Consider the following 144,179-nt stretch of genomic DNA (forward strand, 5'->3'; position numbering starts at 1 on the left):
AAATATATTTGCATAAAAAATTAATAAGCAAGACATTTTGGGGATGCAAGTCATTGAACCATATGATCTTTCTATTACATTAATTTCATTCTTCATTACCAAATGTTGTTCTTGTTCAAAAATTCCATAGTACCTAATCATTTCTTTGTGAAAGGAAATATTTCATCACTACAATGAGGTGTCAAAGCATTAACAAATGTGACTCGTTTATTTTACTCTAACTTGAGAGAAACATAAAGTACAATGCACTATAATCCACAAGGAGCATCACAATAGGAACTTAAGGCCAAACATGGACACCAATCAACAACTTCAACTAAGGATCACACATGCAACCAAACTACACTAAGGCATATCGATTCCAACTATACTTCAAGGGTTTTCATACACATTAGATAACATTCTAAACCAAGGGACTACATACCTAAAGTTTCCAAGTTATCCAAATACATGGACCACACAAAGGTTACTAAACAGTCAAAATTCAAGAGAAACACACAAACCACATGGTCTAAGATGCTCAGATGAGGTTCTTAACTAGGGGTATCCTCCATCCCTAAGAGGTGCAAAAAACTAGAAGATTCACTTCCTTCACCTCAGATTACTTGAGTCACATCTACTAGATAACAAAGTTCATCACATGTAGTTACCCATGCAATAATATGTCATGAGCTCACAAATCTAAACACACATGATTACTCATCCATAACATATACTAAATGGGAAACATACACATAGAGATCTTAATGTTTTAAACTAGGCTCTAATACCATATGTAATTCCCTTCTTGAAGATCCTTGGAAAGAAGAATAAACATATAATATATTTTTTCTATTAAATTAAAGCATAAATGCACATAGAAGATATAAATCAACCAACCAAAGATCCTTGACCATTCACTACTTATGAACACATACATTTCCATTTAAGTGAATTAACCATTTATAATGTGCATTCCATTATTCATACTAACATTTGATATAATATTCATTTTAAAGCCTAAACACAAGATCATAAGTGATTAAGCCATAACAGTTCATTTTATGGTTTTAAATGTAAATGAATATGAAAGTATCCAAAAATAACCCTGAAGCACCCCAAGTGATCTTTGTTTAATTGAGAAGAAATATCTAGCAAAAGGGTACTTAGAACACTAGGCCAGCTTCTCCAAACAAGTTGAGAAATGCTCATTATTTAAGGAATGTTCAAATTTTCTATTAGTGTAGTACAATAGAACTCTAGAAACTATGCAATAAATTAGAAGGTATCCATGTGATACTCTTACTTTAAAACTCTAGACTGAGTATACTAACCTCATGTATCATAGGATAAAGCTACATGAGTCATGTGATACAACTCTCTATTACATGTGACAAAAAAATGGGCTCATTATTTCATCACACAATTTTCTAACTTCCATAGGTACAACTAAGTACCCAAAATGAGTTCACAAGAAGATAATCTAAATCACAGCATAAAGAAAACCTCCACACTGGTGAGTACTAGATACATGCATCTCGAGGAATATGCACTTAGTAGCATTTAAACATTCAAAAATACAATGAGTACATCTAATACACTAATCTCATGGATACTTCTTTAAACCATCATAACAAAAATTTAAGTTTCAAGTATAGTATGTACATCAAGTAACTTCATAATCCATACATAACATACATCAATAATAATTAAAAGATAACAAGAGGATAAGAGGAGAGAGAAGGTCAATGCAAGGTCTTATAATTGAAAGAAGACCATCCATATTCCCTAATCCTTAGCAATACCTCGCATCCATCTGGAAACCTTAGGACCACCCCATCATGCTCATGGAGATAGAAACCCAACAAAAATCACATTAAAAAAAGCATACAAGGCTAACACACAAGCCAAGTAGTGCATGACAACAACTCAAATATCATGAAGACAATATAGTACAATAGGTCACCAGCCAAACATCCTATATGATAACTATGTAGGGAGTCTAGTGGAGTTTAACTTGATTAACATTAACAAGACCAAGATATAAATAGCACAATAGCATGCTCCATTGAGACACCTAACATCTGGTATGTGTTGGGTAAAACTATGTTTCAAATTAACTTAAGACTTGGTCTTACTTTGGCTATTTAGTTTACTCCTATTGAATGTCAATCTAGGGTCGTAGACCATTGAAAGATATTGGGGCAATTCACCAAAGGGATAAAGATAATGAGTTAGGTGGGAATAAGATGCAAATTAAGGAAAATATCTAAATTGGAACTACACAAACCTAAACTACACAAATATCTAAAACCACAAATCACATGTAAGCATAACCTGTATAAAATGAAGATTTTGTTCTAAGCTAACATTATCAATCTCATATATGATTAAATCATTAATAAAGTAATCACACATCTATCTTAATCATTACACTTAAATTCCTTAAGAGATATAACCAAATACTAACACTAAAAAAGGAATCTAGACTTCAGTAATGTAGTTTTGAAGAATAAAAAGTGATAGAAAATGGTTTGCACTAGAAAATTTGTAAAATAGAGTGATTTGCAAAGGAGGTGAGAAGAATTGCAGCAGAACCTTGGTAGTTATGTGAGGTAGAGAAAGAATTTGTGATAGGAAGTTATTTAGTCTGTAATGAGGCTAATGGATTTATGAGAGATTATGGAATTGTGGCAATTGAGAATGGTGTAATGATGGATAATGACATAAAAATGAATGAATGATTGTAGTATATTTTGAGCAGAGAAAGGAAAGAATAAACAATGAAGTCCCATGTTTAAATATTAATGACAAAGGAATAATTCAATTTCTTGCACACAATAGTATTCACCCTAATTAATAATCACACATTTATAATTCAACAAAAGAAATTATATAGCAAATAAAAAAAATCTATAACTAAAATGATCTCACCAAGTTTTCTGAGAGGAGACCCTTCCTCTATTTCACATGGTGAGAACTGAATTAACATATGCTACTACAGAGATTCCATGTTTCTAATACCAAGAACTCAAAGAGATTATTTTAACGGAGCTTCATATATATCATCATCCATGTTGTCTTGTGATTAAACACCTATTTATATAGGTTCAAAGTATTTAATTAACTAATCACTAAATTGTTATAGTCAATGGCTTCCATCCCAAACATAGATAGATCTAGATTTTAGTCTAGTCACAGGCCACAAGTATTTAATTACAAAACATACATGACCAAAATAACGTAAGGTCTTAATCAATTTATTTAACTATATACAAAGCCATTTTCTCAAAATGGAGTAACAAGACAACAACCTTATGCTAGTTATTTTCCTATGTAGCTAGTTCCATGTTCACTCATGCACCTATAGTTCCTATAGAAAATTAATCAAAATATATCATTTTCCACATAATTGCCCTCTTTTAGGAATTATTCCTCCATCTTCAAAGAAGTGCTAATTATCCTAATTCCCTATCAATTAATTTGGAAAAAAAGGAATAAAGACTATATGAATAAGGAAAATTAGAAGAGAAATAATACTAAGAAATAGGGCACTTTTGACAGCCAACATTCCCCCCAACTTAAGGATTATGCATGTCCTTATGTAGACATATATACAAACTAGGTCAAAGAGTAATGCTATCATCATCCTACTTCTTTGGAGTCTCTAAATGGATCACTACCTTTTCTATGCTTGCATCATTGTCCTATTTTTGAATTTGGAGTCGTGTGTGAAGTTGTTGGTTCTCTTGTAGCAACCAAGTAATAGCCTAAAGGAAATCATTAGTGAAAACAATAGGAGTCTTGTCAGGAGCCATTATTGACAATGGAATGGTAGGGTGAACACTGGATAGATTAATGATCACTTCAGGGGTCAACACAAAAGGAATGTTACTATGTAGTAAGGCTTCATTTATAGTAGCAGAACTTTGCCCTACTTCTTGGTGATAGGAACTCACTACTTCCTTACTGAATTCTTCCCTTTCTACAAGATTTCTAGGAAGAGTAGAAGAGATATACTCACCATAAGAGGGATTTGCAATGTGTTGTGGTCCTTCTTCATTAGATGTCTATTCTCCTTTTTCATTACTCGTTCAATCTTCCTTTTCATTACTTCCCCCAATATTACTCTATAATATTGGTTCCTCGCCTACAACTTCAATATTCATGTTCTACTCACCTTCAAAATTTCTTTCTAGATTAGGTGATTGGGGGATAGGGTTCCTTTCATCTAGAAATTTCATTAGATACTCGATAGGATCTTCAAATTCCTTGTGGGAAAAGTCTTGTGGGTCATGCTCCACTTTTCGCTACTTCTTTTTGTTTCTATTTTGCCTTCGAATTTCTTTATCCATTTTTTATCCACACAACTAGTTAAGACCTATAAATATTCCTCTATAGTGTTTTGGGTGATATAAGTAGGATTTTATAGCAATCAAGAGGACCATTTAGGGTTTCTTCTAACAAGAGGTGTATTGCATTCTTGTAGTGGCTGAAGAGATTGTTTATCAGGGCTAATTCCTTGGCCTTGTTTTGAAGAGGATTTTTCTGTAAGGGTTTCCATTTCATCAGGATTAGGTTCATTGAGTATCTGCTTCGCAAAGGAATCCCAATTAAGTTGAGTTTTAGTAGTTTGGAGACCACGTATGACAAGAAGTTTGATCACACCATGATGGGCCAAGGATTAAACTTGACCAGTGCGATATTGTTGGCATGCACATTTTAAAGAATAATGTAGGTAATATGAGAGATTAACATACTGACCTAATTTGAAATGTAGCATAAGCCTATGGTGATGAGCATGAACATAGTTAAAATGAAATTTGCAAGTAACATAACAGATTAGAAATATAGCTACTTCATCCAAAGGGGTCGAAGGGTTTTTCACCAAGCTCCTTATGCCTAAATTATTTCAATTGACTTATTACACTGAAGAAAATTTATCCAATTGCTTTTTAAATTAGTGACCTTGCTATGAGGAGTAGGAAAGAATAACTCTCCAATTTGGGGCAAGTCTATCACCATGGCAATTTTTTGTATAGTCACTAAAAATGTTAAACCCTATATAGTAATAGTATCTTTCACAAACATCTAAGAAAATTCCATGGAAACTACATCATCAAGTCTACTTAATCGCTTGAAAATTTTGATCCATTCTACATGACAAAATATCTTGTATGCTTCTCTACTAGAAATGAGCTCTTTCATGGACAAAGGCTCATACTACCTATGATTTCCACCCATTGTGAGTTGCAAGGGTACGCACGGTAGATGGTTTTACAAAATATAGAGCCCATGGTAATAATAGAGAAACAAATGGGAGTGATATATTGTGATGTGTTGAAACATTTATGAATAGTAATGGCTAGTGGATGAAATCATAAAGGAAAAAAACCCATACTTCCCCCCCAACATTAGCAGAAAAATGACCCCATTTTGCAAAATTAACTGAGAAAAGAAAAGATAAAAACATTGCTAAGTGTAATACCCCAAAATTGGCTCATTGCCATGATACCAATTCTGGTCTATTTTTATCATTGCTAAAGTCCTATTTCATTAGACACATTCTTGATCTAACTCGCTACTTGACTTAATTGTCAGATGCAGAAGACCCTAATCTGCATTCATCACATTTTTTATTTAATTCCTATAGAACGTACTCATATTAGTTGCATTAAACCTAATTGATTTAATTATAATTTAGTTTAAAAGTATTTATAGTTTATTAAATTAAATTATCTCCTAAGGCTAATGTACTATGGGATTAAATTTATTTAATTTAATAAATACGCCTATCTTGATTAATTAAATGTAATTATTTAATTAAATGGGAAAGTTATTTCTAAGTAATTAAAGAAAATTATTTAATTAAATGGAAGGCTATTCTTTAATTAATTAAAAAAAGTTATTTAATTAAATAGGAGTAATTCCTAATTAATTAAATATAGTTATTTAATTAAATAAGAAAGTGTCTCTAATTAATTAAATGAAATTATTTAATTAAATAGGAAATATATTTGTGAGAGCATATCTCATTTTATTAAATTAAATATCTCTCCAAAATCCTTCTTCAATTCAAAAAGGGAAATTCCCAGTTCACTATTGATCAAAAAGGAATTAAATCAGTTAACTCCTTATTCTACTCAAATTAAATCAGTTGACTCCTTTTTCTACTCAAATTAAATTAGTTAACTCCCTTTAATTTGGGAATCTTCCTTTATGACTGAACTTCACCTTTAATCTTGACCATTGATTGAAATCGATCTCAACCATTGATGGATTCTAGGAAAGTCTATTTAAGAGACCCTCATCTCTTCATTTTGAGAGAGGTTGAATGAGAATTTGCATCAAATTGCTGTTGGATTTTTCATTCATTTGAGCTCCTTACTTTCATAAGATATTCATTTTCTAGTTTAATCTCATTTAGCATAATATGCATACATTTTAGCATAGCTTTCTTTTACATGTTCTTAGATTAAACGTGCATACTCCATTCTAGATTAATCTGCAGTCTCACATAGATTAGTCACATTTTCTTTTAAATCCTTCGTTCGTAGAGGGTTTGGTTGCTTAACACCTCAAATCTAAGGATATCTAACAAGAAATTCCCTTTAGATAGAAGGCAACAGGTCATCTTGCTGGCTAATTTTTGGATGAACAATCCAATGTTCATTCTGAGATGAATCTACATACAATGACCATGTTGAAGTGTGTGTGTTAGCAGAGGCTGCATTTTCATGCATACATTTCTGGCACCCACCATGGGGCTGAGAAATCAATTTTTTGGCCTCATTCTTTTTGTTTTGCATTTTAGTTTTTTGTTTATATCTTGTTTTACAAATTTGACTTGTTGCAAGTTTGAAGACATTTCAAGAAGGCATCCAACAATGATGAGAAAATGAGCATTTGAGAAACCTCTTCCTCTCCTCCTCTTAATCTTCTTCTATTTCTCTTCTTCTTCTTCTTTTTCTTCCTTCTCATGCTCTAAAATTTTAAATAAAATAAATTGATCAAAATTCTTTTTTAATCCTTTTTATGATTTTTCATAAAAATCATAAAAAGTAGACAAACTTGATGAATTTTGGTCTGAAATTTTTACTAAAGGTTCTAGACAATAGGGAAAAATCACATGCAAAATTTTAGATATTTTTGATTAAAGCTTTATTTTATATATATTTTTAATTATTTTTTCATATGCGAATTATTTGAGCTAGTAAAATAACACATTTTGATATGATTTTTTTCTGTAGATTTGCGACAATGTCTAGAGTGTACAGTAAAAATTGCATAATTTTTGGATCAAAATTGGATTTTTAGTAATTCATTAATCATTTTTTTTTTTGGAAAACAGCAAGGAAGAAAGAAAGGCCATCCAAATATGACAAAAGAAAGCAAAAATAAAAATAAAAATGCATCTCGCTTTTGCTAGCTTTGAAAACAGCACAAGAATTGTTAAAAATTAGGTAAAATCTACTAAGCACATTGCAAGGATCACCAGGTAACCTTCCTCAACTGATAACAATTCATTTGGAGCTAAAATGAACATCTCTTGTGTCAAGGTTGTGTGTATTTCCTTCCATGTTTTCATTTTACAACACATGCATAATTTGATACTAGGTTGTGATCTCTATTAGTTTCATCTAGCAGGCTTAGTTACTAGTGATAGATCTAATTAGCTATCTTGGGTTATTGGACTCGCTAATTTTCCAGCCCTTTTGTGCTTTCTAGAACTCACTAATTTTTGAGTTGCGGACTCGTTTTGGCTTGTGTGAGGGGTTAAATGTTCCGCATCTTTGGACTCACCTCATAATAGTTAAAGCATTAAGTGTACCACCTTGTGCTTTTTTATTTCTTTTGGATAGATTTGCTTTCGGGAATTAACATCTGTACAGACATAGTAATTAGGCCCCCATGAACACTATTTGTGGATCTTGAGGGAGTGGGTTCCTAGTGAAACTCCTCTCTAAGACGGATTCCTTGTAGGTGGGGAGAATACTTTGAGCATCTCACAGATAGATGAATCTTTAACTTGTTGATTGAGGCATCCTTTCTTCAGAGAGGTTGATAGATCACTGGGAGTGGATATCATAGATCTTTAAGAGATACTCTTAGTTTAGCATGTCAGATTAATCTGTCTGCTTTGATTGGGCTAAAAGTGAAAAGGTTTCAAGACCTTGAATCTAGAAGCTAATTCCCCTTGTGGTACACTATTGTGAGTCGTTCACCTTTAGAGACGGTTAACCATAGCAGACAATCTCTCTACAGGACAAACTGCGTTGATGGAACCTCGAGCGGTAATAGCCATTTTTGACGTGGTAGTGACAACCGCTATATAAATGTCCTTGTGGAAGAAATCTCCATGGGTGTGGTTCATTGTGGGTTGTCAGATCTCCCTAGCATCTCTTGAAGATTAAGTTCTCAGACTGTGTTGAAACCTCGGTGCGCCGGGATTGGAGGTCACCCCTGTGAGTCATAAAAGTTGCAGAGTCAAAACATTACAAAAACCTTAGAGAGGCCAAACTTTTCACTTTTTAGGAATGTGTGCAATGATTGCAAAACTCTTTGAAAACATAAACAAATAGCTCTTCTAGGGATTAGCACAAACTAAGTCACTTGATTGTTCATGCACAAGGTTTCTTTTTCCCTTGCTCATTGTTTTCAAATGTGCTTGAAATCACCTGCTTGCTATTCTATGTGCCTTTTTATCTGCCTGGTTACTAAAATGAATTGACAATCTATCCAAAACTATTTGAAACCTTCAAAATCTTTTCAAAATCTAGTTCAGTTGTCAGTCTGGTTTCCATTTTCGCACATAGTCTGCAAACTTTTGTGTGAATACTTGTTGTCCTACTACTTCTTCACGCAGCTTTGTCCAAGTTCTCATGTAAATAGTTGCACATCTCCATGTGAGATTTTTATGCTATCCAAGTTAACCTTGCACTACTTTTGCATAGCCTACAACACATTCTCATGTGAAATCTTCATGCTATCCTGAGTCTTTGCATGGCCCTGTGTACTTTCTCATGCACCTTTTAGAGGATCTTCACATGAGATCTTGAGTTTGAACTGTCAAGTTAGTTTGTTAGAGCTATCGGTGCTCTATACCAAGTTTGTTTCCTACATTGGTTTACTATTTCTCTATCTGAAAACAGTCCCAAATAGTGGCATCCTACTTAGCTAATGACTTGTGATCCATACTTTAACTAGTCTTGTCTCTCAATTATCTTGCTCTTGTCCTTTAGTGCTTGTTGTACTATGTGTCATGATAGTCATAATATTTTTCTGTTCTAGCCTTCAAATCAAACTATTCATACCTTAGTATACTACACTCTTATCTTGCTTTTCTGAGACTACGTTCTAGTGTGGTCCTTGTCTAAGCTTTTACTTTTTGTCATTTTCTATGACTGTGGCAACTTGACTTATGTTCTAAAACTTGGCTGTCACTACTTGAAACATAGTACATCAAAATGGCTAACAACAATGTGCTACATCCAATATTCCTAGTGAGGAAAAAAATCTACTTATTGCAAACATGAAGCAACAAATCCAATCAATGAGTGCTCAACTTCAAAAACTAAAGGAGGAAGATGAAACATCATTGAACAAGTTCTCCTTGAGAGAAAATTTCCCTTCCTCCTATGACAACCAAAAATCACATTCTTGTGATCTTGAATCCAAGACATCTGAGAACATTTCACAAACACCCAAGAAATCTAGGAATATCTTTGAAGAAAAACCTTGGGAACCTAAACCAAAGCGTGATTTCACACCTTTGGGAAAATCTTATGAATTAACCTTGGAAGAACTTCTTGAAGAGAAACTCATTGTATTACCTAAGGTCACTTTGGTGGGAGTTTCCTTTATGAGTAACTATTGTGCCTATCATAGACATAATTTACATAAAACTTCCCATTGTAAGGAGCTTAAAAATAAGATCCAAGATCCTTTGACAATGGTATAATTCAAAAATCTAAGCTCTCAACTACTAAAGATTCTACTCTCAAGAAGGATCAACCTCATGAAACCATGTCTAGTAATGGTTCAAAAACAACTTCTACTTCTTCCAATGTACATTCACCTTCTAAATTGTCCAATCCTTCCAACACATATTCACCAAAAGAACTCACTACTCCCTCAGTTGACTATGTGTACCCTCAAAGGCTGCCTCTGAAGGAAACTCAAGCTAATCTTGACTTAGCTGCAAACCTCTCCCATACTACTTAAACCAAAGATCCAAAACCTCCATGTGTTGCTCCTCCTATTATCCCCACTCTAGCTATTCCTCCATTGTCCCTTCAAGAGCCTATTATGCAGACTCCAGAAATAGATTCGAATACAAATTCAAATACTTCCTTATCCTTGGAATTGGTTTCATGTCCAAGAGGACCACTTAAATGATGAAGAAACAAGTGTTGATCAAGACCAAGATTCCTTCATCCCCCTTCAAGTCTTCCAAGATCTTGTGTCTCCATCTCAAGAGCCACATAGTCCTCCATCTCCCATGTCATGCACCTCTACTAAGCAAGATCAAGATATTCCTTCCACCATCCTTAAGGAGATTACAAAAGATCAAGAGAAGGATACTTTTCCTATGTTACCCAAAATTCCTTTTAAAGAGAAAAGTGTTCCCTCGCTCTCTTATTCTACCTCGCTACATTCACTTCCAAACTATTCTCAAGCTTTAAATACTCCTGTCAAAGGTATTGCTCCTATAACAGTTACTCATAAATCTATTGATGACTCTGGTCATATTGCTCACTCTAAAGATGTTGATATCCCTACTCATGGTTCATTCACATCTTCTAAATCTATCCTTGGTCCCTACCCATCTAAGCTAAAGCCTTCAAACCTTTCGTCTATTTTAGGGCCTTATGTTCCTCCATCTCCTACTTCCACTCTTAGCTCATTATACATTCCTCCTACCCTACCTCAAGATCAACAAAGATACACATACTTGAGCTCTTCACATCCACCTTTCCATCTAAACTAGTCATATTGGCCTCATTCATCCATAAATCCCAAGTCCTTTGGAAGCAATTTGGATGATCAACTCAAACACAAGTGCATGAATCCATCCTCAAAAGTTCACTATATCTCCTCTAATAGACATGTGAATGTCAAGAAGAAAAAAAAAAAAAAGAGACCACAAAGATCCACTATTCAAAGAGCTCAACTAAAGAAAGTATGGGTTCTTAAATCTGTTATTGAAGAAATGCATTCCAAAGAATCTAATGAAAAATCAAAAGCTATATGGATTCCCAAGTCTCTTTTGAAGGACTTGAATATTGAAAACAAATCAAAGTTGACATTTAAGCTTTCGAACACTTCCACTCCATCTTCTTCCCAACATCTTCCTAAAAAGGTTTCAAAACCTTCTACTCCACCATCCTCCAAAATGGCTTTGCTACCTCATATATCTATTTCATTCATATTTCCTCCATCATTCCACTACCCTTCAAGGTGTGTGTCAATGTTGATCTTTCCTAATATCTCATTCACCCTCATGAGATCCTCTAAATCTTATGTCTACTTGCCATCCTTGCTTGTTTCGGTCTTCCAAAACCAATAACCTTATCCTCCATCTACCTCTCATTTTCCTATCTCCCTTCCATTACCCTATCAGCATCTTTGAGCATACCTTTCTATGGTCTTGGTTTATCATAATTTATCCTTCCAATAGGAGCACTATTCAAATTGAAGAAGGCTTGAATTCTTTCCAAAAACTCTAAAAATCCAGAAAAAGAAGAAAAAAGAAAAAAGAAAAAATGTTCCTTGGTGAAAACCTGGAACTAAGTGCCTTGGTAGCAAAAGTAAAGAAAAATAAATCCATTTTATGGTGAAAACCACTTCTTGCGGCACCTTTGATAAGTACCATGATGAAAACTTGGTAAATAGGCATCATGCGTAATTCTTCCATACATGACATCCTATCATGATCTTGCTTATCCTTCAGATGTCCTCATCTCAAGTCATTCACTCATAACCTCCATAACAAACTTTTCTATCCTATTCAGTTAACCCTTTGGTCTTGATCAACAAAAGAAAGAAGAAAACTTAGTTCTTAGCAATCTCTTGACATGGTCACTTTCTTGGATTACTTATGTGACACCCTTCATTACACCATGAACTTATATTGTTATATCCTTTTTCCCTAGCTTGGGTAATCTTGTGAAGGCTTTCCTTGAGGGTAACATTCACCGCATCATACTCCTTACCTATCCATCTCCACTTATCCACCAGCTTGCTACTACATCTCATCCTACACCTTACTAGAAACTGGAACAAAATCAAGGTAATCCTTCTTGAGAGCTAGTAATCTCTAAAAAAATCATAAAAATTAGAAAAAGTTCTAAAAAAAATTGTTACCCTAGTGAAAACCTAGCAATAGGCACCTTCGTAACACCAAAAAAAGTGAAAAATCTCAAAAATTCAAAAAAAAAAATTCAAAAAGAGAAAAATACAAAAATAAAATAAAATTGAAAAACAAAAAAAAAAGTGCCATTGGTGAAAACCTGGAAATAGGCATCATGGCAGCAAAAAAAGGAAATCTTGCCAAGAAGGTGAAAACTTGGTAAACAGGTGCCTCTTGTTCCCAATGCTCGATCTTACAACGCATCTTCTAACTATTATGTACAATCTCTTTAATGCTTTTTCTTTCCTACTTTTCTCGCTCATGTATCCATGGATTGAGTCTTGTCACAGCTTGGGGACATCCCCCCTTAGTGTCACTCTTTTTGAGATTCTCCTCATAGAATCTCCTTCGCGATAGTCACCAGTGGTCCTCACTGCTTCTACCTACTATTGCTAGTGTCACTCTTTTTGAGATTCTCCTCATAGAATCTCCTTTGTGACAGTCACCAGTGGCCCTCACTATGTTTGCCTACTATTGCCAGTGACACTCTCTTCAAGATTCTCCTCATAAAATCTCTTTTGCAACAGTCACAGCCAGTTCTTTCAACTGTGTTTGCCTACTATTGCTCGGGTTATGTCTCCAGATCCCTTTATAGAAGATCTCTCTTGTGATAGTCACCAGTGGTTCTCACTGCATCTACCTGTTGTCACTAGTGTCACTCTTTTTGAGATTTTTCTCATAGAATCTCCTTCGTGATAGTCACCAATGGTTTTCACTACGTCTACCTACTATTGCTAGTGTCACTCTTTTTGAGATTCTCCTCATAGAATCTCCTTTGCGATAGTCACCAGTGGTCCTCACTGCATCTGCCTATTGTTTCTAGTGTCACTCTCTTTTCAAGATTCTCCTCATAGAATCTCCTTCATGACAGTCACTAGTGGTCCTCACTGCATCTACCTACTATCGCTAGTGTCAGTCTCTTTTTGAGATTCTCCTCATACAACCTCCTTCGCGATAGTCACCAGTGGTCCTCACTACATCTACCTATTGTCACAAGTGTCACTTTTTTGAGATTCTCCTCATATAATCTCTTTCACAATGGTCACAAGTTGTTTCAGTTATGTCTTCCTACTGTTGCTCGAGTTATGTCTCCAGATTCCTTTATGGAAGATCTCTCTTGTGTCAGTCACCAGTCATCCTGGCTATGTCTACCTACTATTGCTCAGTCCTTCTTAAGTTCTTCATCGTGAAGATTCCTCTTTGACCTCAGTCACTAGTCGTTCTGACTGCGTCTACCTACTATTGTCACCCTACTGAAGATATTTATTTCAAATGTATTCTAGACATTGACACTTGACATCAATCCCAAAAAATGAACTCAAAAATGATATATTTGTTTGGATAGGCTGAGCTTTTTCTTTGTTTGATTTGTTTTTGCTTTATCATATCTCCTTGAGCAACTTGATGATGTCATCTTTGACTAGAGAAGTAATGACTGGGGGCATGATCTTTTCTTGGCTTTCTGTCTATGGTTTAGTTCCAATAAGTTGATATATTCCTATAGGAGGGGTGTCCACTATAAGAGCCTCCATCTCGTATTGGATGGCCATGTGTACCTCGACTCCTTTTAGACAAATATGCCAATAACGTTGGTTCTTCTCCTTGTTTGTTGGAGTAAACTCTTCATGCTACAATAAATACTAATACTTGTCCTGCTAAGTGAAAATATGGGTCACTACGAGTATATCTAGCACACTTCTATCTCAAGTTATGAATGCAAGGGTCATTGCGGACAGAACAAATATTGAATACTTAGCATAAGAAAGATCTCCCATGTGTTTGGTGTTCCTATCATGCAAGCAACATTCAGGTCATCCTAGCGTTTATGCTCTGATGCTTATGTTAACTTGCTACATTAAAAGGGACAAATGTTTTGGTCATTCTGGCTTCTTGTGCCTTGAATACTTACATTTAATCTCAACAAACCAATAACGTATGTTATTTTCATATTTCCATGATTTCAATGTTAGTGGGAATTGTATAACATATGAGCTTTATTTTATATCTGGTGATGATTAAATATCGAGGCTTAGTAACCAAACCTAGGGTTGCATTTAACATAGTCTTGCATTGCATACTTCACTTGCATAAGCATGCGATTCAATTGCAAATCTACTTTCACCTTCTCTTATGAGGGATTTCTAATCTCTTCAAAGTATCATGTTCTTTCATGAACTACAAAAATGATTGATTAATCACCCTCTTGGCTACTTTGGTTGCTCTTAACCCATTTTTCGGGATCAAATTCAAAATCTGACACACTTAAGTGGCTCAAAATGCATTTTAAAATGTTTTTTGCAATCCAAATCTTTCTAATACTTTGCAATTCTTGGAATCTTTTCAACTCTTTTGGATCAACCTCCAAATTTCTTTTGATCATTCTGATCTCTTCATATTTCTTTAGATCATTCTGATCTCTTTATATTTCTTCAGATCATTCTAATCTCCTCATATTTCTTCAGATCATTCTGATCTCTCCAAATTTCTTCAGACCATTCTGATCTCTTCATATTTCTTCAAGATCATTATGATCTCTTTATATTTATTCTAATTGTTCTAATCTCTTTATATTTCTTCTGATCATTCTAATCTCTTCTATATGCTACTAAACCTTGGATTTCTTCTATATCTTTCATCACTCTCCTTACATCATACTTCTGGTGTGTCATCTTTGGATTTTTCTCTTGAGGGGGCAAGATGATTACATCACTGAACTAAATTTCAACTCATTTTGAGTCTCATTGCTTGGGGCATCTGGTTCCCATTTTATGTCTTTCTCACTTGGGGCATCTCATTACTCAGGGGATCTTGTCCTCCTCTTTCTGGCATCCTTGTCATCTGCTTCATCTTTTCATCATTTGATCACATCTTATAACATTTTTGATCTAAGTCTGATGCACAAGTATCGGGACAGTCTAAACCCTGACTCTTGAGGATCAAGCCTCGTTCTGGGGATGATTCTGTGACTCATAATTAGATCTTATCAACTTAGGTATCTAGGTGTTCTACCTATATTCCTTAGGATTAAGCTTTGTGCTAGAGATAATCCTTAAAAGCTTATCTGTTTCAATTCAGATATCTAGGTATTCTGCTTGAATTCCTTGGGATTAAGCTTTGTTCTAGAGATAGTCCTTAAAAGCTCATCAATTGGTCTCCATAGAATCAATTTCAGAACCAATCTCTTTTTTTTTTATCTATGCATCATACTTTCTGATTTTCTTTGAATTGAACGTGCTACTTGCACATTCATTCAAAGAGGGGCAAAATGTAATAACCCAAAATTGGCTCATTGCCATGATACCAATTCTAGTCTATTTTGATCATTGCTAAAGTCCTATTTCATTAGGCACATTCTTGATCTAACTCGCTACTTGACTTAATTGTCAGATGTAGAAGACCCTAATCTACATTCATCACATTTTTTTATTTAATTCCTATAGTATGTACTCATATTAGTCGCATTAAACCTACTTGATTTAATTATAATTTAGTTTAAAAGTATTTATACTTTATTAAATTAAATTATCTGCTAAGGCTAATGTACTATGGGATTAAATTTATTTAATTTAATAAATACGCCTATCTTGATTAATTAAATGTAATTATTTAATTAAATGGAAGGCTATTCTTTAATTAATTAAACAAAGTTATTTAATTAAATAGGAGTAATTCCTAATTAATTAAATATAGTTATTTAATTAAATAAGAAAGTGTCTCTAATTAATTAAATAAAATTATTTAATTAAATAGGAAATATATTTGTAAGAGCATATCTCATTTTATTAAATTAAATATCTCTCCAAAATCCTTCTTCAGTTCAAAAAGGGAAATTCCTTGTTCACTGCTGATCAAAAAGGAATTAAATCAGTTAACTCCTTATTCCACTCAAATTGAATCAGTTAACTCCTTTTTCTACTTATATTAAATTAGTTAACTCCCTTTAATTTGGGAATCTTCCTTTATGACTGAACTTCACCTTTAATCCTGATCGTTGATTGAAATCGATCTCAACCGTTGATGTATTCTAGGAAATTCTATTTAAGAGACCCTCATCTCTTCATTTTGAGAGAGGTTGAATGAGAATTTGCATCGAATTGTTGCTGGATTGTGCATTCATTTGAGCTCCTTACTTTCATAAGATATTCATTTTCTAGTTTAATCTCATTTAGCATAATATGCATACATTTTAGCATAGCTTTCTTTTACATGTTCTTAGATTAAACATGCATACTCCATTCTAGATTAATCTACATTCTCACATAGATTAGGCACATTTTCTTTCAAATCCTTCATTCATAGAGGGTCTGGTTGCTTAACACCTCAAATTTTAGGATATCTAACAAGAAATTCCCTTTAGATAAAAGGCAACAGGTTGTCTTGCCAGCTAATTTTTGGATGAACAATCCAATGTTCATTCCGAGATGAATCCGCATACAATGATCATGTTGAAGTGTGTGTGTTAACAGAGGCCACATTTTCATGCATACACTACGAATAAGGAGAGAGATACTTCCTAAAATCAAAAAAGAACATGCAACAATCATGTGAGAAGGACATCATGTTGTCAAAAAGGTCCATATAAAAATCATGAAATTGAATGCCACAAAATAGTAGCCATGTAAATGGCGAAGGTGACGTGCCACACATGTGAAACACACACTAAGACTTAGCTAAGAAAAGGGAATAGTAGTGATAGGAACCTCAAAAAGAAGGTCATGGAAGGGGCAATAGGAACAAGGAGACCCTAATATTGCCATGGTGGTACTACCATCAACTGGGGAGAAAATATGGGGAAGGTTGAGGAAGTTGTCAAAAGTAGTAGATAGAAAGAGAATAAGTAGATAGAGAGAGAGAGAGGGTGGATTGTGTTTTTTTTTTTTTTTGTAACTATTTTAAATTTGGAAAAAAAAAAAAACATATATTTAATGATCGTCATGTTTAGAGGAGCCAACAAGAGCCACTATGATCTCTAAGGTCATAGGGAGAAAGAAGACTTCCTTCAATAGAGGCTTCTAGTAAAATTTAAGATGATGATCATTAACAAGTATCTTACAATGTTGAGAGTCCGCAGTGTAGAGCTAAACAACACCATTATCAAATACATGGGAAATTTCATAGGGACCTAGCTAGTGAGTATGAAATTTCCCTTTGAAATCCTAAAATTGGGAATCATATAAAAGTGCCCAATCCCCAAGCTACAAAGAATGCTAGCGAATGTGTTTGTCATGTTATAGTGTGCACTAATTCTAAACAAGTTTAGTGTAAAGAAGTAGTTCTTGACATAGCTCATCAAGGGAGTGGAGTTGTGCTATAGCAATTCCTTTTGAGCATCAAAGAGACTCAATCTGAGTTGAAGAGTAGTTTGAAGAGTCTTAATCTCGAACTCAATAGGAAGGATAACCTTCTTACCATAAACCATTTCATAAGGGGTCATACCAGTGGTGGTCTTCTACATGGTGTGATATGCCCACATGACTTCAAGAAGCCATGTGGCCCAATCAAACTTATGAACTACAACAATTTTAGTAAGAATAATCTCCAATTCTTGATTAGTGACTTCAACTTGTCCATTGGCTTGAGGATGATAAGGTGACAATTTTCTATGGTGAATTTCATATTCTTTGATTAAAGCAACAATGAGGTCTAAAGTGAACTGGGGTCCTTGATTAGTAGTAATCTCACAAGGAACACCAAAGTGAGTGAAGATCTCATAATACAATAATTCAACAACTTTTGTATCTCAATCATGCTTAAGTGCAATCACCTCAACCCATTTTGTAACGTAATCTGTACAAACAAGAATCTATTCCTTATTGTTAGAAGGTGGGTTGATAGGTCCAATGAAATCAAAACCTCATTTTTCAAAAGGTTCAATAGAGAGCTGAGGGTGGAGTGGAATTTTATTTGATCATGTAGGATAACCCACGTGCTAGCACTGGTCGTAATGCCAAACATAATGCTTACAATCCTTATGCAGCATAGGGCAATAATAACCTATAGTAAGAATCATTTGAGCAGTCTGATGAGCATCAAAGTGTCCACCACAAGGTTTAGGATGACAAGCATGGAGAATATCAAAGACATCCTCCTTAGGAATACATTGATGCATGATGTTATCAATGCTGCTATGAAATAGAAGACCATTAATCCAACTATATTGTCCACTAAGGCCTACCAACTTATGGCACTCTCAAGGAGAGAAGTGTGGTGGAAACTTGCATGTAACTAGATAGTTAGTGATGTCAGCATACCACAAACTTTTGGTAGAAATGAAAAAGAGGCATTCATTAGGGAACGATTCATCAATACGAATAGGTTCATTATCGGGCTATTATAACCAAGACAAGAAATTTGTGATCACATTTTCTCAACCAGGCTTATCAAGTATACTGACATCAAATTCTTGTAATAAAAGAAACCATCTAATAACCCTATGAGTTACTATGGGTTTATTCATTAGAAATCAAATCATTGAGTAATCAGAATGAATAAACACTTTGTAACCAGTAATGTATTGCCAAAATTTATTAATAGCATAAAAAATTGATAAAAATTATTTTCTAGTTACCATATAGTTTACCTTGGCAATGATAAAATTCTTGCTAATGTAGTAAATTTAATTAAAGAGGTTGTCTTCCTTTTTTCCAAGTACTACTCCAATTGAAAAATCAAAAGCATCAGTGTGAATATGGAATGGTAACTCCCAATTAGGGCCTCTAAGAATAGGAGTAGTAACAAGCTTGGTGTTAATAGTTTCAAAGGCTTCTTGACACTCAAGGGTCCAAGTGAAGACAACATCTTAACTAATAGAGAAAAAAAGGGAGAAGCAATCTTACTAAAGTTTTGAATAAATCTCCTATAATACCCAACATGACCAAGGAAACTCCAAACATCCTTTTGCGTCGAAGTTGTGGGAAGGTCCTAGATTATTTGGATCTTATTGGGATCAACTTGTATACCTTTTGAGGAGATTAAATCGCCTAATACAATTCCCTCAATTATTAACACGTGACACTTCGCATGACTTAGAGATAGGTTAGTGTTGATATATCTCTTTAATACTTTCTCCATGTTATCTTTAGCTTCATCAAAGGTATTTGAATGAACAATAGAATCATCCATATAAACTACTACAAAATCATTGACTAGATTAGCAAAGATGCTTAATACTATGCACTAGAATGTAGTAGGGGCATTATGTAGCCCAAAAGGGAGAATGTTGTATGCAGAGGTTGCCCATGGACAAGTAAAGGTAGTCTTGTCCTAATCTTTTGGCATAATATAGACTTGATTTTACCTATTAAATCCATCCAAGAAAGAGAAGAATCATTTTCATACAAGAGTATCCAAAACCTGATCAATAAAAGATAATGGAAAGTCATCTTTCTTAGTAGCCTTATTTAAAGCTCAATAATCAACCGAAATACACCACTTACCATTTTTCTTTGGAACAAAAACTAAAGGAGATACCTACCTTCTATCTAAAATTGGATAAATAAAACCAACATTCAAGAGTTTTTGGAGTTCTTCCTTGATGATATCATGCAAGGTGGGATTGAGTCTTTGTTGTAGTTTTCAAACTAGGTGAATTCCTTCTTCTATGTAAATGTGATGGGTACACATTTCTAGATGAATACCTCACATATCTTGATACTCCCATGCAAATCCATCTTCATATTCTTTAAGCATACCTATGAGATCTTTAACCTAAGCTAGTGTTAATTGTGGATTAATATTGAGGGTATGCCTAGGTAGGATCTCTATAGGTTCTGATGATGTAGGAGCACTAAGGAGGGGTCTTGAGGATGTTTCCAATTTTTCTAAAGATAATAATGGAATATACAAACACTAATGTGGAAAAAGCTGATGTAACATGAGAAAGTGTTCAATAGATTAAGGACTGCCAATTAAAAAAAAATTGCCAAAAGGACAATCAATAGTCTCATGAAAAGGGAAAACCATAGTTTTTAGGATATCAGTAGACTCATACACATTCTAAAGAAAGTTTACCAAAATGTTGTCATCATTAGGTTCCTCAAGGTGTTGTGCTTGTTCGATGATAAGGATTGGTGCAAAATCTTCTAGATCACTATCAACGCATACATGATTTTCCATATCTTACAAGGGTTGAGTAAGGGGGTAAAGTTTCCATTTTTTTTTTCTCCATTAGAAATAACCATGTCACTATTGTCACAAAAATCTGCACCCTTGCTTGAGGTTTGACCCTCAAGTGACCTTGTGCAACATGGAAATAACCTCCAAGTGTGGGACTTGCACTCTAAGGCTGAAGCTCTAGAGAAGGTTGGCTTCCTTAGCTATCAGGGTGCACCTAAATTACTACTTGAGAGGAAAAGGAAAAAAGAGAAATAAAATTAAAATGTAGAAAGGGAAAGGGAGGCGATGCAACGAGATAGAATGGTGGTTATGAATCTGCCCATGTATGCACAACACATCAATGAAAAGTTTAGAATACACTAATCTTGACTCTATTCCATCTCCAAGAATCCACATGTAGGTTTGGAATTGGTTGAAGTGCTAAAAGGAAAGACATCTTCACTTATATAGAAACCATCAATAGTTTGGACATGACATACAAACCTTGAAAACTAGAAAGAAACACCCACCAAAAGGCAAGATATATGCATGTTTGACAAATGGAAAGAAGAGGTAAGGAAGAAAAAATATTTCATTAATGGAAGGCAAGGAATAAAGTTGTAGAGAACAAGGCTGCTACAAGTAAACATAACAGAAAAAAGAAGAGCCCAAAAAGAGTATTTATAACTTACCTTTATAGATCAATCCTAGTGACGTGCCATGGCTGCAAAAAATCCATGCACACCACTATCAAAAAAAATGTAGGATGGGATAACACACACATTAACTTGCAATGAAAATACAAAGTTAACCCACGTGAAATAAATTTGAACTACATAGAAAATGATGTGAACCATTGATGTAGATCTCCTTGTTGATAAGGATGGCTCAGATGCTGCAACACATATCTGCAATGCTTGATTAAAACATAGCCCTCAATCAAGATTCTTTACCTAACCACATAGATGACACATGAAGAAATTGTGCTAGCTCAACATATGAAGAACCTGAGTTAACATGAGATGTTAACCTAACCAAGAAATGTGTTAACCCACCTAAAATAATCCAATCCATTAAAGATCTCTCTAATCAGTTAATAGTGATGGGCTTAATGGGGACAAAAATAGCCAACATTCTTGGTGACTCAAAGTGTATGCTTTCCTACTAAGCATAGACGAGTAGCCTTGAGTAATCCATTAGGTATAGAGTCACTACTAAGAAATGCTATATTATCCCACCTATGACCAGCAAAAAATCTACAACGAATAAGTAATAAAAACTCTAGGGAGCTCCAAAAAGCTTAGAACAACTCTAGAAAAGGAGTAAATGTGCTCATGCACTTCTTGGAAAATAGGAAAGAACTAAAAACAAAATCTACTCTACTATGTACAAGTATTCATAATGCAAAATATTAAAAAAATCCATTGATTGGCTTGTTAAAATAGCTACCCTTCCTCACAAGTTGATTCTTCCTTCCATGGATGTGGGTAGCCGAAGATAGTAGCAAGCATAATAGGCATTCTACTACATAGAACACCTCCTTCCCAATGTTAAAAAAGAAGAAGCGATCCTCTAGCATTCGGATGCCTTGATTCTAAGCAAGAGAAACTTGCTCCTCCTTGTGAAAATATTCCTCATACTCAAGAATTAGCATGACTAGGGGAAACTTATATTTTTGTAGAGCTAGATGCCTTATGGGGCATCCTCTTGATGGCTTTAGGTCTAAGAAATCAGCCTTGACCTTACTATGCTCTACAACCTCCAAATCCTTATGGCCAACAAGAGTTGGCTCTAATGGTATGGCTAGTGTTGTGTATGTTTCCTCATGTTGCAATTGCAACATGCATTCCTTCTTGAGCTTATCTAAATCCTTGCAAACAAGGGGCTACACCTCTTGCACTTGTACAAGCTCTTGTTGTTGGAAATATAGGAGTAACTGAGAAGGGGGGGGGGGGGGGTTGAATTAGTTACCACTAAAATAAATCCTAGATCCCTTAGATGTCAATAATAAAATTTAGACTAAGAAAAATAATTACTATTGTTACTCAGTAAACACATAGAAAATGTTGTCACTCAGTAAATGTAGATTGTGAATTACTTTTATCAGATCTTAAAAAATATTAATAATTAACTTGCAATCATAAGAGAAATAACATGAACACATGAGACACTGGGATTTAACATGGACACCCAATTTGCAAAAAACCACCAATGTAACTAGTTACTATTTTTCACTCTTCTGAAGTGAGCCTTGTTAGGAGCCAATCCTATTAAAGGTTACAAAATACACTATTAGGTGAGACCCTATTAGAGGATTTAATCACTCTGCTAGGAGTGGCCTTGCAAGAGGTCTTAAAATAATTCAATGGAATTTCCACCTTGTTAGAGGATTTACAACTAGTCGTTGAACCAACTCTATTAAGAGATTTTAGATCACCACTATAATGGTTAGAGAGTAACAATGAAATGACCTAATTGTGATGCAACTAAATTTCTGAATCTAGATCTCTTTTTGGCTTAAACTTGATCCTTCCTAATTGAATATTACTTTTCTACTCCACAAGGATACCTTCCTATCATTTCAAGTTTTCTTCCTCTCTTTTCTTTTCAATTCAATCGACACACTTACACACACACTAGAAATCTCAACTTGACCTTTTATTTATACCTTCCATATTGTCAAGTCAGCCCAAATTTAAATTACAATCACCAATATTCATCATCATAGTAAGATAGAATCAATACATAAAGTAATTAAGCTTCTTATGCCAAAATAAGAAAAATCCTTTGTAAGACGACCCTACTTGGTAGAAACATTGGAACAATTCTCTGTGTTAACCAACAAAGGCTCGATTAACACTTCAAACTTGCAAAATCATTTGGCAGCCAAGTGAACTTGATGAATGCTAACTCTATCCAACTTTCCCTTTTTTAACTAAGTGAGCTTGGTTAACACTCTTTTCTACCAAAATTCCTTCAATGCCCAAGTGAGCTCGGTAGACACTATCATTTGTTCAGAGTAAACTTGTGAATGCTCGGTAGACAAAGAAAACTATCTTCACTAATCAAGTGAGCTTGGTAAGCACTATCTATCAATTGATATGACATTCATGTAACATCAAAGACAACACACAATTAATCAATTGTATCCAATAATCTCCCTCTTTGGCATTGATGGCGACACAAAATATCATAGCATAATGAAATTTTGAGAACAAGATTCTTTTTGATAAAAAGTTTCTCCCTCTTTGATTTTACACAAGAACTTCTTCTTTATGTTGTATTCTCACTTTGCATACCTTCTTTTCAAATTTCTCCTTTTACAAAATTTCATAAAGATAAAGATATGAAAGTAAGCTTCTCCCTCTTTGATAACACATGCCAAATTTTTATCAATGTACCTTGAGTACTGATTCATATGCAATTTTCTCTTGATTATGCCGCATCAACTAATTGATCTTTAGCTTGGTTCTTATTGATGCATCACTAAACTTTATTTAGTGAGCTTCAGATAGGGGTATGACCCCTAGCTAACCTCTTGGATACAAGAATGCATCCTTAGGTATTTTCTTGGTGAATATGTCTACAATTTGTTCTTTTGTATGGACATATTCCAATCTAATTTCTTTGTCCTACACTAGTTCTCTAATAGAGTGATATTTTATAGCAATGTGCTTTTTTTAAGAATGCATCACTGGGTTCTTTGATATGTTAATTTTGCTAGTGTTATCACAATACATGACTATTGGCTCTTTGATTTCTACCTTCATTCCTTCTAGCAATTGTTTGAACCAAACAATGTTAGAACAATTTACTATTGCTGCTACATATTCTACTTGTACTATGGATTGGGATGTGTAGTTTTGCTTCTTTCTTGTCCAAGATATCAGCCTTTTACCAAGAAATAAAGCCCCACCACTAGTACTTTTTCTGTCATCAAGATTTCCTACCCAATCAGCATCAGTAAATACCTTTAGGTCTAGGTTTCCTCCATGTTTGTACCATAAACCATACTCTTTGGTACCTTTTAGATATCTCAAGATTCTTCTGATTGCCATCATGTGATTTTCTCTAGATTTAGCTAAGAATCTAGCCACTATCCCAGCTACTAAGGCAATATTAGGCCTTATGTTAACTACTTACTATAATTTTCCAATCATTGATCTATATAAAGTCTGATCTACTTCTTTGGAGTCATCATCTTTGGTAAGCTTGAGTTCAGAACACATAGGGGTACCAACTAGTTTAGAATCTTCCATACCAAACTTCTTGAGTATCTCTTTTACATACTTGGATTAGGTGATATAGATAGCATTTTTGATCTATTGTATTCACAATCCAACAAAGAATTTTATTTCACCAAACATGGACATCTCAAAATATTTGTTCATTTGTTCTGAAAATGATTTGTATAGGTCATCATTTCCTATAAATAGAGTATCATCCACAAATATCTTTGCCAACACAATTTTGTTATCTGGTCCTTCCTTGATGTACAAACTATTGTTATCATTTGTTCTTTGAAAACCAATCTGTATCAAGTAGTTATGATTCTTTCATACTAGGCACTAGGAGCTTGTTTGAGACCATATAGTGCTTTGTGTAATTTATAGACCATGTCCCTTTTGTTAGGATCAACAAAACCTTCAAACTATTCAATGTAGACTTCTTCATCAAGAATTCCATTTAGGAATATAGATTTAACATCCATTTGATATACTTTGAATCCACTGAGCTACATATACAAGTAGGGTCCTAACACCTTCTAATATTGCAATAGGAGCAAAAGTCTCACAATAATCAATTCCTTCTTCTTATGAATAGCCTTTACATACTAATCTAGCTCTGTTTCTTGATACTTGTCCATCTTCATTTAGCTTATTTTTGAATACCCATTTTGGTCCAATCACGTTTTTATCTTTAGGCCTAGGAACAAGAGTCAAGGTTTTATTATTTTCTATCTATTCTATTTCTTCATTCATTGCCTCAATCCAACTTTCATTTTATAGAGCATCCTTAGTACTTCTAGGTTCAAAAGAAACAATTAAACATGTACCTTTATATTTTCTTTTTGTCAAAGTACCTTCTAATTTATCTCCAATAATCTGATCAAGTGCATGATTCCTTCTAACATACTTGGCCAATATAGGGTCTTTTCCTTTTGAATGAATTACACTATCTTCATTTTGAATTTCACCTTTAGCCTTGGGTCATTAAAATTTTGTAGGCATTGGCTTGGTAACTTCAAAATGTGACTCAAGTCCCTATGACTCGACTTGTACTTCTTGCAACTTGATAACTATGGAAGACTCAAGAGGTGAAGTCTCCTTATTGTTAGATGTGCTTGGCAATATGTTAGGTTCAAAGTAAACAAATCTTTTGTAATCTTCTAGTTCCCTTTTGCTTTCTTCTTTAGTCTTTTCTACCAACTCATTAATTCTCACATGTGCTCTTTCTATGATTTTATGAGCAGATAAATTCAAACATTTATATGCCTTACTTCTGCAAGAATATTCTAAGAATATACCTTCATCACCTTTTACATCAAATTTTCCTTTTCTAGAGTCTTTCAAGATATAACATTTACTACCAAATTCTTTTAGGTAACTTATATTGGGTTTGTAGCCATAGCATAATTCTTAGGGATTTTTATGTGAGTCCTTCAATTGTACCTAGTTCAAAGTATGAACTGCAATGCTGATGGCTTCCTTCTAGTATCTGATAGCAACATTCTTTTCAATCATTAGAGTCCTTACACAATTCATGATCAATCTATTTCTTCTTTCAGCTATTCCATTCTGCTTGGGATTGCTAGGGGTTGATACTTGCCTTTTGATTCCTCTTTCAATGCAAAATTTATTAAATTCATTGGAGATGAATTCCACACCTATATTTGATCTTAATAATTTCAATCTTTTTCCTATTTCTTTTTCTAGTCTTGCTAGATATCATTTGAATTTCTCAAATGCTTATGACTTTTCTCTAAGATACATAATAGTCATCATTCTAGAGTAGTCATAAACACAAAGAATAAAGAATTTTTTTCCACTATAACTTTCTATTCCAATAGGTCCACATAAGTTAGTATGCATAATTTCCAAGACATCTTCAGATTGATAGTTTTTGCACTTAAAACTAGTCTTTCCCATTTTGCCAATTTGACAATTTTTGCATAAACCAACATCTGGTTTCTTCAAACTAGGGATACCTCTTAATTTTTTTAATTTTATTATCCTGACCATATTATTGAAGTTTAAATGACATAGTCTTCTGTGCCATAACCAACTTTCTTCCATTTGGGCAACAAAACATGAGCAATCAACAAGATCAAGATAAAATAGGTTATCTCTTGTTTGTTTGCCTGATCCAATTAGATTCCCTTTGTCATCTAGTAGCCTTGCCTTTCCATGCATGAATTCTACCTTGAATCCAATGTTGATTAGCTATGCCACACTTAGTATGTTATGTTTTAGTTTTTCCACCCAACAGGCATTTTCACATACAAGTTCATTGGTTAATGAGATTCAGCCTTTGTCTTTTATGCAACAAGGTTCATTGTTTCCAAACCTTACACTACCTCCATCATATTGTTCAAAGTGTTCAAATTTTGTTTTATCTCTAGCCATATGATGTGGACATCCACTATGTATGATCCATGTGTCATTTTTACTAACATGAGAGATAAGTGCCATCTTATCTTCTTCTTCATTAGATTCATCTTTTATAGCAATGTACACTATTTCTACTTCACTATTATCAAAATCTTTAGGCATAAAACAAGTCTTCTTACCTTTGTCTTTGAAGGATTTGTGACTTTTCAATTCCTTGTTGCCTTTGTACTTGTAACTCTTCTTCTCATCCTTTCTTTCTCTATTTGGACACCTGGTAGCAATATGACCAATTTCTTCACATGAAAAATAGATTAAAAGAACTTTACCTTTGAACTTCCCTCTACCTCTAGAATATTTCTTTGCAAGTAAAACTTCAACAACTTCCAGATCACTATCAGAACTTTCCTCTATTTTCTCTTCACTTTTTGACTAATTTTCCTTTATTTTCTTTCGTTTTTCTTTGAGTTAAAGTTTAGCTTCAAATGTAGGCTCAAATTTTTTTGAAGTTGGAACATAATTGTCAAAGTTTTCTAGCTCAAAAGTTGTCAATCTCCTACCGAGGCATCCAAACTTAACTTGTGATTTGGGTCACATCTCTTTTCTTGAATAGTAGATACTTTAATTACATAGATAGGAATCAATGTTCTAAGAACTTTAATTTCAATAGTTTCTTCCTTGATTTCTCCTCTAAAAGTTCTGATTGCACTGACACTAGCTTTGATTCTTTCCACATATTTGGCAACATTTTCATCTTCTATCATTCTCATCTGATCAAACTATCCTCTAAGGATTTCTACTTTTGCTCTCCTTACATTTTCATCACCACCATAGATGTCCTTTATCTTGTTCCACATATCAAAAGTAGTTTTATAATATTTGATCTCATCAAATTCATCATAGCTAAGAGCAGATGCAATATCAATCATCATTATGTTATGGTTTTTTTTCTTAGCAAGATCTCCAAAAAATAACATACTAGTAGGAGTTTTGCATTCTTCATCAAGGTATTTGTAGATTGAATCACTAATGGTGGCTAGATGAAGTCTCATGGGTCCCTACCATGCTGAAAAGTTGTCTTTATTTAGCTTTTTAATTTCTCTCTTGTAAGACATCCTGATCTTTATCTTAGGTCCTTGAAAACTTTCCTACAAGCACCAAGAGCTTTGATACCAATTTTTGGAAGTATAGGAGTAACTAAGAAGGGGGGTGAATTAGTTACCATGAAAATAAATCCCAAATCCCTTAGATGTCAATAATAAAATTTAAACTAAGAATACTGATTATTGTTGTTACTCGATAAACACATAGAAAATGTTGTCACTAGGTAAATGTAGAGTGTGAATTACTTTTAGTAGATCTTAAAAAATTATTAGTAATTAACTTTTAATCATAAGGGAAATAACATGAACATATGAGACACTGAGATTTAACGTGGAAACCCAATTTGGGAAAAATGACCAATGTAACTAGTTACTATTTTTCACTCTTATGAAGTGAGCCCTATTAGGATCCAACCCTGTTAAACATTACAAAAAAAACTATTAGGTGTGACCCTTTTAGAGGATTTAATCACCTTGCTAGAAGTGGCCTTGCAAGAGGTCTTAAAAAAATTCAATGGAATTTCCACCTTGTAAGAGGATTTACAACTAGCTATTAAACCAACTCTGTTAAGAGATTTTAGGTCACTGCTACAATGATTAGAGGGTAATAATGAAATGACCTAATTGTGATGCAACTAAATTGGTTAATATAGATCTCTTTTCTACTTAAACTTGATCCTTCCTAATTGAATATTACTTTTCTGCTTCATAAGGATACCTTCTTATCCTTCCAAGTTTACTCCCTCTATTTTCTTTTTAATTCAATCAACACAATTGCACACACACTAGAAATCTCAACTTGACCTTTTATTTATGCCTTCTAGATTATCAAGTTGGCCCAAATTCAAATTACAGTCTCTAATATTTTCCGTCATGGTTGGCTAGAACCAATACATAAAGTAATTAAGCTTCTTATGCCAAAATAAGAAAAATCCTTTGTAAGCTAACCCTTCTTGGTAGAAACTAACTTTGGAATGTTCTTTGTGTTAACCAATAGAAGCATGATTAACACTACAAACTATTAGAAATCCTTTGGCAACCAAGTGAACTTGGTTAATATGAACTCTGTCCAACTTTCCCTTCATTAACCGAGTGAGCTTGGTTAACACTCTTTTTTTCCTAAATTCCTTTGACACCCAAGTGAGCTTGGTAGACACTATCATCTATTCACATTAAACCTATGAATTCTTGGTAGACAAACAAAAATATCTTCACTGACCAAGTGAGCTCAGTAAGCATTATTTGTTAATTGATATGACATTTGTATAACATCAAAGATTACACACAATTAATCAATTTTATCCAACATTTGTGATTTGGGAGGGAAGGGTGGTTGTATTTCTTCTACCTCTGATATGTCATTCATCATTCTCATTAGCATCTCTTGTAGCTCCTTCTCATATTGTTCCTTTTGTGCAGCCAACTCCCTTACAAGAATTGCTTCATGCTCTTGTTTTTGGGCTACTAGCCTCTTTGTAAATTCTACTTCAAGCCTCCTTAAAAGATCTACCTCAAGCTATACTCATTGTGCTTCTAGATACTACAACAAGATTTCTCTCTAGAGTGTGTGGTGGTCCATAAGTAGTAACTGGTAGCTCTTGCTCTTGGGGCAATAAAGGCAAGACTTCCTCCATATCTTGGGAGACCTACTACTACAACACATGGTCTAGATTTTCTTCTTTTTGTAGCAAGGCCTTAGGTTCCATCTTAGGCTCAAAAGCCAAATTTTGCTCCTTAAGAATTGGAACAACCTCATTTTTCTCTTCTTCCTCAATAAAGGAGGGAAGTTCATCGAATAAGAGGATTCGATCTTCTTCCTTCTTCTCAATAGAAACCTCCTTTTCCTCCTTAGTAGGCTACAACTTCTCCCTTTATGGTTCTACTTGCTTCATTTCATTCTCCCAAAATTCCATGTTTGGGCCATCAGGAGTCCACATAATTAGTCCACCCTTAAAGAGTGAAATGGTGATAGGTGTGGAAGGCTCATGATCCAAACATCTTTCTTGCATAGGGAGTGGAGGAGTTACAACAACAAGCTCCTATAATGAAGGGGGCTTCTTAAAGCTTGGGATGACATATTTTGGAGAAGGGGCTACCTCTACTTCTTTGGTCTAATAATGAGCCAAATGTAGCCTCATTTCCTCTTCTCTTGCTACAACAACTTGCCTGGAAAGATTCTCCTAAAAATCTCTCTATCTCTCCCTCTCTTCTTCTTTCTACCACATTCTAAGGGGAACATGATGAGCTAACTCAAAAATATCATAAACCTTAGGCACCCTACTACAAACAAGAGGGTCATCCTTCCATGTCTCCCTGTCATTTTGAAACTCTTCATTCTAGATAGTCATAATGAGTTTAATGTGAGAAAAATCCCCATAATCTGTATCTGGGTATGGATTATTAACATAGCTAAAAAATCTTCCAAGTTCAACAAACTTAAAAACCAAGCTATGTAATTAATCATAGAGTAATCTTTCCTTGGATATGTGCTCACTACGATGTTCCAAGGGACACTGGGTAGGTTAATGTATGGAATGAGAAGGATGAGGAATAGACTCTTCATGATATGGGGGAAAGTGGGAAGGATATGTATGAAAAGAATCCATGATAAAGCATTCAATTGACTAATATCATAGAAAATCATGAAAACATAAAAGATCATAGATGATCTTTACATATACTAGCACTTGGTCTAAATGAAACCAAAAAATGCATAGAGTCACCATGGTGTTGAATGAATGCCTCCAAAGTTTGATGACATTGAGAATAAAACCCAAATTCTCAATAGATAAATATTGCAACTAGCTAACTATTGGACTTATGAAGCTAAATTTGTGTCCCACCAGGCATGCCAAAAACTATTGTCACAAAAGTCTACACCCTTGCTTGATGTTTGACCCTCAAGTGACCTTGTGCAACATGGAAACAACCTCTATGTGTGGGACTTGTACTCTGAGGCTAAACCTTTAGAGAAGATTGGATTCCTTTGCTATTAGGGTGCACCTAAACTACTACTTGAGAGGAAAAGGGAGAAAGAGAACTAAAGTTAAAATGTAGAAAGAAAAAGGGAGGTGATGCACTGAGATAGAATGGTGGATATGACTCTGCCCATGTATGCACAACACAACAATGAAAAGTTTAGAAAACACTAGTCTTGATTCTACTCCTTCTCCAAGAATCCACATGCAGGTTTGGAATTGGTTGAAGTGGTAAAAGGAATGACATCTTCACTTATACAAAAACCATTAACAGTTTGGACATGATATACAAACCTTGAAAACTAGAAAGAAACACCCACCAAAAGGCAAGATACATGCACATTTGACAAATGGAAACAAGAGATAAGGAATGAAAACTATTTCATTAATGGAAGGCAAAGAATAAAGTTGCAAAGCACAAGGCTGCTACAAGTAAACATAATAGAACAAAGAAGAGCCTAGAAAGAGTATTTACAACTTGCCTTTATAGATCAGGCATAACTCAAATGTTAACTTGAAGTTCAAACCCCAACCAAAGGTGGAGTCAAGTTATAGAGAAGCCATCAATAAATATCAAAGTAAAATTTGATCTTAAAATACAATCTACTATAGAAGTGATAGGAAGAAACCAAAATCAATGCATCCAATTGTAAGAGATCAAATCCAAAAAAATTGATCATTACATGTAATAAAAGAGCATGAAGATGCATAGATGGCATGGAACAAGGCCCAAAGAGTTTTTTTCAGGATTAAAGATCAATCCTAGTGACATGTCATGGCCGCAAAAAATCCATGTGCACCACTGTCAAAGAAAATGTGAGATGAGATAACATGTACATTAACCTACCATGAAAATTTAGAGTTGACCCGTGTGGAATAAATTTGAACTACCTAGAAAATGATGTGAACCATTGATGTAGATCTCCTTGTTGATAGGGATGGCTTAGATGCTGCAACAAATATCTCCAATGCTTGATGAAAACATAGCCCTCTATCAAGATTCTTTACCTAACCATATAGACAACTGAGATGAATAAAGGAATCTCCAAAGATTGCATCTAAATCTGATGGCCATCACATTTTCATAAGAGGGCCAAGGGAGGATGTGAAAAAACAAGAATCATTAGATCAAAAGTGTCCCAACAAGATAAAGATCCTATACACACCTACCACATGGTAAATGCTCTCTATGTCACATGAAATAACCACCTCACAACTTTGCATAACAACATAGTGACAAATGTAGATCAAGATCTTCCTTCATAACCAAAGATGGTTGAGGTACACACATAATATAACAAAGAAACTTCTAGATCCAACTTCCATCATATCTTTGCAAGAGAAAAGAGAAGCAATGGGAAAATATGACCACTATTCGATGTGAAAATGCATGTTAACCTGCAACTCAGCATAAGAAGAAAAAGTGAGCCACTTAGCACATCAAGGAATTGTGTTAATACGAGATGTTAATGCACAAAGCAAAGCATGAAGAAATTATGCTATCTCGACATATGAGGAACTTGAGTTAACATGAGATGTTAACTTGATCGAGAAGTGTGTTAACCCACCTCAAAGAATCTAGCCCATTGATGATCTCTCTGATTAGTTATCAATGATTGGCTAAATGGGGGAAAAAATGGCCAATAGTTGATATAGGCATTAGGAAGAACCAACCAAGGTCTCCCTATAATTAAAGGATACCCCACCAACTTAGCTTTTGGTTGCAAAAACAAAAAATTGGTTTGATAATCCCAACTATCAATGGAAAGAACAACATCTTCTATAACCCTCTCTAGTTTGACTAAGGATTTGTCAGCCATTTGAAGCACCATAGGAGTAGGTCTAAGTCCATCAAAGGACAATTTTATTTTTGTTTCATTTTTCATCATGTTTATAGAAGCACCTAAATCTACAAGTGTATTGGAAATAACAATTGTACCGATACTTATATGGATGACAAGACTGCCAAGATTGCTATATTTTGGAATGGTGACATTCCCTAACATTAATTTTGCTAATTGTCCAATAACTTGAGCAATCTTTGGATACTCCTACTTTTTTTTCCATCAAGTACATAACTCATGTACCATTTTATTTTATACTAGAATATCCTTAAGATCCTACAAAAGAGGAATTTTGATATTAACATTGCATAATTCATTTAAAATATCAAATTATGAATATGTTGGTTATTTAGCCTCTAGTTTATGAATGAATTGGTTGGGAAAGGGAGTTTCTTTTCTAACTCTTCTTTAGGTTCATTAGGGACCTTTGCAATAGTAGTTCCTTTAAGAGCCTTCCCAAATCTAAGTTGTACTCTATCCAACTCAACTATGTTAATAGGATGGGTAGGAAAATTAGCTATCTCATTATGATAAAGTGGTTGAGGAGGCTTGTTATTTGGATTTGGATTTAGTTCAGTTAATATGGATGTGGGTTTAGGTAGTTGTCATGTATTTGAAGGTGGATTTGAAGAAGATGGAGGTATGGGAGGAAGAAATTGTTGAGGTTGTTGATAGGGACTTACCAGTGATGGTGGAGGAAATAATTGTTGTGGAAGATAAGGTTTTGGAGGTGGATATGAAGGTTGTGGCAATGGATATGAAGATTGTGGCCTCATGCTTGATACCATGGCCTAGGCTGAAGATTTTGGAGCCATTGCTGATAAGGTTGAGGTTATTGTCAACCTCCATACCATGGACCTTAGTTAGAGAATTTATGAGATGGTCTAGAAAATTATTCAATGGAGAACCCTCTAGGTAAAAACTAGCAACATGGAACCATATAGTAAACTAATTCTTTGGTATACTCCATAGGAATCATCCCTTTAGGAAGAGGTCATAGTATTGAAGTCTTGCTAGCTTCCTCTAGTGATACTAAATGAATTCAATTATAATGGAAGTCTTCTATTCCATTCTTCATACAAAAAGTTGGGCAATATACTACCAAGGCCTTTTTAGCTTGCTCATGTTTTCTACAAGAATACAAAGTGTCAATTTTTTTACCCATATAATTTAGTAAATTAGTTTTAAAGTCTTCAAGTAGGTTACCAATTTATCTCTTAGAGACTAGATGCATTACCCATGGTGGAAAACTTACTTGAATGTTCATGAACCAATCTATGAGACCATGAATAGTTCTTGTATATATCACAAATATATTCAAAGGACATTTTAGAAATATCAACTTTACCAATCAAATTTAAGGCATCCTTGGTTTCATCATGAATCCCTCTTAAGAAAAGCATTTTGATAGTGTCATTAGTTAAATCAAGGTACCGTAAGCATCATAAGCTAAAGGCAAAACATTCTAAGAAATCTTCAACCAACTCATTTTCTCATTGAGTCATACAAAATATTTCATCCCATACTTCCTCGGTCTTATAGTACTCTTGATATTTTGATGGAAAAGAATCTTTCATTTGATCCCATTTTCTAATGTCCCTAAGACTAATAAACTAGCATAATGCAACATCTTTCAAGGTAGCTGGAAATAGCTTAAATTTTTTTGCATCACTTTGATAATCATAGCTATTACAAAGGACATCAAATTCAAATAGGAACATATTAGGATCCTCAGAGGTTGACCATCTAAATATATGAAGTGTTGAGTGAGGGGCATTATCCTTAGGAGGCTAAATACAGAACTTAAAGTTTGTATTGTGTTGAACAATTGTATTACCATTGTTTCTAGCATAGTTTCATCCTACATTGTTATTCTGGTATTATCAACAATGACTTCTTCCAAAACTTTGGTTGCCAAAGGTGTATAGTATGTCTTAAAGGGTTGTTCTAGAGAATTTGGAGACTTACTACACTTAGCTTTGTATAAATTTGTGAATTTTTGAGAAATTTCAAAAGGTATAGTAGGAGAGGTGGATTGAGAAGATGGTTCAATTCTAACTTTGTTCTTTGGTTTGGTTTCAATGGTTGATGGATTTTTCTCTTTTTGTGGTTTTTGAATTTTTAAACTACCTACTAATTCTTTCTTAAGAAACCTGCCTTGACTATATCTAAGCCTATTCATGCACCTAAATCATTTATTTTAGTGCAAGTTGTAGGTATCAGGCTAAGAAAGGTCAAATCTTGATTAGTCACTCCCATAGATGCATTATTCCTATCTTAACTTGCTACAACTTCATGCCTTTAATATCTTTCCCCAACAATGACATCAAAAAATGTTGGGTAAAACTATGTTTTAAATTAACTTAAGATTTGGTCTTGCTTTAGATGTTTAGTTTACTCTTATTGAATGTCAATCAATGGTTGTAGACTATTCAAAGATATTGGGTAAATTTACCGAAGGGATGAAGATAATGAGTTTTATGGGGATGAGATGCAAATCAAAGAAAATATCTAAGTTAGAACTACACAAACCTATATATAATATCTAAACTAGAACTACACAAATATCTAAAACTATACATCACATGAAAACATAACTTGTATATAATGAAGATTAAATTCTAAGCAAACATTATCAATCTCATTTATGATTATATCATTAATAAAGTAATCACACATCTATCTTAATCACTACACTTAAATACCTTAAGAGATATAACAAAATAGTAACACTAACATAGGAATCAAGACTTTAGTAATGTAGTTTTGAAGAATAAAAAGTCATAGGAAATAGTTTGTGGTAGGAAATCTATAAAATAGAGTGATTTGAAAAAGGAGGTAATCAGAATTGTAGTAGGATACTCATAGTTATGTGAGGTGGAGTGAGAATTTGCAATAGGAAGTTATTTGGTCTGTAATGCTCTTAATGGATTTATGACAAATTATGGAATTGTGGCAATCGAGAATGGTGTGAAGATGGATAATTGCATAAAAATGAATGAATTATTGTAGTATGTTTGGAATAGAGTAAGGAAAGAATAAATAATGAAGTCTAATGTTTTAATCTTAATGACAAAGGAATAATTCAATTTCTTGCACACAACAATATTCACACTAATTAATAATCACACATTCATAATTCAATGAAAGAAATTGTATAGCAAATATAAAACATCTATAACTAACAATCTCACCAAGTTTCTCGAGAGGGAGCCCTTCCTTTGGTTCACATGGCAAGAACTGAATTAACACATGTTACTATAGAGATTCCACATTTCTAATACCAAGAACTTAAAGAGGTAGTTTTAATAGAGCTTTCTATGTATCATCATCCATTTTATCTTGTGATTAAACACCTATTTATATAGGTTCAAAGTAATTAACTGACTAATCACTAAATTGCTATAGCTGATGGCTTCCATCCCAAACATAGATAGATCTAGATTTTAGTTTGGCCATAGGTGACAAGTATTTAATTACAAAACATACATGACAAAAATAATGTAAGGTCTTAATCAATTTGTTTAACTATTTACAAAATCATTTTCTCAAAATGGAATAACAACACAACAACCCTATGCTACTTATCTACCTTTGTAACTAGTTTCATGTCCACTTGTGCACCTATACTTCCTATAGAAAATTAATCAAAATATATCATTTTGCACATAATTGACCTCGTTTAGAAATTATTCCTCCATCTTAAAAGAAGTGCTAGTTATCCTAATTCCCTATCAATTAATTTGGAAAAATAGGACTAAAGACTATAGGAATAAGGAAAAACAAAGGAGAAAGAATACGAAAAAATAGGACATTTTTGACACCCAATAGTATGGTACACAACTCAAATAGGAGGCCATCACATCATTCCCTCATACCTACTTCCATGCTAGTAGTTGTATAGGTACCACACCCTTGTATTAGATCCTTTGGGATGCTTGGAAAACCATATAGGTGTTCTCTAATATTCTCATTAAGTTTTGTTACTTAATTTGTTTAATTTTGGTTATCACTTATTAGAACCTCTTCATATTACCTTTTCAACCACTTCCAAGCCAAGGTACACAAAAAAAGTCACTCAACATGTCTATCCTACATACCCATGCTCACCATGCGATGAGTTCCTATAGGCAATGTGAATTCCCAACCCAACCCCCAAATGAATAATCTCTCAACCACCATAAATCTGGGAGTTTAGTATCAGAAGATCCCACTATATGCACATACACACATGCTAATGGGTGGGCACAACCAAATCAATAAAATAATTATTTAAATCCAATGCAAGGTTTGGATGTGAGAAATCCAACAAATGATACAAGTACAAATAACTCACTCAATTGGGCATCTTATTGGGAGTACCGATTCACCATGAATCAAAATTTTCATAAAGTAAATACAAAGAATGAATGGAAACATTGAATATAATCCATTTCAACAATCAAAACATATGCTACCAAAATCCCAACAAAAAATAGATGGTACTCAAAATGAGGCAAACATAAAAATGCCTGAAATTATAACATCTAAGATTTCAACGAACATGAAAATCCACATCCAAAATAGTGTCAAACTAAAATGGGTCCAATAAAATTATCAAACCAAGTTCATAATGATAAGAAACTGACAAATCATACGAGGACCAAAATTCCACATTCCCAATTTGAAAATACACTTTCATATCAGGATACAAAATAACTTGGAGTGTCCTCTAATCATTCTAACTCCGTGATCCTACTCTTTGCAGTAGAGGCTACCAACCAAAAATTCAAGTCAAGCCAAATGAGGTGATAAATAAAAATATGATATATAAACTAAGGTGATGTCAAAAACACCCAAAACTTATTCATCTTAGAATAAAGTAAAATCAAAAACCCATTTTACAAACATGTCAAAACTCCCAAAAATTAAATAAAAGTCAACTTTTGGGCATACATGCAAAATTTGAGAGCATAACTCTACCAAAACATTTATTTTGAAAAACCTACAATTATAAAATGTTCATCTCAATCCGATGGGGTGATGGAATTGCATAAAAGTGGAGGGAAATACTCTTTGTTCACCCCCCAACATTAAGCACCCAAAAAAATCAACTCAAATGGATCAAAACCAAATAAATAAAAAATCCTTACCTGTCACATTTAGAAAAAACCAAGATTGGAAAGAAACAAATAAAACCTCCATTAAATCAAATGATTTATTAAGGAAGTGGAGCTATTCCAACATTAAATCATTGAGGCAATCCACACAAAAACATGGAAACTATATGAAACACAAGATGAAAATGAAGGACATTTTCCAAGAAGGTTTGGAGGAAAAAATATTTACTTCTTAAAACCTAAAAATAAGAAGTGAGTATTAAACTCACATTTATGCATAATATAGGCATTTTACCAAGCAACTTATAAAATGAATTATTAAGCCACCTAATAATCTTTTTTTAGTTGATCTCAGATTGGTCTTGACAGATGAGTGTCTATACACTTAAGTCATCTACTTAGTTCATATTAAACATTTATCATAAGTCAAGCATAACATATAAGATAGTGCATGCCAAGTAAATAGTGAGTGTCAAGTCACTTAGATGCTAAGCAGATAGTATGTGCTGAGTGATTCAAGTGTCGAGTAAGTAGTGCATGCCAAGTCATTTAGATGTCGAGTGATAGCATTGATGTTATAGTTAGTGTTGAGCACTAAAGACTTCAATTGTTGAGTAATATAGTTTTGACATTGTTGTTTGTATTGGCACAAACTACTATGTAAACCATTTTTGAGCCGACTTAAGTATTGTTTTATGATGTTTATTAATAAGGATGAATCTTAATTGTGAATACCTATGCATTACATGAATCCAATTAGAAAAATGGAAGGTTTAAGAAGAAATATAGGTGAATCACTACCGTTGATTCATACCTAACATTAAATCACCTAGGTCTTCTTAAGGAAGATAAACCCTAAACTTTAAACAAATGAAAAGGAATGCTAAAGAGAATTGAAGATAGTTTTTGCATGCACAAATAGAGCATTCATGGTCATTAAGGTGTTATGAATTGAGTTACATTTCATAATCAATTAGAAAGAGAATAAAGGAAAGAAAATAGAGAAAAATAGAGCTACATTTGATCAGAAAGGATCACATACACATGAATATAAAGGTGATCTAACATCAAGAAATAGAGTGCTAACTGAAGGATCATTGCTAAGACATTTTAAAAGGCGAATCAATTAAATCTCTTAACAGAGCACTCCTAATGGGATATTGTAGATCCTTCAGCAGGGTGCTTACTTCATTATAAGTTAAAGTAAGATCTAACAATCTTGTAAGCCTTTAATAGGGTAGACCTTTTGCAAGGTAGATCATGTTTCATGGTCAAACATTGCAACCTTAATTGGATACACTTTATTACTGTAGTAGTGAAGATTTGTGGGTGTCATCCCCACTCTAGTTTTACCTTCTCCTTGGAGGGTGTTTGGGTAACAAAATATCATGTGTCATACATGTGTTGAATATTTACTTTCATGCTATGAATGTATATGCTTAATTTGATATTTTAGTTTATATGCATAAACTGTGAGATGAATGTGTGGTGAATAGTTTTAGAGGTTTTAAAGTTTTATGTATTGATTCACTCCCCCCCCCCCCTTAGAGTTTACTTTCTTATTGTATTTGCAACAATTGGTATCATAGCATAGTTCTCTAAAAGAAAATTTTTATAGCTTTGAAGAAAGATCTTGGAGATAGAAGTCTACAAATTAGGAAAGACTATTGAGAACTAGATAATTGAAATACAACTTGCCCTACATTAGATGAATGAAGTAAGAGATGAGTTAAAGAGATCATTGAAGAGAAAGAAGGAAATTTCTATTCAAGAGAATGACACAAAATACCAAGAGATTGACACTATTGAATTATTTGCAAATGGAAACTCCAATGAATTTGATGAAATAGTTGTAGATTTGATGGAAAAGATGTAGACACTTAAAATTGTCCCTAAAGACTATATTAGTTTATTAATATTGCCGGTGACATTGTAATTAATTATTGATTAATTAATTAGATTTCTCACATTCTTCTACTTATTTAATTATATTAATTAATTAAATAAGTTCATTCTCCTAAGTATTTAAATTTAATTTAAATACTCCTAGCTCTAGTGTGTTAAATTAATTTAACACATGATCCTCCATGTCTCCCCCCTTTTAAATAAATTTTATTTATTTAAATCCTCACACCCTATTAATTCCTCTAAACTAATGTTTAAATTAAATTTCATTTAATTTAATCTTAAGCCTAACCTAGAGCCTAGCCTATAGCCATCATTTTCATCCTCTTAAGCCTACTTCTTCTCTAATCCCAATTAATCATTCCTAATCATCTCCCTAATTCCCCTCATTAGCCTAAGAGTGTGCTCACAAATGTGTGAGATGGCATGCCTACACACTCTTGTCTCCCATTCTTCTTCTTGAGTTTTCTCACACATGTGTGAGAAAACTTTGAATTCTTGACCATTTGCATGGCTTGCATGTCAACTTATGTGGCATCTACATGGATGCCACCTCACCAATCCCTCTCTTGAGCCTATAGACAGAGGGCTTGTCCCAAGCATTTGACATCTTTCATTTTATTGCATTGTTATCATGTTGGTTTGAGATTTGAGTTTGAATTCATAGTTTGAGCTTGCATTAGTAGAGTTCTCATAGTGATTTTGTAGGTCCATACTAATCATTTGGTAGCTGATTTAGTTTGCATCTTACATTGCTCATTTAATTTTCTTCATGCATTTGCATTTCCATTCCATAGCTTACACTCTTAGTTATTTTTCTTTATTGCATATCATCTTCATTATTGAATGCTTTCAAGAATGGCTTTCTCCATAACCATTTCTTGAAGTGTTCTTAATCCCACATAGCTTAGGATCTTAGTGCATTTTTATTCACATTTGCATTCACACTTGCACTCACATACTCAAGAGATTCATTTATTTTTGTGTTTGGAAGAGCACACAAAACATACCCCCATCTTAATGCACCAACAAGGCCTCTTATGGGTGTCTTTGTTGAGCTATAGAGGTGGCTGGAAGATTGGGTTTGTTAGCTGCTTAGGGTTACAAAACTCAAGCAAGCATTAGTTAGTGTTTGTTCCTTTCATTTTGAAGAATCTTTGATATACTTTCAAGGTTTTTAACTAATGTTTTCTTATTACCTCATGCTACTAGTAGGGCACATTTGCTAGCACACATTTTGGCATGCTCGGTGGGACCCATGTCCCTAGTTTCATTTTAAAAATTGGCAAACAACCTTGGTTCAGTCGTAAAACCTCACTTCGTCATCTATGTTGAATGCAGATCAAAGTCTGCATAGATCGACGTCTACATAGATCGATGTTTGTGTAGATCCACATCTGGGCATATTTGCGTCTTCGTATGTTATTTTTTTATCAAAAAATCTATTGTCATCTCTGAACTTTTTTGTCATCTCCACACACTGTCATCTTTGACATACTATCATCTACATTGTGGGCAGCCTAAAAATTATTATAAATTATCATCTGTGCTATTCTATCATCTGTGTGTAGTATACTATCATCTTTGCATCCAAAACTATCATCTGTGATTTTCCAACAACCTTCTAGTTTTTCGTCTGCACTTTTTTGGTTACTTATTCTATTGTCTTTGTTGTTTTATCATCTATGCATTCTATTGTCTTTGCCTAAATTCTATCATCTGTGATTTTTGATTTCTTTTTTCTTGTTTTTTTTTCTACAAACTCATTAATTCTCACATGTGCTCTTTCTATGATTTTATGAGCAGATAAATTCAAACATTTATATGCGTTACTTCTGCAGGAATATCCTAAGAATATACCTTCATCATCTTTTACATCAAATTTTCCTTTTCTAGAGTCTTTCAAGATATAACATTTACTACCAAATGCTTTTAGGTAACTTATATTGGGTTTGTAGCCATATCATAATTCATAGGGAGTTTTATGTGAGTCCTTCAATTGTACTCAGTTCAAAGGATGAACTGCAATACTGATGGCTTCCTTCCAGTATTTGATAGCAACATTCTTTTCAATCATTAGAGTCCTTGCACAATCCATGATTGATCTATTTCTTCTTTCAGCTATTCCATTCTGCTTAGGATTGTTAAGGGTTGATACTTGCCTTTTGATTCCTCTTTCAATACAAAATTTATTAAATTCATTGGAGATGAATTCCACACCTATATTTGATCTTAAACATTTCAATCCTTTTTCTATTTCTTTTTCTACTCTTGCTAGATATCATTTGAATTTCTTAAATGCAAATGACTTTTCTCTAAGATACATAATAGTCATCATTCTAGAGTAGTCATAAACACAAAGAATAAAGAATTTTTTTCCACTATAACTTTCTATTCCAATAGGTCCACATAAGTTAGTATGCATAATTTCCAAGACATCTTTAGATTGATAGTTTTTGCTCTTAAAACTAGTCTTCTCCATTTTGCCAATTTGACAATTTTTGCATAAACCAACATCTAGTTTCTTTAAACTAGGGATAACTCTTAATTTTTTGAATTTTCTTATCTTGACCATATTATCAAAGTTTAAATGACATAGTCTTCTGTGCCATAACCAACTTTCTTCCATTTGGGAAATAAAACATGAGCAATCAACAATATCAAGATAAAATAGGTTATCTCTTGTTTGTTTGCCTGATCCAATCAGATTCCCTTTGTCATCTAGTAGTCTTGCCTTTCCATGCATGAATTCTACCTTGAATCCAACATTGATTAGCTATGCTACACTTAGTATGTTATGTTTTAGTTTTTCAACCCAATAGGTATTTTCACATACAAGTTCATTGGTTAATGAGATTCAGCCTTTGCCTTTTATGCAACAAAGTTCATTATTTCCAAACCTTACACTACCTCCATCATAGTGTTCAAAGTGTTCAAATTTTGTTTTGTCTAGCCATATGATGTGAACATCCACTATCTATGATCCATGTGTCATTTTTACTAACATGAGAGATAATTGCCATCTTATCTTCTTCTTCATTAGATTCATCTTTTATAGCAATGTACACTATTTCTTCTTAACTATTATCAAAATCTTTAGCCATAAAACAAGTCTTCTTACCTTTGTCTTTGAAGGATTTGTTACTTTTGGATTCCTTGTTGCCTTTGTACTTGTGACTCTTCTTCTCATCCTTTCTTTCTCTATTTGGACACCTGGTAGCAATATGACCAATTTCTTCACATGAAAAATAGATTAAAGGAACTTTACCTTTGTACTTTCCTCTACCTCTAGAATATTTCTTTGCAAGTAAAACTTCGACAACTTCAAGATCACTATCAGAACTTTCCTCTATCTTCTCTTTATTTTTTGACTAATTGTCCTTTATTTTCTTTCATTTTTCTTTGAGTTAAAGTTTAGCTTCAAATGTAGGCTCAACATTTTTTGAAGTTGGAACATAATTGTCAAAGTTTTCTAGCTCAAAAATTGTCAATCTCCTACAAGGCATCCAAACTTAACTTGTGATTTGGGTCACATCTTTTTTCTTGAATAGTAGATACTCTAATTACATAGATAGGAAGCAATGTTCTAAGAACTTTACTTTCAATAATTTCTTCCTTGATTTCTCCTCTGAAAGCTCTGATTGCACTAACACTAGCTTTGATTCTTTCCACATATTTGGCAACATTTTCATCTTCTCTCATTCTCATCTGATCAAACTGTCCTCTAAGGATTTCTACTTTGGCTCTCCTTACATTTTCATCACCACCATAGATGTCCTTTATCTTGTTCCACATATCAAAAGTAGTTTTATAGTATTTGATCTCATCAAATTCATCATAGCTAAGAGCAGATGCAATATCAATCATCATTATGTTATGGTTCTTTCTCTTAGCAAGATCTCCAACAAATAACATACCAGTAGGAGTTTTGCATTCTTCATTTAGTTTTCTTCATGCATTTGCATTTCCATTATATAGCTTACATTCTTAGTTAGTTTTCTTTATTTCATGTCATCTTCATTATTGAATGCTTTCAAGAATGGCTTTCTCCATAGCCATTTCTTGAAGTGTTCTTCATCTCACATAGCTTAGGATCTTAGTGCATTTTCATTCACATTTGCATTCACACTTGCACTCACATACTCAAGAGATTCATTTATTGTTATGTTTGGGAGAGCACACCAAACATACCCCCATCTTAACACACCAACAAGGCCTCTTATGGGTGCCTTTGTTGAGCTGTAGAGGTGGCTGGAAGATTGGGTTTGTTAGCTGCTTAGGGTTGCAAAACCCAAGCAAGTATTAGTTAGTGTTTGTTCCTTTTATTTTGATGAATCTTTGATATACTTTCAAGGTTTTTAACTAATGTTTGCTTGTTAGCTCATGCAATGAATAGGGCACATTTTCTAGCACACAAAAGAATGGAACCCTAACTAAAGAGGCTAGAAATATAAAGAAAGAACAAGATATCCAATCAGTGTTGCTATGTGAAGTAACCAAGTAGAAAAAGAAAGTTGAAGAGGACAAAGTCATGATCGAAGATGCCAAAAGAATTTTGACCAACAAACTAGAAGAGAAAACATCAAAGGTAACTAGGATTGATAACATGAAATTGGAAACCTTGAGTCAAATGATGACTACAAATCATGAACTAAATGCAAAGGATATTGGGATCACAACACTGAAATTGCAAGAATGAAAAATTGAGAAATTACTTGAAAAGAGAAAAGGAGTTTACTGATAGTTTTAATAAATGTAGTTAAGCCATAAAATACTTTGAACAATTGATGGGATTGCCTAGATCCAATAGTGATACTTCTAGATTAAGATACACTAGTACTAAAGAAGGAGAATCATCCAAAAGTGGCAAAGAGAGAAGTAACAAAGGTAAGAACTCCAAACCTATTTATCATAATTGTGGTAAGATAGGTCATACTGCTAATGTTTTTAGGAGCAAGACTACAAATCATAATCCTAAGAATAAATTCATGGGTCATTGCAATAAATATAACAAACAAGGACATCAAGCACATGAATGCAGAACCAAGACCATAAGCTCACAAAGATTTGAAGGATACTGCTATAACTATTAGAAGTGTGGACATAGAGCATATGAGTACAGATCCAAGCCTAAATGGTCATCAAACTAGTAGAAAAAGGTAAGTCATAATGACAACTCTTATAACTGGGATTATAATAAAAGGTATAGTTTTCATTACTATCAAGAATATGGACATGTTGCTGAAAATTGCATAAGAACACATTTCAAAAGTGACTATAGTAGATGGTTGAGTCAAACCACATTTTTTAGCTATTTGAAGATTGGTAACATAAGCATAAATTGTCTAACAAGGTCAAAAGCACCAAACAATGAGTTCAACAAAAGTAAAGAAAAGACATATGTTGAAAATATCAGAGATGAAATGAATAAGAGATGGAAGAGAAAAGGAAGATTGCAATACATCAAGTGTAGAAGGGATTGCTTCACCCAATGTGTTAGGTGATCACACCTCCTCCAATTAAGAAATCAAGAGGTAAGTGGGACTTGTAATACTCCAGAATTGTCTTATTGCCACGATCACCAATTATGGTCTATTTCTGATCAATCCTAAGACCTATTCTAATAGGCAATTCTCATTCTACTACTCACTACTTGACTTAATTATCAAATGCAGAAAACCTAAATCTCCATTCATCATACTCTTTATTTAATTCCTATAGTATTGATTCATATTAGTCACATTAAACTTGTATATGAGCAATGTTAGTATGCTAATAGAAACCAAATTTAAATAAAGCTTCTACAAACTAAAAAAAATTCATAAACTACAAGATAGACTAAGATGAGCTCTCAATTGAAAATATGAGCCATTAATGGGCTCTCTCAATGAGAAGCTCTCTTGTTGAGTGGTTTTATCTAAATGGATAGGATGTATGCTCAATATGCTTCCAAAGGATTCAATGGATGATTGTGGATTTTTGGTGTGGATAGATAGCTTTAGTATGGATTTGGCTCTCAAAATAGCATTATAACTTTACTTCATGGATTGTGTTATTTTGCAAAGGGGAAGGATCCAATTTATAGGCAAGAGGCTTGAGGGATTGAGGGCTAAGATGCAAGGATGGGAAAAAGCTCATGGAGGGCTCAGATTGCATGAGAGGAGAGCACATGGATTGTGCTTCCTTATAGCCAATCAAGGAGTGACACATGTCACATGGTGCGAGGATGGAGGAAAGGGGAAGGATGAGTCAACAAAGGAGGATCAAGGGATAAAATCTTCATAATGACTTGTAAGAGCAATAAAAGGGCTTGTAAGAGTCATTTATGACCTAGTGGACTTCATAAAGTTTTATGGTTGAGATATTTTGAGGGTGATGAGAGCAATTTTGACTTGGACTTGATTAGGAAGGTTTTAAGCTTGTTTAGGCTTGTGCAAATGATTAGAGGATGGATTAGGATGGTTTAGGATTAGCTTAGGGATAGGCAAGTGGATGGCATTTAATGAGGGTGGGTGAAGGAGGAGATATTTGTTAACTTTGGCTTGGGTTAGTAAGTTTTAACCCATGTTTAGGGAATGTGACAAGGTTAGGAGGGGATTAGGATTAGGTTTAAAGACATCTTCTAGAAGAGTCTAGACTTTGGATGAGGATAAAGACTTTCTAGAATAGTCTAGAATTTCTTAGGATGAGGATGAAGACTTTCTAGAAGAGTCTAGAACTTCTTAGGATGAGGATAAATTAGATTTTTAGGAAATAAATAAAGTTTTATTTATATCAAGGGTTTGGGTTGAGGAGGTATTTATTAAAACTTTTTTAATAAACATGAGGATTAATATTTAATCTTAATTAAATATTTTGAGTTGGGATTAGGGGTAGGAAATGATGGGATTAGCCTTTAATCGAAATTAAAGAAGGATTAGAAGATTTTGGAAGAGGTTATTGGTCATAAGGAAATTGGCCAAGTTTTGGGCAAAAAAATAAATTTTTAAATTTATTTTAAGATTTTTGGTCAATTTATTAATTAAATAATTAATAAATAAGGAAATAATGTTTAAATAAGATTTAAACATTTTTGGGAGGGATTCCTTAATTAAATATTTTTAATTAAGATAAAGGGATTTAATGGCATAAAAATTAATTAATTAATTAATTAATAAATGATGATGTCATCAAGGATTTTTTCAAAAAATAAAAATACTTTATTTTTTAAAGGATTTTTAGGTGTCTACATTTTGCCCCTCTTTGATGTGATGCCGCAAGTGGCATGGCATCAAAGATAAGAAAATAAGATGCCCAAGGCTAGAGTAGAAGAGGAGAGAATGGACTATGAGATGCCCCCTCAAGAAGGCAGCGGGGAGAGAAAGCGAGGCTCAGTGGCTTCTTGAAAAATACAAGAATCTGGGATGAGCAAGGAGACTCAGATTGGCTTAAGAGAAGAGGTTTAGTTAGCACAAACTCTCACTACGGGAGAATGATAAAGGAGAATTAGATGCACAAGAGGAAGCAAGCTTAAGACCTCAGGGATTGCAGAGGATGGAGCAGAGTACTATAAAAAAGAATCCAGGATAGGGAGATGGGTGAGGGGATTATAAAGCTGATGCAACAGGATTTCAAAGAGTTAGATTGGTCGAAGATGGGTTTCGGAGATCTCTAGGACTAGGATTGTGGATCTCGAAAGATGAGGCTTGGTGGATTGATTTGGATTGGTGGATCCCTAAGACTAGGATTGTGGATCCCTAAAGCTAAGAGTGATGAGTGATTCAAAGAGATACTGATGCATCAGTGGGGGTAGGAGAGACGGATGCTGGATATGGATGGGGGATAATGGAGATGAAGGAAAACCATTGAAGCTTTTTGAGCAGGGGGATACTTCAAAGAGAAGTACCACCATGTAGTTGAGCACTAGATTTTCTATAGGACTATTGGTTAATTTCTAAGGTTACCAAGAACATCAAGGCCTTTTCACCAACCATCCAAAGGACTGACAAACTAACTCAAAACAAACACGCAAGGATTGCCCCAGCATCACACATGAATCCTAGAGGAAGCAGTGTGGAAACGACACTAGAGAACCCACAAGCAGAAAAGAAAAACAAGCGAAAGACTTGATCAAGACCTTACGCTCTAATTGCCCCATTCGTAGCATACCATGATATGGAAGATCGTGGCAACCTTGAGGAGGGAACAAGGAGATTGCTTGGAAAAGATACTTCAAGACCCAAAAGGGGAGATTCCAAATCAAAAGAAAGTGAAAATCCAACAGAGAGCCATTTGCCAATGAGATGGGTAGGATGAGGTACTAACGGACCAAGATCAGACATGAGGAAAGCTATATCCTGCAAGGACCTATCAGAGAGCACCTAAGTTGGTGGATCAGGATGAGTGGTGCATCTGGCAAGCTGAACTAAGAAGGATAACACTTTGGTGATAGGAGATCTAGCTAAAGGATGCATTGGAATAGCTAACCAAGCTATGCGGTGTGTACAAGATGCTGATCAAGGACGAACTGACATGAAAGCTGGATAGATACAATGGTACTAAGTTAAAGAGGATGTACAGGCTGACCGACCAAGTTATGTTACAAATGTACAAGTTTGTTCATGTTTTGGTTTTTGTGACATGGAAATGTTTGTGAAGGATGGGATGTCTATAATAGTTGATAGGTGGATAGGTAGATGGTTTGCGAAAAGCTTAAGGAAAATGGGATTCTTTGTGTGCATGTGATAGGATACAAGCTAGGATACAAGATTATCTACAAGCTGGAGTATGGTACAAGATTTGGACAAGATTCGGATATACAAGGTATGGTATAAGATTTACAAGGTATAATACAAGCTTTGGTACAAGATTTTACAAGTTGTACAGGAGGTATTTACAAGCTCCGTTAGATTCTAGATATTTGGTTGGAACACCAAGGGAACAAGCGGATGTTTTATGGGATGGTGGGTGAATGGATGAGGGATAGGATAGTGATAGATAATGGATTAGTCTTAGTACACAAGGCGCCTGAATTACTAGGTTTTCACCAAGGTACCTATCCAAGGCGCTTGAATTGCCAAGTTTTCACCATTGGACGCTTATTTCTCTTTACTATTTTTTTTGTACTTTTGTATTTTTCAAAAGTTGGGTATACCAAGGATCTTCAAGCATAGAACTTCTTGAGATGAATGATGTTAGTAGGATCATTCAAGAGTTCTCCTTCTGGTGTAGACAACTGATAGGCTCCGAAGCCAAAGGAAGCAGTGACAACATAAGGACCAAGCCATGTAGGTTCAAACTTGCCTTTCTTTTCTCGATCTTCTTAGACTTTCATGTTTTCTTTAAGGACCATGTCACCTGGCTGAAAGTGTCGTGGAAGCACCTTCTTGTTGAAATTCCTTTTGAGACGAGTTTGATAGACTATGAGATGATCATAGGCTTGTTGTTGCTTCTCATCTAAGAGATCTAGCTGGGTGAGCCGAGCTACTCTATATTCTTCATCTGATATTTGTCCTTGCAAAGATATGCGCAAGGAGGGAAGTTCAACCTCTATAGGTAGTACCGCTTCAGCACCATAGACTAGGGAGTATGGAGTTGTGCCTGTGGATGTACGGAAGGAAGTTCGATAGGCCCATAGGGCTGGATTTATTTGTAGGTGTCAATCACGACTGGAATCATTGACAACTTTCTTTAGGATTTTGAGGAGGGTTTTGTTAGTTGCCTCTTCCTGGCTGTTACCTTGTGGGAAATATGGGCTATAAAAGCGGCGATGGATGCGGAGGGAAGTGCATAATTCTTCCATGTTGAAATTTTCAAAGTCACCTCCATGGTCAGTGAAGATGGTGGATGGGATGCCGAAGTGGCAAACAATGTGGTACAAGATGAACTTGGAGACCTGAACCCCTGTAGCTGAGACTAGGGGGACTGCTTCCACCCATTTAGTGAAATAGTCTGTAGCTATTATTATCCATTTATGTCCATCAGATGAGAGGGGTGTGATAGTTCCAACTAGATCAAGGCCCCAACAAGCAAAAGGCCAACGTGGTGCAATAGGCTATAGATCCTATGCTGGAACGTGCACAAGATTTGCATACTGCTGACATGGGAGACACTTTCTGACAAAGTCACAGGAGTCTTTTTCAATGGTAGGCCAATAGTAGCCTACTCTAAGGATTTGTCACGCTAGGACAATACCACTCATGTGGGCACCGCAACGTCTAGAGTGTACTTCCTTTAGCACCATCGCGGCCTCATTTTGGTCTAAACATTGAGAGAGAGTATCATGATAACCCCGACGATATAGGGTATTGGCTATGATAACATAGCGAGATGATTTTTGGATGAGGTTCTGGAATTGGGTACGTGTGAAGTGAGGGGATATGATACCATCATTAAGGTAAGCGTGAATCTCATGGTACCAAGGGGATTGGGGACCAACCAAGATACAAACATGGTTTGAATCCTCATTCGCATAGGCAGGTGTGAGGAGCTGCTCCACTAAAAACTCATACTGTGTAGCTGCTTGGGGAATTTCCAAGAGCGAGCCTATAGCAGCCATAGCATCTGCTGCTTTGTTCTATATTCGAGGCACTTGTGTAAACTAAAGCTTTGTAAAATGTTGGGTTAGCCGATCAACTAGCTCTTTGTAGGGTAATAGCTTTTCATCTTTTGTTTGATATTCATTTAGGGCTTGCTTGATGATGAGCTGAGAATCGCCAAAGATTTGTAGATCAGCAATGTTCCATTCTGCAGCTATCTTTAATCCTGCTATGAGGGCCTCATATTCAGCTATATTGTTGGTGCTCGAGAATTGTAGCTTGAAGGCTTTTGGAATGTAATCTCCTTGAGGTGTGACCAAAAATATTCCTGCCCCTGATCCATGAGATGTGTATGAGCCAGCAAAATAAAGTTTCCATGGGGGTTGTTCTTCAATTAGACAGATATGCTCATCTGGAAATTTTGTGATCAACGGATAAGCATCTATTAGAGGTGCATCAGCTAGGTGATCTGCTATAGCTTGCCCTTTGATTGCCTTTCTATCCACATACTAGATGTCAAATTCACTAAGGAGCATAACCCATTTGGCCAAACGGCCTGTAAGTGTTGTTCTAGAGAGCATATACTTGAGAGGGTCAATCTTGGAGACTAGTTGGATGGTATGACTTAGCATGTAATGGTGAAGCTTTTGAGTTGAGAAAACAACTACCAAACAAGCTTTTTCCATAGGAGTGTAATTGATTTCATAACCAACTAGGGTTCTACTGATGTAGTAGATGGCTCTTTCTCTATTGTAGTCATCAAGTTGTGCTAGAAGTGCCCCTAGAGCAGTAGGTGTTGCTGATATGTACAAAATCAGGGGACGACCAGGAACTGGTGGAACCAAGATAAGGGGATTGATGAGATACTGCTTGAGATGGTTGAAGCTACGCTGACATAAAGGATCCCACTTGAAGTTCTCATCCTTCTTCAGTAAATGTGAAAATGGTGTACACTTATCTGCAAGCTGGGAGATGAAGTGCCGAACAGATTGGAGCTTTCCTTGAAGAGAGCAAAGCTGTCGCAGTGTCTGGGGAGGAGGCATGTCTAAGATAGCCTTGACCTTCTTGGGGTCGATCTCTATACCTCATTTAGAAACTATGAAGCCTAGAAGCTTGCTAGATGTGACCCCAAAGACACATTTCTTGGGATTCAACATGAGATGATATTTGGCTAACCTATCAAAGACTTTCTCCAGGTCAGCAAGATGATCCATGAAGGTATGAGACTTGACCAAGATATCATCCACATAATCCTACAAAATTCTATGGATGAGATCATGAAAAATGGTTGTCATAGCTCTTTGATAGGTAGCCCCGACATTCTTTAGACCAAAAGGCATCATGTTGTAGCAAAAGGTTCCCCAAGGGGTAGTGAATGCTGTCTTATGCTGATCCTCTTCTGCAATCTTGATTTGATTATACCTAGAAAATCCATCCATGAGGGACAAAATTTCATGTCCAGCTATAAGATCTACAATCATATCTATGTCGGGCAAGGGAAAATCATCTTTTGGACAAGCTTTGTTAAGATCTCTAAAATCAGTGCAGATTCTGATGTCACCGGAAGGTTTAGTGATGGGACCATGTTGGAGATCCACTCTGAGTAGTCAATAGGTCGGATAACCTTAGTAGCTAACATTCTTTATAATTCAGCTTTGACCAATAATGCCACCTTGAGGTGCATTTTTCTAAGCTTTTGTCTAACGGGCTTGATCTTTGGATCAACTGCAAGATGATGAACTACAAGCTTTGGATCAAGTCCTGGCATGTCTTGATATGACCATGCAAATCAACCAATGTTCTCTCTTAAGACCTCAAAGAGGAGGTCAACTTGGTCTTGTGATAGGGATGCAGTAATGTGAACAAGTCTTGGGATCTCTGAAGAACCAATGTTGACTTCTCGAGTATCCTCAATTAGAATAGAAGACACCTCTGGTCGATTATCTTGAGGAGGCAATGCTAAATCCTCATGTTCTTCTTGTGGCTCTGGATTTTCTTGCTGAGGGGTTCTCTTCATTGCCTTAGCTAGTCTCAGATTCACCTTAGTTCCAGTTTTGGGTGTATTGGAACTAGGTTGGGGATTTTCTCCAAAATACCCCTTGGGATCTAGCTTGTAGATATAGGCAAAATCTGGCTTTGTTTTCTTGTGAGGAGTTTCAGCTCCCATGCATCTTAGAAGTGCCTCCTTTGATGTGAACTCATCGATGTGTATAACACTTGGTTGGTCCCAATCTATGAGTTGTGGATGGGTGAGTGGTAGGTCAATGAGGTGGATGGATAGTTCTTGGAGAACAAAGTCTCTGAGGGAGATTTGGTCTAGGATATCGTCGTAGGCTCTCTTTTCAACTTCCTTAGAAATGTCTTTGATTTCAACAAGGTTGCGGTGAATGTTCAAAAAAGCATGACCATTCTCATTGGTGCCCCCAGTTGTGGGTATGCCAAAGCCAAGACCTGACTTTGATTCCCACTTGTGTGCGTCGATGGGGCACTACATGCCTCTTTCTTCTGGTCCTAGACCACCACCTTTATAGTTCCATTTGTCAGTGATGAGCTTATGTTCTTGGGGATACTTTTGGCTGAAGTGATCAAGGTGTGCTTGATTTCTTTGAGGTGCATCCTTATGTAACCATTTGTTGATATCTAGAGTGAGCTCCTCATGAAGAGGGATTTTTGAGGATACAAAAGTTGTTGGGCCAAACTATTTGTATCGAGGAGGTGGAATCTCCTTAGCTTTGTGATATGTCGGTCATCCATGGGCATGTGGATCAAGTGGGAGTGCCCCGACAACAAATGCATCTAACAGACTATACTCTCCACAACCTTTGTTATTGATCTTCACGGTAGACAGGGTAGAGGCAAGGATGGTTTCTGGGTCATTATAAGTGTGGGATGAGCTGGTGATGGATGTGCCGATATCAATTCCAGGGCAATGGTTTGTATATGAAGCTTCAACCGCATTGTAGTAAGAAAAGGGTTTTGGATCAACATGGATGGTTACCTTAGTGCCTTGATGCAGAATTTTGACGCACTGATGGTAAGTGGATGGAACGGCTTTCATGGCATGAATCCATGGGCGACCAAGGAGGATGTTAAATGGTAGGTTTAGATCAATAACATGGTAGAGTGTCTCTTGGATGACTGGCCCAACCTTGATTGGCAGCAAAAAGGTTCCTTCTGTGGTTCTTTCCAAGTTGTGATAAGCTTTGATGGTGATAACCTCACTGATGATATCTGCCTCAGTATACCCAACTTGTTTTATGAATTTTAGGGTGCAAATATTCAAGGCTGATCCATTATCTATCATTACTCTTTTCACAGCAAAGTAGGATACCATGATGGCTATGAGAAGTGGAAGGGTGTGATCTGGCTCGACCACGGGTATGTTGGTGGGTTTGAACGATAGGGCACATGAGGATGAGAGGTGTCCAACAAGATTATGAAAATTAGTAGCATTGATATCAAAAGGGACACGAGATTCTATGAGAGCACTGTCAAGGATGTTCTTGTACACAGGACTAGTGCGAAGAAGGTCTAAAATGGAGATTTGGGCTGGCATGTTCCCAAGGTGTTCCAAGATATTGTACTGGATTTTTGATGGAGCTGATGGTGTTGGTGTAACAGGTGGGCCTACGATGTTAAATTGCGCTCTTCGAGTGGTGACTGCACACTTATTGTTCGGTCCTTAGATATTGATAACATTGACAGAAGGCTCTTTCTTGGATATACAACCTATAAGGCTACCATAGTCTATATAGGATGAAGTGTGGTCATTGTTCTTCCCATGCTGTTGGTTTGGATGACGGTTGTTGGTGTTGTTGTTGTTGGTTTGGATAGGTGCTTTTCTAGGATTTTGATTATTGTGAGGAGGAAAAGCATTTTTATAGATCTGTAAGCCTGCATTCGGAGAGGTTTGGGCACCAACAGTGATTTCCTTCCAATCAATGAGGTCCTGCACATAGTCTTTCAGTTTCATGCATCTGAGGGTAGTGTGACCTTTTACCCTATGAAATTTGCAGTACTCATTGTCCTTGTACCATGCAGCTTTGGATTGGCTTCGGTCAATTTGCTGGGTAGGAGGAAATTTGATGAGGTTTTCCTTGACTAATTTCTCAAAAATGACATCCAATGGCTCACCAAGGGGTGTATAGTTTCTAGGTGTAGGTTGGAATCTAGGCTTTTGTCCTGCAGCTACATTGATGGCATTAGCTTGATTGCTAGACCCTTGGAAGTTGGGTCTTGGATTGTGGTTTTGATAGCTTTGGTTATTCTGTTGTTGGTAGTTGATAGCTTGTTGATTGTTTGGTTGATATGGTGGGTTGGACTAGTTGTGAGAAGGACCAACAATATTCACATGTCTGGTGTTAGTGACGCCATCTGTTGCAACATGCTTTTTTTTGTTCCAATACCTAGACTTGTCATTGGAATGTGATTGATTTTGGTTGGCTTCCTTGTAAATCTTGACCACACCATCTTTAATGAGTCCTTGCTCAAGGATCATTCCTTTCTCTTAGATATCTTTGTAGGTCTGCAAACAGTTCATGGTCATGTGGTGAGCCAAGCTAGGATGGGCATTATCAATAAATATTTTCACCACATGGCGCTCTGGCAAGGTGCAGGATATGCAGGTGGTAAGGGTTTGCCATCTTTGCAGGTATTTAGCAAGGCTTTCTCCACCTTTTTGCTTAGTGTGGACAAGGTCAACTATTGATAGCTCTATTTCAACAAGATGGGCATATTGGGCTACGAATGCCTCAGATAATTTAGCAAAGTTTTTAATTGTGCCATAGGGGATTCTATAAAACCATTGAAGAGCTGGTCCAGCCAAGCTTTTGGGAAAAAGGCACAAGAGGAAGACATCATTGTATGCTACGTCCTGGCAGTGCATGTAAAATTCTTTGATATGTGTGACAGGGTCTCCTTTTCTTCTGAATTTGTCAAATTTGGGTACCTCAAAGTGTTTGGGAAATGGTGTCATGGTAATGGCTCTATCAAATGGGTAAGGACACACATTCTCAAACTTGAATGTCTTTGGATCATTCCCTTCTTGGATGGCTTTCAGAGCTATCTTCATTTGCTCCCATTCTGAATTGATAGGTGATGGCTGGGGTGCCCCCAATGTAGGAGTGCCTTGAGGTAGGTATGTGCTAGATGGGGCCACTGAATACAGATGGCTATGAGGGATTTGCTGATAGGGATTGTACATTGTTTGGGCAGCTACATGGTGGATGACGGGTTGTTGAGGGGGAGGTGGCACATATTGCTACATGTGCTGCGAGGCTTGCTGTTGATATGGGATTTGAGGTTGGGATTGAGGAACATAAGCTGGCTGTGGGATAAATGAATGGCTTTGTGGAGGTAAGGTATAAGATGGCTGTGAAGCTTGGGGAAAGGATCAAGGGGCTTGTGGGGTTTGACCAAGGTATGTGGGCTGTGCCCCCATTTGGGATGGTACCTGCAAATAATTGGTGGTTGGCTGGATTGGTGGATTACCTCCTAGAAGTGGCATTGAAAATTAGTTGGTAATAGGAGGTAATGGATTAGTTGGTGGTGGAGGTGGTGGGATTTGAAAGTTTGGGAATGGAACTGATGGGGTTTGATAGCTTGGTGGCTGGATTTGAAAGCTTGGTAGAGTGGTGGCGGGAGCTGGGGTTACTTGGGAGCTTGGTAGAAAATTGGTAGTAGCTTGTGGGGTTTGATAACTTTGTGGAGTGAGGGTAGTAGCTTGTGAATTCGTGGCTGATGGCACTAAGCTCCCAAGACCTAATGGAAATGATGGAATTGTGCTTTGGGCTGCAGTGAACAAGCTGGGGGTGATGAAAGGTTGATTACTTGGCCCCATGGGTGGCATCCCTATTGTATATTGCTGAGGTTGGCCAAAGATGCTAGCACTGATTTGGGAGATGGGTGGATTTGGAAGGCTAGGTTGGGGAGTAGCAGTAGCAATAGTGAAGGGGGTGAACGGTGAGCTGTTTTGGGTAAAGGGGGTTTGGAGCGAAGAGGTATGAACCAAGGATGGAGTGGTGGTGGCTGGGTTGGCTTGCGGCATGGAGATTTCAACTTGGGTGGATGATGGTATGTTTGGGTCTGTTGGATCATACGGATTGGTTGGAGGCTCTTCTTTTGGCATATATTGAGGATAATTTGGATCATAAGAGCCTATGGGTGGTGGTAGCTGTCCAAACAATGGGTGAGATGGATCTGATAATGGAGGGGGTCTTCCAAAGTCAAAGGTTCCTACATTTTCCCTTCGAAAATTAGCCATGATTGTCTCTTTGTTCTTGTCTATAATGGCATTTACCAATAGTACATTTCCTGGTTGGTTCATGAAAGCTTCAATGTTAGTACATGATGGCATAGCTTTCTCTGGGCTGAAGGATGGATGAGTGCTCAAGGGGGGTGAGGCTTTTCGATCCAAATGATAGGGCTCCATTGTTTCTTTCTTCTTGGCTAAGCGAGTGATGGGTGGCATGAAAAATGCTCCTAGGGATGAGATGCAATAATGCTGATGGATGCAAAAGGGCGAAGGCTTCTCTATGCAAATGATTTCCTAGGTTAAGGCAAAGCTATATAACAAAACCTAAGGAGGATTGGGTTTGGGATTCTAACTTCAAAGATATGTTGCCAAAGCACAAAAGGTCTGCTTTCCTATGTGCAAGCTTGGTGGTGATTGTGTCAACTTAAGGATAGACTGATGATCCTTTAGGAAGAACATGAGATTGACTACTTGTGGATCCCAACCTTTAGCTCAAGGTGATGAGGGATAACAAGTGACAAAGTTGGATTACCCTAGACAAAGTTCTGTCAAAGGGATAACCTTGGTGAGGCTGACGGATTGGTCGGATTGATTGGATAGCAAATTTTAGTAGAATGAAAACAACTCTCTAAAGGCTTGGGTGTGATTTTTGATTGGGTTGCTAGTTGGCTGGGGGGATGATTTGGATGGACTTTGGATTTGGGATTGTTCTAAAGCAAAGAACTGGATAGATTCATTTGCGACAGGGGAGCTTGGATGATTTTCTGATGAGGCAGTGACTACGCTAAGTATGCCTTGAGCTGGGAGATTTTTTCTTTTTTGGGATTTTGACCAAAGTTGGCAAACATTCATTCAAAAGCTATGAACAAACAAGCAAACAAAATTTTGGAGCAAGCACGTCAAACACACCAACATCCTAGGAATCCTTCTACAAGGATGAAATTTATTATAGCTAGAGAGTCCTCGATATACGCAAGGTACGTGAGGCCCAAATCCGTAGATGAAACCAAAAAGATGTCACACAGCTGAGAGGAGCGGTAACCCACTTCTCCTCTTTCACTTCTCAAGGGTATAAAGTTCCTTGAGGCTTAGCCCAAGTGACAAAATCTTGATTCCAAGAGAGGTGTCTTTGGATTCACCTCCCAATTTTTATACTCCGCTGGAATGCTGGAGTTGAGGTCATCCCAAGGGGTGATGAAATCCCCAAGCAGGCCTCCTAAAAAGTGTAAAACAAGACCACATACATGATCTTGGGCTTTAAAAGACACACGTTTATTCCAATTGATGATTTAGATTTTTTAAGCTATGATTGAAGACACTTGTGATTATGGCATACAATGTTCATTCCAATTTGATAGCATCATCAGCATAATGAAAGTCGAGAGATCGTCAACATAAGAAATGCGAGAGTCATTGAAAATGTGTCCAAACCATGAAATGTTCATTGATTGTTAGGCATTCAAGATTGAGTGTGAGTTTTTTTTAAGCCCAAAACAAAGATGTGTGAAACTCGATTGCCAAGCGCGCGCCCGGAGGCCCTCCATGTCAAGATTTGTCCAATTTTTATGCCCAAATGAAGTGTGAGCGAGATTAATGTGCATTCAAGGAATTTTCTAACTTAGAAAAACTACTAAAGACCTAAGTGAGTGGAGTTTGATCTTTGTGGAGCACTTAACACCCTCTTAGGTAGACCCATCCCCATAGATGGCGCTGAGATTGCAACCAATGGTTAAATTGATGGGTGATTAAAGAGGGTGAGTCCAACTACAAACTTACTCAAAGCATCTTTATTAGTTTTTATAACTTAGAAGATTTCAAAAATGCGGATTCTTTTTATGCCCCAAAAGATGATTATTTGATCTATGGCATTCAAGATTGGTTTTTTTTATTTTAATCATGCATTCATAAAAAAACAAACTTGATTTTAATCCATGGCACTCAAGAGTGATTTTAGCAACATGCATTCAAAGACAAGTGATTAAACATTCAAGTTTTTTCCTTTGAGCATTCAAGATTGAGATTTTGTGTGTTGTTTTAAGAACTTTGAAGTGCTTTGTTTTAACCTTAGATCATTCAAGATTATTTTTGGACTCAAAAGTGAAAATGACTCTTTGGACTTTGCTTTTCATTCAATATTTTGTGTTCTATTTTGCATGTTTTAAGCCCAAAAATGATATTCCTAGATTGTTTTGATGCATGAAAAACCTAAGAAAAATTCAAGATTTTGCAACAACACATTTGTTTGGAACAAATAACAAAGCTTTTAGGACAATTTTGGCAACCATTTAGGACTCTTAGTTTTTATGAGATTTTTAAAAGAACTTTAAAATATTTGCAAATGAGGTTCATTTTATCCTTGATTGATGCTTTGAGTTCAATTTAGATTTTAGTGTGCACTTAGTGTTGATTTTGAACCTTTTGAAATGGAAACTTGAAGTTCTTTTTAAATTTCCAAAAATGAAGTGTTCCTAAATTTGCATGAATGCATCTAGAACCTTGATGTTTCAAGGATGCAAATGATTGAATTGGTTTAATTTCACTTGTTAAAAGGCTTTTTTTTTTTTGCAAATTTTTAGTTTTTAATGGATTTAAGTATGATTTAGGGGTTCATTTTAAGCACTAAAAAGAAGTGTGTATGATTTTGCTTCCTTCAAAAAAAAATGGCCAAGATCTCCCACAAGAAGAAGAAGAAGAAGTAGATGGAATAAGAAGAATATAGACAAGAAGAGGAAGAAGAATTCCAAGTGCTTTATCCACCTATAAGCTTGAAAAATCTGCAAACACTATGAGATAGATTATGAGTTCCTTTGTCTTTTTCATGCTCATGTGGACCTACAAAACCAATTTATACAATCCTACCAATCAAAAAAACAAACAAAATTAGCCAAAATTAGCAAATGACATACAAAACTTGACTAAAAAAGCTAATGAAGATGACCCATGCGGGGTCCCACCGGGCATGCCAAAATGTATATGAGCAATGTTAGTATGCTAATAGAAACCAAATTTAAATAAAGCTTCTACAAACTAAAAAAAATTCATAAACTTCAAGATAGACTAAGATGAGCTCTCAATTAAAAATATGAGCCATTAATGGGCTCTCTCAATGAGAAGCTCTCTTGTTGAGTGGTTTTATCTAAATGGATAGGATGTATGCTCAATATGCTTCCAAAGGCTTCAATGGATGATTGTGGATTTTTGGTGTGGATAGATGGCTTTAGTATGGATTTGGCTCTCAAAATAGCATTATAACTTTACTTCATGTATTGTGTTATTTTGCAAAGGGGAAGGATCCAATTTATAGGCAAGAGGCTTGAGGGATTGAGGGCTAAGATGCAAGGATGGGAAAAAGCTCATGGAGGGCTCAGATTGCATGAGAGGAGAGCACATGGATTGTGCTTCCTTATAGCCAATCAAGGAGTGACACATGTCACATGGTGAGAGGATGGAGGAAAGGGGAAGGATGAGTCAACAAAGGAGGCTCAAGGGATAAAATCTTCATAAAGACCCTCATAATGACTTGTAAGAGCAATAAAAGGGCTTGTAAGAGTCATTTATGACCTAGTGGACTTCATAAAGTTTTATGGTTGAAATATTTTGAGGGTGATGAGAGCAATTTCGACTTGGACTTGATTAGGAAGGTTTTAAGCTTTTTTAGGCTTGTGCAAATGATTAGAGGATGGATTAGGATGGTTTAGGATTAGCTTAGGGATAGGCAAGTGGATGGCATTTAATGAGGGTGGGTGAAGGAGGAGATATTTGTTAACTTTGGCTTGGGTTAGTAAGTTTTAACCCATGTTTAGGGAATGTGACAAGGTTAGGAGGGGATTAGGATTAGGTTTAAAGACATCTTCTAGAAGAGTCTAGACTTTGGATGAGGATAAAGACTTTCTAGAATAGTCTAGAATTTCTTAGGATGAGGATGAAGACTTTCTAGAAGAGTCTAGAACTTATTAGGATGAGGATAAATTAGATTTTTAGGAAATAAATAAAGTTTTATTTATTTCAAGGGTTTGGGTTGAGGAGATATTTATTAAAACTTTTAAAATAAACATGAGGATTAATATTTAATCTTAATTAAATATTTTGAGTTGGGATTAGGGGTAGGAAATGATGGGATTAGCCTTTAATCGAAATTAAAGAAGGATTAGAAGATTTTGGAAGAGGTTATTGGTCAAAGGAAATTGGCCAAGTTTTGGGCAAAATTTTTTTTTTTAAATTTTTTTTTAGGATTTTTGGTCAATTTATTAATTAAATAATTAATAAATAAGGAAATAATGTTTAAATAAGATTTAAACATTTTTGGGAGGGATTCCTTAATTAAATATTTTTAATTAAGATAAAGGGATTTAATGGCATAAAAATTAATTAATTAATTAATTAAATGATTAATTAATAAATGATGATGTCATCAGGGATTTTTTCAAAAAATAAAAATACTTTATTTTTTAAAGGATTTTTAGGTGTCTACAAAACCTACTGATTACAATTTAATTTAATTTAAAGTATTTACACTTTAATTAAATTAAATTATCTCCTAAGGCTAATGTACTACAGAATTAAATTTATTTAATTTAATAAATACATCTATTTTTAATTAATTAAACCATATTTAATTAAATCAAAATCTATTTCTAATTAATTAAGCAAAGTTATTTAATTAAATGGGAAGCCATTCGTAATTAATTAAATGAAGTTATCTAATTAAATAAGAAAAGTGTCTCTAATTAATTAAATAGAATTATTTAATTAAATGGAAAAAGGTAATTATGAGAGCATATCTCATTTTATTATATTAAATATCTCTCTTAATTTCTCTTCAGTTCAAAAAGAGAAATTCCCAGTTCACTACTGATCAAATTAGAAATGACCTAGATCACTTGCTTTCATACTAAAGTCTATCTGAGTTGACTGACTCTTACACTCAGATCTGAGTCAGTTAACTCCCTTTGATTTAGGAATCTTCATTTATGACTAAACTTCACCTTTAATCTTGACCGTTGATTGAAATTGATCTCAATTGTTGATGGATTCTAGGAAAGTCTATTTAAGAGACCCTCATCTCTTCATTTTAAGGGAATGAAATGGAATTTGCATCGAATTACTGTTGAAATTTATACTCACATTTTCTCACATTTTTTCATATATCTTGCATTCTTAGTTTAAATTCATTTAGCTTAATATGCATAGGTTAATCTAGTTTTATTTCAATTATTTCTAGATTAGAATGCATGTTCATTCTAGATTAATCTACACAATCATATAGATTAATTTCATTTCTTAAATCCTTCATTCTTAGAGGGTTTGGTTTCCTAACACCTCAAATCTGAGGATATTAAATAGGAAAAATCCCTTTAGATAGAAGGCAACAAGTCGACTTGCTGGCTAATTTTTAGATGAACAATGCAATGCTCATTCTAGGATGAATTAGCAAATAAGGACCGTGTTGAAGTGTGTTTGTTAGCATAGGCCACATTTTCGCATATACAGGACTTATATCTAAAAGGATATGTACTTTACATAAATTTCAAGGATTTATCTCTAAAAAGATTACATATGCATAAAGAAAGATGCAAAGTGTTGCTAAGAATCAAGAAGAAATCTTTTAGTTTTGTTAGTTTTCATGTTATTGCCGAGCATGAAAATTTTCACTATGGTTGCTGAGTGAAATATTAGTTGATGTTTAGCTATCACAATTGTTAGTGTTTATTAAGCTTGTAGTGGTTGCTGAGTGGAAAGGAAACTTCATGGAAACTGAGTGAGTTGAAATCTTTATTGAAGCTGGGCTTACAGGTGTGTAAGCACTAAGCATTAATTGCAAGGTTTTGAGGTCTATATGATCAATTTCTACTCATTTGACATTATTTCAATTTGAAGGAGAGCATGAAGAGCTAAAGACAAATAAGAGAACTTTTTTTGAGCTTTTTCAAATGGATTCAATAGTTACTTAACACCATCACTATAGATTTGTAAAGGTATTTATCGAGTGTTGAGCTACGTAGTTTGAATTTTTGCAAAACCTAGTTTTATGAAATGGATTCTAGTTCTTTAGCAGCCAAGGTTGTAGATGGAAAGGAAGTTTTGAATGTGCAATTGATAAATAATGAGATTAAACAACCTTATTTTAGAGCTATTCTAGACATAGCTTAGAAATAAGATCCATCTGGTGCATTGTCAATGATACCATTGCAACTCTTAATGATCCAAGATGTTAGATGCTACTATACATGTAAGTTTGAAAGCATAGGAGACATGGAAATTAGGGAGACATATGGGAAATTGTGTGAAAATAGAGCATTAAAGGAGGAGTTCAAAATTGTTGAGAAGAAAGGGTTAACATGTTCCCTAGATTTCCCCAACATCTTCAAGATAGAATGGATAAAGATAGTTTTAGGTAGGATACATGATAATTTTTTATGGTTAGAGAATGGACTGGTGAAAATCACCAAGGAAATTGTGCATACAGTTACAGGGTATCCAACCTTAGATTGGCCAAAGACATTGAGAAGTGAAGGAAAAGAGGTAATTGAAAGGAATACAGGGGTTGTATGGAATAAACTAAGGATGACAATAGATACAATCACAAATCCCTTAATTTCTTTTAAGTATTATAACACATAAGTTTTATCAATCTAGCAGGATTAGTAGTGTTCCATCTATTGCATTAGGTTTGGGATACAAGATAGTGAAGGAATAGCATACTTATTATCTTACCAAGTTGCAGTTGCAATAATTGACTAAGAATTTGGGAGCCATAAGGAAGACAAAAATTGCATAATGACAATTTTGATCTATTCTTGTATGTATATTCTTTTATGTACAGAATACATTTCCTACTTTTGGTAAAGTTGCATCGAAGGTAAATAGATCTATTGTAGTGAAAATAAGTGAATTCATTAAGCAACTACATGACAATTTTGAGTCAGTCATGACAAGATACTTTGAAGACTTCAAGAAGACAATGAAGAAAAGACTGAGGATACTAGTTTCACTAGTGGAGAATTTTTTTGATAATGTTTGCTTCCTAGTTGACATTGACTATACATATGTCTAGGCAGTAGCTCCTAGAGTTAGGTGGTTAAGACCATTGGGATATGAAATCAACATTAATGAAGCCTCTTTAGAAATAACAATAGTACTTGTAAAAGAAGTGGATAGGGAGGCTCCAACTTTTTGGGACTATGATATGGTCAAGTCAAAAATCACAATGGACATGAAGACTGCTTTAGTCATTAGGAAGAAGAATAAGATGGTAAAGAAACTAAAAGAGAAATATGGTGAATGGGAAGAAGAATAAGATTTTGTTATTGATGATGATGATGATGATGATGATGAATAGAATGCACCTATCCAAGAAACACTTTCCATCACCCAAGGCCAGGGAGAGGACTTGTTGGAATTTATAAGTGGGAAGATTTACTTCTTGGGGGGGGTGAATTCAAAGTAACTAACTTTAACCATTTCAAAAAAATTTAGCTAAAATCGTTCACATGCATCTAATTCATCTAATAAACATGAAAGTAAAGACATGCATGAAAACAAATAATAGAAAATTTTGTTAACCTAAAAACCCTCCAAAAATGAAGAGGTAAAACTAGGGTGGGGATGACACCCACAAAGTATCACTACAAAAATATGTAACTACTTAAGGTTACAAAGTTTGACCACTTCCAATGGTGTGCCCTATGAAAGGCATGTCCTGTTAAAGATTTTACACCTTGTTAAAAGCAACCTAGTTAGAAGATTTACAAACACTCACTTGGAATGTTACCCTGTTAAGATATTTAGCACCTTGTTTAAAGGCTTAAAACATGGCTATTAGGCCAACCTATCATCATAGGATTTTCATTCCTAATACAATGGTTAGAGAGTATTAGAAATTCCTGACCTGATGACTTGCAATCTTCAATTGCTAATTCCAGATCCTCATTCTACTCTATCTATTTTGATCCTTCCTTGATATAATATGACTCTACTCAAAATTTTGATACTCTATTTTGATCAACTGGATTTTGTAATGTTGTTCTACTCTTTCTAAGTATTTACACCCCTCTACACTTCACTAGTGTTGTCCCATAATCTCTTGCTCATATGCACACATAATGGGGTTTTTTCCACCTTTTAAAGGCATTGAAGACTTAGGGTTAGGTATGAATCTATGATCAATATTCATTCTTCATTTTCCTACTCAATTCTTTCACATTTCCTATTGGTTGCATGCTTTCTCCTTTTTTCTTATTGGTTGCATGCTAATTACATAGGTAATGTAAAAGATTCAATCTTATCTTTAAGATCCTTCAAGATTCATCCTAGGTCAACTCAAAAATGGTTTACATCTAAGTTTGTGAAGAAAAACTCATATAGTGATTCTGTGTTACTCAACACTTACTAATTGTTGATGCTCAATACATATAGGAATTTTGTCTCACTTAGCTCCTATAGTAACTCTATTTTGCTCAACATCTATACTCCACTTGGCATCTATACTTAGCTTGACATCTATACTTTTCTTGACATCACTTATCACTCAACACTTAACTCTTGCTTGGCACCTAAAGTTCACTTAGCACCTATTGAATATCTAGCTTGGAACATATTGTAGCTTGACATTTGTATTATACTTGGCATCAACTAAAAATTGGTTAAGTGTGTTGACACTCAATTATCAAAACCAATCTGAGACAAACAATCTCCCCCTTTGACATGAGTGGAAAAAACACTTAAGGATTATGAGTATGGTCTCTACGAGTATAATACACATTATGTTCGGCATACATACAAGACTTCAAAAACTTGTTCACAAGATTATATACCTTAACAATTTGTAACTCCCCCTAAGCTGATTTTCCATTTCTTTAACCAAAATTCCCTTAAGCTAAATTTGTCTAATGTTGGTTCCATTATCTGCCTTATCATTCCTTTGCCTCTATTTTTGTGTACCCTATTTCTAGTTTGTTTGTACTTCCCCTTTGTTTTTGCTTCCCCTTTCACATCTTCTTGCAATTTTTTATTGTCCTTTTGGCTTTTATTTCCTTATCTCTCCCTTTATCTACACATCTATTCTTATTATCTCCTATCTTTATTATGTCTCCCTCTTTACATGAATATCTCCCCCTTTATTTGCTATTTGCATAATGTATTATCTCCCCAATTCTTATTATATGCATAATGAATATCTCCCCCTTTTTTGAAACTTATGTCAAAGGGTCCTAAGAATGAATGGAATATTTGGCCAAAAATGTTTTATTTACCTCCATTATTATCTTTAGAGAAGCATCCTAGTTATCTAAGGTAATTTATAGTGCTTTATGCTGGATGGCTATCTCTACTACAAGATGTACTAGGCCTTCTAAGGTAGAAAGATTAAGATCTTTCTTTAACACATTTTCTACATAGGCCATTTCCTTATGTAGTGATGTGGGGTAATAGCAGATTGAATTTGTATCAATTTGGCCTTGACATTGGCCCCTTCTACTATCAATACAACTAATTCCTTTTGAGTGTGAAGCATTTTGGCAAAATGCTTCTCACTTTGAACTAGATGTTTACGTAGCTATGTGCTAGATATCTTAAGATTTTGTTCCAAGCTCAGTATTCTCAGGCTAGTTTCTTGTGTGAAAAATTATGAGTCACACAATTTGGAGTACAATGAGAATATATTCTCAAGTACTGCTTTCACTTTTTCACCCTTTTCAGTTAGTTCAACCTATGATAGTGCTATCTCAAAAGATATCTTCTCATTAACTTTCATTTGAAATTTCTTTTCAGACCATTCTAATAATTTGACATTAGTATCAAGGTCTTCATTTTGTACCTAGTCCACTATGTTGTACAATTGCTCCATGATGGGCTTTGTTTCATTAGGTATAGGCAAGCTAAATGCATCAAGGGATATGTCTTTGATTTCCACTATTGCTTGCTTTTGTTTATACTCATTTCTAAGTATCTCTTGCTTCTTCTTTCTCTCTAGTGCCTCTTGGACTTCATTTAGCTATGCTAGGTTTATTGTTTTGTAGTTATAACTAGGTATGACTATTTCCTCATCAAGTTTAGGGTCTCCATAGTGAAGTACCCTTGCTACCTTGGCGCAGCTTGAGCTTAGTGCTGAGATTTGCAGTAGTATTGCATCAATGCTCAACTATTTGGTAGGAGTCCCTAAGGTAGGCAAGTTTACTAGTGTCTATATTGCCTCTTGCTCTATTTCCTTGGGGGTTTTCTCCTCTTCTCTTCTTCTCTTCTACCCTAATCAATAACAATTATTTAAGGTAGTGCACCTTGGCTTTGTGCTATAGGAACAACTTGTCTTGTCTACTCCTTTGTTGGCTCCTCGGCAGTTGTTGTTACTATTACTATGGGATCAACCTTATTAGTTGTGCCTTGTCCTACTTTCTCTTTTGGTTGATCATTTGTAGATGTAGGAGGTTGTGAAGGTGGTTCTTGTGTGTTCACCTTCTCCTTAGTAATCTCTACTATATCTTCTTTTTAACTCTTCTACACTCACCAAAATAGGATTTGTGCACAACTATGATTGCAATGTTGTTTGGTCAAGGATCTTTTTGAGATCCTTTGAAGTCAATGGATTGATGTTATAACATGAGGTGTCAAGAAAATTATTTACAATTATAGTTTTTGCAGGTGCTATATGTGGAGGACTTGTTGGTGGAAATTGGGTGTCTTGGACACTCTATTCTGGCTGTTGCTCCTCAATTGTTGCCTCTTCACCTTGTTGTGTCTTCTCCTCTATTACCTCTTCTTTTTCTTTCTCTCCTTCCTCCTCTTTTTAATTCTCCTCTTCTTCCTCATCATTTCTTCCCTCAAAGGGATCTTCCTACCCTTCCTTGATAGTAGTTAATCCATAGATCAATTTCCACATTTGTCTGAATTTCTTTACAACATCCTCTATTTTATTCTATAAAATACTAAAGGCTTTGTATTTGGGTGAAAATTTGCTCCCATGTTTCTTATTGGCCTTGCTTATTTGACCTTTAGTAAGTTCTGGCATTACACAAGCCAATGTTGACTCCCTTATTTCCTTCTCCATATTAAGGCAGTAATGCCAATTATTTTCTACAATGGAGCTTAGCTCCTTAGGTGTAGAATTGTCTAGTTCAAGTAGGGTAGTCTTGAACTTGGCCATCATAGTGTAGATAGACTCTTCCACTATGTTTTGTTCTTCTCTTGATAGTTTATTAAAATCAATTCCTTTTAATGTAGTCAAATCTGCATTATCCCTAATATTATTACAAATATTTTCCAAATTAGATTTGGTAGAATGTCTTACCAATTTGAATTGATCATTGTCAGATTCTATCTTTTCTTCACCTAACTCTAGAGGTGCAACATATTTTCTTCTTTTGTTTTTTTCTATAGACCCTCCTTTCTCTGTGGCTTTTTTCTTCCCCTCTTCCTTTTCCACTTGTGTTGTTATCCTAGTGTCTACCCTTGTATTTGGCTTGGCTGGGCTTGGCTTTGTTACTTTCTTCTTCCCCTTAGGTTGTGCAACTGGCTATTTATGTGTCTTTCTCTTCTTTGGTTATGGATTTGGTGCTTCCTACTCAGCACCTTCCTCTTCTTCTACATCCTCACCCATGCCTTGGGTCAAAGCAAGTGTTTCCTATCCTTGTTCTTCTTCATCATCTTTAGTTGTGCCCTCTTGAAATTTGGCTTTGAGTTTCCTTACAAGTTTTTCCTTCTTCTTTAGTGTGGAGGTAGTCTTAAACTCCATATCCACCTTTGACCTTACCACATCATACATACCAAAATGTGGTACACTCTTGTCCACTTCCTCAACTAACAATTCAGTTATAGCCATTGATGCCTCATCTATATTTATTTCATAGCCAAGAGGTCCTAGCCATCTAACTCTTGGTATGGCTACTTGAATATAGGTGTAGTCAATATTGACAAGAAAGAATACATCATTTTCATGCTATTCTACCAATGAAGTTATTATTCTTAGCCTTTTCTTTATGGTCTTCTTGAAGTTTTCAAAATAGCTAGTCATTAGGGTCTCAAAATTAGCTCTCATTTGTTCTATATATTCGTTAACTTGAGCTATTATAGACCTATTTTCTTTCTAGACAACTTTACCAAAAGATGGAAATTCATAATGTATGTAGAAAAATATGCAAATCAAAATTGCACCAAACTTATACTGTGCTCCCTTGGTTCTCCATATTGCTAGTATTAAATTGTTATTGATTTGTTGCAATTGTAGTTCGACAAGATCATAAGTATGATCAATTTTTACTAGTCTATATCCCACATCCATTGCAATGCATGTTACAATGTTAAGTCTATTGGATTGGTAGAACTAATGTGCAATAACTCTAACAACAAAGTCAACAAGAGGGTCTTGGATGATGTCTATTGTCATTCCTCTCTTGTTCCATTTAGCACTAGTGTTCTATTCAATTGCTTCCTTAGAATCACTCCTAAGGATCTTTGGAAAATCTAGGGTTGGGTACCTTGTCACTCTATGTAAAATTCTCTTTTTTATTTCTACTAGACCATCCTCCAACCATAAACTTCCATAATTTATCCTACTAAGCACTATCCTAATCCATTCAATTTTGAAAACTATGGGGAATTCTAGGGCACATGTCAAACCCTTCTTCTCAACAATTTGATAATCTTCTTTCAATACTCTAATTTTGCACAATTTTTCATAGGCTTCCTCATCTCCATATCTCCTATGGCTCCAATTTTGTGGTTGTAACATCTTCTAACATCTTGGACCATAACTACCTTAAGGGGTATAATAGATAGGGCTCCAACTAGGTGATTTTTATATGTCACTTTAGGGATTGGCCAAAAATCTAGTTGTTTCACTTTGTTGGATGCAAGTTGAACATAAAAGGGCTCTTTTTCTTGTGTTTTCCTAGAGCTAGAAGCCATTTGTGTGATCTAGGGTTTGCACACAAAGAAACTTAAAACTGTGTAGCTTGATACAAATGTAAATATCTTGAATTCGACAAAACCATGTTGGATCATTGTTGAAATTGGCTCAAATGTTGGATTCTTTGCTTTAAAATCATTCTCCACTCTTCCTCATCTTTGCTCTTTGTTTTCAATGAAGAAAAATGATTCAAAATATGATAATATACCCTATTTTCATAACATTTAATGCCTAGTACATTTATAGCTATCCACTCAACTTCCTAAGAATTTCTACATTACTCAGCTTCCATTGTCTTTCTAGTACTTGGCATCCACAAAAGTATCCCTCACTTGGCTTCCTCTACCAACTTGGCTGCAACCAATCATTCAACTTCTACTTTTTTTTAATCAACTTGGCTTGTACTAGAATTTTACTTGGCATCTGAGGGAAACTTGGCAACACTTATGAAATCTTTAAATTTGAACTTTTGCATCTTTATTCATGTTGATCTCTTCTTTTTAGTACTTTCTTGTTTAGGAACTGATGTATGATAAAGATTTGTATATCAATTCCATATGCCTTCTTGTGCTTAGTTTGATGAAGTGTGACCACTTGACCTATTAGGTGTAGATCACCCTTCATTTGTTATGCTACTACCATCTTTATTCTTCCATGTCTTATTGATTTCTCCTCTGATGTGTTCAACATCTACTTCTCTTTTCATTTGTTGATCTTTGAGTTGGGTGCCTTTGACCTTGTTGCTCAATTCCTACTAATATGACTAGTCTTCAAACAATTGAAGCATGTAGTTTGGCTGAGCCATCTGCTATAGTTTCCACTAAATTATGTTTTGATGCAATTTTTAGGGATGTGTCCATATTCCTAACAGTAATGATAGCCATACTTGGTTTTGTACTCCCAATTGTAGCGATGCCCATTGTTGTTTCCCCTTGTTGGTTGATTAGGTGTCCACATAGTCTTTGATCTACACTAAAAAGCTCTATGTCCATACTTCTTGCAATTGTAGTAGTGACCTTGAAATCTTGGTGTTCTCTTAGTCCTAGTCCTATAGTCATGTGCTTAATTTCCTTGCTTGTTGCACTTATGACAGTGACTCACATTCTTAGGTTTGTCATGTTGATGGGCATTCTTGCTCCTACATACATTAGAGGTATGTCCCTTTTCACTATAGAAATGACAAATAGGTTTAGTGTTCTTACCTTTTTCACTCCTTTCTTCTGTAGTCTTGGATGACTCTCCTTTTTTAGCGTTGGTGCATCCTAGTCCTGAAGTATCATTGCTAGCCCTTGGTGATTTTAGTAGCTGCTCAATGTACTTAATGGCCTCATTGGATTTGTTGAAGCTCTCTGCAATCTCCTTCTCTCCTTTCCAATCATTTTGCATCTTTAGTGTAGAGATCTAAATAGCCTTGACTTTCAGTTCATGGTGTGCATTCATCATCTAGCTTAGGGTGTCTAGCTGCATATTTGAAATTCTTGCAAGCTTAATTGACTTTTCTTCCAATCTATTGGTAAGGTTTCTCTTGTCTTCTTCTAGCATAGCATATCTTCAATGGCTCTTTTCTTTTATTCAGTCATCTCACAAAGCATTATGGCTTGTGATTGTTGTTCAAGCTTGAGTGTTCTGATTTCTTCTACTTGGGCTCTATTCTTCTCCATTAGGTCTACTATTGCTGCATCAAACTCTTTGGAATCTCCATTTGAAAATAATTTTGAGGTGTCATTCTCTTTGTATTATGTATCATTCTCAGCTACAACAATCTCTCTTCTTCTCTTTAAAGGTTTTCTTAGTTCTTCTCTTACTTCTTCAAAAGTATGTAGAGCAAGTTTACATCAATTGCCTGACTCTCTATGATCTTCCCAAGTTTGTAGACTTCCATTTCTAGATCTTGTCTCCAAGTTGTAAGGCTCATCTTTGTGAGAACTTGGCTCTGATACCAATTGTTGGAATTTACAAGTGGGAAGATTTACTTCTAAGGGTGGGGGGGGAGGGGAGGGGGGTGAATCAGAAGTAACTAAATTTAACCTTTTAGCTAAAATCATTCACATGCATCTAATTCATCTAATAAACATGAAAATAAAGACATGCATGAAAACATATAGCATAAGATTTTGGTAACCCAAAAACCCTCCAAAAATGAGAAGGTAAAACTAGGGTGGGGATGACACCCACAAAGTATCACCATAGCAATATGTAACTATTTAAAGTTACAAAGTTTGACCACTTCCAATGGTTTGCCCTATGTTAGGCCTATCCTGTTAAAGATTTTACACCTTGTTGAAAGCAACTTGGTTAAAGGATTTACAAACACTCACTTCGAATGTTACCCTATTAAAGAATTTAGCACTGTTGTGATGCCCACAACACATGCCCCATTCCTCACTAAAAATGGGGACCCCCTACTTTTTCAACTCCCAGACTCATAGTTCAAGAGTCTAGAGAAGACAATTTGGTTAAAAGTTAGAGTCCTAGTGTCAAAATTGAAAAAGAAAAATTATTTAATTTTAAAATTTACAAAAAACTAAAAAAGTCAAAAAACAAAAAAACATTAGAAAATTGGAAAAATTGAATTGCAAGTTTCAAAAAAAATTTAAAAAATTCTTGCTCACCTCTGCGTGCGCACTGAGGTGCAGCGTGCATTTTGCATTTTGCACAGGGGGGGGAGGAGGGTTATAAACCCCCCCCCCCCACTTTCTTTTTCCCCCATTTTTCTCCAAGTCAGCAAGCAGGAGCAAGGTGAGCTCCCCTCTGCCCCTTCTCTCTTCCTTTCAAGGCACTCAATCATGCTAGCACTGTGCATTGGCCACATCATGTGTTGGCAGTTCTACATTGTGCACTGGCTACACTATGCACCGATTGCACATGTGTTGGCTACACACAAGTGCATCGCATGCCTCGGCTCACATGTGTCCCCTCAAAAAAAAATTATTTTATTTTAAATATATATATATAATATTATATATATAATTTTAAAAAATTAAAAATTTAAAAATAAATAATAAATCCCCAAAGGGGAACATTTTTTTACTTGTGTTTTTTATTTTTTTTCTTGTACACTATCTATAGAATAATAACATTTTCTCTTGCAATGTGTAGGTAATGTAACCAGATGGCATCCACATCCAGAGTAGCACCCGAGCCAATCATATTCAAGTTCCAAGGCATACCTTCAAAATCAAGATTCCATGATGATTATGCTAAGATCAAAAATACCGACCTTAGACACATGGATCTAGGAGATTTCCTAAAAGATTGCAACAAGCCGACGGAGAGGTCAGCCTTGGTGTCTGCATTGATCCATTCCAAATTAGTGAGTGTAGCATCACATCCCGTGTCAATGCAATTAGGTAAACTAATCATGGCCTTGTCATAACACTTGTTCTTGATGAGACTATGGTCAAGAGAATCATAGAGGAAGTGGTATTGGATTTGTGACCTGATAAAATCGAGAAGGTTTTCCACCTACCAAGAGCAGACTAGTTCATCTGACTTTCCTATGAAGTGGCTGAGAGATGGTATAGGAAGCATCAACAAGAGGCCATTGACATTATATGGGAAGAATATTCATAATTGTCTCATTGATTCAGAAGCTTCATGTAACGTAATGCCATTATCAGTAGCCCAAAGGCTAGGAGTTAGTCGTCAATCCTCTAATCAAGTGGTGATATAGTTGGATAAAATAGAGGTAAAAGTCATTGGTGTATTGAAAGATGTGCAGATATAGTTAACAATTGACGCTTGGATCTAAGATGTTATTGAAATACATGTGGTAGATATCCTAACAATGTATGGATTATTTCTAAGCAGAGAATGGTTTTCTATAGGCTTCACTCAATTATGGCCACCATGGAAAGGATTGAACAATCAAATCAAGATAGATGTTGAGCCCAAATTGAAAATAATGATCATAGATTACAATGCCCCAAATGAGATAGCATTCTTGGAATTGGATTTAGGTTCATATAAAGTGATGGTATTGGATATGGTTTTGAACAATATAGCTCAAGATTAGAAAGGAGAACCTAAGGTGCCAGTGTCCAAAAGTGAAGCCATGACATAGTTCATAGACAATATGGTGACTAATCTACAATGTTTAGGAGAGGAAGTTGGTCCTAGTGTTCTCCTCCTTCTAGGATTTTGTTGATTACACAAAGTTAGTCACTCTGAATTTGAATGTTCATCATGTCAAGAAGAAATTGCAAAGGTATTTAATCACATGATGGAAAACAAGGATACAAAGACCTCAATAGATGAACTCGTAGAAAGTCAAAATTTTGTGAACTCATCCCACTTGGTTGAAAAGACTAAAGATGAAAGTGAATATCTAAACATGTCATATAGTGACACCTTTTTATATGGTGGAGGTTTTTCTTCTCCTCCTCTAAGGATGATCAAAGTCCAAACAAGAAGATGATATGTGAAAGATAAAGGATGGACTTCAGTAGTCATTCACCCTAAACCTAAAGTTGAGGAAATCAAAGAGCTGATAGGGGAAATTCAAGATAAACAAGAAAAACACACACTTCCTCTATCTGCAGATTAAAAAGGGGACTCATCAAGTCCTATGCAAGGAAAATTACAATGGATTCCTAAGAAACAATTATTCAAAGCTCAAGTGAAAGAAAAGTTAAGGACAAATAAGCATAAAGTTAGAAAACCCAAGGAAAATGCAATTTGCACACTCCACTTCGATGGTTCTAGGTGGAAGAAGGAGTCGGTGCAACTATTGAATTAATCAACCCAAAAGGTAGGTCTTTCTATGTTGCATATCAATTGAAATTTAGATGTACTAACAATGGTGCAAAATACAAGGCATTAATATGAGGACTCCTCTTTGCACTAGAGAAAGGAGTCACAACTCTTAAAATTGAAGGGATTCCCAATTGGTCATATCACAAGTAAAATCCATACACTCTTGCAATGAAAAAAGATTACTTTCTTATAGGAAAAGGGTATGGGATATACTAGATGACTTTGAAGCCTTAAACATCAAGTCCATTCCAAGAAGAAAGAACATGGTAGCGGATGCTCTTGCCATCTCAGCTAGTGCATTGCAACTAGTTGAAAGAACCAAGTTGAAAAGATTTTTAGTATAACTGGTCACCATTCCATCCATCCCTAATAACATTGCAAACTTACAGGACTTTCAAGATGATCAACATATACTTGAATTTATCATGTGTGGTCACCATTTTGAGGGACAAGAAATTGACGATACACTAGATGACAGACCTGAAGATGATGGACTTGAAGATGAAGATGGGATTCTAAATTTAAAAACTAACAGTATTCTAAAAGGAATGGTTAAACTTGAATGCATATTTGATCATGATAAATCGACACTCAATAGAAGGGAAACCCAAGAAAAGAGAATCAAAGAATGTAACTCATACAATTTGGTTACTGATGAAGAACCAAGAATGGTATAGATAGGAAAAGCATGCAACTCACAAGAAAGGGATGACATGCTTAAATTACTCATCAAGTATAATGATGGCATTGCTTGGAGCTATGAAGAGTTGAAGACTTATGATCCTAAGATTATCACACATGACATCCCATTGAAGCCTGATGCCAAGCCATTCTGACAAAGATAAAGACTGATAAATCTTCTCATTGAACCACTGATCATGAAAGAAGTAAAGAAGTTACTTGATGCTAAGATCATATTTCCCATCCACCATTCCACATGGGTCACAAATTTGGTTCTCATGAAGAAGAATACTAGAGAGGTTCATCTATGTGTTGACTTTTGTAACTTGAATCTAGCATCTCAAAAGGATAACTATCCTCTACCCTCACTAGATGAGGTATTGTAAATTGTTAATGGTTTGAAAATGATGTCATTCTTGGATGGTTACTTGGGATATAATTAGGTGATGGTTGACGAAGAAGATAGGCTAAAGACAGCTTTCACAATGAAGTGGGGAGCTTTTGCCTATAGAATGATGCCCTTTGGACTAATTAACACAGGAGCTACATTTCAAAATGTGATGGATGAAGCATTCAAAGGATTGATTAACATGTATTTAGTTATCTAGATGGATGACTTGACTATATTTTCAAAAGATAGAAGTACCCATATTGCTAATCTAAGGCAGGTATTCAATAGATGTCGTAAATATGGCATATCTCTCAATCCCAAAAAATGTTCATTTGGCATTACTAAAGGAAAGCTCCTATGACATGTTATTTCTGAGGCTATAATCTCCATTGATCTAGATAGAGTTGAGTCTATTTTGAAGTTAGTACCTCCACACAGTTAGAAGGAATTGAAGTCTTTCTTTAGAAAGATAAACTTTGTGCAAAAATTCATAAGTGGATTTGCAGAGATAGTTTGTCCCCTTAATGACTTGCTCAAGAAAGGGGCTAAGGCAGAATGGGTACCTGAGATAAAGAAGTCATTTAAAGATATCAAGGTTGCCATTTCAATATCCCCAGTTTTGGTAAGTCCAGATTATGAGTAACCTTTCAAGATTTATTCCTTTGCTTATGAACACTCTTGCGTAGGGATCCTAACATAGAAAAGAGAGAAGGAAGATGAGAGACCAATTGCTTTTATGAGTTGTCTTTTGAAGAATGCAGAGTTGAAATATTCAAACCTTGATAAATAGTCCTTTATGTTGATCAAGGTAGTAAAGAAGTTCCATCACTACATACTCAAAAGTAAGGTGTGCAATTGTACTTGATCTAGTAGTAAAGATGCTTTTGATGTAGAATGAACTTGGTGAAAGGAGAGGAAAGTGGATGGCCATACTTCAAGAATTTGATCTCAAAATTCAATCTATGAGAGTAGTCAAAGGTCAAGGGTTGTCAAAAATGATAGCTAATAACCAGGATGGAAATGAAAAGGAATTCAAGTTTGATGATCAGATAGATGAGGATGATCCAAAGAAGATGGTTGTATCACAAGTTGACATTAATCAAGGAGTGGTGATAGATTTTTGGTACCAAGACATTGTTTATTGTCTCTTACAAGACCAATGCCCCAAATGGATGAAACGTTCATAATGTAGAGGACTTCAGATGAAATGAGTCTTACATGTTACTTGATAACAAGTTGTATAAAAGGAACTAAGAAGGGATCTATCTAAAATTCTTAGGACGTAAAAAAGCCAAGGATGTCTTGGAACATTTCCATGACAAATATGGTATAGGACATGGTTTAACAAAAGCAACAAGTCACATGATTTTAAGATCAGGTTGTTTTTGGCCCTTGATATTCAAGGATACTTTTGAGCATGTATGTTCTTGCCATATATGTCAAACCAGTGCCAACAAAGAGAGGCACCCAATAGTGCCACTACAATTGGTGTATGAGGTGTGCCCCTTTGCAAAGTGGGGACTAGATTCCACCATCATCAAATAGACATGCATTCATCCTTATAGTTTTGGATTATTGTACATGATGGATGAAGGCAAAGACATTCAAAAATTGCATTGCTAAGGTGGTGACTAACTTTTTGGAGGAACACATTATTACCAGATTTGGAATGCCATTCACCCTTGTGTGTGATAATGGGTCTACATTTGCATCTGCATTCTTTACCCAATGGGCATTTGAAAAGAAAGTCATTATCAAGTTCTCTTCACATTACTACCTGTAAGGAAATGGGGTAGCAAAATCTACAAACAAGAACTTGATCATAGTAATAAAACAATTGTTGAAGGAGAATCCTAGGGATTGGCATACATAACTAAAATAGACCCTATGGACTGATTGAGTGAGAGTCAAAAATGCCTTGGGGACTTCTCCATATTTGCTTTTTTACAAGCAAGAACTAGTGTTCCCACTTAACCTCAAAATTCCTATTTTGAAATTCATGAGTGGGTATGCTGAAGATGTTGACAAAGTACAAATCAGATTGATGAATCTTTTAGAAATGGATGAAAAATGAATAGTTGCATCAGAGCACATGCCTAAACATCAAGTTGTTGTGAAAAGATGGTTTTACAAGAGAGCCATGATCAAATCATTTAGGATTTTTGACCTTGTTCTACTCTGCAATAAGGTGAAAGAAAAGTTGGGTAGTCATACCACGTTTACATTCTTGTGGACAGGCCCTTATCAAATCGTAAAATTTTTGTGAGAAAACACTTTTAGGCTTAGTTCCTTACAAGGGGAATTTCTTCCCTTGCCCATAAATGGGTAGTTTCTAAAGCATTATTTTGAAGCCTAAAAAAAAAAGGAAAAAAAAGAGAGTTATATTTCATTTCTGCAAGTGCGTTTATTTCTACAAGTGTGTTTGCTTTCATGTTGCGTGTTTGCTTTCAGTTATTTTTTTTCTTTCAAAGTTGCATCAGTCCTTAGGGGTAAGGTATAATTGATATTTTCTCAAAGATTTCACTAACCACTCTTTGGTTCTGATTTCAAGAAGAGTTATTTCTTTGTCAAAACATTTGGACAATTGTGTGTCTTATACCAACCAAGCAACGGATATTTCTTATGGAAATAGGAGATTTTTAGTCTAAAAATCAGAGGCCTAGACCAACAAGTTCTCAACACTTTGCAAATTTAAAGATTTGATTGTTTTAGGTGTTGTGAATTTGAAGTCGAAGATGGCAAGAGATGAACCAAACTTCAACTAGTTTGAATAGGAGGGTTCCCCTCAAAAGGTTCCTATGATCGTTGTTTGGCATGAGAGTTTCCCAAAAGTTCTAAGAGAGGAACACAAGGGATGTTCATAAGAGATAAAATCCAAGAAATGACACCGATGTTCTGACTATGTAGTCTAAGCATAGTTACGATACAAAAAAAAAAAGAAAAAGAAAAGAAAAGAAAAGAGAAAAAAGAGCAAAATACGGTGTTAAGTCTGAAGGATTTTGAAGATCTAAAATGGAAAAAGATACATTCTCAAAACAAAGTATTTTGTATTCAAAGTATTGTTCCATCAAAAGTAACATTTTGAATGATGTGGAATGATTATTCAAAAGCCAAAAATCTAAAAGAATGTGGCATCTCACCAAGAAACCTCGAATTGATTCTTCCCTCTGGTCAAGTAATTGATTGATAAAATGCCTTTGTGGAGATTCTGAATGAATGAGTTGGGAGGAATGGAAGATTGTTTTGAATTGTCAGAAAACTTTGATTGACTGCACCCTGGCATGTCAAAGGGAATGAATACATAATGCACACACTAAGTTTGAAGGTTTCAAGTTCTGAGATTTTGATTGAAGAGTCATCTGAAAGAAGCTCAAGATGTTAAAAGTCTAGTTGGCATTTGACACATGTTGGAGGAATGTTTGCTGATGAAGAAATGCCTTGGTCATTTCTTCCTTTTTTCAAGGCTATTTGTTGTGGCACCCACAACACACATCCCATTCCTTGCTAAGAATGGGGACCTCCTACTTTTTTGACTCCTAAACTCATAGTTTGAGTCTGGAGAAGAAAATTCAATTAAAATTTAGAGTCCTACTATCAAAATTGAAAAAGAAAAAAGAAAAAAAATAAATAAAGAAATTAAAAATTTACAAAAAAAAAAGTCAAAAAACACAAAAACATTAGAAAATGGAAAAAATTGAAATGCAAGTTTCAAAAAAAATTAAAATTCCCGCTAACCTTTTCATGCACACGCCAAGGCGCAGTGCACATTTTACATTTTGCATGGAGGGGGGGAGGAGGGTTATAAAAACCCTCCCCCTTTCCTTTTCCCCCATTTTTCTCCAAGTCACTAAGAGGGAGCAAGGTGAGCTCCCCCCCACCCCCTCTCTCTTCTTTTCATGGCACTCAAGCACATGGGTGTTGTGCATTGGCTAGCAATGCCATGTGCAACTTGCACCGGCCACACCGTACACTGGCTATATCATGCACTAGCCACACTACATGCCAGTTGTATGCACATTGGCCATGTGTAAACACATCGTGCACTAGGCCTTGGCACCACATGCCTCGGCATCCGCATGTCCCCTCAAAAAAATTTAAATTTTATTTTAAATTTTTTTAAAAATATATAAAATATTTTCAAAAAATATAAAAGATATAAAAAATTAAAAACATTTAAAATAAAATAAAATTAAAAAATCCCCAAAGGGGAACATTTTTTTTTCTTGTACGCTATCTATGGACTAATAGCATTTTCTCTTTCAATGTGTAGGTAATCTAACTAGATGGCATCCACATCCAAAGTAGCACCCAAGCCAGTCATATTCAAGTTCCAAGGTATACCTTCAAAATCAAGATTCCATAATGATTATGCTGAGATCAAAGATACCAACTTTGAACACATAGGTATAGGAGATTTCCTAAGAATTTTCAACAAGCTGATGGAGAGGTCAACCTTGGTGTCTACATTGATCCATTTTAGATTAGTAAGTGTAGCATCACATCCTATGTCAGTGCAATCAATTGAACTAATCATGGCCTATCATAGCACTTTGTTCCTGATGAGAGTATGGTCAAGAGCATCACAAGGGAAGTGGTATTGGATTTGTGACCTAATAACATTAAGAAGGTTTTCCACCTACCAAGTGTAGACTAGTTCATCCAACTTTCCCATGAAGTGACTAAGAGATGTTATAGGGAGCATCAACAAGAGGCCATTGACATTATACAATCCTCATACCTAATTGAGAAGCCCCCATGAGGAAGGATAACCAATAAAGTGGATATGACTCAGGGATACATGATGGATAACATCAAATACTCTACCATTCTCCTAAGAAAATTCATGGGCTTACTTATAGCGAGTCATTTCACTACATTCATGGTCAACTTCATTGAGACCATCAGACATGCAAGGATACCACTAGATTGGGCCACCACACTAAGCAAAAACTTGTGTGATCAACTGAGGATAGTGAAGGACAAGAAGAAGTTTTATATGACTTATTATATAGTGTACTTACTTGCAGCTAAGGCAATGAACTATCCTAGTTTGCAAAAGAAAGGCAATATGTAGGACCCCAATGCCTGGCCATACATAGTCTATCCTCAATTGGTGAAGAAGAGGCTCTCAATGTAGAGCAAGGAGTATAGGATTGTGAATGATGCATTCATCTTTGTGATCATTCAATTCATTGAGGGAGACTATGGGAAGAGGTTATCTAATGAAGCCAAAGCATAGATCACTACTCTCGGACCCTACTTCATCTAGTTCAAGACATTCAAGTATCTTCGGGTGGGTCGCACATCTATCAATCCTAAGAAGCTTCCAAAAGACCCAAGTGATGGGTTGGTACTATTGGAGATCTCTAGGAAAATTGAGTTGACCTATGAGAAGACAAAGAGGCAACAAAGACCCAGCTGGGAATGGCCATTGGTCATTGGACTGTATTAGGTGAAGCAAAAATAGGATATTCTGACCTTTGAGTGGGAATGGGAGAACTATCCTCTTGAAGAATACAACTGTCCTCGGCCATACTTTGACAATGTTGGTAAAGTAGAAAGCCTAGAAGGAAAGGATTTCCATCATGAGGATGTCATTGAAGATCATTGGATGAATGTCATAAACAACTATGATATCCACATCAGGGACTATTGTAGCTCTCCATTTGAATATCCCTAATGAGATAAGGCTACAAGACTCTAAAAAATTACTAGATCCCTATAGATAAAGTTGGTGAAAGACCCATTCTAAATGTAGAGATTGAAAATGATGAAGGAGATGACATCAATCATCAAGCGAGAAATGTCACTAGAATGACAAAGGATTGGATCAAGAAACCTTTTCCACTTGATCTAATTCCTGATATTGTAATCTTCCATGCACATGATCACCCATAAAGGGGTAAGATAAGGAAAGTTATAGTTCCTATCTTTGCACTCTAGTCTCATATTAGGCCAAAGATAGTCTACTAACTTGATCACCCAGTGGGATATTATCACCCTCCTAAAAGGAAGGGAACCTCTCCTCAGAGGATTCAGATAGAATAGGTTACAAAACATGTGTCTTCCTAGTAGCATAAACAAAGCTCATAAGAGTCCCAAGGTATTAGAGCCTCTCAAATCTAGGATGAACCTCAGTTTCCTCCTATTGTGCCAATCCAACCATAAGAGGGAGAGATTCTAGAAGCCTCCATTCCTCCTATACAAGAAGAGCCCCCTTCTCCTTCAGTCTCCAGGAAACATAAGACGATCAAGATTAAGATGAAGAAAATGAAAAGGATTAGTAGAAGACTAGTACCTAATCCATATATTCCTAAAATATTCTATAGGAAGAAGAAAATGGGGAGAAATAGAATCAAAAGAGGAGGAGAAATAGGTACCCCTAAAAAGAAGAACTCAGTTAGCAAAAGTTGCAGATTTAGAAAGAAGAAAGAGTGCCACTAGTACCCCACCATCTACCCAAGTAGAACCATAAGAACTCTCTTCTTCAAAAGATGAAGTGTAGCACTAGGTGAATGAGAAAAGGGAAGGAGGTGAGGATGTTTTCTCCATGATAGATTTATGATTTCATGCCTATGGGTACAGAGTTGGTTGGGGATAAGATTAGAGACACCCCTAGAGGTGAACTCCAATAGGAAGATTGGACACAGATGCCACTAGATACATAGGGTCCTAATATTACTCCTCAATCTCCACCATAGATTATAGTGGTAGATAAGGGTTTAGTAACTCCCCCACCTCCAAGTTTATAAGAGGAACAAGTTCAAAAGGGACCATCATCGCAAGAGCAACTAGAGCTGAGGGCTAATGATGAAGCATCAAAAGAGGGACAGATGGTAGAATATGTACAACAGCCTTCCCAAGATGCTAAGGAGCAAGCTACAAGATCTACAGAGACTGAAGTTAGGGAAGGAGAGTCCTCACAATAGGAGGCGACTCCACGAAAGAGCGATAAAGAGGAGGTAGTTGAACACACCCCTTCATCATCAAGAGCTAAGGTCATAGAGAAATACATTCTAAGAGGGTTTCAAAAGGAGATAATGAGGAGTGCTAAGCCTTAGTTCCATGCTTTAAAGGATGATATTTGTGATAGCAGAGATCTTGAACAAACTTGAGTCTCCATTACATAATGCAATGCCATTTTCATTTGTCACTCCTATATGGAACCATGATTTATTTGCACAAGTGGCTCTCCCTCCTGAAGGTATAGATGTAGAAGCTATTAGTCTAGAGGATTATGAAGTGAAGGATGTTATGTTGGGAAAGCCTACACAAGATTCAACCCAATAAAATGATGATTATGGGAGTCAAAGAGGTTTTTAGACACATGGAGCAAGATGAGATTGAACTCTAAACTCTTCAAAGCCAAGTTGAGATCCTAAAGGGATATCTAGCCAAAGTTGTTGGTCCTCTCGATTTGAGTGCCTCAAGTAGACTCTAAATACCATTCTTAGAGAAGGGGAAGGTGTATGGATCAATCCATTTTTGAGAGCTTTTCAGGAATGACAAGAAAGCCTTGAGGATAGAGGTGTTACTACAATCATAGGGAATTTGAAGTTACTACATTCTATGTAGGAGAAAGTGAATAAGATTGTAGGAATTTTGAGGTAGGACTTCAGTATCATGGATAAGGTATGTATATGGAGCAAGGATTTGCAGACTCTACAAGCCATAAAAGGGCAAAGGTACCACACTTTGATCAATGTATATACCAGAGAAGAGCTAGACTTGATTGATGATTGGATAGAGAAGATAGTAGATGGTAATAAAGTAATGGAAACATTACATAAAGAGATCCATTGACTCAAGAACCAAGCTTGAGAGAAAATTTTGGAAGCAGAAAAGTTGTATAGTGATGCATGCTTTGACATTTTTGAAGATGAATAATGAGAGAAGCTATTGCCAATTGAGGTAGTAGTGGAGAATTTCAAGAAGACTTTAGATTAAGCATCTACTAATGGGGATATTAGGCAAGCCTTTAGAACAGAGGAAGCAATATTAGAGTTGGACACCAAACTCAGAGATTTTGCAGAGACTCGAATTGAGGTGGACAACTATAGATAGAAGGTAAAGGATAAATATGAGGCTTTAGACCTTCTAGACGAGGCCAAAATTACTAAGATGATAGAGAAATTCAAGGTTAAATATCCAAACATAGCTTTGGGATGAAGAAGAAAAAAACCCAAATGCTAGAATTTCAATTTTGACACTTAGTAAAATTTTGAGATTTTGACCCTTTCAAGGTCCGTAGCTTCGTAGCTCCACAACTTTTCATTTTCATGTAGCTCCATAGGTCCACAACTCCACATTTTCATATAGGTCTACAGCTTCACAATTTAGGGGTGTGCCAATAGTTAACTACCAGTTCCAAAAATAGCACCTTCCATGCATCAGGGACGCATTCTGACGATAGTTTAATTTTGACACACACCTAGTAAACAACCAACTTCTATTTTTGGTGCCTCCATGAACTTCCACTTTGATTGATGGCTTCCTCCTACTTTCTCTCTCATGACTTTTTTTTTTTTGACATGTAAAGGGCTCATGCATCCAATTAATGAATAGAGAATGGATGGAGTCCCTCTAAGCACTAGATTAATTGTTATTATGTATATATTTGGTTTGTTTTAATGTTTTGAAAGTATTGTATTGCATGAAGATATCTCTCACTCTCAACACAAATTGAGGAGATGATTTCTTATAAATACCTCATTGTAAAATGTAACAAAGGTCGCCATTATTATGCAATAAAACTATGCTTTTGGTGCTCGCATTTGGACTGTAGTTATTCTTGCCTGAATGTGTCATTGTTTTGTGGATTTTATTAATGAGATTGTGATTGAGCCAAAGGTTTATTGCATTGTTTCTAGTTGTGCAATCTTTTAGTTCTGGTGTTTGCTATAGATTTACAAATTTTGCTAACATAACTAGCTTGAGGAGAGCTCACAAATTGTGCCTACATAACTCTTTGGTTGGCATGAGTGCACTTTTCGTGGCCTTGCAATTTGATGAAGTATGAAACATCATTTGGTTATTGAAATTTCCCATCGACGATTGCATCAGTGGATTTTAGGAAGCACTAATCTTGTTTTCATTGATTTCCTACTAATTTATTCGAAAGCTTAACTCACAGTGTGTTTTTTCTATAGCTTATTTCTGTTTAGGATTTCAATTTCATGTTGTTTTCTTTCAATTTTCTCAGTTTCTTTGCTAACCCCTTGTTAGAATAGGAACTCATTTTAGTTGCACTTTTAGATTGCATTCATTGGAAAAAAATAGAAAATACAAAAACATTGTTCTTTTGTGTGTTATTTTGAGACAAAAAATAGATTTACTTCATTATGAGATCATAGTAGAACCAGCAAAGGCCTCCTCGTAAACAAGCACATTCATCTTCAACTGAGAAAATTTTGGTACGTCACAAGATAAATACTGAACCATGGAGTTGATCCCAAAAAGATTATCTTTTCAAGAGAGGAATTGTGCGATGGATTCCTAACATTGACCTTGTGTAAAACAACCACCCAACAAGCACCTTGTTTAAAGGCTTACAACATGGCTATTAAACCAACCTATGATCATAGGTCTTTCATTCCTAATACAATGGCTAGAGAGTATTAGAAATTCTTGACTTGATGACTTGCAATCTTCAATTGTTGATTCCAGATCCTCATCCTGCTATGTCTATTTTGATCCTTCATTGATCTGATATGACTCTCCTCAAAATTCTTATACACTATTCTGATCAACTAAATTATATAATGTTGTTCTACTCTTTCCAAGTCTTTACACCCCTCTACACTTCTATAGCATTCTCCCATAATCTCTTACTCATGCACACACATAATAGGGTTTCATCCTCCTTTTAAAGGCTTTGAAGACTTAAGGTTAGGGATAAATCTATGATCAATATTCATTCTTCATTTTCCTACTCAATTCTTTCACTTTTCCTATTGGTTGCATGCTTTCTCCATTTTTCTTATTGGCTACATGTTTATTACATAGATAATATAAAATATTTGATCTTATCTTCAAGATCCTTTGAGATTCATCCTAAGTGCTCAAAAATGGTTTACATATAAGTTTTTGAAGACACAAACTCATATGCTAATTCTATTTTACTCAACACTTACTAATTGTTGATGCTTGAAACATATAGGAATTCTATGTCACTTAGCTCCTATAGTAATTTTGTTTTTCTCAACATCTATACTTTGCTCAACATATATACTTTTCTCGGCATCTATACTTTGCTCAGCATCACTTATCACTTGGCACTTGAATGTTTCTCAGCACCTAAAGTTCACTCGACACCTATTGAATCTCTAGCTTGGCAAATATTGTAGCTTGGCATATATTGTAGCTTGGAATTTGTCAACATCATCTAAAAATTGGTTAAGTGTGTTGATACTCAATTGTCAAAACCAATCTAAGACCAATAGGACTAATAAAAAGAGGAAGTAGAAATTGTAGAAGGTCCCAAGGGAGAAGAAGCTAGTGAAGCACCTACAACTACTAAATAGAAGAAAAGAAAAGCTAAAGTGCCTATAGTTAAAAAACCAAAGAAGGTTGCAAAATCTACTCATCCTACAGTACCTACAGTTAGGGCCAACACAAGGGCCACTACACAAAAGGCTAAGGAAGTAGCCAAGCCAAAGGAGAAAAGAGCTAGTCAAGCTTGCAAGGCTGAAGAATCTTAGAAGGGATGAAGGAGAAAATATGTTGCTTTAGCTAAATTTGATGAAGAAAAGACTAAATCTAATGACAACAACCAACTTCAATTGGTAAGTCATAGTTCTTCAGATTTAGATAATCTATGTGAGAATATTTGAAATCACGTTGATTTATTTGGGTTCTCTCAAATTGAGTTTGACAATCTTGGGAATATTGAAAAGAATCAAGCTGAAGAGGTAGCATATTCCATGATGGAAATATTTAAAAAGTCTCCTCTTGAACTTTCCAACTCCATACCCAAGAGTTTGTATTAGAGAGTTGAGTAGAAGTTGCACTATTGTCTAAATACTGAGAAACAAATAAGGGAAACAACACTAGCCTAGGTAATGCAAAAACTAAGTAAGGGTTCAATGGAAAATTCCATTAAGAAAAATATTGGAAATTTTTCACCAAAATATAGCACATTCAATATATTGCAAAATAACATTAAGGATGGTGTACAAAAGACTACTTTGATGTGGAAATCACTATATGGTTTGACAACATCCCAAGCAATACTATAAGAACCTATTGAGGTAGTTGAAGAAAAAGAAGGAGAAAAAGAAGATGAAACTAAAAAATATATAGTTGAGGGAGGCATGAACATGAACAATGACATACAGGCACTAGCTGAGGATGAGTAGGCAACAAAACATAGTGTACTAGATAAACTAGTCTCGAGTGCTAGTCCTTTACATGAGGTGAACAAAGAATATAACACTATAAAGATAAAGGATGTTTTTAATACTATCACTCAAAACATCAATCCCCTCATAGAGCATGACTTGAAAAAGATAGTGGTGGAATCCACCACCCAAGCTAAACTTTGTGAGAATCATATACTATTGAGTATTAATGAGATGGAAAAGGAAGATAAGGTCTCTGTAGGGAGGAAGTATAGAAACAAATTACACCTTCATCTCCTCCTCAATTAATAATGATACAACCAAAAATACCCCTCATGGTATATCAAAGGAGGGAGATGGCTACTCCTACCATCAATATAATGGAGGAAAGTGTACATGAGAAGGGTGAGATAGATGGAGAGTAGAAAGATAAGATAGAAAATAATAAAGAAACTCAAGTTCAAACAAGTCAGGTAGATACACTTTCACCTACAACACATAATCAAGGTGTTATTAATAATACAAAGGAAGACAAGGACATAATTGAAGAGTCAAATTTGACAACAAAGTCAAAGGAGAAAATAGTAATGCAAACATTGGTAGCATTACTAAAATCTGCCACTCCTCCTAATCAAGCTCTTCAAAGGCTGAACATAGGAACTACACCATTACAATCCTCAATGCAAAGTCCAAGTACATCCAAGGGAGATGGAGTTACATAATTTTTTGATGTAAACCTAGATGAAGTAATTGAGTTGCCCAAATTGGATAAAGCAACTATTACTATTGCGAAGATGGGATTACTCTAGGAAGATCTAGCAAAGAAGAAGCATCAAGAATTGCTCAGATAGGAGCATAGGTCGAAGAAATATTTGATTTATATTAAAGACATTTTGATTGATGCATTTAGTCTATAGGCTCTAAAGGAAATCAAGCCAATAATTTAATAGCTAACTAGCTTAGTGGAGAAGCTAAATAACAAAGACTTAGATTCAAATATTGTCAAATTACTTGAATGATCTGAGAGAAAGTTCCAACATAAGGTTGATGAAAAGATATCAAGTGTTATTTCACTAACATACGTTGAATTAGCAACCAAAATAGAAAGTGTGAAGAAGACACTAGAGAATGTTTTCTCTTTTTATACCAAACTGAATAATACTACACTCTTCAAAAGGGAAGTTAGGAGTCATGTCCTAAACTTGGAGAGCATTATGAAAAACATCTAGCATAACTCTACCAAACTCTCCTACCCAAAGTGAGAAACACTTCAGCACCCTCCTACATTCCCAAAGTTAGTTAGCAACATTACATAGAGATGAAGCTAAGATCCTGACTAAATTGATATGCATAGAGTCTACATTGACTCCACACATGGAGATACTGCACAAGGAACTAGCCTATGCTAAAACTCTCATGAAGAAAGACTCTCATATTTCCACATATGTAGGCATAGTACACCTTGCTACTCAGATGGTCATCCAAATTAACTCTTTGGAGGTAGCTTGTGATAATTAGGATGCAACTCTAATGATTATACTTGAGATCCACAAACCATTTTTGGATAAACACACTATTAGTGTATAACTCATTGACATAAGTGTCAAAATGGGGGAGTAAGAATAAAGGGGGGAATAAAGACAAAGGGGGAATAATAATGAGAAAAATTATGGGGGAGATAGAGATGGAGCTAAGTAGACAAACAATATACTCAATAGGAGAAAGATTATGTATTAGATATATAGTATAGCATAGAACAATCAACTCAGAGGGAGTTATGCAACTTTGAGGTATGACTGATAAGTCATGTGTTGCCAAATTTTTCTATTTTGAACTTTTTGTATAAAAGTAAAATAGATACTAGTTATCTATGTTATGCTATTAAGGATAAGATCGTTAATGCATGACCAAGTTGTTTTGATACTCATGTGAAAGGGGCAGATTTTTGATCTCAGATTGATTTTGACAAATGAGTGTTTATACACTTAAGTCATCTACTTAGTACATATCGAACAAGTAACATATGTTGAGCATAACATATAAGATAGTTCATGTCAAGTAAATAGTGAGTGCCAAGCCACTCAAGTGTCAAGTCACTCAGATGCCGAGAAGATAGTATATGTCGAGTGATTCAAGTGTTGAGCAAGCAGTGCATGCCAAGTCATTCAAATGCCAAGTGACAACATTGAAGTAACAATTAGTGGCAAGCACCAAGGACTTTAGATGTTGAGTCATACAAGTTTGACATAGTTGTTTGTATTGGCACAAACTACTATGTAAATGATTTTTTAGCTAACATAAGTATTCTTTTATGATCTTTGTTGATAAGGATGAATATTAATTGTGAATCCCTATGCATTACATGCATTGAATCAAAAAAAAGGGAAGGTTTAAGTGACAATATGAGTGACTCACTACTATTGATTCATACCTAACCATAAATCACCTAGGTCTTCTTAAGGAAGATAAACCCTAAACTTTAAATAGATGAAAAGGAATGCTAAGGAGAATTGAAGGGAGTTTGCATGCACAAATAGAGAATTCATGATGATTAAGGTGTTAGGAATTGAGTTACATTGTAGAATTTGTTAGAAGAAGAATAGAGGAAAGGAAAAAGAGAAAAATAGAGGTACATCTAATAAAAAACAATCAAGTACACATTAGTATAGAAGTGATTTGACATCAAGCAACAAAGTGCTAACTAAAGGATCATTGATGAGATATTTTAACAACTAAATCAATTAAATCTCTTAATAGAGTAGTCCTAAAAGGATATTGTAAATCCTTTAATATGGTAAGATCTAACAATATTGTAAGCCTTTAATAGGGTAGGCCTTTCACAAGGTAGATCATGTTTCATGGTCAAACATTGTAACCTTAATTGGATACACTTTATTACTACATTAGTGAATATTTGTGGATGTCATCCCCACTCTAGTTTTACCTTCTTCTTGGAGGGTTTCTGGGTAATGAAATATCTTGCGTCATACATGTGTTGAATATTTACTTTAATACTATGAATGTACATGCTTAATTGGTATTTCAGTTTATATGCATAGACTATGAGATGGATGTGTGGTGAATAGTTTTAGAGGTTGAAGTTTTTAAGTGTTGATTCACCCCTCTCAGAGTTTACTTTCCTATTTTATTTCCAACATTTCCCCATTTTCCCAAATTAAATAAATCTATTCTAGATAATTGTAATTCAACTATGACAAAATAGCCAACAAATAAATTAAATTAAATCAATTAAATCAACATTTAGTGACATTTTACGGGACAACTATGGAATGCTAAATGCATAAAGATGCTCATAGGTCTAATCACATAATGCATTATGAATCTAGATTGACCAATTACTAGTTGGTTAATAATAATAAAATATAAGGTTGCATCACCCAAATAGGGATGAAATTAGCTCAATATGATAAGTCAAAGTCATAATCTACTGGTAACCACTTCTGAGGATATACATAAATAATTAGGTCATGAGCTAAGAGTGAATGTACTTGGTACCTATTAAGTAAACAATAAATTTCAAAAGTAGATGCTCAATATATAAATAGCCAAAGCACATAAAGACACACAGGCACACAAAGGAGAATAAGGCACTATGTAAATCTCATAAGCAAGTGACTATGACTTTGTTCCCACTTTGTACTAGCACCAACAAGAAACCCATGCATAGTAATGGTATAGTGTAATATAAAAACATATTATTACATGATATTTCATTTTAATCAAATCATTTAAATAATCATTTCTAGCCCTTTGATTATATATATCAACTTAAATTAAAGGATAAATATCCACAACGTAGAGGCACTATAATCCATAATCAAAATGAACATATTCTATATGCAAATAAGATCCATGATCCTAAAACCAAATATAGATAAATCATTTCCCAATTATTCTAATCATATAATTTAATAATGGACATAATAATTGAACTACCCAATGATATATACAACAAAGTATAAGATAAGTTCCAAGACAATCATCTTTAAGCAATATCAGTAATCTCAAATATAAAGCATACCAGATAGCATCATAAGGAACCATCATATAAATATGATCATAATACCACTAACAACATGATCAAACATGAGTCAACACTACCACAAGAACCAATCAAGCATAGTAGTCCAAGGATCACACAATTATACCACTATTCATATCTCAAGAGTACTCATAAAACAACACCATAATACAATACAAGTGTAGGTAACCACTAGTACATACCTTAGTGAAACCATCAAATATATCATAATTCTTCTAAATTATGAATAAATCATAATCAATCTACTAATCTAGCAAAATAAATCAAATCTCTTTACGGGCATAGACCATTTATTGGTCCTAACATGAGGGTATGTGAAGAATCATGGCGGGCTAAACTATACCCTTAAGTAGTAGTGTAAAATCAGAAAATCAAGTTTATGTCAACTTGACATATAATTTTGAACTAGTTATGAAGTTTATATTGAAACATTGTAACAATAGAATCAGTAGGAAATTGAATGTTATTTTTAAACTACTAGGTTTTATCTATTTTTTTTTTTAAATCTGATCGGCCTAAAATTTGTATTTTAGTGCAGTAGTACAAAAATTTCAAGCCTAAGATAAGAAGTAGGTGTATGTCTAACCACCTTAATCATAATCAAATTAATAATCATTTTTTATAATGTTATAGATATAAGAAGTAGACTCATGGCCATATGTGATACATACTTTTGGGTATTTTATTCCAAGAAAATAACTAATTATGAATTTTCTACTGCAAAATTTATAAATAAAAGGCTCATGTTTGACCACCTTAACTAATTCAAAAAATTACTCAATTTATTTTATCTTTTTTTTTTTGTAGTATTATTAGGTGAAGCATAGAATGTGATACATCTTTTGGATTTTAAAAATATTTTATGATTTGAAAGTTAAATTGATGAAGGGCCACACCACCCTTACAAATGCACAACCAAAATCACAACAAGATGGAGACAAGAGATGACAAAATGCTTCATAAAGCATCCATTAATACTTGAAATTCATTACAATATTCTCCAAATGAAAAGATTTCAAATTCTTACAATATAAGAGAGCTTCCTCACTAAGGGCTTTAAACTAGAAGAGCTTATAACAAAAGAGCTTGTTCTTGAAGACTTCTACTTCTCGAGCTTCCTTACAAGAGATTACATTCAAAGAGCTTGATTAAAAATGAACATAAGCCTTCCTTAAATAGGCACTTACCACCCAATGCATGATTTATCCACAACATTCTAGAATATCCACAACCTTCTAGAATTTCCACCTAAATACAACTAAGCACCACCATGTGGCCCAATTAGAAAATTACATTTTCTTTATGGATCACAAAAAATATTAAATGCATGATTTAAGGAACTTTCCACAAACTTCTAAGATGCCACCTATGCACCTTGAAAATAGAAATTCCTCTTTTCTCCTTTTTTCCTATTTTCATTTTTTTTTTTTTTTCATTCTATTTTCGTCACTTTCTCTCTCCTCCAATTTATTTATTTATTTTATTTTTTAAAATTTTAACAATTTAATTTTTCCATGCAAGATGCTCCTGCATTAGACTCCCTTGGTAGATAGAAAAGTGTGTCCCACACTTTGACGCCAAAAGAAAGATATAGAACCATCTTCATCTTCACTAAAGGCTTCCACATTTTATTTTATTTATTTTTTCCTGATGCATGATGCTCCTGCATCCAACTCCCATGGTAGGAATTTTTTTTTGAAAATGGATTCACAAAATGAAGTAACCATTGTTAACATTTTTTTTTTTCTCTTCCTCCAACACATAGCTGGAACAAGTATCCAGTGTTGACATATTTCCTCCTTTCTTCTTTTCCAACACCTAGTTGGAACAAGTGTCTATTGCTGAAATTTCTCCTTTGCAATGAACTTTGTCCAAGTATAAATCTCATCCTCATTCAATCTTATTGAATTAATCACACCTATAATAAAACCAGTGACACCATACCAATCTTTCTTTGCATACCACACATCACTAACAAGATCCTCATGCAAACCATCATCAATATCTTTCAAACTCATCTCAAATTCAGCATCATATAATTCATAAGAATTTACCTATTTGACATCCTCATCTTTGCTTGCCTCTTTCATGTTGTCAACAATACATGTAACTACTCCACTTGCTTGATCTCCAATGAAGGAACTATACTTTTCCTCCATTTTTGCAATCTTCAAATCATCTTGATCTATTTCATGTCATAAATCTTGTCATCTTCATGCTCTTCCTCATTTCTTTCATCATCTTCAACTTTAGGTTGGCAAATGATTTCATCTTAATTTGCTTGCTCTTCTTTTGTACCACATGCCAGATACTCCATTGGATCTTCTTTCTTTTCCGCATCCAAGGAATTATCATCATCTCTTTTTTGGTAATGTGCTCTTCTCTTCAGCAACTTAGCTTCTAATTCATTCACTTGCTTCTGTAAATCAACTAGCAATGACTACAGATTTCTTGCTCTAAATTTTTCAAGTCGAGGAATCCTTAGAATCCATCCAATCACAAAATTCATCTTCTTCTTTCTCTTCTCCATGCTCAAGTCCTTAAAAGACAAATCTCATGCAACAAAAGAACCTTGTGCAAATTGCCTCACAGTCGACGATCTGTCTACACAATCAAGAACTTCTTGACAAACGTCACCCAACTCAAGGTCCTAGTGAAAACTGCCTCACGTTCAGAAATTTGTCCACACACTCAGGAACTCTTGCTTTGATACCACTGATGAAGGTACGCTCTGCTAACACTAACAAAGGTATGCTCTGATACCACTGATGAAGGGCCACACCACCTGTACAAATGCACAACCAAAATCACAACAAGATGGAGACAAGAGATGACAAAATGCTTCATAAAGCATCCATTAATACTTGAAATTCATTACAATATTCTCCAAATGAAAGGATTCCAAATTATTACAATATAAGAGAGCTTCCTCACTAAGGGCTTCAAACTAGAAGAGTTTATAAAAAAAGAGTGTGTTCTTGAAGACTTCTACTTCCTGAGCTTCCTTACAAGAGATTACATTTGAAGAGCTTGATTACAAATGAACATAAGCCTTCCTTAAATAGGCATTTATCACCCAATGCATGATTTATCCACAACATTCTAGAATATCCACAAGTCATAAAGTTATTTTTCAATCAATAAGTAAATCAACACTTTATAGGTATCTTAATTTAAAAATAAGCAATGAATACTAATATAAATAATATTTTGAGAAAAAATAGCATCTTTACAAAGATGAGAACATCCTTAAGAAACCCTTTTTGTGTTAGTGAATTTAGATAAATTAAAACTCAACAGATGCCTCCTCAAAGTTTGGAAGTCACCTAAATAGGAGAAAATCATATTTTTAAAGTTGATCAACTAGGCTTGGTAATTACCAAGCCTAATTGAATACTATATATATTGGTTACCCATGATATTGGATACCTGATATATCTCCTCCCAAATGAATTTTTTTGTTTCCGTAATTGAATATAAGGTTTTAATGGAAATAAATACCTATATATATATAATATCTAATTATATCATATATATTTATATTATAGTAGTATTAAATTATAATATGTACTATATATTATAGAATTATTAAATTATAATATATATCTAATTATAGTATATATTGTATTATAATATATTATACTATAATTTTGATGATATATTATATATTTAATATACAATATAGATTTCTTGACAACATATGGGAGTAGGGGTCCTAGGACCCCTAGGGACATATGGCATTTGTTGGAATGGGTAGAAAGGAGTCAAAGGGTATTTTATGATCCCTTTCAAACCATTCAATTACAAGATATGTCTTTAATGGTCCTAGGGCTCCTAGGGTACCCTATGACCCCTTTTAACCTATTCAATGATAACACATGTTCCTAGGGGTTCAAGAACCCCTAAGGACAATTCTCATATGTTCAAATGGGTCAGAAAAAGTCATCGGGTAACATATGATTCGTTTCAACCCTTTTGATGGCAAAAAATGATGCTAGGGGTCATAGGACCCCTAGGGATATATATAATACAATTTTTTTAGTCAAAAGGAGCCATAGGGTACCTTATGACCCCTTTCAACCCATTCAATGATAACATATATTCATAGAGGTCTTACAACCCATACTAATGTATCTCATATGTTTGAAAGGGTTGGAATCGGTCATAGGGTACCCTATGAAACCTTTCAACCCATTCTATGACAACATATATTTCTAGGGCTCCTTGGACCCCTAGGGACATATCTCGTATGTTTTCATGTAACTAGATCTAAAGCTCATAATCTAGATCTCAATTTACCCAAACTTTCCAAGGCTTCTCCTAAGACTATAGGGTTACTACTTGACCTTATTTCCAAGAGGATCCCTAAAAATTATCCCCTTCTACAAGATATCTTGCATTAATTAATTATCCACTTCTTTTTGTACTCAACTCACCTAGGCTTCTAGCTAGGCATTTCTTCCTATCTTGATAGGTAAGCCACAAATTCCAATGCATCATCCAAAATCCATAAAAGTGTCTTAATCAATCTTGAGATAATATTAAATAGAAATATTGTGTCTTCACTCACAAACCCACTTCATTTAACTCTAAATATCTCTTCTTAGGCATATTACCTCTAAGAGCCCTCAATTAGGCCTCCTATCAAGATCTATAAGCAATAACTATCAAAATTTGAAAAAAAACTACCAAACGGTATAGTGATCCAAATACCCTTTTCAAATAGCTTCAAGATTTTTTAGGCTTCATACTTCTAACATATTTGTACATGGCTTAAGCAAAAATCCTCTATTTTAAGGGTTTTGATGATTTGAATGCATCATCATGGGTTTGGACTCCAAGGTCTCACCAAATGATCTAGAAAAATCACCCAATTTGGTTGAAGGAACCTCCACACTTTTTTCTCCACTTCCACTTCTTGGATTAGCACAAACCAATACCAAACACTCAAGTGCTAGCTTTGTATTAGCATGTAACTCCTAGTCATATACATCAAACATGCCTAGGGCATGCTTGAAAGGATAGAAAACCAATTCCTTAGCACATATAAATAAAAATATTCACTATTATATAGTTATCTTATTTATTCCAAATTTCCATGGTGATTTGACTAGTAGAATTCAAGAAAGAGTCATTTTTTGGTAATAACTCAAAGCAGGATAGTGGACTATACAATGACAAAGTGTATTAAAAAAACCTACCTAATAAACACTTCAAGGCACCAAAATGATACAAAAGTACCTACACTAAAAATTATAACTATCCATGAAATAAATAATTCCAAATCAATCCATTTTCTTTGGATGTTAGGATATGCAAGTTGATTATGATAGGAAATGCTTTAAAAATGTGTTATTGTTAAACTCCAATTCATACAATCTGAACACCAACCCTTATCCTAGTCATGTGGTGACATTATATAATATTTTTCCAAGTGTGCAAACCTCTTTTTTGGATCCAATAATTGAAAAGTTCAAGTTCATTCAATTCAAAATGTTATCAAAGTTGTCAAATGCAACTTTTGTAAAATTGCAAAATTGCTTTCGCAACTTTTGCAATTTTTTCCTCTAAGCATGTATGAATCCAAAAACCTTACATATGGGTTTCATATTCTCCAAAACTAACTTCTAAAATCATTCATTAACATTGGATATTTGGGTCAATTCTTTATCAACCCTTAACGTATGCAAGCCATTACAAGTTGTATTGGCAACCCTAAGACTCCTCATTTATTCACCTATATACCTACCCCTAATTATACCCTTGGGGCTTTACATTTATCCCTTATTCATTGATGGTTTCTAGAACCATCTACAAGAAAAAATGTGTTAGTATTTTAACCTAGATCCTCGGTGCTCTTGTAGCATGTTCAAATAGCTTAAAGGGGTTATAGGATAAGCTATGACCCTTTTGACCCATTTATTAACAATATATGTTCTTAGAGGTCCTAGACCTCTTAGGGAAATATCTCATATCTTTGTATGGGTCAAAAGGGGTCATAGGGTACCCTATAACCCCTTTCAACCCATTCAATGATAACATATGTTCCTAATGATCTCATATGTTTGAATGGGTTTTGATCCATTCTTTGACAACATATGTTCCATAGGGTACTATGAACCCTAGGGGAATTTGTTTTCATGGAATGGGTCAAAAGGGGCATAGGATACCTTGTAACCCCTTTCAAGCCATTTTAATGGATGAGATATCTCCATAGGAGTCGTAGGACACCTAGGGATGTATGTTACCACATAATGGGTTGAAAGGGGACATATACCCTATGATCCCTTTTGACCCACTTTAATGAATATGTCCCTAGGGGTACTAAGATCCCTAGGGATGTATTTTTTATGAAATGTGTCAAAAAGGGTCATATGATTCCCTATGACACCTTTCAATCCATTACAACAAATGAGACATATCATCATGGAATAGGTTGAAAGGGGTCATAGGATACCCTATGATCCCTTTTGCCTCATTCCAATAAAAGATATATGTCTCTAGGTGTCTTAGGACCCTTAAGAATGTATTTTGTCATGGAATGGGTTAAAATGGGTCATAGGCTACTGTATGACCCCTTTTAACCCATTTAAACAAATGTGATATGTCCTTAGGGGTCCTAGGAACCCTTGGGACATATGTCATCAATAAATGGTTTAAAAGCAGTCATAGGATATCCTATGATCCTTTTTAAAGTTGTTTGGAAAGTGAGATATATCTTTAAGGATCCTAGGACCCCTAGGGATGTTTTCATTAAATGGGAGGAAAGGGATCATAGGATACCTTATGTTGAGTTAAAAGGGGTCATAGGATACCCTATGACCCCTTTCAAGCTATTGGTTCCTCAAATTGTTGGTTCAAATGCGTATGAGCCTTTCTTACTTAATGTTGGGTAATTCAACACAATTCGGCCAATAGCTAGGATTGACACTTGATGATCAAATCATATTCTCTTTAGGCTTTGCTAACCAAGGTGAGTATACCTTATGAAAAACCATTCAAGAATTACTTATACATATTTCTTTAATTGATGCTTCTAATATTAGAAGACATTCTCAAGGAGGAATCAATTTTTTTTAATATTATAATAAAATGTAAATAATGACATTGATGTAATGCTAGCAATTACGTTAAGAGTCACAGTAGTTATAACTATTAATTAACTTAATCCTAGCTATAAAAGTCCTTGGTTAGTGGGTAATAGAGTCTAACTCATGTAATCATATCATCTAACTTTGAAGACAATGTGCACACTATCAATTATTGAGTAGAGAACTTGAAGAATATGAACCCTACTCTAAATATATTTAACCCTCATGATGGAGACCAACTAGACAAATGTCACATAACATGCAATATAATTTGATAATCAAATATGCATAGAAAGTTCAATCCATCAACAATAACATGAATTCGAAGGATAATATTGACAATTAATTTATTGAACATCCATGTATACAAATTGAGCATCAAAGGAAAGTGTCTTTATATTTCTATTTGAAAAAAGGAGCAACAATAAAACACTTGTAGACTACATAAACCTTGACACTACATCAATCATTAACTTGTCTTCTAATACTGCATTTAAAAGGAATTATATTTGATATGTAGAAATTGTATATATATTTTTTATAACTTATATCTTATCAAAATGAGATCTTTGTACTCCTTCTTATAGAAACTATATGGGTGAAATTTTTTTTTAGATCTCTTCATAATACAACTATTCATTTCTAACTATCTCATTATAAACTAACTATGCATATTAAGTAAAATTTGTTTAATAAAGCTCATGTTTCCTCATTCTCTAGTAGTGGCTTATTCCTCCTCGTTGGTTACTTCTTCCACCCACATTAGAATAGGGACTATCATGGAGTCATTGGCCCATTTTTGGGCATATGTTGGCCATACAAGTTGAGAGATTTCAGGGATGAACCTTTGCAAAATCTTGTCACTTCTTCCCATTAGAAACACATACATTAGTCTAGAATTTAAGAAATTTGCAAATCTCTAGAGTAATAAGCTTATCTAGAAAAGTATGAAATTAATTCATCTAATAGTTGTTATTTTCCTTGAAGCAAGTTATGGCTCTCTGAGGTAGTGTCATCATGTCATTTGTCCATTCCTCTAAGATTCTTCTCCTACCCTCACTATCATTGAGAGCAGGTATGATACAATGTTTTGAAGAAGTAGTGGGTGCTATCTTCTTCTCAATCTTCTATTTCTATTGTTCCATGGATGCCAAATTATTTGATACAGCTTCCAACATGTCAATGGTGTGCTTAATTAGTTGAGGAGCATCGAGATCCCTTTTTGTGATCTCATAGATCCTACCCAATTCTAATTGGGAGGGTTCATTTCCTTTCCAATCTCAACAAGGTAGCCTTGTTTTTGTTAAAGAAATCAAGCATGTAATTTACACTTTGGAATCCTTCATGAATATCATTTCATTTTTGCAAAAATAAATTTCACCCTAAATGCTAGGATATCATCAAGGTTTGTATAAGTTCACTTACATCTTCCTCTTTAACCTCTTCGGGCTATTTTGCTTTAATTGCAATAACAAGAGCTACTTGGTGAACAAAAATGGAACTTGGTGCAGAAAGGGATTTCAAAATATGGTGCTCACTTTCTAGCCATCTAGTCTTTGTATGCATTTTCTTGATTAGTGAATTCATGTTTATCTCCCTTTTTAGCAACTCTTTAGTTTTCTCTTTCATAAGCTTCATCTAAGCCCTCTTATGTGCATCAACTCCATAGAAGAAACTAGGGGATTGGTGTTGTCTAATGTTTAGTTCACTATCATTCCTTGTGTTCCCCTATGGATGTTAATACATTTAGGTTTATCATCCTTGAATCTAACCTAAGTAGCTAAAGTCTCTATTTTTGGATCAAACCTAGACCCTTCTATTTTCTCAAGTGTCTCAATGTCAGTGAAAAATGATGCATCTTCTTATTTTCTCACCTAATCTAATAAGAATAATTCTTTAAGTGTCATCAAAGAAACAATAAGGATTCCACTTTTATGAAAAATCTCACAAGATTCCTCCTTTGTGAAAATTATGTCATCCAAATGTAAATCATCAGTCATATGTTTCACAATGGTAGTGTAATGTGACTCATTAACATCTTCCAACCTTCTCTTTTTTCTTTTATCCAAATCATGTATTCTATATTTAACCCAATAATCTTTAATCTCATGTATCTTAGTAAAATCATCTTTCTCAATGAATCTCTAAGAGATATCCCTCCTCTCATCATTTTTGTAAATTGGAAAATTATTCTCCTTTACTAGTACATGATAACCATTTTCTTTCTCCTGGATCACTATAATAGGTTGTGGCTCTTTAGATGATACATCCTCATTCAAGGTTCTCAGAATATGTGCAACTTCCTTTGACCCTTCTTCTTCATGTGAATAATCATAAGTGTCCAAGGGGATTTTCCCCTTTTAGACATACTATCCTTTGGTTCAAAGACATAATCATCTATTAGGAATTTCCTTTTCTTCTAGAGTAGTGAGGGCTAAGCTTGCTCACTTAATTTTCCTTTCTTCTACTTCACATGTTCTTGATATAATATATCAAATTATTGTATGCACTTATCAACCCTAATTTCCTCCAATTCTTTTTCATCATAGAAATGATGGACTCCCTTACTTAGCCTTTGATTTTCAATATTCAATAGAATTCCCCACTTCTTTACTCTTTGTATTATTTTAGGAATATGGTCACAAATTTTGATGATATCTTTTTCAATGTTAAAATGAGGATCATTGATGTAGGGAGCTCGCCTTAATAAGATAAGTCATAACAAAAATGTAGAAACAACAAAAAATGTGAGAACAAAATGGACTTCTTATTTGCACCACAAATGCAAAATTACAAAATTCATAAGTACAATATGCTAACCTACATGAGCACCTTTAGTACAATAATTTGTAAGACAAGTTGCAAACCATCACCTAGAGTTGTCCTAGACAATGTTTGGGCCTTTCTTAAATAGGAAATTTTATGTTGCCTGGTAAGGTTCTAGATGCTCAAACTTAATACCTAGGGCAAACAGACCCTAACAATACACATACAATCATCCAAATACATCTTTGACAAATTATTTTAGAAATTTTGGTAGCCTAACTTCCGAAGGCCATAACTCACGAACCATTGCTCTAATTGACTATTATAACCACTTTTTAGAATGCTAGCTCTTGATCTACAAGCTTAAAATAATGTTGATACCCTTTTGTCAAGTTTTTGGACCTTATCTAGGCACTCTAAGGCCTGCAACAATGAGCTTGAAGATTTTTCCATCAAAAAATTATAATAACTTATCTAATACTAATGCTCAAGCAATGAGATTTTTATGGTAGTCTTACAACTCTAAAATGAACCTTCCAATAGAAAATGAGAACATTTTGAGCACGTATGAAAAACTTAGTAAAAATAGTAGTTTCCCATAAATAGTAAAATAAGGCAATTTTGGGTGATGCAAGATTGCCCTTGTACCTAGGATGCTCCTACATCAAACACCTGAGTTAATTTAAGAAGTGACCCCATCATGTCTTAGGTTTTTAGAGGAAAATCAAGATGGTTAACCTTCTCCTTTGCTAGCCATGATGAATCCTCAATTGGTATCCCTTTTTATTTGACTAGATATTCCTCATAAGTTCTATTTTTGGTACTTTTTCCAACATGAATGTCTAGTATCTCCTCAATCTCCTTTGTAGCCAAACTAGCTACTAAAATGCTCCATTGCACTTACACAACTTCACCTCCATCACCTCCTTCATAATACTTTTTCAAATCTAAAATATTAGATATTGGTGAAATATTCAATTTAGTAGCCAACTCCACTTCATATGCATTTCCAAAATCATCCCTCTTCACTATCTTGCATGGTCCAATCTTCTTCATCTTCAACTTATTATGGGTACCCACTGGAAAATGTTCCTTTCTCAAATGAACCATGACTTCATCTCCAATGTGAAATTCCTTATATCTCCTTTTCACATTTTCCTTAACCTTATACTATGTATTCATCTTTATGATGTTCTTTCTTAGCTCTTCATGAATGTTCTTCAAATGTTTAGAAAAATCTTCTGCTTCAGCACTACTTATCTCTCCTTTATTCAACTGCATCAGTTCAGAAGCATTTTTGGGACTACTCCCATATACAATCTGGAATGGTGATTTACTAGTACTCCTATTGACATAATTATTACTACTATTGACAAAATTATTATATGCAAAATTTTCCTATGGTAAAATCATATCCCTTCCTTTTGGTTTATCTCCAACCAAGCATCTCAACAAGTTTCCCAAACTACAATTCAGAACTTCTATCTATCCATCAGTTTGTGGATGATTTGATGAACTAAACTTCAAATCTATCTTCAACTTCTTCCATAATGTATGCCAAAAATACCCAACAAATTTGGTATCTCAATTTGAAACTATACTCTTTGGTAGACCATGTAATCTCACCACTTCTCTGAAAAACAACTTTGCTACATGAACAACATAACTAGTCTTCTTGCAAGGAATTAAATGTGTCATCTTTGAAAACTTGTCAACCATCCCAAAAATAAAATTATGCTTGCGTTGCATCCTTGGTAATCCAAGAACAAAATCCATGTTGATATCCTCCCATGGCTTCTCTAGTATAGGTAATAGCTAATACAACCCTATATTCTGCTTCAATCTTTTCGCCATCTGACATACTCTACAACTTTGTACAAATTTCATCACATCTTGCTACAACTATGGCCATTAATAATTTTTAGCAACCAAAGCTATGGTTTTATCTTTGCCAAGTTGTCCAGCCAATCGTCCACTATGTTTCTCCTTGATTAGATTCTCTCTCTTTGAACTTTTGGAAATGTGAAACTAACTTCCTTTGAACAACTTATTATCCTCTATGATGAAATCCAACCATTTTGTCCTGTCAAGTGTAATAGGTTCTATACAAGCCTTCCATGCTAAACCAAAATCAGGATCATCTAGATACAATGTACTAAGTTCCTTGAACTCAACCACCTCTATCTACATTTCTCTCAGCAAAAGTTGTCTTCTGCTAAGAGCATCCATAGCTCTGTTATACTTCCCACTCCTATGCTTCAAAACAAATGTATAACTCTGAAAAAACTCAACCCACTTTAAATGTCTTTGGTTCAATTTTCCTTAACTATTCAAATATTGCAAAGCTTGATGATCTGTATAAAAAACAAACTCTTCAGGAAGAGCATAGTGTCTGCACTTCTTCAATGATTGAACTATAGTATAAAATTCCTATTTATAAACAAAATATTTTCTTTTTGCATCATCAACTTATCACTAAAATAAGAAACATGTCTACCTTCCTAGCTCAAAAAAACTCCTATTGCAGTACCACTAGCATCACAGTCTACTTGAAACACCTTGCTAAAATCAGGAAGTGCTAAAATAGGTTGCTCAGTAACTTTCTATTTCAAAAAATTAAAACTCTTATCTACTCCTACAATCCACTTAAACTCTTCCGTATCCCGTCTCACTGTTTCAGTCAAGGGTCTATAAATACTGCTAAAACTTCTTATGAAGTTTCTGTAAAATGTAGTTAGTCTGTGATCTTATCTTTGTCACACTACTCAGAGTAGGCCATTCAAGGATAGCCTTCACTTTCTCTGGGTCCATTTTTAGACCTTCTCTTGAGACTACAAATCCTAGGTACACCCTTTGCAAAGTTTCACTTCTTCAAGTTTGATAGCAACTTTTCTTCCCTCAACTTATCAAACACCCTATGAATATGAATCAAATGCTTCTCTAATGTCTTACTAAAGATCAATATATCATCTAGGTAAACAATGACAAACTTACCTAGAAACTCCTTCAATACCTCATTCATGAGCCTCATGAAAGTTCTTGGTGCATTGGTTAGCCCAAAAGGTATGACTAACCACTCATATAGTCCTTCCCTTGTCTTGAAAGTAGTCTTCCACTCATCAACTTCTCCGATATAGATTTGATGGTACCCACTCTTCAGATCTTTCTTTATGAAATACTTAGCTTCACTAAAAAAATCCATAGTATCATCCATCCTTAGCAATAGAAATCTATACTTTATTGTGATCTTGTTGATAGCATGAGAATCTATGCACATCCTCCATTCTCCATTCTTCTTTGGTGCTAATACAATTGGTATAGCACATGGACTCAAACTCTCTTGAATCAACCCCTTCTATAACAACTAAGGAACTTTCCTATTCAACTCTTCATTTTATGCTGGTGTCATTCTATGTGCTACCTTGTTTGGTAAACTGGCTCTTGGAACCAAATTCGTCTGGTGACTAATCTTCCTCAATGGGGGCAATCCTTTAGGTACATTATTTGATACTATATCAGAAAAATCTTTTAACATATCTACAACTTCTACAAGTACCTCCTCTACTTCTAATTTACTATTTTTAGGAATTATATAAAAACACATATGCCCATGCTTCATACCTTTAAGAAACTCTTTTCCATCAACAAAACATATTCTAGCAGCACTACATACCATTTCTTCTTTATCCTTCAACAACTCTAACTTATGTTTCACTCCATCCTTAGTCAGAGTGTAGGTATTTGCTTGCCTATCATGTACAACATGCTTGTCAGACTACCATGCCCTACCCAAAAACATATGGCATATGTCAATAACTATGATATCACATAGAACCTCATCTTTGTAGCTTCCAATCTTGAACTTCACTAAGCACTACTCATTAACCATGATGTTATGGTCATCTTACAACCAAGCAATATGGTATAGACATGGGTGTTTCTATCTTTTTATCTTCAGCTTTGTGACCATAATTTATGACATTAGATTGTTAGTACTTCCACCATCAATGATCACATCACAACACTTATCTTCACATCTACACCTTTTGTGAAACAAGCTCCTTCTTTGTTTAGGTTCATTCTCATCACTCAGCAAGACTCTTCAATTAACTAGGACTTCTCCTCTTTTAGAATCTTTAGAATGTGATTATCTGGCATCTTCATTAACATGTGTAGCTCTCACCTGACCTTCTATTCTTTGATCTATCCTTCCTTAGTGCTCATACATTCAAATGCTTTATGCCCTTCTTCCCCATAGTGAAAAAATTTTCTATAGAAGCCTCCTCTTCTAGGTCCTTGTCCTCTACCTCTTTCTTTCTGGTCTCTATTATTCTAATCATGGAAATGATTGAAACTATTTCCCCTCTAGTTCTGAGTACTACTTCTAGCCTCATCCTTACCACCATAAGATTGTCCACCAGATCTTCCTTCATGACCTCTTCCAGTGTTCTTATTATCAAAATTCTTGCTTAGCTTCTCCTCAAATCTTAGGGAAAAGTGGCACGCCTCCTTAATACTACTCCTTCAAACTAGACTTAGCTCATCTTGAGTGCTAGTCCTCAACCCATTAAGATAATAGGTGACTTTCTCCTTATTAGCTTCTGCATGTTTGGTTCTAATGAGAACTCGGTAGAACTCTTCAATATACTCTTGAAGAGATTTTATTGCTTGCTTCAACCCTTGTATTTTCTTCAATAGATCAAGCTCATAATCCATGGGAATGAATTTTTGCTTTATTTTATCTTTCATCCAATCCCATCTACTAATTTTTTCCTTTCCCTTTCTATTTTGTTCCAACTAAACCTCCTACCACTAGATCTTTGCATGCCCCTTTAGTTTTTCCTTCACAAACTTGACCCTATCAGGATCATCAATATCTTCATACTCAAAGTACTCCTCTAGTTCATTGATCCAATCAATTAGCTCCTCTAGGTTAAGATTTCCCAAAAATGTGGGAACCTCAAACTTAGGTCTTTTTCCAATCTTGGAGATGGCCCTAAAAAGCCTCTCTTCCTCTAGATTTAGAACTACCTCTACTTTGGTAGTTTCTTCTATTTCATCCTCCTCCTCACTTTCATCTCTTATGGGAAGATTCATTCCTCTATGCATTTGTTCTTCCTATGCTTGCATTTTTCTTTGGAGTGCTTGAAAACCCTTAGGTGTAACACCTACAGCTCTTCTACTGTGCTCTCTTCATGGAGGTATTACCACGCTTCCACTAAAACCCTAGTTAAAATTGCCTCACAATCAATGATATATCTACAAACTCATCCTAGACCATAGTCCTGGTGAAAACTGCCTCACAGTTGGTGATCTATTGACACATTTAAGAACTCTAGCTCTGATACCACTTGATGCAAGGAGCTCCCCTTAATACCATAACTCAGAATGGGAACATAGAAACAAAAGAATGCGAGAAAAATATATGGACTTCTTATTTGCACTACAAATGTAGAATTATAGAACTCATAAGTACAATATGCTAACCCACATGGGTGCCTTTAGTACAATAATTTGTAAGACAAGCTACGAGCTATCAGCCAGAGTTGTCGTAGACAATGTTTGGGCCTTTCTTAAATAGGTAGTTTTATGTTTCCTAGGAAGGTTCTAGATTCTCAAACTTAATACCTAGGGCCAACCAACCCAAACAATACACATAGAGTCATCCAAATACATCTTTGACAAATTATTTTTCAAATTTTGGTAGCCCAACTTCCAAAGGCCATAACTCACAAACTGTTGTTCTAATTGGCTATTATAACCACTTTTCAGAAATGCAAGCTCCTAATCTATAGGCTTGGAGCTCTGCTAGCACCCTTCTGTCAAGTTTTCAGATCTCATCCAAGCACTCTAATGTCTCCAATAGTGAGCTTGAAGATTTTTCTACAAATGTTTTTACCAAAAATCTTCAATAAGTTCTCTAATACTAATGCTTGAGCAATTAGATTTCTATGCTAGGCTTACAACTCTAAAATGAACCTTCATGTAGAAAATGAGAACATTTTGATCTCATATGAAAGACTTACTAAAATAGTAAGTTCCCATAAATAGTAACGACCCTAACTACTAGTTCTTATTAAAATAGAAAAGATTGAAAATAAAATATTTTTGGATGATGCAAGATTTCCCTTGTCCATAGGATGCTCCTGCACCAATCATATCGTGCAATAAAAGACTTTATGTGTCCCTCGAGATCATACTACCTTTCCTTATGATGTGGCAACCAGTCCTACTCACAAAACCTAAGCTTTGTATGGTCTTCTTAGGTCTACCACCTAATCAAATAGGGTTTCTTTCACACCCTATCTCTCTAAGGATTCTATCAAAGAGATCCCACTTCTTCAACTAGTGCACATCAATTTGATAGTACAAGATTACTCATGATTTTCACAAACACACAAATAACCCCAATGTTGATTGGACTATCCAAATTATTAAATTTATATCTAGGTATACCTTAGGTCAATCATTAATATAAAAAACTCAAAACAAGTACAAAACCCTAGTTGAGATGCATTCCACAAACCAATTTGCACTCAAATGCTCGGGAAAATGCTACAAGGATTAGCCCTCTAAACACACTAGAAGTGAGATATTTTGAAAAAAATCTTAACATTGACTGAAAAAAATCACATTTTTGGATACCCTTTTTAGAGTGCTTGTAGATTTTCGAATTTTCAAGCCCTCAAATTGTTCACACAACACAAGCACACTTTTAGGCTTGACTTGAGGGTTTCCAAGGGTTTTGGTGTTGTCCATCTTTTCAACCTCCAAAAACTCCTTATAAAAGATCCTCCTTAATATTGGAGTTAGTCTATACCTTCATCATACTCACCACATGCTTGTATTAGAGAATTTGCCATTCCAATCCACTCCAAATGCTCTTTCTCAAATTTGTAATCCCTAACCAAACATGGTTATTTTTCCTAGGGCATTACTCTATTAGTGTTTGTGGTGCACTCCAAGGTCCCTCCACTAATTTACATTAAGTGCATGGAGTCCAAGTCCAAATCCTAGATGGTTGTATAGTGCATATGGAGGGAAGTGGCCTAGGACCCCATTTTCTCAAAACTTCTCTATTAAGACATCAAGCTACTAACTCACAATTTTTTTTATTTGAGTGCACATAACTCTGTAAAAAAAAAAAAAGAAATTATATAATTGAAAGAAAATATAAAATTCCACTTCCAATACCTAACCTACTATATCTAATCCATACAAAGCATTAAAATAGTCAAAATAAAGAAACTGTTGTATTAAGGAATTGCTAATTACAGTTTGTACACTATCATTTCTAATACTTCCAAACCTTGAAACAAGTTGAATTCAGCGTTATATAGGATTTACATAAACAATTCCAACCACATTAAGTGGTTGAAGAACTTGCATGAATAATTTTCTCTCTTGCATCGAAGTTGCAAAAATTGTTGTCAGTGACAACTTTACAAGAAAATGAGCAATTTTTGCAATCTTGCAAATTAACTAACCAAACTTGCTCCCCTTGCTATAATTTTTTTTTAAAATGACTAAGATATATTTAAAACACCTAATAAAGACCTTAGAACATTTTTTCCCCCTATTTATTCCTCAAAAATGCTTTATTTAGCCAAATGAGCACTTTGTGAGCAATTAGGAGCAATATTTCATTGTGAGGCTCTTCTAACCTCTCTATCCTCAAATTAGGACCAAGTTGATGCTATTATTACTCTAGTGATGTGGATGACATCACTACAAGAAAAAATTAACAAATAATCCCTAGGTCTACCCTTTAGCCTGCCTAGGTGCTCCTACACCATACTCCTCCCATCAAAAAAATTAAGTCACACCAAATGGAAACATGTCTAGGGCTATTCCAGCTTTCTTGAACTCTATCTTAGCAACCCAAGTAGCCTCCAAAATTGGCTTTCCCTTCGATTTTATGAGGTGTACCATCCACACCTTACGCCTTGTATAATTCTTTACCCTTGAGTCTAACACATTCTCTACTTCCAACTTGTTGATGCTAGGTGTTGCATTAGGTTCAAGGTTATCTTGAACATCTCATATGACCTTAGTTTATGTGCCTTTAAATGTCACCAACTCTTGGACATTGAAAATAGGGGATATGCCTATATTTGATGGTAATTCTACCTTATAGACATCTTCTCCATACCTAGCCAAAATTTTGCAAGGGCCTACCCTCTTCATCTGTAGCTTGGTAGGAACACCTTCTTGAAGCATTTATTTATTAAAATCAACCATTACATAGTCCCCAACAATAGGCTAAACATTTGTGCTTTTTTCATCCACTTTAGCTTTGAGTTTTTTAGTTTTATCTTGGATGGTCTTCTTGACTTTTTATTGAATCTCCTTCATGGTTTGAACAAAGTCTTTAGCTTGATCACTTCTCTAATTCACATCACCAAGATTCCTCAATTCACATACACCCCTTGGATGCATTACATAAACTATCTCAAAAGGACTCTTTCGAGTGGTCATATTCTTGCTATCATTATAGTCATACTTTTCTTGTGAAATGATAACATCCAAAACTTGACCATATTCCTTAGTTAGGCACCTTAGAAGGTTCCCCAAGGTTCTATTAACCACTTTACTTTGACCATCAGTTTGGGGATGGTAAACTGAACCAAATGACATGTTTGGACCAAGCTTTTTCTACAAGGTTTTCCAAAAATGGCTCATAAATTAAACATCCCTATCTGATACAATGCTTAATGGAAGTCCATGAATCCATACAACCTCTTTAAAAAATAGGTGGGAAATATGACTAGCATCATTAGTTTTCCTACATGGAATGAAATGTCCTATTTCGTTGAATCTATCAACAACAACATAGATGTTGTCACATCCTTGCTTAGTTTTTCAAAAACCAATAATAAAACTCATACTTGCTTAATTCCATGGCTTGTTAGGAATTGATAGAGGCTAATATAGACCTAAATTTCTCATCCTTCCTTTGGATTTCATGCACACCATGCAATGCTCCACATAATTGTTTACGTCCCTTGCTAAATTTTCCCAATAATAGAACCTTTTCACTAGTTCTATGGTTTTGTTGATACCAAAATGACCACTTAGGCTGCCATTATGCTTCTCCTATATTTTATTCTCTCTCATGGAACCCCTTGATACACACAACTGGTTACCCTTGAATAACAACCCATTTTGAAAATTATATTCTAAAAATTTTCTATGAAAATGATTCTCAAAATCCATGCATACCTTATAGGCTTTAGTAAAGTCCTCATCTTCTTTGTAAAGATTCTAGAAACTCTCTATTCCAATGCATTGGATATGAATCTCTTGGACTACCATAACCCTTCTACTTAGTGCACCTACCACTTTTTTCAACTACTCCTTCTTGTGCTTGATTGTGAAGTTAAAGGCCTGCAAGTGGTTCATCCACTTCAAGTGTCTATTACTTAGCTTCTCTTGAGTGTTGATTTAGCTAAGAGCTTGATTAGTTGTAAACAAAAAAAATTCTTTGGGAAACAAATAATGTATCCACTTCCTATGACATTGAACTAAGGCATAGAGCTCTAAGTCATAGGATGAATACTTTTTCTTGTCCTCATTAAGTTTCTCACTATAAAAAGCTATTGGTCTACCTTCTTGAAATAAAACCCCACCTACTGCTAAGCCACTTACATCACATTCTATAACAATTTTTCATAGCTAGGAAATTATAGGATAGGTTGAGTAGCTACTTGTTTCTTCAATATCTCAAATTACTTTTTAGTTTCTAAGGTCCACTTAAACTTAGACTTAACTCCAGCCTTTATATTATCTATCAAAGGTGCACAAATCCCACCAAAATTCCTAATAAATTTCTTATAGAATTGAGACAAACCATGGAAGCTTCTTAGCTCATTAGATGTGGTAGGTGTTGACCAATCTAGTATAGTAGCAACCTTCTCCTTGTCCATCTTTAATGTGCCTTGAGACACCACAAAGCCTAGGTATACAATTTCTTCTTTGAAGAGGTCACACTTTTGAAGATTTATGGCTAGCTTCTCCTCATGAACCCTTTTCAAAACTACCTCAAGATGCTTGATATTCTCTTCTCTAGTCTTTCTAAAAATAAGTATATCATCTAGATATACAACTACAAATCTTCTTGTGAAATCATTGAGAACTTCATTCATGAGCCTCATGAATGTTCTAGGAGCTTTGGAAATACCAAATGGCATCACAAGCCATTCATAAAGACCATCAGTAGTCTTAAATGTTGTTTTCCATTCATCTCCCTCCTTTATTCTGATTTGGTGGTAACCACTCTTCAAGTCCAACTTAGTGAAATATTTGGCTCCTCCAAGACAATCCATAAGGTCTTCAATCCTAGGTATGGGAAAACTATACTTGATTTTGATCCTATTTATGACTCTTGAGTCCTTACATAATCTCCATCTTCCCCTTTCTTAGATGCCAACACAATAGCAACTATACATGGGCTTATGCTCTTTTGTATCAAGCCTTGATCCATCAATTCTTAGACTTGTATTTCCACTTCTAGGTTATGATCTAGAGTGAGCTTATATGTTTCTTTATTAGGTAAGGAAGAACCTAGAACAAAGTTAATGTGATGACTTATAACTCTCCTAGGAGGTAGAGTAGCTGGAGTACCATCACTCACTATGTCCTTGTACTTTTCTAGAAAAGTTTGGACTTCCACTAGTAAGGGTTCCTTGGCTGCATTTTCTTTTTCTTGAGACTTCATCACTACTACAAAACTTTGTCATTCCTCATCCTTGAGGTTTTTAACACTCTCTTTCCCACTAAAAAATAGAACACTAGGTACTTTGGGCTGAGATTCTTCTCCTTCTAACAATGACTAAATTTTGAAGGCCTTTCCTCCATTCTTAAAATTTGTGGCATTATACCTTCCATCATATACAACCTCCCTATCAAATTTCCAAGTTCTACCTAGAAAAAGATGACAAGCATCCATAGGCAAAACATCACACAATAGTTTGTCCTTATATCCTGCTATGGAGAATTCCACACAAGCTTACTCATTCACCAAAATGTTTGTCACTTGTTGAGCCAAGTAACCTTGTAAGGGTTTTCATGAGGTATTTTCTAAAATTTTAGTTTAGGAATAGCCTCCTCTCATATTACATTATTAGTAGAACCTGAATCAACCACCACCTTCCATACTTTTCCTAGGATTTTGTATTTTATCCAAAATAATGCCCTTCTATATTTAGGTTAATCAAGAGCTAGTTATTTGATCAACACTCTCCTAAACATTAGGTTCTCACCTTTTTCAGATTCAATGTGATCTGCATTAGATTCCTTTTTGAAATCCTCTTGCACATATGCCATTTATTTGTCTTGGTTTGAGGAAGAAGGCTTTTCTAAGCATCTATAGGCTAGATGACCCAATTTACCATACTTGGAACATTTCATAATTGCAAAGTATGAACTAGATCTACTCGATTGTCTCCCTCTATTTGATCCTCCTTGGTTTCCTCTCTCTCTCTCTCTCTCTATTGTAACCACCTCTTGAAGAGTTGTCGCTAGTTTTCTCTATGAACTTTCTCTCTCCTTGATTCTTCTTCCCACTAGCTCTACCCTAGTAGCCTCCCATTTGTCCTCTTTGGTTTCTGTCCTTACCTCTATCCTTGAAGTTAGAATCTCCTTTCCTCTACCTTTAGAGCTAGATGATTGCATCATTGAATTGTGGTAGGTGCCCACAAACTAAGCTCCTCTTGGATATTCCACTTCAAACCACCTAGATATCTTGCCACTTTGATTGGCTCATATTCTTGTTTCTTGGATCATAGACATAACCTCTAAAATTCCTGAGTATAAGAGGTTGCATCTAGGTCTTTCTTGCTTCAGTCCTTGCCTTCTCTTGTGGAGCTAGATATTAGGTAGGAAGTTCTCCTTCACTTTAGTGACCATATCATTCAAGTTAGCTATAGGAGTCTTACCCATGCTAATTCTTTCACCTTGTACATATTTCCACCATGTTAATTTTGAGCTTCTAAGCCTTGATTCAACCACTTTAACCTTTTGTGCCTCTGATACTCCTTCACACTCAAAATGGTTCTCCATGCCATCTATACAGTCCATGACTACATCTGTGTCCATGTTACTACTGAAAAGTGGTACACCTTTCAAATCTTTTCCTCCTAGGGCTTTGATAGCCTTCAAGAAGGGCTCTTCATTTAGGATAGGGTCAAGTTTAGGGACTACATTCTCCTTTGCCACCTCTTTACCCTTCTCATATTCTTCTTATTCTTTCCTCTTGGTTGCTTCAACAAATGCATCTAGTTGTACCTTCCCCTCTACTAGGGATTCGTTAAGAACTTTTTTCTTCTCCCTTTGTTCATCAACTTCATTGGTTATTTTTGCATCTATCACCATGTTGGTTTCACCTGCTAACTCTTTAATAGCTGCAAACATCCACCACATGTTCCCAAATCTTTAACCTTATCTGATACCACTTTGATGTGATAACTGGTATTTCTCACAAACCCTAATCTCTCTAGGGTCTTCAAATTAGGTCTTCTACCTAATCAAATAGGGTTTCTTTCATGTACTATGCCACTAAGGGTTTTATCAAAGAGATCTCACTCCTTCAACTAGTCCAAATTAATTTGTTAATACAAGCTTACTCATGACTTTCACCAACACACACATAACCTTGATTTTGATTGCATTATCCAAATGATGAAATTCACATCTAGGTATACCATATGTCAATAATCAATATGTTAAACTAAAAACAAGGATAAATCCCTAGTAAAGTTGCATTCCACAAACCAATCTGCACTTGAATGTGTGGAAAAGGGCTAAAAGGATTAGTCCTCCAAACACATGGAAACTAAGATATTTTACAAAAAAATTAACATTAGCCCAAAAAAATCATGTTTCTAGATATCCTTTTTAGAGTGCTTGCAAATTTTTTGAATTTTCAAGCCTCAACTTGTTCATACAATCAAAACACTTTTTTAGGCTTGATTTGAGGGTTTCTAAGGGTTTTGGTGTTATCTAGTTTTTTAACCTCCAAAAACTCCTTATAAATGTTCCTCCTTCAAATTGAATTTATTATATACCTTCCTTATACTTTCCATGTGCTTGGATTGGAGAATCTTCCCTTCTAATCCACTCTGAATGGTCTTTTTCAAATATGTGATCCCTAACCAAACATGGTTTGCTTGCCTAGGGCATCACTCTATCACTAGTTTTTGTGCATTACAAGTTCCCTCCATTATTGTACATGAATTAAATGGAGTCCAAGTACAAATCCTAGAAGGTCGTACAATGTATACAAAGGGAAGTGGCCTAAGAACCCATTTTCTCAAAACTACTCTATTCTGAACAACAAGCTACTAACTCACAAAAAAATTATTTGAACACATAAAACTCTCTAAAAAAAAACACAAACTAATTATATAATTTAAAGACAATAAAAATTTCCACCTCCAATACCTAACCTAGTATATCTAATCTATACAAAGCATTTAAACACTCAAAACAAAGAAATAATTGTATTAAGGAATTGTTGATTACAGTCTGTACACTATCATTTCTAATACTTCCAACCCTTGAAAAAAGTTAGATTCACCCTTATATAGTATTTTCATCAAAAATTCCAACCACCTTAAGTGGTTGAATAACATCCATAAATAAATTTCTCTCTTGCATTGAAGTTGCAAAAATTGTTGCCAATGACAACTTTGCAAGAAAATGAGTAATTTTTGCGATCTTGCAAATTAACTAACCAAACTTGCACCCCTCAATATTAAGCTTTCTAAAAGGCCTAAGATGGATTTAAAACACATAATAAATACATTAAAACACTTTTTTTTCCTATTTACCCCTCAAAACCCAAAAATTCTCCATTGAGCCAAATGAGCACTTCATGAGCTATTAGGATCAATATTGCATTGTTAGGCTCTTCTAACCTATCTAACCTCAACTTAGGACCAATTGTATCCTATTATTACTCTAATAATGTGGATAGCACCACTATGATCCAAAATTAACAAGGAATCCCAAAGTCTACCCTTTAGCCTACCTAGGTGCTCTTACACCACCTTATTACTTTGAAATCCAAAGTTGTTCATAATATACTCCACCTATTTTATATTTGAATATCCTCTTATGAAACCATAAAATTTCATGAAATGGCACATATTATTCCCCTTCCTCCTTGGTGTTAAAATTCCTTTTCTATCCACAATAGATGCCAAATTAATTGTAGGAAACCCATTTTCTTAGACACAAATTGGGGTAATCTATAAGGATGTTGCCTACATACATACAACCTTATTGATGTAAATTTAGGTTTACACACTCAATTCCAAAAATTGAATTCATAATTCTTATTAAGCAAGTATTCTTTGGGCCTTACCATAAACTTAATATTTTAAGGTATCCTAGCAATTGATCCTCCTAGCGACCTAGTAATCCATACAACAAACACATCTCTAGACACTTTGTAATCCCCATCACTACCATGCTTATCCATAGCTCTATGTAATATCTGAATAGGCAATGGGTTACCTTGGTCATTATTTGTGGTTAGCTTCAAAGAACTCCTTAATTTCTTAGTATTTTGAAATAGTGGAAAATGCCATAGCATAGAGGTATTTTTGAATGATTTGGTGGTCCTCCACCTGGCTAGTTGTGTATGGAGTGTTCTCTCTATTTCACTAGCAATGTCAAACTCTAGGTAAGAGTGACGTCTTTAAATCCTCATATACATATAAATGTAATCAAAGGCAATCTTCTCTTTCGAATCTTTTTTGAACAATTGAGCCTAGCCATATTAGGTATTTTTGAAGAATCCCACGAATCTATCCACAATTTGAGGACCCATATTCTTGACTAGCATCAACCTTTTATTTTGACTTCTATTCATAAAATGGGCAATTTTTGTGAGCCTAAATTTCATCATTCTTTCATAGTCAATTCTGGACATGTCTTTGTCAATTATGGTTAGGACTTGAGTTTTTAAACCAAAACATTCTTCAATGCATGAATTAGTTATGACTAGCAATGGTATTACATTTGGTTTTCCTAAGTTTTCTTGTGGCTGGTTCATAATGTTCAGCTAAAGTATTGATAATCTCAATACCATCATAGACATTTGGAACTATGATTTTGCCTAGGTCTAGTTTCTAGGAATTATTTCTAGGTTCCTTTAAATCATTGTTTTCATAAAACAACCAAAATAAGGACATGTTATAAATTAGAAGAATTGAATCCTTACACCCATTGGACTCATTAGAAAATATGGACATAGTTCAAGAAACAAATGAATTGGGAAAGAACTCTAGGACTGTTTTTTGGATGGTCATTTCTAGGTTTTCTCCTTTATGATTTCTAACAACTAATTATTTCTTATTACCAACTTCTTTCTTAGGTGATACTTGAAAAAAAGTTCAAGTTCAAGTAGAAGACTTAAATTACGATTTTCAAAATTTGAGGACATCACCACACAGCTCATTTATTCATTATGCAAATCCTTCCCCAACTTGAAGTAGTAATTTGTGTAGGATGAATTCTTTCATTTAATGAATTTCTATCATTATTTATTATTTAACTCTCATTTATGATTTGACACATTTCACACAAGTGATCACTTTGTTGACTAGTCATCTCACACATTGCTGCAATTAATGCTTTGTACTTTGAAATACTTGAAATGACTTATTTTTACTTTAAAATTTTCATTAGTCACTTTCACATCTTCTCTATATGGTCTAACTATCCCAGCCAAAATGATGAAAATTGCCACTTTGCAATGCCCTCTTAATGTAGTGTTCCAAAAGCAACAAAAAATTGCTACTTTGTAGTCACCTTGTATTAGAACATATTATTTTGTGACAAATCATCATTTCACAAGTGTTTGATCTTAGTCATCCTAAAGTAGAAAAAAATGATACTTCAAGAGGTTCCTTCTCTTTCTTCTTTAAAGGATAAAAAAATCACTATTTTCAAGGTACTTTGATCCTCTTCCAAAATTGTGAAAATATGTTGTTTTGGGATTTTTCAAAGGTGAAATTGAAAATTAATAGTGCATTTTTTTAGTGGATTTTTCAAGGTCTACCATAACCAATTCAAATAAATGAGATATCCTTGGGGTCCATGAATGCCCAGGGATGTATGTTGTCATGTAATGGGTTAAAATAGGCCATAGGATACCCTATAACCCCTTTAAACCCATTGAAATGAATGAGATATGTCCCTAGGGTTCCTAAACTCTTAGGGATGTATGGGGTCATTTTTTGGGTTAAAAGGAGTCATAAGATATGATATGATCCCTTTCAACCCATTTGAACAAATGAGATCTTCAACCCATTTTAATAAATGCCATATGTCCTTAGGAGTCATAGGATCCCTTAGGATATATGTTTTCATGGAATGGATCCAAAGGGGTCATGGAATACCTTGTGACTCCATTCAACCTATTTAATAATAATATATATTTCCCTAGGGATCCTGTGACCTCTAAGAATGTATTCTATCATGAAATAGGTTGAAAGGGGTGACAGGATAACTTATGATCTCTTTCAACCCATTCAAACATATGACATATGTCCCTAGGGTTCCTAACACCCTTAGGGATGTGTGTTGTCTCCAATGGGTTTATAAAATGAGATGTAATATATAATAATTGTATATAGTATATTATTTTATACTATATAATTACTACATATATACTATATACAATAATATATAATATAATATATCCTATATACTATATAATATAATATAATACTATCCTATATAATATATGCTATAAACTTATAATATTAAATATATGCAATAAATTGTAATAAAAAGAGAATTGAAAGATAAATTTGTTGGTTTGTCTCTTTGTATAACAATAAAAAAAGGCATAAAGTTAACCAATTGAATTTTAGTCATATGGATCAAGGAGGAGATAATTTCAACCTCTCACTAATTTTGAATCCAAACCCTCCAAATTCCATGGGTTATGGGAATCAAAGGATCAGGTACTTGATATATTGGATACCAATATTTTGGGTATCCAATTTGCTTAGGTAATGATTTTTTTCTTTGGTATTAGGATTGGGGGGGAAAAGGTCAACATGATTTCTAAAACACTTTTTGGAAATTTTAGACTTGTTTTTTTTAACATCGTCAGTTTTTGGCCCACCATGACCCTATGCATATCCATGATCATTTAGAAAAAGAGAACCTCAAAATTACATCCATCAAGATGACATAAATAAATTAAATGGGAGATGTTGGAATTACAATAGGAAAGGTAAACTTCTGATTGGGGTGGGGGTGGGGGGTGAACCCATTTCACCACAGATGAACCTTACATATTCAATAAGTAAACTAAAATACCATATAAAGCATGTAAACAAGTAAGAATTCTCACATATGGCACAAGATATGATTAATCAAAAACCCTCCAATGAGAAGGTAAAACTTGGGTGGGGATGGCACCCATAAATCTTCACTACTGCAGTAATAAAGTGTATCCAATGAAGGTTACAATGCTTGATCATGAACCATGATCTACCCTATGAAAGGTTTTCCCTATTAAAATCTTACAAAGATTGTTAGGTCTTACCCTATTAAACGATTTCAACAACCTATTAAAAGTGTTCCTTGTAAGGGACTTCAACTCACAATTAAGTAAGCACCTTGTTAAAGGATTTGAATATAGACTATTAGGACTACTCTATTAAGAGATTTAATGGATTTACCTATTAGAATGACTCAACAATGATCTTGTGCTTAGCACTGTTATGCTTGATGACATATCACCTCTATCCTATTGTGTACTTGATCCTTCTTGATCAAATGTCTCTCTATTTTTCTCTATTTCCTTCCTCTATTCTCCCTTAATTGATTCTAAAATGGAAATCAAATCATAATACCTTGGTCACCATGAATGTCCTAGTTTGTGCATGCAAAAGTCTCCTTGGTCATTCATTAATTCCCTTGCATGCTCATAGAAAGTTTAGGATTTTTCATCCTTAAGAAGACCTAGGTGGCTTAGGGTTGGCTATGAATCAATGAATGTGATTCACCTATATTGTCACTTAAACCTCTCGTTTACCTAATGGGGTCCATGTAATGCATAGGGATTCTAACTTAAGATTCATCCTTATCACCAAAATATCATAATTCGGTTTTTAAGTTGGCTCAAAAATAATTTACATAGTAGTTTGTGCAAATACAAAACAACATGACAAAATTGTGTTACTTAGCATCTGAAGTCCCTAATGCTTGACACATACTAATTTCAATACTATCACCTAGTATCTAAATGACTCGACATGCATTCTTTTCTTGGATCTTGAATCACTCAACATATACTGTTTTCTTAGTACTTGAGTGACTTAGCACTCACTGTTGACTTGGCAAGCTCTAACTTATACATGTTGTGCTCGGCATATGCTACTTGTTTGACATGAACTAAGTAAATGAATTAAGTGTATAGACACTCACTTATCAAAACCAATCTGAGATCAATAATATCCCCCTTTGACATGAGTGTTAAAAACACTTGGTCATCTATTAATACTTTAATTCTTATGAGCATAACATAACATAACTAGTCGGCTTTTGTACAAAATTTCAAAATATCAAAATTTTGCATCAACTTATACCTAAAAAATTTATAAATCCCCTTGATTTGTTTGATTTGTTTTTTTCTGTAACAAAATCTCTCCTATTGAGTATATTTTCCTCAACTGTTGATACTCTTTTTCTCATTCTTGCTCCTCCATACTTGCATATATGCTCCCTCATTGCTCTTAGTCCCCCTTTTTCAGATTGATGTCAATGGGTTAAGAGGAAAATCCCAATTATCACAAACTACCTCCAAAGACTTGATTTGGATGGCTAGCTCAGTAGCAAGATGTACTAGGTCATCTAATGTAGAAAGATAGGGGTCTTTCTTCATAAGAGTTTCTACATAGCCTAACTCCTTGCGTAGAATCTCCATGTGAGGAGTCAATGTAGTCTGGATGCTTTTTAGTTTAGCCCTTATGTTGGTTTCATCTATAGATAGTGTTGCTATCTGACTTTGGCTTTGTAGTAGGGTCCTAAAATGTTTCCCACTTTGAGCTAGAGTCATGGGTAATTTAGCTCTAGGTGACTACATTTGACTTTCCAAGCTTAGGATGTGATTCCTTATTTCATGTGTGAAGAGTGTAGGATTACACAATTTGGTGCATAGAGAGAAAATTTTCTCTAGTACCTTCTTCACACTTTCTAAATTAGTTGCCAATGCAACTTTTGTAAGTTTTATATCATTGGATTTCTTCTCATTCATTTTATGTTGAAACTTCTTCTTAAACTATTCTAATAATTTTACATTAGTATCAAGGTTTACAACACTTACTTTTTCCACTATGTTAGTCAGTTTGTCTTTATTTCATCTGGAGTAGGTAGACTGAATGTGTCTAAGAATATGTCTTTGATATCAAGAAAAGATTTCTTCTACCTATGCTCCCTTCTAATTAGTTCTTGATGTTTCTTTCTTTCTAGGGCTTCTTTAAGTATACACATCTCCTTAATTATTATTACTACAAGATCAAACTTAGGAAATATAATTTCTTCATCTAGGCTAACATCTGCTTACGTTATTACCTCTTTTACCTTGGATAAACTCAAACTTAGCACTATGAATTGCAAAGGTGTTGCATCTATTCTCAGCCTCTAAAGAGTTTGAATAGAAGGTGTACCAAATTCTGGTAAAGTTACTAGTGATTAAATTGTTGCTAGCTCCTTTGCCTTGGGTGTTAAAATAGTCTCTTTAGGGTTTTCCTTTTCTATATTATTTATTTGTATTGCACCCTTTTGTTGTGCTAGAGATGTAGGTGAATCTACTTGACATGTTTGACTCTGTGTCTCATTAGTGACTTGTGTTTCCATTTTATCCTCTCCAATTGTCTCAACCTTTTCTTTTGTAACTTCTGGTACATTTTTCGAAGGTTGGAAACTAGTGACTTAAGGAGTGATTGTAGGTAGTTCTTGTATTTTTACCTCCTCCCTTGTATTTATAGTCGCTCATTTCTAAATTTCATCTACACTCACAAATACATGTTTGTCACATAATTTTTATTGTAGTGTAGATTGATCAAGAATCTTTTTGAAGTTTTCCTCTATTAGGGGATTGATTTTCTAAGCAGTAGAATCAGAAACATCCTTTACTATAATAGTTTTAGTATTACACCTATTACTTGTGGAGGAAATGATACTTGACATTTGTGTATCTTGTACACTCTATTCTTGTTGTTTCTCTTCCTTGGTTGTTGTCTAATTATCTATGTTCATATTAGTGCCTCCTCCAACTGCACCTTCTTCATTGTCATCATCTTCATCATCTTTGATCTCAATAGGTTCTTTCTCACCTTCTTTGACTATAGTTAGCCCACATGTGATTTTCCACATCAGTGTGGTCCTCTTTACAACATCCTCTATGTTGTTCTGTAATATGTTGAATGCCCTATATTTAGAAACAAATCTAACAACATATTTCTTTATGGCTTTAGCTATTTGTGCCTTGCTAAGTTCTGGCATAACTTGAGCAAAGGCTATCTTTCAAATTTTCCTATTTTTATCTAAACAATAGTGCCATTTTTGCTAAAGTCTTTCATATAGGCCTTTAGGTATGGAGTTGGCAACCTCTAGAGGAGCTTTCTTAAAAGTAGCCATCATGTCATATATTACCTCCTCCACTTGATTCTTCTCAACTTTTCCAAGATTTTCAAAATCAATGTGAGAGAAAATTGATAAATTAGTATTATTCCTAACATTTTCACATAAGTTATCTAGATCTAAAGATGGATTATGATTGAGCACTTGGAATTGGTTGTTGTTATCAAATTTAGTTCTTTCCTCATTTTATTCAACCTGAGCAATATATTTTCTTCTAGGTCTTTTTTGTACTTCACCTTCCTCCTCTATAGGCTTGGATTTCTCTTTAGTCATTTGTGAAATGACACATGTACTGGCCCTTGTGTTAGGTGTTGTAGGTTTGGGCTGATTTGGTTTAGCAACCATTTTAAGTCTTGTCACTACTTGTGCCTTGGCCTTTCTCTTCTTTTGATTAGTAGGAATAGGCACTTCCTTGGATTCTTCTTCCTAGGCACCTTTTGTAGTCTCTATTTCTTCTTCTTACTAATCCTCACCTAGTCCTTGTGTTAATGCAATTTGTGCTTGAATTTGAGTGTCATCTTCCTCTTCATCCTATTCCTCCTCTTCTTCATCCTTGGCACCTTCTCCAAATTTTTCTTTTAGTTTCTTCACCAATTTATCCTTCTTTATAATCATAGAAGTAGTCTTCAAATCCATAGTAATCTTTGATTGGCCAACTCATAGTTACCAAAAGCTTTGGCATCTTTATCCACTTCTTCTACAAGCAATGTTGTGGTTGCTACCGAGGCCTAATCAACATTAATCGCATAACCTAATAGCCTTAGCCATCTCACTCTAGGAATTGCTACTTGAAAAAATGTGTGATTAGCATCAACTAGGAAACACACATCATCATAATATTTTTCCACTAATGATATTGGGATTCTTAATCTCTTCTTCATGAATTTTTTGAAAACCTCAAAATAACTACTCATTATTGACTCAAATTTTTCACTTAACTATTCAATGAATTCTCCTATTTGAACTACAATAGACCTATTTTCCTTCCATGTAACAATACCAAATGTAGGAAATGTGTTTTCTACATAAAAGAAGATACATACCAAAATAGATCCAAATTTACATTGGGCACTCTTTTTTTTCCTTGTTACTCCTAGGTTTTCAATTAATTGTTGTAGTTGTAGCTTAGCAAGATCATCTGTATGATCCTTCTTCGTAGTCCTCTAGCCCATATCTACTGTAATGTAGGGTACACTATCCAATCTACTTGATTGATAAAACTTATGTGCAATTACCCTTACTATAAAAGCTATTACTGCATCTATGATTGTGTCTACGGTCATTCCTCTCTTGTTCCACACAACTCTCATGTTCTTTTCAATAACTTCTTTGGACTCACTTCTCATAGTCTTTGGCTAATCTAGGGTTGGATACCCTCTTACCCTATGAATTATCCTCTTTGTGATTTTGATTGATCCATTGTCTAACCACACTAAGCTATCATGAATTCTACTCAAAACAATGTTGATCCACTCATTTTTGAAAATGTCAAGAAAATATAGGGCACGATTTAACCCTTTCTTTTCCACAATCTTCACTTCTTCCCTTAAGCACCATTTACACATAGTTTTCTATATGCTTCTCTAATTTCCATGTCACTAATACTACCAATCTTAAAATTATAATTATTTTTGACATCTTAAATCATTAAAACTTTTGGTGGTATCTTAGATAATGCACGAGAGGGATCTTGTTTGTATGTTATGTCAGGAATGGCTTTGAAAATAGGTTGTTTTATCTCATTGCTAACCAAATGAACATTTAAAACCTCCTTTCCCTCTATACCTTTTTTCTTTTTAAGAACTAGATGGCATTATGTGAATCTCAAGTTCACGAAATATGAAATAGTGTAGCTTGGCACACAATAAATACCTTGTAAATCGTAATGAAATGACATTGAATAGCTACTCAAATCTATTATAAAGGCTTCAGATGAAATTTCTAGATCACCTTTAGCTCCTCTCTCTCTCTCTCTCTCTCTCTCTCTCTCTCTCTCTCTCTCTCTCTCTCTAATTCAAATGATGTTAAATGAGAAGAAATTGATCAAATACTCCTTTAAAACACTACAATTAATGCTAAGTGCTTGCACAGTTGTAAGCTTGGCATTAACTAATTTCTAGCTCACTTGAAATCCACTTGCCTTTCCATTCATTCGAAAACCATTATGAGCTCAGCATTAATTAGCCAATCTGTTAGCTTGACATCCACTAGCATTTCACTCGGCAACCATAGGAAAACTTTCATGCTTGGTAGTAACATGAAAGACTAACAAAACTTAAAGATTTTTTTTGATTCCTAATAACACCTTGCATCTTTATTCATTCGTATGTAATCTTTTTAGAACTAAATCCTTTGGAACTAATGTATGTTCTATAACTTTTAAATATCAGTCCCACATACCTCTTGATTGCTTAGCTTGATGAGGTGTGATCACCTGACCCATCGGGTAAAGTAATCCCTTCTCCACTTGATGTGTTGCAATCCTCCTTTCTCTTACATGTCTTGTTCATTTCATTTCTAACATTTTTAATATCTTCCTTTCCTTTTCCTTTCTTGAACACACAATTTGGTGCCTTCGACCTTTTTGGACAATATTGACTGATGTGACCAATCTTCACACAGGTAAAAAAAGTGGTTTGACTCAACCACCTTTTATGGTCACTCCTAAAGTGTATTCTAATATAGTTCTCAGTAATATTTCCATACTCTTGATAGTAGTGATAACTATACCTTGTATTATAGTCCCAATTATTAAAGTTTCCATTATTCTTTACCTATATTTTCTTGTTTAATGACCACACTAGGTTGGATCTGCACTGAAAAGCTCTATGTCCATACTTCTGATAGTAGTAACAGTATCCTTCAAACCTTTGAATGTGCATGGTCGTGGTTTTGCATTCATGTGCTCGATGACCTTGTTTGTTGCACTTATGATAGCAACCCATTCTCTTCTTCTTATCATTCTAATCTATAGTCTTGCTCCTGCAGATGTTGTCAAATATGTCCTTTCTTACCGCAATTATGGAAAGTAAGTTTGGAATTCTTACCTTTTCTACTCTTTTCTTTAGCTCTTTTTGATGATTCTCCTTCTTTAGTACTTATGTATCCTAGTCTAGATGTATCATTGTTAGAGCTAGGGGATGTCATCAATTGTTCAAAGTACTTTATGACTTCACTAGGTTTATTAAAACATTTAGAAAACTCCTTTTCACTTTTTAGATCATTGCTCAACTATTCATTTTGCAACTTTAGTATAGTTATCTCAATGTCCTCAGCATTTAGTTCATGGTTGGCATTCATCAATTGACCCAAAGTTTCTAAATGCATGTTACTAATCCTAGTTACCTCTAATGATCTCTCTTCCAATCTACTAGTCAAAACTTGTTTGTCATCTTCAATCAGGGATTTGTCTTCGACTACTTTTTTTTTTCAATTTAGACACCTCACATAGTAATATGGCTTATGATTCTTGTTCTGTCTTGAGATTTTTGATTTCTTTAGCTTGGGTTCTATTCTTTTCTATTAGATCTAAAATTATTGCATCAAATTCATTGGAATCTCCATTTCTAATTAAATTAGTAGTGTTCATCTCTTTGTATTGTGTGTCATTCTCCTCAATGGCAATTTCCTTCCTTCTCTTTACTGATTTCTTTAGATCATCTCTTGCTTCATTCAACTGATGTAGAATGAGTTTTTTTTTAATTCCTTGGTTCTCAATGATCTTCCCGAATTTGAAGACTTCCATTTCCAAGATCTTTCCTCAAAGATGAAAAGCTTTTCTTTTAGAAAACCTCATGCTCTGATACTAATTGTTGGAATTACAATAGGAAAGGTAAACTTTTGATAGGGGGTGGGGTGTTGAATTAGTGCTTCAAACTTTTGACCCATAGAATATTCACCACACATCCATCTTACATATTCAATAAGTAAACTAAAATACCATGTGAAGAATTTACATCCAAAGCATGTAAAATAGGAAGCATTCTCACATATGACACAAGATATGATTTCTCGTAAATCCTCTAATGAGAAGGTGAAACTGGGGTGGAGATGACACCCATAAATATTCACTACTACTATAATAAAGTGTATCCAATGAAGGTTATAATGTTTTATGATGAACCATGATCTACCTTGTGAAAATTTTGACTACTCTATTAAGATATTTAACTAATTCACCTATTATAATGTCTCAGTAATGATCCTATGATTAGCACTCTTATTCTTGAAAATAGATCACCTCTATCCTATTATGTACTTGATCCTTCTTGATCAAATATCTCTCTATTGTTCACTATTTCCTTCCTTTGTTCTCCCTTAACTAATTTTGCAATGGAATTTAGATCATAATACCTTGGTCACCATGAATGTCATAGTTTGTGCATGAAAAAATCTCATTGATCATTAATTCATTCCCTTTCATGCTCATATAAAGCTTAGGGTGTGTCCTCCTTAGGAAGACCTAGGTGACTTAGGTTTAGGTATGAATCAATGACTATGATTCACCCATGTTGCCACTTAAACCTTCCCTTTACCTGATTGGGTGCATGTAATGCATAGGGATTCCAACTTAAGATTTGTCCTTATCACAAAAATATTGTAATTCAATTTGTAACTCAGCTCAAAAATGGTTTACATAGTAGTTTGTGCCAATACAAAAAATTATGAGAAAACTATATTACTTTGTATCTAAAGTCCCTGATGATCAGCACACACTAATTATTATACTATCACTCAGCATCTAAATGGCTTTACATGAACTATTTTCTTGGCTCCTAAATCACTTGACATATACTGTATACTCAGTACTTGAGTGACTTAGCACATGAGTGACTCAACACTCACTATTGGCTCAGTATGCTCTAACTTATACATGTTGTGCTTGGCATATGCTACTTGTTTGATATGAACTAAGTAAATGACTTAAGTGCATAGACACTCACCTGTCAAAACAAATATAAGATCAATAGGAGAGGCTATATGCAAATTACATAGGATGAACAACCATACCCAAAATCCTAGGGTTTTTTTTGGTACCTTTCTTGAACTCTAACTATTTAATGTATAGATTGTAGTAATCACCGCTTCCCTCCAAATTGTATAAGCAACACCTTTCTACAATATCAATGTCCTCATACAATCAATGATGGATTCATTTATTCTTTCAACAATACCATTTTTCTTAGGTGTTCTAGGTGCTAACATCTGCCTTATGATTCCTTATTATTCACATTATATAATAAACTCACCTCCTCAATTTTATCTAAGGCATTTGAATATTTTATCATTCTCCATCTATACTCTAGATTTGAATATCTTAAACATGTGGAAAGATTCATCTTTGTATTTTAGAAATACAATCTTCATTACTCTAGAATGATCATACACAAAAAATATTAAGTATTGACATCTCCATAATAACTTTGAGTTCCTATTGGATCACATAGATTATTATGAACTATATCTAGGATTCCTTCATAAGGATTTATTTTACTAATGAGAGTAGAAGTAGTGATATTTCCAAGCTAACATTCTTTGTACAACATATTGTCTAGTTTTATTAGGTTATGAAAGCTTCTCGGTATCTTCATCTTACTTACTTTGACTAGGTTATCAAAATTAATATGATAGAACCTCTTATGCCATAACCTATAATCTTCCACTATAGAAATAAAATAACTCTTAATAGTATTATTCAAATGAAATAAGTTACCTATAGTTTTTTCATTGATATAAATCACATCTCCTATTTTCACAATAATCCTACACATGCCTCCATTGAACTCCAATTTTTATACATTTTTATTCAAATGAGGAACACTTAACAAAATATATTTCAAGCCTATAGCCCATTACACATCATCAAAATATTTTTATATTCAAAGGAATGGACCCTTTTCCTTTTTCTACATGATTATCATTACCAAATCTTACCAATCCTCCATTTCATTATTTCATCTTGGTGAATTTTCTTTCTCATCAGTCATGTGACAAGAGAAATTATTGTCAATTATTTAATCCCCATTGTGATTCATACTAAAAACCAATTCTTACTCACCATCTTTGGAGGGTTCTTTCATAAATAAAAAATACAATTTCTTGTTTTTCTCTTCCATATGATTCCTCATTGCTAACACCTTATTTAACTAGTTTGCATTCTTTCTGATTGTTCTCCTTGAATCTTCTTTCCTCTTCCTTCTTTACCTTTTCATGACACCTAAAATAAAGATGCTCAATATTTTTGCATGAAAATCACTTTAAAGGAAATAAACCTTTGTAATTACCACTTCCCCTAGGTAATCTCCTAGAAAGAAACACTTCCAATTCTTCCTATTCCTTTTCTTTGGACAAAAGAAATCCATAACCATTAGACAAATAATTAGAAGAATCACATGAAATATCATTTCCTTTGTTATAGGATAAAAAATTATGGATGACTTGAATGCATCTTCAGATTTAGGGTCCATTTGTTTGCAAGCATAGGAATTGGAAATTATAATTTAAAATGGGAATGTGACTGGGAATGGAGAATGAGAATGGAAAATGGTAATTCTAGTTTCATTTGGTTAACCTAGAATTTGATTAGGAACATGTTAATTCTTTGTTTGGTTGTACAAAAATAGAATTGGGAAAAAGGTTAGATTAGTACTTGTTATCAATTAAATTGAGCTTAATAATGTTTAGAATAGTCAAGTTATGATTTATTTGATTTATCATCCTATCTATATATTCCCATTAATTTGATTTTCCTTGTCTTATTTGTCTATCCTATATTGTCTAGTGATATTAAATTTAGATTATTTAGTGTTCATGTAAATAAGTGTTTACTATTTACACTTTACTTAAGTTTACTTAGGTTAATGTATATTCATATTAGTTTTCATGTAGACACCTAAGAGTTTGCATATTCATATGAGTTGGCATGTTGACAACACAATAGTTTTCACTCCAATTGAGCACATGTTGTCTACTACATCTCTTTACAAGATACACCTTTGAATTCTTATCCTCTCATTGTTGCACTTATATTCATGAAAAAGGAGGATAAGTTACTCTTGGTGGACATGTGGTTAGTTGTTATGTTTATCTCTTGTATGAATCCTAGATGTATCAGTTGGTTTTATCTATAAGGCACTTCTATGTTGTATTCATCAAATTATATGATTAATCCATTCTCATTTGATCATATCTTGTCTCTCTTGTGCTATCTCTTGAGCTTCTAGGTCTTGTCATTCCATTCTTTCCTTAGGTGAATTCTTATATGGTATCAAAGCTATACCAAATAGTTACATGCTATTAGAGACAAAGGAGCATTCATTGGATAGCCATTCGAGAGAAAAAAATGTGTAGGTCAAGATTGGAGCTTGCTGGTACAAATTAGATATTGGTATCACATTCAAAACATCAAAAAACCCCTAAATTAACTTTTATTTAGTCAAAATCAAACATTTGAGGCAAAATCTAGAGTCATTTGATTTTTGGAGGTGCGACAACAGTGATTTAGGAAAAATAATTATAGAGGTGATTTTCAAACAACAATATTTCTCTCATATGAACTCCTTTTTTCAAGCCATTTTTTTTTTGTTTTGGGGTAGAATTTTGTGATCTACACATTGTTGCAAGTTGTTTGTAATCTCTACTCTTGAATTTTTTTGAAAATTGCAAATCCCAATTTTCGCAACTTCAAAGGCTTTGTTCAGGCTCATATGGGCACATATTCAAGTGTTATTTTTTTTGTAAGTGCATGATTTTTTGTCTATTGTCCATATATGGTATCAATTTGGAGTAATATTGAGTGGACAGAGTACTTTAAAAATTTGGTCATTTTTGGCCTATTTTAGAACTTTTAATTAATTAGATAATTGAGAGGTCTTGTGTCTTATCTTATTGAGTCATATATAGCTTCATATTTTTTGTTGTAACTATCAATACCAAAAGTCTACTTTGCTCTATTTTGACAAGTGGTTGATTGTACATGTACTTAGTATAAAGTGTCAAAATCATCCACTTTTGGGGTGGTGTCTTGAGTGTCCACACTTCTCTTTCTCTTATGCTATTTTATTTTGTATCATGGGTTCTCATAGGTTTCAACATTTAACTCCACATAATTAAGCTACATGGAAAATTGGAGCATGGAGTAAAATAATAGAAAAAGGTTTAATTGATTATGTTGATGGAACCATGGTTGCACCATTTGATCTTGATAAACTAAATGAATGAAATCATAACAATAAGGTTGCTATTGGTACTTTGAGGAAGTATGTACATGAAGATCTTATCTTCCATATTGATAATTTTAAAATAGCAAAGGAAGGATGGGATGAGTTTGCTAGCTTATATGTAAAAGTAGACAAAGCTAGGGATTTTGAACTTGAAAATCTCATGTCATTAGATCCAAAGGAGTTTGACACAATTCAAGAATATATTACCAATGCACTTGAGCTAAGGTTAATTGTTAAGGATTGTGGAATTACCATAGAGGATGAAAAATTGATCTATAATTTAATGAGAAAACTTCCTCTAGAATACACATCATTTGTTTTGAGCTTCAACACTCATAAGTTGACATTAGGTTCTTTGTACACCATGCTTTCATTTTATTCCTTCATAGAGATGTTAATGTTAGAATAATACAATTTGATAAGCATGGGGATTCTCAAGTCTTCAAAGTCCAAAGCATTGGTGTCTATTAAAGGATATCAAGGAAAAGGGTATAACAATAAACAAAAATCATGGCTACAAAATTCACAAGAGAAAGAGCACTCAACCTTCTCACCACAAGACAACTCGAGAAACAAGGGAAAATCATCCAAGAAGGAGTTGTTTGTTCATATTGCAAAAAGAATTGACATGAACAACATCATTGTTATAAGAGGAGATTGATGAAATCAAGAATCTTCTCAAGAAGAATCAAATTAGTCTACCTTAAAGAATGACTACTTCACCCTCTTCTTCACATTAAAATTTTGATAAAGGAAAGGAACACATGGGAAAAGGTCAAGCCTTAGTAGCTACTTCAAGTGAAGATTCAACGAGATGGCTTCTAGATTCAGGGGCTTCTCATCATATTGCATCTTCACAATCTATGTTTTTATCATTTAATCCTTGTCATACTCTACCTCGCTTGATGGGAAATCATACTTACATGAATTTTATTAGGAAAGGAACTATTGATAAATGGGAGGGATACTTCAAAGATCTATCGTGTGTACCTCACCTAAGTCATAATCTTCTTTCCATCTATCAATGGAATCATTGAGATAGAAGAAGGACTGTGGAATTCACACCTAATTCAATTTCTATCAGAGACTAGACAAATTATTGTTGCAAGGGTGGTTGATTATGCATCTCGCTATATTACTTCTTAGATTTTGGTCATAATGATAATAGTGATTTTTCAACATATTTTGATTACATTTCTTGTGATGATTAAGATTTTGAGGAAAACTTTGGCTACTTGAACTTGGGTGTTCTCATATATGATCAAGTTCTTAAGCCTCGTATTTCTTCTCCTCCTACTGATATTGCATCTACTTTTTGTCTTGATGATGCTTTTATTACACATTCATAGATTCACATGATTTAATAGTGTAGTAGGATGTTTATTGTCTTCTAGACTCAGTTCCATTGGATGACTACTTAATAGACATTTCCAATTTGTTTGTGGAGTCCTATAATGCAAATTTTGTAAACACTATTCTGTTGGAAATGAGAATGGAGTAACTAAGAGGGGGAGGGGGTGAATCAGTTACCACAAAAACATTTCACAGTCCCTTAGATGTCTGAAACCTTGATCTTAGTTACAAATTACTGAAACTTGATAATGCAGCAAATACTAATAGTTATTAAGAACTAATAACCAAAACAATTCAGCAATCATGAACATTAGAGACACCAGATTTAACGTGGAAACCCAATATGGGAAAAACCACCAATGTAACTAGTTACTATTTTTCACTCTTTTAAAGTGAGCCCTATTAGGAGCCAACCCTGTTAAAGGTTACAAAACACACTGTTAGGTGTGACCCTGTTAGAGGATTTAATCACCCTGTTAGGAGTGGCCTTGCTAGAGGTCTTTAGAACAATTCAATTGAACTGTCACCTTGTTAGAGGATTTACAATAGGGCTGTTAAACCCACTCTGTTAAGAGATTTTGAGTTCACTATTACAATGGTTAGAAAGCAACAATGAAGTGACCTGATATAATGTGCAACTTATCTTTGCTGATTGAAAATCTCTGTTATGCTTGACTGGATCCTTACTGATCACATACAACTTTGCAACTCCTTCAACACGTTTGATCCTTCATCACACTTGTTCAATATTCGCTTATTCCATATCCATACATTCACACTCTTATGCATCCAAACTCTTACATCTTACGAATTCACAACTTGATCTTTCATATATACCTTACAGATTATCTTAGTTGGCTCTAATCACTGACCAATAATCAAATAAATACAATAGTCGGCTAGCAAAAATTACAAATCAACAAATCCCTTTACTGGCCAACACTGCTTGGTTAATACTATTTAGAAAATAATTCCAGTGTTAACCGACTAAGCTCGGTTAATACAGTGAACTCCGTGTCATCCCTTCAATCACTAGGAGAACTCGGTAAGTATAGATGACCGAGTGAGCTCGATAGAAACTGTCTTTTCCAAATTCCCTTTGGACACCGAGTGAACTTGGTAAACACTAATTTTCCTTTGCTTACCTTCCTAGCTCGATAAACACTAACTTTTCTTCGGTTACCTTCCCAGCTCGGTAAATACTAACTTTTCTTTGCTTACCTTTCCAGCTCGGTAAACACTCTGTCATAGTTTCCTTTGATCACCGAGTGAGCTCGGTAAGTACTGAACTTCCTTCGTTAACCAAGTTAGCTCGGTAGAGGCTATCTTTACAATGTGATATATAGCAATGCTCGGTAGACTCTGTAAACTACTATGCTTACCTTCTGAGCTCGATAGACTCTGTCTGATGACTGATATGACATTTTGTGCAACATCAGAGACAACACTCAATTAACCAATTGTATCCAACAATCTCCCTCTTTGGCATTGATGGCAACACAACATGTCATAGTAGCATGAAATTTGAAAACAAGTCTTTTTCTTTTAGTGCAGCACAATATGTCAACATACTACTTCTCCCTCTTAGATAGAAACTTCTCCCTCTTTTAGTAATCTCCCTCTGTGAAGGAATTGTATAACAAAAAGATATGACAGTTTTATTCTCCCCCTACAAATGCTTACAAATTTCAGAATAGGTATTATATTTTTTCTCTCCCTCTTTGACAACACATGCCAAAGATAATACAACATATTAAAAGCTCTTCTTCATATGCCAAAAGTACTTTTAACTGGATTACAATGTACCTTATGTACAGATTCATATGCAATGACTTCAATACTTTGCTGCATCAACTTGATAGATTTTCAACTTGTCATAGGTTGATGCATCACTTAAAACTTTATTTTAGTGAACTTCAGATAGGGGAGTGACCCCTAACTTACCTCTAAGATACAAGAATGTATCCTTAGGTAGTGGCTTTGTGAATATGTTAGCAATTTGTTCCTTTGTATGCACATATTCCAGTCTAATCTCCTTGTCCTACACCAATTCTCTGACAAAATGATATTTTATTGCTATGTGCTTGGTCTTGGAATACATCACTGGATTCTTGGATATGTTGATTGCACTAGTATTTTCACAGAACATAACAACTGGTTCTTTGATTTCCATCTTCATTCTTTGTAATAACTGCTTAAACCAAACAATGTTGGAACAGTTTACCACTGCAGCAACATACTCTACCTTTGCTATAGATTGGGATGTACAATTCTGCTTTTTGCTTGTCCAAGAAACTAATCTCTTTCCAAGAAAGAATGCTCCTCCACTTGGTCTTTTTCTGTCATCAAGATTTCCTGCCCAATCAGCATCAGTAAAAAATTTCAAATCCAAGTTACCTCCAAGTTTTTACCATAGTCCATAATCTTCAGTTCCTTTCAAATATCTCATTATTATTTTGATTGCCATTAGGTGAGTGTCTCTTGGTTTTGCTAAAAATCTTGCAACAATACCAACTGCAAGAGCAATATCTGGCCTGGTATGAACTACAGTGCTGATGGCTTCCAGTATTTGATAGCAATGTTTTTTTCTATCATCAGGGTTCTTGCACAATCCATAATGGATCTGTTTCTTCTTTTAGCTATTCCATTTTGTTTTGGAGTTCCTAGTGCTGAAACCTATCTTTTAATACCTCTTTCAATGTAGAAGTTATTGAATTCATGTGAAATGAATTGGCCACCTCTGTCTAACCTTAAACATTTCAGCTTTTTCCCTATTTCTTTTTCAACTCTTGCCAAATACCATTTGAATTTTTCAAATGCTTCTGATTTATTCCTTAGATACATGATAGTCATCATTCTTGAATAGTCATCAACAAAAAGAATGAAAAACTTTTCTCTAGTATAGCTTTCTATTCCAATGGGTCCACATAAATCAATATGCACAATTTCTAATATATCTTCAGACTGATAGTTTTTACCTTTAAAACTAGTTTTTCCCATTTTACCAATCTGACAATTCTTGCATAGACCAACCTCAGGTTTCTTAATGTTAGGAATGCCTCTTACTTTCTTGAATTTGCTTATTTTTACCAAATTATCAAAATTGACATGACACAACCTTTTATGCCATAACCAACTCTCTTCAATTTGAGCAATAAAACATAAGCATTCACCAAGTCCTAGATAGAACAAGTTACCTTTAGTTTGGGTGCCAGATCCTATCAGTTTTCCTTGCTCATTCAACAATCTTGCCTTTCCATGCATGAACTCTACCTTGAATCTAGTATTTAGTAACTGTGCAACACTTAGTAGATTATGATTGAGACCTTCAACCTAGTAGGCATTATTACATATAAGTTCTTTAGATAGAAAGATTATAACTTAGTTTTATCACCAGTCATATGATGTGAGCAACCACTGTTTATAATCCATGTATCATTCTTACTTACATGAGAAATAAGAGCCATTTTATCTTCGTCATCACTATCAGAGTTATCTTTAATAGCAATATAAACAATTTCATCCTCACTATTATCAGAATCCTTAGAATTTTCAGCCATGAAACATGATTTCTTACCTTTGTTCTTGGATGATTTAAAGTCTTTCTTGCCATTCCATTTGTGATCTTTCTTTTCATCATTGTTTTGTTTGTTTGGGCATCTTGCTGCAACATGACCAATTTCATCACAAGAAAAATAGATTAGAGGAACTTTACCTTTGTATTTTCCTCTACCTCTAGAATATTTCTTGGCTAGTAGAGCTTCAATCGCTTCGAGATCATTGTTTGAACTTTGTCTTGATTCATTTTCACTCTCTGAATGTGATTCTATCTTCTTTTTGCTTTTCTTTTTGAGTGAGAGCTTGGCTTGAAATGCTGATTCAATGTTTTTGGAGGCTGGAACATAGTTGTCAAAGTTATCTAGTTCAAATGCAGTTAGTCTTCTGACTATGGCCTCAAGATTTATCTTATGGTTTGCCTCACACCTTCTTTCCTGTGTTGCAGAGACTCTAATTGCATAAACGGGAAGCAAGGTTCTGAGAACTTTGCTTACAACTGTTTCTCCTTTGATGTCACCTCCAGCTACCCTGATTGCACTTACACATGCTTTAACTCTTTCAACATACTTTGTAATGTTTTCATCCTCTCTCATCTTCATTTGATCAAATTGTCCTCTTAGACTTTCTGCTTTTTCTCTTCTCACATTATCATCCCCTCCATAGATCTCCTTTAGCTTGTTCCACATGTCAAAGGCAGTTTTGCAGTCCTTAATGTCATCAAATTCTTCATAGCTGAGAGCAGATGCTATGTCTATCATCATATTGTTGTGAGTCTTCTTTTCATCAATGTCATTAACTGACAGTGTGCCAGAAGGTTCTTCATATTTTTCTTCAAGGTAATTCAGTCCAGTATCACCAACAGTAGCCAGATGAAGTTTCATCAATTCTTGCCATGCTGAGAAGTTATCTCTGTTAAGTTTTGGAATTTCTCTTCTGTAAGATATCTTGATCTTTGGCTTAGAACCTTGAAATCCTTTCCTGCAAGCACCAAAAGCTCTGATACCAATTGTTGGAAATGAGAATGGAGTAACTGAGAGGGGGAAGGGGTGAATCAGTTACCACAAAAATATTTCATAGTCCCTTAGATGTCTAAAACCTTGATCTTAGTTACAAATTACTAAAACTTGATAATGCAGCAAATACTAATAATTATTAAGAATTGATAACCAAAACAATTCAGCAATCATGAACATTAGAGACACTAGATTTAATGTGGAAACCCAATATGGGAAAAACCACCAATGTAACTAGTTACTGTTTTTCACTCTTTTGAAGTGAGTCCTGTTAGGAGCCAACCCTGTTAAAGGTTACAAAACACACTATTAGGTGTGACCCTGTTAGAGGATTTAATCACCCTGTTAGGAGTCGCCTTGCTAGAGGTCTTTAGAAAAATTCAATTGAACTGTCATCTTGTTAGAGGATTTACAATAGGGCTGTTAAACCCACTCTGTTAAGAGATTTTGAGTTCACTGTTACAATGCTTAGAAAGAAACAATGAAGTGACTTGATATAATGTGCAACTTATCTTTGCTGATTGCAAATCTCTGTTATGCTTGACTGGATCCTTACTGATCACATAAAACTTTGTAGCTCCTTCAACACGTTTGATCCTTCATCACACTTCTTCAATATTCGCTTATTCCATATCCATACATTCGCACTCTTATGCATCCAAACTCTTACATCTTACGAATTCACAACTTGATCTTTCATATATACCTTACAGATTATCTTAGGCGGCTCTAATCACTGACCAATAATCAAATAAATACAATAGTTGGCTAGAAAAAATTACAAATCAACAAATCCCTTTACTAGCCGACACTGCTTGGTTAATACTGTTCAAAAAATAATTCCTGTGTTAACCGACTGAGCTCGGTTAATACAGAAAACTCCATGTCATCCCTTCAATCGCTGGGAGAACTCGATAAGTATAGATGACCGAGTGAGCTCAGTAGAAACTGTCTTTTCCAAATTCCCTTTGGATACCGAGTGAACTCGGTAAACATTGATTTTCCTTTGCTTACCTTCCTAGCTCGATAAACACTAACTTTTCTTCAGTTACCTTCCCAACTCGGTAAACACTAACTTTTCTTTGCTTACCTTCCCAACTCGGTAAACACTCTGTCACAGTTTCCTTCGATCACCGAGTGAGCTTGGTAAGTACTGAACTTCCTTCATTAACCAAGTTAGCTCGGTAGAGGCTATCTTTACAATGTGATATACAACAATGCTCGGTAGACTCTGTAAACTACTATGCTTACCTTCTGAGCTCGGTAGACTCTGTCTGATGACTGATATGACATTTTGTGCAACAACAGAGACAACACTCAATTAACCAATTGTATCCAACATATTCATGACATTCAAATTCTCTTTGGTCAAGATGATCTATTTTGGTTGTTGCGAGGGAACACTCTGACCATCATCTCCATTCTCTACTTGATCAGTCTTTGGAGGTTGACATGATGTTAGATCCTTTGATACAACACTTGGAGGAGGTAACTTTCCCTTCAGAGGAGACATTTGAGTCTTTGATATGTGTTCTACATTCATCCTTAGTTGATCCTAATTAGTTTTTTTTAATAGAGTGGCATAGTACACATGATTTGGAGGAGGTACTTTTTAGTATTGGCATGGGGACACTTGAGCAAGTTTCAGAGATTCCATACATTTTGATGTTTCTTCCTACACATGGGGGAGGCTTCTTTGATACATCTTTGGTTTTGTTTCTTTCTAAGGGGAGGAATTTTTTTCTACACTCATGGAGTGGTTTTTGTATTGATTTTGGAGCATCTACCATTGGTGTACATTCTACATTGAGTAGAGGCTACTTGGTCTCTCTTCCACTTCTCTCTTATGGGGGGGATCTTTTCCTCACATGAGGTCTTCTTCTCACACATTTTCTACTTTTGTACTTATCTCTCTTTTTGGAGGGGGGTTTTTCCCATGTGGTTTTCCCTTTTTCTTCACTTTATGAGAGATTGCATTGCATATCTTTTGCACTTGCACTTTTTACATGGGTACCTAACATAGCCTAGTATCTAGGACCCATATTGCATTATTATCTAGATTTTGTGAGCTTAAGTACATTTCCCTAAGAAGCACTTAAGGGGGAGTATTGGTGTAAATAAGTATTTTCTATGCATATTCATATTAGTTGTCATGTAGACACCTAGGAGTTTTCATATTCATATGAGCTTTCATGTTGACAACATAGTTGTTTGCACTTATATTGAGCACATGTTGTCTGCTACATCTCTTTATAAGATACACCTTTGTATTTTTATCCTCTCATTGTGCATGTATATTCATGCACAACTAAGGATAATTCACTCTTGGTGGACATGTGCTTAGTTGTTATTTTTATCTCTTGTATGACTCCGAGACATATCCATTGGCTTTATATACAAGGCACTTCTATGTTGTATTCATTCAATTATATGACTAATCCATTCTTATTTGATCATATCTTTTCTCTCTTGTGTTATCTCTTGAGCTTCTAGATCTTGGTATTTCATTCTTGCCTTAGTTAAATTCTTACATGGTATCAAAGCTATACCAAATTCATATTTAGTTTAACCTCCAATTTTAGCTTCCTAGATTAGAAGCACAATTCTTTGAATTTTCTATTGATGGAATTAGATTTTGGTTTAATGGGATTGTATTCTATGTATTCATGTAATAATATGAGACCCATATAGAACATAGATTTTTTTACTTTACATTAATTGAATCAAATCTTGTATATTAAGTATATAAATATTTCTAGTCTTATGGTTTCAACCAGTTTACTATTAATATCCAAAACTAATGCCCATTATACTTCAGAGAGTATCTAGAGTCTCTCAATCATTTTTAGTTGCTTTATTTTTTTATTGATAAATCTATTTTACACCTAGTCCATTCATTTTGATGGGTTATGGTGGTCTCATGATCTACTATACCAAAAATTCATATTTAAATCAAATAACTATATAGAATAAAATTCTAAATGAGTGATATTACATCAATGAGCCATCAGAATCTGAACTGGTATGATTTCTTTGAGCTTTCAATCTTTGTTATCCAATGAATCATTGGAAGACTTATGATTATTGGTTTGTTTCTCTTACCAAAAAAGAGAAAATGACTTACTTCTTAGGTGGGGCTTACATCTTTCTTATTTCCATGTCAAGATTAGATTTTGAAGTTAGCCCATCTGGTAGTTTAAGTAAAGGGATAGAGGAAATGACTAGGAAAATACCAAAGTAAAATGAAGGATCTAAAAAGGAGAAAAAGAAAAAGAAATATCTCAAAAGAAGAAGTGGAGGTATGAGAAGAAGAGAGTGAGGGACACCCAATGTGCTATCAGTGGAGGAGCCAGAGGTGTTGACAAAGTTAAAAGAAATAGCAGACCAATATTGCTCAAGTTTCTACAGATTCAACCTTCAAAACTGTAGAATTGACCCCTTGCAAAATGATTACAAAGATTGTTGTCATTGTAAAGAGAGGGAGCACCAAAATCATATAGCTCTTACAATAGACTCCAAAAGCTATATAATTTTGGAAAGTATTCTTGAGAATAGGGATGACCTATTCCAAGAACAACTAGTTTTTGGAATAGATATATGCTCATAATAGGGGCAAAATAGGACAAATGGAAAATTTTATTTCTATTCCCTAGTCCAATTTGATGCACCAAATAGAGAATACAAAACACATTCCTAATTTGATATCCCTATTCTAACAACCAAATGGACCCTTGAAGCTAATCCTATCAAATTTACTCAACTCAAAAGTAGTCAACTTTCCTATTAAAGCATCTAAAGTAACATCACTAGTACCTAAAGATCTATCTTCTTCAAGGTGTGAAAGAATAATAGCATACTAAGTTAGTAGATTTCGATTATATTGTTCAATATTCTCATTCTCTATCATACCACTCTCATCAAACTTCCATTTTAGGATATCCACCTTAGTCTTACACACATCTAAATCTCCACCATAAACTTCCTTTAATTTATATCACATGTCATGAGCAATATCTAGATCATGGACATTAATGTTGTTGGAATTCTTTAGAATAACTGGGGGGGGGGTGAATCAATTATTTAAGGTCCAAATGTCCAAATAAATTTTTTACAGTTTAGTGAACCCATAAAAATTTCTTAATCGTGCATGCATTCATCGTGAATTAAATTGAACTAATATATTACTATTAAACTAACATGCCAAAATATAAAGCATAAAACACAACACATCCATCGGTACACTTGACACAATGATTTAATGTGGAAACCCAATTTGGGAAAAACTAGCAGTAACATGCCATTCCTTTCTCACTCTACTGAAGTGATGCCCTAAAAAAGGTTACAACACACACTATTAAATGTGACCCAATTAAGGGATTTCAATCACCCTGTTAAAAGTGAGCCTTGTTAGAGGACTTTAGTTCATTCACTTGGAATGCCACCCTATTAAAGGATTTTCCAATGACTACTAATTCAACCTTTCTCCAAAGGATTTACCCTAATTTGATACAATTTTTAGAGAGTAATAGTAAAGTTTAATCTGATACAACTTACATCCTTACTTGCATATTATAGATCATTATTCAGTCCTCAACTCTCACTGGCTTCCAATCTTTGCAGTTCTTACAGCTTTTTCACCCTTCAAGAATTCATCTTTCTCTAGCCTTCTTTCTTAGCTCACCATTGCAGACTTCTCCTCTTAGGTCACTTGATGAAGCAAACCCTCTTCCTTCACCTTGTCAAATTTTTACATCCAAAAATTCTCTAACCTCTCAACGAACTTTGCTTCATGAATAGGCATCACTAGATATAGGGAATTAGAACTCCTTTTCTCACTCAATATCCATCTCAAAAATTAGGGTTTTCGATGGATTAGGTAGGATATAGTGTATCTACCACATATCTTGTCTTCTCTAGAAAATTCTCCTAAAATCCATTTGACTTCACTTCCAAAATAGTTCACATAAGATTCTGTGCCTCGAGCTCATCAATCTTATCTTCCTCCTGATTCAAAAGTTCCAAGAAAACAAACTTGATGGCTTTCATTTGACAACTCTTCGATATTTTTCATAATGTAACAGCTCAGCATTATCAATTTACTGATGCTTGGTACATACTATATTACTTAGCATCTACTGTAAAATCACTTAGCATATACTAACTTGCTCAACATCTAATATAAATTGCTTTCACTCAGCTCCAACTGACTTTTTTCTTAGCTTGCACTAACTTTACTTGGCACCTTTTATCAACTTGGTCAAGTTTAGAAAGTGAACTTTGTCCAACCTTTCTCATCTGAACTTTCTAAGTGTAGCCAAACATTTTGTAGCCCCAAGTAGATCATCAATACATTATGTTATCACTATCTTAACTGATTCTTGTACTTCACTACATAACCATAACTCAACCTTTGCTCTAGGTACTTTTGTTACATCTTGTTGATCAAATCATTTTCATCAATCAACTAAGCGATGGTGCTTGAAACATATAAGCAATTTTATTACCAACATATAGCAAGTTTGACATTAGTGATAAAACAATGATTGAAAACACTTCTTACAACAATTTTAAAACTTAAATGATATTTTCAATCATATATCAACAAATATATTGTACATCAAAAAGAGTTCTAGTTATGGCCTCCATAGTAGTTGCATGCTCTTGTTGTGTCTTAAATTGATCTACATCACAAGTTCTTGTAATAATACCTTATCTTGTGACTATATGATTCCAATATTACTTACCCATACTTTTGAGATAAAGCCTCATCCTACCACACTACACTGGGTAGTTCTCCATTGAGAACTTAGGGCCTTTCTTCCCCATCAACTTTTAATCTTTTCCTCAAGCTTTTAAACTTCAACACAAAAGAGGATCATATCTCTAATACTAAGTGTTAGTGCTAAGTGATTAAATTACAAAGAGGGTGAGGGGGGTGAATTAGTAACCAACTAATTAATCAAATTTTTAGCCTTTAAAAATTTGTATGAAGAATAACTTAATAGAAATACATTAAATAATTTAACACATAATAAGATCCACAAGATTGACACTAAGATTTTGGTATCATGAAAATCCAATTTGGATGAAAACTATTTTAGGGATTAGTGCCCACAAATTGTGATCTCTTTTGAAGTATACCCTAGTGTTGGTGTTTGAAAATGCTGGAGGGTTTTCAATTATGCCCATGAGAATATGACATATCTAGGGACAGCTAACTCCCATTCTCAACATATCATTTCAAACACAGGGCCAATTGTAAGGCTTGACCCTTCTTCTACTTCAGGCTCTGCTAAAGCTAGGTGGGTAGACCTCAGATTCAAATGACAGTGTACTAGTGCAAAAACATATTAGTGAATCTATTAAGCAGATTTACCCTTATTTCTCCTAATGACTCATGAAATGACACAGATCTACAATAGCTAAATGCAAAGCTATGAATCTCATAAGCTGAGTGAGGGTTAAAAATTTAGGTTCTTCAACATAAAAGGGAAGAACTTTTGATTAATAATGTTGAATTCAACAAAACCCCTAATATGCAGCAACATCAACAAGTGATCCTGAAAGTGAGTAGTTCCTTATCTATTGGGCAATTCCATGAATCAAATGCATACATATATATACCTGATATTTATTTATATAGTTAGGTATACAATCTATCAATTCACCTTGTAAATAAACATCCATGTTCAATCTGAACCTCATTCTTACATGATATCTCCATTAGTAAACTTGCAACCCTATTGATTTCCCTAAAGCATTTACATAACCCCTTGAGTTATAGGCAACAATGAAACAACATACAACCTTAAGGGACTACAACTACAACCTAAGCTCTTTGTTCAGAGATTGTAAAACATTGAAGATCACTGATAAAGGAGATGAGAATTGGAATGAAACTAATGAAATTCTTGCTCCTTTGTATTAATTTCCTTGAAATAATACATTTAAATGCATGAAATCAAGACATGAAAAACCTAACATGTTAGAACCAGTTGTATTATCTTTCCTACTACTATTCACACAAGAGAAATTGCTAAAAAAAATGCAGTATCACAGTATGGGAACATATCAAAATTGGATCCAAAACATGGTATCATAGCAGTGACTGGTTTTTCTCCAAAGACTAGAACCAACTTGTTTCTTAGTGACAAAAACTTTAACCGTTACAATGAAGAAAAGAAAAGAAGCTATAGGAGAAGAGTTAATCCCAGATCTGATCAAAACATGACATCTCTCTAGCTGGAAAACCTTCTCAACAGGTTAAAAACATCTTTCTAATCTCTCCCCTCAACTAGTGAATCAAATCTTCAATTATTTAGCCTCCACCATCACAAAATATCTGAGATATTTGATTTAATAGGTAACTAATTTGATTTCTGATTTTGAACAGCAAAATTTTGTTAAAAATGAGCTCAAGAAGGGTTAAAACATTTCCAAATTTTTTTTTAAGCCTCAACAAACATCATTATATGTTCCCCAATTGATTCTGACATCTCATGATGAATTATGCCCCTTTTACTAATAATGCCCTAAAAATTGCAAAATTGCTTATAGAATGAACCAGCGAGGACCTGTGCATATTCTAACCCCAAATTCAAAAAATCTAGCTTCTCCCAGTTCCAATGGTATACTGCACTACCTATTTCTAATAAAAATCACCCCTGTTATGGCTACTTGAAAATTAGGCTCCTGGACTATATCAGAGTTTAAAAATGAAAAATTTAAAAATTTATGTAGTCTGAACTATATAAAACTTCAAATTTATTTGAATTTTTCATTTGTTTGTTTGGAGCATACCAATTTCCATATTTCACTTTTATTTCTACCCCTTGCCACTTGTCAAAATCTAACTGACTATGCAAGATTTGAGATATTTTAAATTAATTAATATTTTAATAATAATTAATTTTCTTAATTCCTTCCCAACAGCCTTGGAGGCTCCATTCATCAAGCTTCACGTTCATATGCATTTAATGAAGATATTAATATTTTATTAATATCTGCTATATCTCGTAACCCCGAAGCCTCTTCACATTTCCATTTATGCTCACATGCCGAAGGCTACCCTTTACGCTCTTATGAGCACTCATAGCATCGCAGAGGTTCAAAATTTGATTCATACCCATACGGTGGGCCTATCCCTAAAGATGTCTAAAATTTGGTTTACGCTCTCACGTCCTGAGTGGAGTAGCATAAGCAATAATATTTCAACCTTCATTGTTACATGCAAGCATAACCCTGTAGAGCCTTGGATTTCATCTCACACTCATACACTAAATTTTATGCTCTCACAACCTAAGCGGAGCAGCGTAAGCATTAATATTTCAACTTTCATTCTTACATGTGAGCGTAACCCCATAGAGCCTTGGATTTCATCTCACGCTCATGAGTTTTCAGTGAGTCAAAATAGGTCTAACCTCATGCATGAGCTAGCCCTACCACATCAGCCTGCGACCTGTGCGGCCATGCCTTAAAGATAACACACATTCTAACTTGATTTATATTTAAACACTTTAGAATCCATCTTTCTCGCAAATGTGGGATAATTTACTCTTACTGTCTCTCTAGCTACTTGTGGGCTTCCTTG

This window comes from Cupressus sempervirens, chromosome 5 (assembly GCF_028749045.1).
Source record: "Cupressus sempervirens isolate cs-2001-9-10 chromosome 5, ASM2874904v1, whole genome shotgun sequence".
NCBI lineage: Eukaryota > Viridiplantae > Streptophyta > Pinopsida > Cupressales > Cupressaceae > Cupressus > Cupressus sempervirens.